The 144179-nt window shown below is 39.1% G+C and overlaps 1 protein-coding gene and 1 long non-coding RNA gene across 4 annotated transcripts; one reads left to right on the top strand and one right to left on the bottom strand.

Annotated features, from left to right (window-relative positions):
* Positions 1-49606: 49606 nt before the first annotated feature.
* Positions 49607-56475, bottom strand: LOC111751968 (uncharacterized). Its single transcript, XR_002786994.2, has 2 exons — positions 53891-56475; positions 49607-51520 (listed from the first exon to the last, which is right to left on the bottom strand). It is a non-coding gene; the product is annotated as an uncharacterized LOC111751968 (long non-coding RNA).
* LOC100662124 (myeloid cell nuclear differentiation antigen-like) lies at positions 56441-120654 on the top strand. Of its 3 annotated transcripts, XM_023554148.2 has the most exons (13): positions 56441-56707; positions 63679-63963; positions 64810-64946; positions 65490-65705; positions 68243-68665; positions 70105-70293; positions 73022-73084; positions 88500-88745; positions 99517-99684; positions 107688-107855; positions 109810-110223; positions 112266-112454; positions 114656-120654. In XM_023554148.2, exons 2-13 carry the CDS (start codon positions 63699-63701, stop codon positions 114716-114718), a joined length of 2541 nt encoding a protein of 846 aa, XP_023409916.2. In that variant the 5' UTR covers positions 56441-56707; positions 63679-63698; the 3' UTR covers positions 114719-120654. The 3 variants fall into 3 exon arrangements, with proteins under 3 accessions (XP_023409916.2, XP_010593164.3, XP_064138844.1); XM_010594862.3 differs by lacking the exon at positions 88500-88745 and having other exon boundaries at positions 56442-56707; XM_064282774.1 differs by lacking the exons at positions 88500-88745; positions 99517-99684; positions 107688-107855; ... (1 more) ...; positions 112266-112454; positions 114656-120654 and adding an exon at positions 74799-82758 and having other exon boundaries at positions 56448-56707.
* The last annotated feature ends 23525 nt before the right edge of the window (positions 120655-144179 follow it).

Consider the following 144179-nt stretch of genomic DNA (forward strand, 5'->3'; position numbering starts at 1 on the left):
TTCCATATAAAGTTAATGATTAGTTTTTCCACTTCTTTAAAGAATGTTGTTGGTATTTAGATGAGGATTGCATTGTGTTTGAAGATTGCTTTGGGTAGAATCGACATTTTCACAATGTTGAATCTACCTATCCATGAGTATGGTATGTTATTCCATTTATATAGGTCTCTTTTGTTTTTTTAAGGTAGTGTTTTGTAGTTCTTTGTATAGGTCTTTTACATCCCACATTAGTTTTATTCCCAGTATATTAATTTTTTAGGGGCTATTTAAAAGGCATTGTTTTCCTGATTTCCTTTTCATAGTTCTTTATTAGTGTCCAACTGATTTTTGTATGTTCATCTTGTATCCTACAATTCTGCTGAATCTTTCTATTAATTTTCTTGCCTTCTTGTTCTAGCTAGGACTTCCAGCACAATGTTAGATAGGACCAGTGATAAAGAGCAACTTTGTCTTTTTCCTCTCCTCAAGGGGAATGTTTTCAGCCTCTCTCCATTAAGAATGATGCTAGCTGGGTGGAGCCAAGATGGTGGAATAGACAGATGCTTCCGTCAAGCCCTCTTTACAACAAAGACCCAAAAAAACAAGTGAAAGGAGTATATTTGTGACAAGCTGGGAGCCCTGAGCATCAAAGGCAAGCCTAGACAATGAATCGAGGGGTGGCGGGACGGGGGAGAGGCCATTCAGAAGTGGAGAGGAGTTATCAGACCTGAATCACAGGAAGCCCTCAGACACCATTCCCAAAGCAGCGGCAGCAGCAGCAGCAGCAGACTGCTACTAGCGTTTGGCAGCAGTTTCCTCTGGGAGAAGCAGCCAGCCACACAGCCCACTTGCACCTCCGGAACCTGAGGAACACGGTGCTCTGGGCAAAAGCTAAGTACTTGCGTATATTTTGCCACACACACCCCTTTTTATTCCCCCCCCCCCCCGCAGCCAGCTTCAGCAGCTGAATCCCTGGGCCTGAGATAGACCCTGGTAAGCAGCTAGAGCCATCCTCCCGGCCTTGAGGAAGGGAAAAATTTGCAAATGGCGGAAAAAGATAATTTGCCAGCTTTTTATTAACCAGGGGAGCTCAGGACAGAAGCAGCTCCTGTCCAGGCATAAACTGTCCATGGACCTTGAGCACCTTTCCCTTCTACATGGACCTGTGTGGGCCTATTTCAGGAGAATAGGCCCTTGTTGGAAAACTCCAACCATTTCAGCGGTGCGGTGGAGAGGTGGGGGTTTGACGTTTGCCATTGCTTTGCCTATTACACAAGGTCCTCACCTACCCACATCAGGGACTTGAGGACTGGTAGCTCCACTCAGGTCACCCAGCCACCTGTGATAGGGGTCCAAAGATAACTGGTACCTCCCAGTCCTTACAACAAAAACTTTGAGTGCCCATGGTCCCTGTGCAGAACCCAGCCACCAGCATGCTGTAGGGAACAGAGACACATTTTCCTCAGAGACATTTGGGGGTCAGTTCTCAGCCCCCTGCCTTATTCAGAGCATGACCCCCTGCTGCAATCAGATACCAGTATATACACAAATCACCCCTACCCCTCTAAGACTGTAGGACAGAGCCCATACCACAGACTTTATATTAGCTACCTGGAAACCTGAGCTGAATTCATACAAGAAAACTGAATGGACTCCTAGACTGATATAAATGATAACAGCTCTAGCCAGCTGGGGACAGGACACCAGAGCTCCAAAGGTGAAAATAATCAAGCTAGCTCACTGAAGCAACCCATAGGGGTATACCAAAACAAAAAAAAGCAAGCAGCTGCGACACAGTAAGCAAGCATAAACTAATACAATAATTTCCAGATGGCTCGGAGACAACAGTCAATATCAAGTCACATAAAGAAACAGACCATGATCACCTCAACAGGCTCTCAAAACAAAGAATCAAGGGATCTTCTAGATGAAAGTGCATTCCTGGAATTACCAGATCCAGAACACAAAAGTTTAATATACAGAACCCTTCAAGACATCATGAGGGAAATGAGGCAATACACAGAACAAGCCAAGGAACACACAGATCAAGCAACTGAAGAAATCAGAAAGATTATTTAGGAACATAATGAAAAGTTTAATAAGCTGGAAAAATCTATAGACAACAATCAGAAATTTAGAAGATTAACAATAAAACAACAGAATTAGATAACTAAATAGAAAGTCAGAGGAGCAGAATTGAGCAAGTAGAAGCTAGAATTTCTGAACTCGAAGATAAATCACTTGGCACTAATATATTTGAAGAAAAATCAGGTAAAAGAATTTTAAAAAATGAAGAAAACTTAAGAGTCAGGTGGGACTCTATCAAGAGAAATAACCTACGAGTGATTGGAGTACCAGAACAGGGAGGGAAAACAGAAAATACAGAGAAAATTGTTGAATTTGTTGGCAGAAAACTTCCCTGATATTATGAAAGATGAGAAGATATCCATCCCAGATGCTCATCGAACTCCAAATAATGTAGATCTTAAAAGAAAGTCACCAAGACATATTATAATCAAGCTTGCCAAAACCAAAGATAAAGAGAATATTATAAGAGCAGCAAGGGATAAAAGAAAAGTCACCTACAAAGGAAAGCCAATAAGAATAAGCTTGGACTACTTGGCAGAAACCATGCAGGCAAGAAGGCAATGGGATGACATATTTTAAAAATTGAAGGAAAAAAATTGCCTGCCAAGAATCATATATCCATCAAAACTGTCTCTTAAATATGAAGGTGAAATTAAGACATTTCCAGATAAACACAAGTCGAGGGAATTAGTAAAAACCAAACCAAAGCTACAAGAAATACTAAAGGGAGTTCTTTGGTTAGAAAATCAATAATATCAGGTATCAACCCTAGACTAGAACACTGGGCAGAGCAACCAGAAGTCAACCCAGACAGGGAAATCAAAAAAAAAGAAAGCAAGATAAAAAAAAAAAGCCCAACACAGAATAACAGCAATGTTATTAAATAAAAGAAGACAACATTAAAATAATAAACAGGGACTAAGAAATGTAATCATACACCTTCCATATGGAGAGGAAGATACGGCGATAAAAAGAAATAAAAGTTAGTTTTAAATTTAGAAAAATAGGGGTAAATAATAAGGTAACCCCAAAGGAAACAAACCATCCTACTCATCAAAATAAAATACAAGAGAAAAATACAGGCTCAGCAGAAACAAAATCATCAACAACCAATATGAGGAAAGGACAATATATAAAGAAAATCTACTGAGCACATAAAATCAAGTGGGAAAAAGAAACTGTCAACATACAAAAGAAGGCATCAAAATCATTGTGTTAAATTCGTACCTATCCATAATTACTCTGAATGTAAACAGACTAAATGCACCAATAAAGAGACAGAGAGTGGCAGAATGGATTAAAAAACAAGATCCATCTTTATGCTGCCTACAAGAGACACACCTTAAACTTACAGACACAAACTAAAACTCAAAGGCTGGAAAAAAATATATCAAGCAAACAACAATCAAAAAAGAGCAGGAGTGGAGATATTAATTTCTGACAAAATAGACTTTAAAGTTAAATCCATCAGAAAGAATAAGGAAGGACACTATATAATGATTAAAGGGACAACACACCAAGAAGATATAACCATATTAAATATTTATGCACCCAATGACAGGGCTGCAAGATACATGAAACAAACTCTCTCAGCATTGAAAAGTGAGATAGGCAGCGCCACAATAATAGTAGGAGACTTCAACACACCACTTTTGGTGAAGGACAGGACATCCAGAAAGAAGCTCAATAAGGACACGGAAGATCTAAATGCCACAATCAACCAACTTGACCTCATAGACATATACAGAACACTCCACCCAACAGCAACCAACTATACTTCCTTTTCTAGTGCAAATGGAACATTCTATAGAATAAACAACATATCAGGTCATAAAGCAAGCCTTAGCAGAATCAAAAACATTGAAATATTACAAAGCACCTTCTCTGACCATAAAGCCATAAAAGTGGAAATCAATAACAGGGAAAAGAAATCAAACACTTGGAAACTGAACAATACCCTGCTCAAAAAAGACTGGATTATAGAAGACATTAAGGATGGAATAAAGAAATTCATAGAATCCAATGAGAATGAAAACACTTCCTATCAGAACCTTTGGAACACAGCAAAAGCGGTGCTCAGAGGCCAATTTATATCAATAAATGCACACATCCAAAAAGAAGAAAGGGCCAAAATCAAAGAATTATCCCTACAACTTGAACAAATAGAAAGGGAGCCACAAAAGAAACCCACAGGCACCAGAAGACAAGAAATAATAAAAATTAGAGCAGAACTAAATGAAATAGAAAACAGAAAAACAATTGAAAGAATTAACAAGACCAAAAGCTGGTTGTTTCAAAAATCAACAAAATTGACAAACCACTGGCCAAACTGACAGAAGAAAAACAGGAGAGGAAGCAAATAACCCAAATAAGAAATGAAATGGGCAATATTACAACAGACCCAACTGAAATTAAAAGAATCATATCAGATTATCATGAAAAACTATACTCAAAGAAATTTGAAAACCTAGAAGAAATGGATGAATTCCTAGAAACACACTACCTACCTAAACTAACACAAACAGAGGTAGAACAACTAAATAGACCCATAACAAAAGAAGAGATTGAAAAGGTAATCAAAAAACTCCCAGCAAAAAAAAAAAAGAAAGCCCTGGTCCGGACGGTTTCACTGCAGAGTTCAACCAAACTTTCAGAGAAGAATTAACACCAATACTACTAAAGGTATTTCAGAGCATAGAAAAGGACGGAATACTCCAAACTCATTCTATGAAGCCACCATATCCCTTATACCAAACCAGGTAAAGACACCACAAGAAAAGAAAATTACAGACCTATATCCCTCATGAAGGTAGATGCAAAAATCCTCAACAAAATTCTAGCCAATAGAATTCAACAACATATCAAAAAAATAATTCGCCATGACCAAGTGGGATTCATGCCAGGTATGCAGGGACGGTTCAGCATTAGAAAAACAATTAATGTAATCCACCACATAAACAAAACAAAAGACAAGAATCACATGATTTTATCAATTGATGCAGTAAAGGCATTTGACAAAGTTCAACACTCATTCATGATAAAAACTCTCAGCAAAATAGGAATACAAGGGAAATTTCTCAACATAATAAAGGGCATCTATTTACAAAGCCAACAGCCAACATAATCAATAAATGGAGAGAGCCTGAAAACATTCCCATTGAGATCAGGAACCAGACAAGGATGCCCTTTATCACCACTCTTATTCAACATTGTACCAGAAGTCCTAGCCAGGGCAATTAGGCTAGATAAAGAAATAAAGGACATCCAGATTGGCAAGGAAGAAGTAAAATTATCTCTATTTGCAGATGACATGATCTTATACACAGAAAACCCTAAGGAATCCTCCAGAAAACTGGTGAAACTGATAGAAGAGTTCAGCAGAGTATCGGGATATAAGATAAACATACAAAACTCAGTTGGATTCCTCTACACCAAATAAAAGAACATCGAAGGGGAATCACCAAATCAATGCCATTTACAGTAGCCCACAAGAAGATAAAATACTTAGGAATAAATCTTACCACAAATGTAAAAGACTTATACAAAGAAAACTACAGTACACTTCTGCAAGAAACCAAAAGAGACTTACATAAGTGGAAGAACATACCTTGCTCGTGGATAGGAAGACTTAACATTATAAAAATGTCTATTCTACCAAAAGCCATCTGTACATTTAATGCAATTCCGATCAAAATCCCAAGGACATTCTTTAAGAAGATGGAGAAACAAATCACCAATTTCATATGGAAGGGAAAGAGACCCCGGAAAATAAGGCATTACTGAAAAAGAACAAAGTGGGAGGCCTTACTTTACCTGATATTAGAACCTATTATACCGCCACAGTAGTCAAAACAGCCTGGTACTGGTACAACAACAGATACATGGACCAATGGAATAGAATTGAAAATGCAGTCATAAATCCATCCACATATGAGCAGTTGATATTTGACAAAGGCCCGAAAACAATTAACTTGGGAAAAGACAGTCTTTTTAACAAAGGGTGCTGGCATAACTGGATATCCATCTGCAAAAAAATGAAACAAGACCCATCCCTCACTCCATGCACAAAAACTAACACAAAATGGATCAAAGACCTAAATATAAAATCTAAAATGATAAAGATCATTGAAGAAAAAATAAAAACAACATTAGAAGCCCTAATATATGGCGTAAACAGTATAGAAAACATTATAAAGAATGTAGAAGAAAAACTAGATAACTGGGAGCTCCTAAAAATCAAAAACCTCTGCTCATCCAAAGACTTAAAAGTGTAAAAAGACTACAGACTGGGAAAAGTTTTTAGCTGTGACATTTCTGATCAGTGCCTGATCTCTAAAATCTGCATGATACTGCAAAAATTCAACTGCAAAAAGACAAATAACCCAATTAAAAAATGGACAGAAGATAAGAATAGACACTTCACTACAGAAGACATTCAGGTAGCTAACAGATACATGAGGAAATGTTCATGATCATTAGCCATTAGAGAAATGCAGATCAAACTACAATGAGATTTCATCTCACTCCAACAAGACTGACATTAATCCAAAAAAACACAACATAATAAATATTGGAGAGGCTGTGGAGAGATTGGAACACTTATACACTGCTGGTGGGAATGTAAAATGGTACAACGACTTTGGAAATCGATTTGGTGCTTCCTTAAAAAGCTAGAAATAGAACTACCATATGATCCAGCAATCCCACTCCTTGGAATATATCCTAGAGAAAGAAGAGCCTTTACATGAACAGATATATGCACACCCATGTTTATTGCAGCACTGTTTACAATAGCAAAAAGATGGAAGCAACCAAGGCGCCCATCAACGGATGAATGGATAAATAAATTATGGTATATTCACACAATGGAATACTACCCATCAATAAAGAACAGTGAGGAATCTGTGAAACATTTCATAACATGGAGGAACCTGGAAGGCATTATGCTGAGTGAAATTAGTCAGTTGCAAAAGGACAATATTGTATAAGACAACTATTATAAGAACTTGAGAAACAGTTTAAACTGAGAAGAAAACATTCCTTTGCAGTTACAAGAGGGGGGAGAGAGGGAGGATGGGAAAGGGGCATTCACTAATTAGATAGTAGATAAGCACTACTTTAGATGAAGGGAAAGACAGCACACAATACAGGGGAGGTCAGCACAATTGGACTAAACCAAAAGCAAAGAAGTTTCCTGAATAAGCTGAATGCTCCGAAGGCCAGCATAGCAGGGGCAAGGGTCTGGGGACCATGGTTTCAGTGGACATCTAAGTCAATTGGCATAATAAAATCTATTAAGAAAACATTCTGCATCCCTCTTTGAAGAGTGGCATCTGGGGTCTTAAATGCTACCAAGCAGCCATCTAAGATGCATCAATTGGTCTCAACCCACCTGGATCAAAGGAGAATGAAGAACACCAAGGACACAAGGCGATTATGAGCACAAGAGGCAGAAAGGGCCACATGAACCAGTGACTACATCATCCTGAGACCAGAAATAGATGGTGCCCGGCTACAACCGATGACAGCCCTGACAGGGAACACAACAGAGAACCCCTGAGGGAGAAGGAGCGCAGTGGGATGCAGACCCCAAATTCTCATAAGGCCAGACTTAATGGTCTGACTGAGACTGGAAGAACCCCGGTGGTCATGGCCCCCAGACCTTCTGTTGGCCCAGGACAGGAACCATTCCCAAAGCCAACTCTTCAGTCATGGATTGGACTGGACAATGGGTTGGAGAGGGATGCTGGTGAGGAGTGAGCTTCTTTGATCAGGTGGACACTTGAGATCATGTTGGCATCTCCTCCCTGGAGGGGAGATGAGAGGGTGGAGGGGTTAGAAGCTCGCAAAATGGACACGAAAAGAGAGAGTGGAGGGAGAGAGCGGGCTGTCTCATTAGGAGGAGAGTAATTGGGAGTGTGTAGCAAGGTGTATAGGGGTTTTTGTGTGAAAGACTGACTTGATTCCTGCTATGTTATACATACAGTTAACAGGTGGTAGAAAAATGAAAATAGTGCCCTTGTACTTTTTTTTAAGTGGAGGTTTTTTTTAAAAGATACTAAGGAAATTACTTTTTTTATAGACTTCAATTCAGTAATATTGTAGAAATTAGCAGGGCAGGGATGAAATTTCACATAGTGGTCAAGACCAAAGACTTCGGAATAAGGCACAGCTGGTTTGAATCCTGGCTCCAGCACTTTGTTGCTTTAACGTTTCTCTCTAAAATGGGAAGGTCTGTACTTCATAAAATTGATTTAAAACTTAAATGAGAAAGCACATACACATTACTTATCTCAGTGCCTGGGAGATCAAGAGAAATTAATCTAAATTAGATGCTTTTTATTTATTTATTCATTTTTAGCAAGGTAGACTTCTAGGTGGAGGATATGACACACGCGAATACTAAAAAATGTGAAAAAGCATAATGAGTTTTCTACAACTGAAATTGTGGTAGATGTGGAAGATTATGGAAAGTTAAGACAGATGGGTTTAAAAAAGGCCAGATAATATAGACTTTTCTCCAAAATGAAGAAATAGGGAAAGACTTTATGCAGAAGAATGGCATGCCTGATTACTTTGCCATTTTAGTAAAAATACATTCTAGCAACCAATGGCAGAGATGCATGAGAGAGAGAGTAGACTTAGAGGCAGAAAGATGAAACAGAAGTAGTGGTGAGCTGGAGCCTCCTCATTCCCCAACTACAGAGAGCTTATTGTTAAATATTCCAGAATTGTGGAAGCTGGTTGTTAAACCTTTAGCATCTTGAAATCAGCCATGGTGGGAATATTTATACCTCTGAAATCTGCAAATACTATAAATCAGCAATTTGTTTAAAATTGGAGATTTGGTTTACCAGAACAACACAGACACCTCTTTCAAAAATTTAGGTGAGAAGGAGAAAGGCTACAAGGGCCTGGGTACTGAAAAAGAAACAAAAATTTTTTGACAGTAGATTTGCACAATTTTTTGACTAATTATGGTGATAATGATGAGTTGGAAAAAAGATTCAAGGATCATTAAGGGATTAATTAAGACAGCTGCAGCAATGGTGCTACTATTGAGGTTGCGAATGCAGGAGAACAAGGTCCAAGGAACAAAAATGTATTCTCTTCGGGAGGTTAAGTATGAGGTACCTATAGGATATGCAAGAAATTTCTAACCATCATTCTGGAGATATGCAGATCTGGATATATAGATGTGAAACAAAAAAAGTGATTTTGCACAGAAGATTCATGTATTTGTCAGTTTAGAGTTAGTTGTTAAAGTTGTGGATTTGGACGATAGTGCCCCAAATAAGTAATACTATGGTAACATATATTTATGCTATTAGAAAATACTTATTGAACATTCTCCATGAGCTGGTAACTATTCATTTTAAGAGCTGTGCATACATTAACTCAATAAATCCTTGCAAAAAAAACAATGATGAGGATACAATTATTATTCCAATTTCATATATATAGATACAGATGCTCAGGAAAAGTAAGTACCTTGACCTATTTGGCACAGCTAATAAGTGGTGGAAGTGAGATTTCATTCCAGGCTGTCAGGCTCCAGAGTCCAGATTTTTGGGCAAGCTAATGAATCAGAGACATGAGGATGAAGCCATGGAAAAGACTAATGTTTTGGATTACCCTGAGGTAAAGGATAATACAAAAGAGAAATTAAAAAAAATGAAAAGTGGTTACAAGAACACAGGAACATGTGTATCATAAGCAAAGACAAAAAAAAGTTTAACGAGGAAAACTGTCAACATTGCTCATCCCAGACACAAATGATCAAAGCTGTTCCAGGGTCTTGGAATAACTTCATCTTAGAGCAAAATGCTCAGACTTTTAGTGTAATGTACATTCTGGCCCATAGGTGAAAGATCTGATTGACTCTACATAATATCACATTCTTCATCCCCATGTACAAATAAAGGCCCCATGCAAAGACACACAGAACTCCACCATTGGACTCTTGATAACATTGTTCAAACCTAAATTGACATACAAATGATTAGAATAGAAATATTGACATATTCAGGCACACAGACACCATATGACAAAAATCACTCCATTTCTTAGATTCCCTAATTCAGCACCCCATGTTCTAATCAAAAGCAACAGCAATTGCATCAAGAGAAACCTTTACGTGTTGGACACTTTCTCCACCTTTCTGCCCCAGTTAGGACCTCCCCTCAATGCTTTGCAAACTTTCCCATCATTCTCTTTCACCTCATTTGTGGAACTCCTGCCCTGTTGAAATGTATCCATGCCGAGGATGAAGAAATATCTTTTCAAGCTCAAGACCACTGGCATGGGGGGGATGACTCAAAAGAGTAATGCATTAAATGAGAGAGGTGAGGGAGAAGAACAGCCTCTGAGGAAGGACAAGGTGAATGATGTGGCCCATGGGAAGGAGAGACACTGTGGGTGAAGACTAAAATGTAACATGAGAGGCAGAGCCAAGATGGGGGGATAGACAGATGCTTTCAGCAAGCCCTCTTTACAACAAAGATCTGAAAAAAACAAGTGAAACGAGTATATTTCTGACAAGCTAGGAGCCCTGAGCATCAAAGACTAGCTTAGAAAATGAACTAAGGGGCAATGGGAGGAAGAGACAGTTCAGAATCTGAGAAGAGTTACCGGACCTGAATCACAGGAAGCCCTCAGGCACCATTCCCGGAGCAAGGGTGGCAGGCTGGTAGTAACGTCCAGCCGCAGTTTCCTCAGGGAGAAACAGCCAGCCACACAGCCTACTCACACCTCCAGAACCAGAGAAGAATGGCACTCTCGGCAAAAGCTAAGTACCTGGGTATATTTTACAGTGCCTCCCCCCTCAAGCTGGCTTCAGTGGCTGAATTCCCTGGGCCTGAGACAGGCCCTATTGAGTGCCTAGAGCCATCCTCCCAGCCTTGGAGAGGGAAAAAATTTGCGATTGGGGGTAAAGATAATTTGCCAGCTCCACTAACAGGGGGAGCTCAGGACAGAGGCAGCTCCTGTCCAGACATAAATGGGCTGTGGACTTTAAGTATCTTTCCCCTCTGCGTGGACTTGTGCAGGCCTATTTCAGGAGAATAGGCCCTTGTTGGCGGACTCCAAATGATTCATCTGTGCAGCGGAGAGATGTATGTTCCATGTTTGACATTGCTTTGCCTATTAAACAAGGTCCTCACCTACCCACATCAGGGGCCTAAGGACTGGTAGCTCCACCCAGGTCACCCAGCCACCTGTGACAGGGTCCAAGGATAACTGGTACCTCCCAGTCCTTACGACCAAAAACATTGGGTGCCCATGATCCCCATCTACAGAATCCACCCATCTGTATGCTCTAGGGATCAGGGGCACGCTTTCCTCAGAGACACCAGGGGGACGATTCTCAGCCCCCTGCCTTGTTCAGAGTGTGACTCCCTGCTGCAGCCAGGTACTGGTAACTGCACCAATCACCCCTGCCCCTCTAAAACTGTAGGACAGAGCCTGTACCACATACTTGATGATCACCTACCTGGACACCTGAGCTGAATTCATACAAGAAAAATGAATGGACTCCTAGACTGATATACCTGAATACAGCTCTAGCCATCTGGGGACAGGATGCCAGAGCTCCGAAGGTGAAAATAATCAAGCTAGCCCACTTAAGCAACCCATCTGGGCATATCAAAACAAAACAAAGCAAGAAGCTATGACACAGTAAGCAAACATAAACTAATATGATAACTTATAGATGGCTTGGGGACAACAGTCAATATCAAACTACATAAAGAAACAGACCATGATCACTTCAACAAGCTTTCAACACAGAATCAAAGGATCTTCTGGATGAAGGTACCTTCCTGGAATTACCAGATGTAGAATACAAAAGATTAATATACCAAACCCTTCAAGACATCGGAAAGGAGATCAAGCAATATGTAGAACAAGCCAAGGAACACACCGATATAAAAGTTGAAGAAATTAAAAAGGTTATTTAAGAACAAAAGGAAAAATTTAATAAGAAACAAGAATCCATAGAGAGACAGCAATCTGAAATTCAGAAGATTAACAATAAAATTACAGTAGACAACTCAATAGAAAGTCGGAGAAGCAGAATTGAGCAATTGGAAGGTAGAATTAGTGACCTTGAAGATAAAGCACTTGGCACCAATATATTTGAAGAAAAATCAGACAAAAGAATTTTAAAAAAATGGAGAACCCTTAAGAATCATGTGGGGTTCTATCAAGAGAAATAACTTTTGAGTGATTGAAGTACCAGAGCAGCGAGGGATAACAGAAAATACAGACAGAATTGTTGAACATTTGTTGGCAGAAAACTTCCCTGATATGGTGAAAGATGAGAAGATGCCTATCCAAAGTGCTCATCGAGCTTCACATAAGGTAGATTTTAAAAGAAAGTCACCAAGACATATTAGAATCAAACTTGCAAAAACCAAAGATAAACAGAGAATTTTAATAGCAGCTAAGGATAAACGAAAAGTCACCTGCAATGGAGAGCCAATAAAAATAAGCTCGGACTACTAGGCAGAAACCATGCAGGCAAGAAGGCAATGGGATGACTTATATAAAAAAATGAAGGAAATAAAACTGGCAGCCAGAAATCATATAGCCAGCAAAATTGTCTCTCAAATAAGAAATTAGGACATTTCCAGTTAAACAGCAGTTTAGATTATTTGTAAAAACCAAACCAAAACTACAAGAAATACTAAAGGAATTTCTTTGGTTAGAAAATGAATAATATCAGGTGTCAACCCAAGACTAGAACACTGGACAGAGCAATCAGATGTTAACCCAGACAGGGAAGAGATAAAATCAAGGTTAAAAAACGCTGAAAACAGGGAAACAGCAATGTCATTATGTAAAAGAAGGCAACATTAAAATAATAAAGAGGTACTAAGAAATATAGTCACAGGTCTTTCGTATGGAGAGGAAGAAAAGGTGATATAAAGAAATAGAATCCAACGAGAATGAAAACACTTCCTATTACAACCTTTGGGACACAGAGAAAGCAGTGCTCAGAGGTCAATTTAATTCAATAAATGCACACATACAAATAGAAGAAAAGGCCAAAATCAAAGAATTGTCCCTACAACTTCAACAAATAGAAAGAGAGCAACAAAAGAAACCCTTAGGCACTATGAGAAAGGAAATAATAAAAATTAGAAAAGAACTAAATGAAATAGAAAACAGAAAAACAATTCAAAGAGTTTACAAGATCAAAAGCTGGTTCTTCGAAAAAATTAACAAAATTGATAAACCATTGGCCAAACTGACAAAGAAAATCCGGAGAGGAAGCAAATAACCCAAATAGGAAATGAGATGGGCAAATATCACAACAGACCCAATTGAAATTAAAAGAAGCATATCAGATTACTATGAAAAATTGTACTCTAACAAATTTGAAAACCTAGAAGAAATGGATGAATTTCTAGAAACACGCTACCTACTTAAACTAACACAAACAGAGGTAGAACAACTAAGTAAACCCATAACAAAAAAAGAGATTCAAAAGGTAACTAAAAACTCCCAAAAAAAAAACTCCCTGATGGCTTCACTGGAGAATTCTACCAAACTTTCAGAGAAGAGGTAACACCACTTCTGCTAAACGTATTTCAGAGCATAGAAAATGGATGGCATACTCCCAAACTCATTCTATGAAGCCGGTATACCCCTGATACCAAGCCCAGGTAAAGACACCACACACACACACACACACACACAAATTACAGACCTATATCCCTCATGAACTTAGAAGCAAAAATCCTCAACAAAATTCTAGCCAATAGAATTCAACAACATATCAAAAAAAATTCACCATGATCAAATGGGATGCAGGGATGGTTGAATATTAGAAAAATACTCAATGTAAGCCATCAAATAAATAAAGTAAAAGACAAGACCCACATAATCTTATCAAGTGATGCAGAACAGGCATTTGACAAAGTCCAACATCTGTTCATGATAAAAACTCTCAGCAAACTAGGAATAGAAGGAAAATTCCTTAACATAATAAAGGACATTTATGCAAGGCCAACAGCCAACATCATCTTACATGGACAGAGTCTGAAAGCATTCCCCCTGAGAACGTGATCCAGACAAAGATGGCCTTTATCACCACTCTTATTCAACATTGTGCTGGAGGTTCTAGCCAGAGCAATTAGGCTGGATAAAGAAATAAAGGGTGTCCAGATTGATAAGGAAGAAGTAAATGTATCTTTATTTGCAGATGACATGATCTTATACACAGAAAACCTCAAAGAATCCTCAAGGAAACTACTGAAACTAATAGGAGTTCAACAGAGTATCAGGATACAAGATAAACATATAAAAATCAGTTGGATTTCTCTATACCAACAAAAGAGACTGTTAAAGAGGAAATCACCAAATCAATACCATTTTCAATAGCCCCCAAAAAGATAAAATACTTAGGGATAATTGCAACAAGAGACGTAAAAGACCTATGCAAAGAAAACTACAAGACGCTACTCCAAGAAACCAAGAGACTACATAAGTGGAAAAATATACCTTGCTCATGGATAGGAAGACTCAATATTGTAAAAATGTCTATTCTCCCCCAAACGATCTATAGATACAGTGCCATCCCGATCTAAATTCCAATGACATTTTTTAATGAGATGGAGAAACAAATCACCAATTTTATATGGAAGAGGAAGAGGCCCTGGATAAGTAAAGCGCTGCTGAAGAAGAAAACAAAGTGGGATGCCTCGTACTACCTGATTTTAGAACATATTATACCGCCTTTTTTTTTTTTTTTTTATATACCACCAGAGTAGTCAAAACAGCCTGGTACTGGTACAACAACAGCTGCATAGATCAATAGAACAGCATTGAGATATAAATCCATCTACATATGTGCAGTTGATATTTGACAAAGGCTCAAAGTCTGTTAAAAGGGGAAAAGAAAGTCTCTTTAACAAGTCGTGCTGGCATAACTGGATATACACCTGCAAAAAAATGAAACAAGACCTATACCCCATGTCATGCATAAAAACTAACTCAAAATGGATCAAAGACATAAATATAAAATCTAAAATGAAAAAGATTATGGAAGAAAAAACAGGGACAATGCTAGGATCCCTAATACATGGCATAAAGAGTATACGACACATTACTAACGATGCACAAACACCAGAAAAGAAACTAGGTAACTGGGAGCTACTAAAAATCAAACACCTATGCTCATCCGAAGATTTCTCCAAAAGAGTAAAAAGATTACCTACAGACTGGAAAAAGTTTTTGGCTATGACAATTCCAATCAGCGTCTGATCTCTAAAATCTATGCGGTACTGCAAAACTTCAACAACAAAAAGACAAACCATTAGCCATTAGAGAAACGCAAATCAAAACTACAATGAGATGCCATCTTACCCCAACAAGGCTAGCATTAATCCAAAAAACAAAATAAGAAATATTGGAGAGGCTGTGGAGGGACTGGAGCACTTATACACTGCTGGTGGGAATGTAAAATGGTGCAACCACTCTGGAAATCCATTTGGCACTTCCTTAAGAAGCTAGAAATAGAAGTACCATAGGATCCAGTAATCCCACTTCTTGAAATATATCCTAGAGAAATAAAAGCCATCACACAAATAAATATATGCACATCCATGTTCATTGCAGCACTGTTAACAATCCAAAAAGATGGAAGCAACCTAGGTGCCTATCAATGAACGAAAGGATAAATGAATTATGGTATACTCACACAATGGAATACTATGCAACCGTAAAGAACAACGATGAATCCAGGAAGCATCTCATAACATGGATGACTCTGGAAGGCATTATGCTTAGTGAAATTAGCCAGTTGCAATAGGACAAATATTGTATGAGACTACTATTATAAGAACTCAAGGAAAGGTTTAAACACAGAAGAAAACATTATTTGATGTTATGAAGGTGGGGAAGGAAGGAGAGAGGGGAGGAATTTACCCTCTAGATAGTAGACAAGAATTATCTTAGGTGAAGGAAAGGACAACAAATAATACAGGGGACGTCAGCACAATTGGAATAAGCAAATAGCTAAGAAATTTCCTGAACACAATCAAAACTTTGAGGGACAGTGTAGCAGGGACAGGGGTCTAGGGACCATGATTTCAGGGGAGAGCTAAGTCAACTGGCGTAACAATGTTTATTAAGAAAGTGTTCCACATCTCACTTTGGTGAGTGGCATCTGGGGTCTTAAAAGCTATCATGTAGCCATATAAGATGCATCAATTTGTCCCAACCCACCTGGAGCAAAGGAGAATGAAAAACACCAAAGACATAAGGAAAATCTGAATCCAAAAGACAAAAGGGGCCACATAAACCAGAGACTCAATCAGCCTGAGACCAGAAGAACTAGATGACAGCCAGCTACCACCAATGACTGCCAGACAGGGATCACAACAGAGAGTTCCTGACGGAGCAGGAGAAAAGGATCTTGTAATTATGAGTAATGATTTGCATACCTGTCTTAAAATATTACTCCAGTGTCCTGCATTCTTTCATCACTCTGAATCTCATTCATTTTTATGTGATTTGTTCTTGTCTCTGGAAGCTTTTAGAAAGTTCTTGTTGGTATCCCTTTCATTCCTTTATAACCTATGTAGGTGGTGAGTTTCTTTCTCTATCCAGTTTCTCTCCTCATGTGTTTTGATATAATCTCATTCATCTCTCTTTAATTTGCAGGATTTATCTACATCTTTTATTCAAATATAACTGCTCCCTTTTCTTCAATTTCTTTTTTACTTGGATTACTACTATGTGAATGATGCAATTATATAGTTCTTATCTTTTTATCTTTTAAATTTTCTTTCTGTTTTTAATTTCTTTTGTTTCTCTTTTCATTCTGGAAGACTCACTCTTCCTTAAGAAATTAACAAATTTATGAACCTTGTTCAGTTTATAATTTATGCTATTTATTGGCTTCTTCATTTTTACTGCGACATTTTAATTACTGAATATTTCCCCTTGACTACTTCATGATTTCTTGTTCCTGTTTCAATTGCTAATTATATATTAGCAATTTGCATGCTTATTTTAAATTTATGGTTATTTTATTTTATGGTTTATCTATTATAACATTCTGGTTCAAATGATATCTGTGGTCAGGTTTGCTGTTTTATTTTCTAAGTAGTGTTCGAGTTATATTTTAAAGTAGTTTACTCAACAGGTATCTAATTAGCTGGCCCTTTGAGCTCATAACCGATGGGGGTATCACCTACTCTGCTTGAAATGTCTTTGAGAGGGAAAGGCCAAAAGCACAATCTGAATCTGAGTCAATGTCATGTGTTAAAGAAGAGCTCCGGAGCAGAGCCCAGATACCAGGAAACCACAGATAGTCCTTCCACACCACACAAGTCAGGGGTGATAGTTTAACTCACAAATTCTTAAGGGGAATTATCTGTATGAGAAGCCAGCCAAGCTGGGTAGCAAAGCATCAGCACAAGTACCATGGCGCACAGGGGTGGAAGAGTGACTTGCTCCTCTTTTTATCTGCTGGTCATCCATCCCAGTCTATCTTTTGTTCTACCCTGATATGACCCTGTGGTCCCCTGTACCTGGGCCTCTGAAGCCTATATCTGTAAGGAATTGACAAAGATTGCCCTAAGTCCCAGGCTACCGTTTCCCCCACCACCTCCCACACCACATACCTACCATTTCAAGGCAGATTCTGCTAAAACTAGGGATTTCTCACAGATTGTTCTTTGTTAAATCTAAAAGTGAATCTTTCCATAAAGTTTGTGGCTTTATTTGGAGGATGGCACTGGGCAGTTTGTGCCTATTTGCCATCTTGGCACAGGTGGTCATGGATGGAGCCCTTGTATAATAAGTCACCTCAGGCCCATTGTCTCTCTCCTACTTCAACGATATATATGGATGTCTCAGAACAACTCTGTTTTTCCTAAGAATACTGGCTTAGAAGGAACTTGGTAACATTTTCTAAGGTCCCACCTGCCTAAAAATGCCACATGGCCATTTTAGAGCCGTTTACCTTTTTTATTTCTATTTTCCCTTGGTCATTCAAGTGGGTAGAGGTATATTGAAAAATTTGTAATATTATTTTAATCTTTTTGAAAAGTGACTTAATGACAATATTGTCATCATCCACAGACTTTAGGATGAGCAATGAACCCAATTTCCCTGAAAAAGCAAACTCAGGAAACATTTTTCAGGTGGTTGATGACTGGGTGAATACATAAATCAGCTTTGCCAGCTTAGGCTAATACACTGAAATATGTTATTATTGCGTTTAGGGATCATGGGATAGAGAAGAAATTTTACTTTAATATAACAACACATTCTCATGGTTACCCAGCTTTAATAAGGTAATCAATTTCATGGAATCATATATATATATAAATTGTTGAATTGGTGTATGTTCTGCTGTGTATATTCTCAACAACAACAAAAAAGGAATACAAAAATAATTGAAAAACACAGACCCACACACTCTTCCCTTTCATTTTCTTTTCTGAGACCATAGACTTAACCCCTATATCTTTATTCCTGGGCCTAATATGGACTTTAAATGGGCCTGACTATTTCCTGGTACAAATTATCTTCTACTTGCTACCACTCTTCTCCTTAGCAGACTTCTAACATTTTCTAGACTGATGAGTTAGGGAACCAGCCTGAGGGGTACTCTTCCCTGAGGATTTTCAATGACTTATGGATTAGTAGATGACAGGAGGCAAGTTTATCCAGACATATTTTCTCCATATTAAAACCTAGGGGTTCTCATATTTCTTATTTGAGAGTATTTTTTCTTTCTCTCTCTCTCTTTTTTTTTTTTTTTTTAAAGACTTTGGCTTTAGCAAAAGATATGAACAGATATTTCACCAAGGAAGACATTCAGGCAGCTAACAGACACATAAGGGAAGTTTGAGATCACTAGCCATTAAAAAAAAAAAAAAAAAAATTAGAGCAAAGAAAATCAAAACTGCAACGAGATAATATCTCACCCCAACATTACTGGCATGAATCAAAAAAACAGAAAATAACGAATGTTGGAGAAGCTGCAGGGGAATTGGAACTCTTCCCCCCACCCCACTGTGCTTTAAGTGAAAGTATACAGTTCAAGTTAGTTTCTCATACAAAAATTCATACACACATTGTTATATGACCCTAGTTGCTCTCCCTATAATGTGACAGCACACTTCTCCTTTCCACCCTGCATTTCCTGTGTCCATTCAACTCCTGTCCCTTTCTACCTTCTCATCTCACCTCCAGACAGGAGCTACCCATTTAGTCCCATGTATCTTGCACACTCTTCACAAGTATCATTTAATGACTTATAGTCCAGTCTAATCTTTGTCTGAAGCATTGGCTTCAGGAATGGTTGTTGTTTTGGGCTAACAGAGACCCTGGGGGCCACGTCCTCTGGGGTCCCTCCAGTCTCAGTTAGATCATTAAATCTGGTCTTTTTTTACTAGCATTTGAGTTCTGTGTCCCACTTTTCTGCTGCTCCGTCCTCTGTTGTGTTCCCTGTCAAGGTGATCGTTGGTGATAGCTGAGCACCATCTAGTTCTTCTGGTCTCAGGCAATGGAGTCTCTGGTTTATGCGGTCCTTTCTGTCTCTTGGGCTCAAATTTTCCTTGTGTCTTTGGTGTTCTTCATTCTTTGCTTCAGGTGGGTAGGGACCAATTGCATCTTAGATGGACGCTTGCTAGCTTTGAAGACCCTAGATGCCTCACCAAAGTGAGATGCAGAACATTTTCTTAATAAATTTTGTTATGCCAATTGACCTAGCTGTCCCCTGAAACCATGGTCCCCAGACCCCCAGCCCTGCTATTCTGTCCCTCAAAGTGTTTGGTTGTGTTCAGGAAACTTCTTAGCTTTTGTTTTAGTCCAGCTGTGCTGACTTCCCCTGTATTGTGCTTTGTCCCTCCCTTCACCTGAGATAATTTTTGTCTACTATCTGGTTAGTGAATACCCCTGTCCCTTCCTACCCACCCACATAACCATCAAAAAATGTTTTCTTCTGTGTTTAAACCTTTTCTTCAGCTCTTATAATAGTGGTCTCATACAATATTTGACCTTTTACAACTGACTAATTTCCCTCAGCATAATGCCTTCCAGATTCAGCCACGTTATGAAATGTTTCACAGATTCATCATCGTTCTTAATTTTTGGATAGGATTACATTTTGTGAATATACCATAGTTTGTTTATCCACTCATCTGTTGATGGGCACCTAGGTTGTTTCCATCTTTTTGCCATTATAAACAGTGCTGCAATGAACATGGGTGTGCATATACCTATTCGTGTGAGGGCTCTTATTTCTCTAGGACATATTCCCAGCAGTGGGTTTGCTGGATCTTATGGTAGTTGTATTTCTACCTTTTTAAGGAAGTGCAGAATGGTTTTCCAAAGTGGTTGTACCATTTTACATTCCCACCAGCAGTATATAAATATTCCAGTTTCTCCAAAACAATTCCAACATTTATTATTTTCTGTTTTTTGGACAAATGCTAGCCTTGTTGGGGTAAGACGGTATCTCATTGTAGTTTTGATTTGCCTTTCTCTAATGGCTAATGGTCGTGAGCATTTCTTCATGTATCTGTTAACAACTTATTGTCTTTTTTGGTGAAGTGCCTGTTCATATCCTTTGCCCATTTTTTAATTGGGTTGTTTGTATTTTTGTTGTTGAGGTTTTGCAGTATCTTGTAGATTTTAGAGATTAGACTCTGATTGGATTTGTGGTAGCCAAAAATATTTTCCCCGTCTGTAGGTTGTCTTTTTACTGTTTTGCTGAAATCTCTGGATGAGCAGAAGTGTTTGATTTTTAGGAGCTCCCAGTTAATCTCATTTCTGTTCTGGTGTTTGTGCATTGTTAGTACTATTTCGTATACTGTTTATGCCATGTATTAGGGGTCCTAGTGTTGCCCCTATTTTTTCTTCCATGATCTTTATAATTTTAGATTTTATATGTAGGTCTTTGATCCATTTTGAGTTAGTTTTTGTGCATGGTGTGAGGTATGGATCTTGTTTCATTTTTTTGCAGATGGATATCCAGTTATACCAGCACCACTTGTTAAAGAAACTGTCTTTTCCCCATTTAACAGGCTTTAGGCCTTTGTCAAATATCAACTGCTCATAAGTGGAAGAATTTACGTCTGGATTCTCAATTCTGTTCCATTGGTCTGTGTATACATTGTTGTTCCAGCACCAGGCTGTTTTGACTACCGTGGCCATATAATAGGTTCTAAAATCAGTTAGAGTGAAGCCTCCCAATTTGTTCTCCTTCTTCAGTAATGCTTTATTTATCTGGGGCCTCTTTCTTTTCCCTATGAAGTTGGTGATTTGTTTCTCCATCTCATTAAAAAATGCCTTTGGAATTTGGATCGGGATTGCATAATATCTATAGATTGCTTTGGGTAGAATAGACATTTTCACAATATCGAGTCTTCCTACCCATGAGCAAGGTATGTTTTTCCACTTATGTAGGTCTCTTTTGGTTTCCTGAAGTTGTGTGTCTTTGTATAGGTCTCTTATGTCTCTGGTTAGATTTATTCCTAAGTATTTTATCTTCTTGGGGGCTATTGTAAGTGGTATTCATTTGGTAATTTCTTCTTAGAAATTCTCTTTGTTGGTGTAGAGGAATCCAACTGATTTTTGTATGTTTATCTTGTATCCCGATACTTTGCTTACATCTTCTATTAGTCCCAGTAGTTTTCTTAGGGATTCTTTCGGATTTTCTGCATATAAGATCATATCATCTGCAAATAGAGATACTTTTACTTATTCCTTACCAATTTGGATGCCTTTTATTTCTTTGTCTAGCCTAAGTGCTCCGGCCATGACCTCCAGCACAATGTTGAATAAGTGTGGTGTTAAAGGGCATTCTTGTCTGATTCCCATTCTCACAGGGAATGCTTTCAGGCTCTCTCCATTTAGGATGATGTTGGCTATTGGCTTTGTATAAACTCCCTTTATTATGTTGAAGATTTTCCCTTCTATTCCTGTTTAGCTGAGAGTTTTTATCATGAATGGGTGTTGGACTTTGTCAAATGCCTTTTTGCATCAACTGATAAGTTCATGTGATTCTTGTCTTTTGTTTTATGTGGTGGATTACATTGATTATTTTTCTAATGTTGAACCATCCCTGCATACCTGGTGTGAATCCCACTTGGTTATGGTGAATTATTGTTTGATACATTGTTGAATTCTATTGGCTGGAATTATGTAGAGGATTTTTACATCTAAGTTCATGAGGGATATTGGTGTGTAATTTTCTTTTTTAGTAGTGTCTTTACCTGGTTTTGGTATTAGGGTTATGCTGGCTTCATAGAATTGAGTTTGGGAGTATTCCATCCTTCTTTATGCTCTGAAATACCTTTAGTTGTTGCGGTATTAACTCTTCTCTGAAGGTTTGGTAGAGTTCTCCAGTGAAGCTGTCAGTGCCAGAGTTTTTGTTGTTGTTGTTGTTGTTGTTGTTGGAAGTTTTTAAATTACCATTTCAATCTCTCCCTTTGTTATAGGTTTATTTAGTTGTTCTACCTCTGTTTGTATCAGTTTAGGTAGGTAGTGTGTTTCTAGAAATTTGTCCGTTTCCTCTAGGTTTTCAGATTTGCTAGAATACAATTTTTTCATAGTATTCTGTTACTTTTTTTTTTTTTAATTTCAGTTGGGTCTATTGTGATATCACCCATCTCATTTCTTATTGGGGTTATTTGTTTCCTCTCCTGTTTTTCGTTTTTCAGTTTGGCCAATAGTTTATTGATTTTGTTGATCTTTTCAAAGAACCAGCTTTTGGTCTTGTTAACTCTTTCAATTGTTTTTCTATTCTCTATTTCATTTAATTCTGCTCTAATTTTTATTATTTGCTTTCTTCTGGTGCCCGAGGGTTTCTTTTGCTGCTGTTTTTCTATTTGTTCAAGTTGTAGGTTACTCCCCTTGATAGAGTCCCACATAACTCTTAGGGTTTCTTTATTTTTTTTAATTCTTTTATCTGATTTTTCCTCAGATAAGTTGGTGTCAAGTTCTTTATCTTCAATCTCACTAATTCTGAATTCCATTGACTCAATTCTGCTCCTATGACTTTCTATTGAGTTGTCTAATTCTGAAATTTTATTATTAATCTTCTGGATTTCTGTTTGTTGTCTGTCTATAGATTCTTGCAGCCTGTTAAATTTGTCATTATGCTTTTCTATAATCTTTTCAAGTTCCTCTAATGCTTTGTCTTTGTGTTCCTTGGCTTGTTCTGTGTTTTGCCTGATCTCCTTCCTGATCTTTTGAAGAGTTCTGCCTATTAATCTTTTGTATTCTACCTCAGGTAATTCCAGGAAGTTCTCTTCTTCTAGAAGATTTCTTCATTCTTTTTTGGAGATCTTGTTGAAGCCATCATGGTCTGCTTCTTTATGTGATTTAATATTACTGTTGTCTCCGAGCCATCAATAAGTTATTGATTTTTGGTACCTTTGAAGCTCTAACATCCTGTCCCCAGATGGTTAGATATGTTACTAGATATGTGAGCCCAGGAGTTTGTTTAGCTTTCATGTATGGATTCATCTTAGGTTTCCAGTCACCAAGTGCATGGTGCAGGCTCTCACCTACAGTCCTAGACAGGCAGGGGTGATTGGTGTAGGCACAGGTATCTGGCTGCAGTAGGGGGCCACACACTGAGCAAGGCTGGGGGCTGGCAGCACCTCCTGAATGTCTGGAAAGAAAGCATGTCCCTGTTCCCTAAAACACATAGGTGAGTGGGTTTTGCAGCTGGACTAGGGCACACAGTGCTGTTGACTGTATGCACCACTTACTCTTGGGCCCCTGTTGCAGGTGACTAGGTGGCGTGGGTGGAGCCACCAGTCCTCAGGCCCCTGATGTGAGCAGCTGAGAACTCTGCTTAATAGGCAGAGTGCTGTCAAATGTCACAGACCTGCCTCTCCACCATAGAGCTGATACAGTCCAAGTTAGGCTTCAGGTGTATACCCTGTTGTGCTGTACTAATGAGGGCCTACGCTTTTGAAACGGGTGCACACAAGTCTATGCAAGGATGAAAGGTCTTCAAAGTCCATGGACCCCTTATGCCTGTGCCTATGCAAAGGAGCTGTGCCTGCCCTGAGTTCTCAACTTAGGGGAGCTGGCAGATTATATTTTCCTGTTTGTTAATTTGTTCTCTCTTCAAGGCTGGGAAAATGGCTCAGGCTGTGTAATAGGTCCTACTTCTGGCTCAGGGGATGCAGCAATCTCTGAAGCCAGCTTGAGACCCAGTGTGGAGCAGGGAGGGATCAGTAAATGGGAAAGACTTTTTTCCCAAAGGGGTGTTTTTTGATCCGCATGGTAGGTTAGACACATGTACTTACTTTTTGCTAACTGAATGCTGCTTTTCACTGGTTCTGGAGGCATGAGTAGACTCTCTGCCACTCGGTCTCTCTCAATGTGGAAAATGCATCCTGAATGCCACTGCTTGCCACACCATGCACAACCAATCCGACCTGCAGGGTTCTGGTTCCCGCTGGGTCAGATGTAGCAACTCTTTGCTGCTTCCGAACCATCTCTCCCTCCCCCTGCCACTCAGTCCAATTCCTCAACTTTGCCTTTGATGTTCAGGGCTCCTAATTGTCATAATAATTGATTCACTTGTTTTTTCAGGTCTTGGTTGTAAGAGGGATTACAGGAAGCATGTGACTACTCTGCCATCTTGGCCCCGCCCCCAGATTGGAACGCTTATGCACTGCTTGTGAAAGTGTAATATGGTACAACTATTTTGGAAAAAGATATGGTGCTCCCTTAAAAAGCTAGAAATAGAAACACCATATGATCCAGCAATCTCACTGCTGGGAATATATTCTAGAGAAATGAGAACCATCACACAAATAGACATATGCACACTCATGTTCATTGCAGAATTATTCATGGTAGCAAAAGATGGAAACAACCTAAGTGCCCATCAACAGATGAGTGGATAAACATACTATGGTACATAAAAAAAAACAAGCAATGAAATACTGTGGAACAATGAAGAACAATGATGAATCTGTGAAACATTTCACAACGTGGTTGAACCTAGAGGACATTAGGCTAAGTGAAGTAAGTCAATCACAAAAGGACAAATAGTGTATGAGACCACTGTTACAAAAACTCATGAAAAGGTTTACACACAGAAAGAAACAATCTTTGATGGTTACGAGGGGGTGGAGGGAAAAACACTAACTAGACAATACGTAAGTGGTAACTTTGGTCAAGCTTAAGACAGTACACAAGATTGGGGAAGTCAGCACAACCTGATCAAGGCAAGGTCATGGAAGCCTTGTAGGCACATTCAAACTCCCTGAGGGACTGAATTACTAGGCTGTGGGCTGTGGGGACCATGGTCTCAGGAAACATTTAGCTCAATTGGCATAACACAGTTTATAAAGAAAATGTTCTACATCCAGCTATGGTGAGTAGCATCTAGGGTCTTAAAAGCTTGGGAGAGGCCATCCAAGATACTCCACTGGTCTCACATTGTCTGGAGCAATGGAGAATGAAGAAAATTAAAGACACAAGGGAAAGATTAGTCCAAAGGACTAATGGACCAAACTACCAGAGCCTCCATCAGACTGAGTCCAGCACAATTAGACGGTGCCCAGCTACCACCACCGACTGCTCTGACAGGGATCACAACAGGGTGTCCCAGACAGCTGGAGAAAAATGTAGGACAAAAGTCTAACTCACACACACACACACACACACAAAGACCAGACTGTTGGTCTGACAGAGGATGGAGAAACCCCAAGAGTGTGGCCTGTGGACACCTTTTTAGCTCAGTAATGAAGTCACTCCTGAGGTTCACCCTTCAGCCAAAGATTAGACAGGCCCATGAAACAAAATGAGACTAAGGGTGCACGACAGCCCAGAGGCAGGGTCAAGAAGGCAGGAGGGGGCAGGAAAGCTGGTAACAGGGAAGGAGAAAGTGTTGACATGTTATGGGGTTGGTGTACTAATTGTTTAATGAGAAGTTAGTTTGTTCTGTAAACCCTCATCTAAGTGCAATTGAAAAAAAAAAAAGAATACGTAAAGAAAAGCTGATAACTGGGAACCCAAGGTGAAGAAGGGGAGACTGTTGACATGTTGTGGGGTTGGCAACGAATGTCACAAAGCAATATGTGTATTAATGGTTTAATGAGAAACTAATTTGCTTTGTAAACGTTCATCTAAAGTACAATAAAATAAATTAATTAAATTAAAATAAATAAATAAATGCAATCTTAATTATATTTTATTGTGTTTTTAGTGAAAGTTTACTAGCAAGTTAGGTTCCCATTTGACAATTTCCACACAAACTGGACAGTGACGTTAGTTACACTTTTCACAACATTCTTCTTGTATTTTGGTTGTTCCATTTTCAGTATTCTTGTTTCCCTGCCCCCTTGTCTTCTCATCTTTGCATTAGAGTAAATGCTGACCTTTCGGTCTCATACAGATAGTTTTTTAGTAGAGCACCAGTCTCACAGGTAATGTCCCTTATTTTGGGTGCAACTCCATTTCCTTAAAACGTGATCTCTGGGGATAGTTTCAGTTCAAGGTTTAAAGAGTGGCTGATGGTCTCAGGAAGTCCTCTGGTGTCAGCTTTCGTTTTGATAACCCATATCAACAACTGTTTTAGCACTATCTAAGTCAGTAAAACTGTGTATGTTTAGTATTTATTTGATCCATCTGCTAAAATTACAACTGCACAATTTGAATTTGGAACACTGTTCTGACTTCCTTTAATTTAGTTCAGTAGCATGTGTGTGGTCTGTTGATATATATTAAAAGAGGGTATCACTCCTATAAGCTATTTTCTAGAAAGAGGACAGGAAAATGTCATAATCATGGTCATTCCTACTATGTGCCTTTGTTACGGATTGAATTGTGTCCCCCGAAAATATGTGTTGTAAATCCTTCTATTCCTATGATTATAATCTTGTTTGGGAATAGGTTTTTCTTTATTATGTTAATGAGGCAGTGTTAGTGTGTATATATATATATATAGTTAGTGTTTTTTTTAGTTAGTGTAGGGTGTGTTAAATCAATCTATTCTGAGACATAAAAGAGCAGACTAAGAAAGCAGTAAGCAAGCAGGGATGGGAGAAGATAGATGCCATGTCACATGAAGCTCACCAAGAAGCCATGAGACAGAAACTGAAAGGAGACAAGAACCTTCCCCCAGAGCCATAGAGAAAGCATTCCCCTAGAACTCGTGCCTTGAATTCAGACTTCTAGTCTCCTGAACATCGAGGAAATCAGTTCCTGTTTGTTAAAGCCACCCACTTGTGGTATTTCTGTTATAGCAGCACTAGATAACTAAGATGTGTCTCTACACTCAGATCCCTACAATTGGCTCCGTCTGATCTCACTTGTTGTTGCTCTCTACTTTTTATCTTAAAAAAAAGTTGGAGGGGGGAAGCAAACCAGCTTGCTGATTCATGAACATACATAAATATGACTTATGTTTGCTTTTTGGAGTTATTCATATGCTTTCCAAATCTAGACTTGTACTATCCTTAACTATGACCTCAGTTTGGGTTAACCAAATCTTTTTTCTTCTATTCAGACCTTAGATCATCTATACAATTTAGCTGTCTTTTAGATACTTTTTCCAGTCTTGGCTTGTCGTTTCTTTCTTGCAGATCAGCTAGCGGGTTGCCACAATACGATCTGCTGACTGGTACTGTTAATTTGGCATCTCAGAGCTTAAAATTATCAATTGTGAGTGCATCTATTACCCTTAACAACAACAAGAAAATTGAAGAGCAAAATATTGATCAGAGCCCCAACCTTCCTAAAGTCTCAGTGCTCTGGCAGAATTTGCAAAACTCCATTGTTGTGATGATATGAACCCATCATTCATTTGTGAGGAGCCCCTGAGTGGTGCAAATGGTTAAGTGCTGAAAGGTTGGTGGTTCAAACCCACCCAGACATGTCTCTGAAAAAAGCACTGCTTCCAACGGTGTTAAAAGAATTATTTCATTTCTTTTTGAGATTACCCTCTGTTATCCCCAGAATCATGATAATATTTGTTGACGAGTGTTTGTAAGAATGAGGCAGCTAGGGACAATTAAATCTCTGCCTATCTTTTGTAATGATTTAGACTTTATGTAAAGCCTGATATATAAACATATCGTGTGCTTGAGAGTAAGGTAAGGTTTTAAATGTTGGTTTCAGAATTCCATTTATGTTAGATAAAGCTTGTTATTTAAGCTTTCCATCAGTGTTAGTAAACTTTTCTAAATATTTGCTGATCTTTTTTCTTTCCATTTTTAGTTCAGTAATTGAGATAAGAAAAATTCTCAACTATATATTCATGGTTTTGTCAATTTTTCCTTGTAATTTTCTTATGTTCTTATATAAATATTAGAAATATATATGGAGAGAGAAATATACTACATAATATGATGAATATTAATATGAAGAAATACGAAATAATAAACAGTATATTTATTACAATTAATTCCATATATTATTAGAAATATTGTATTTCCTTAGGAGTTGTCATTAAATAGTGACACTGTAGTCCTGATGATACTCTTTGTCTTGGGGGTATTTAAAGTTAATATAGAAAAATTGCTTTCTTTAAATTTTTTTTAAATTACTGTTTGTACAGTAAAAGTTTCTCCAACTGTTTTTTCAATCTTAAAATGACATTTTGCAAACAACTTATAGGTAGATTTTTAAAACCGATTTAGACAAACTCTGCATATTAACAGGTTTAGCCCTTTATATATATTCTTTTTTTTTTTTTTTTTTTTTTTGTTCTTCTCAGGTTTACTATTTCTCAAGATTTTATAATACTGGTCTTATACAATATTTGTCCTTTTGCCTCTGACTAATTTCGCTAAGCATAATGACTTCCAGGTTCCTCCATGTTATGAAATGTTTCAGAGATTCGTCACTGTTCTTTATCGATGCGTAGTATTCCATTGTGTGAATATACCACAATTTATTTACCCATTCATCCGTTGATGGACACCTTGGTTGCTTCCAACTTTTTGTTATTGTAAACAGAGCTGCAATAAACATGGGTGTGCATATATCTCTTTGTATGAAGGCTCTTGTATCTCTAGGGTATATTCCAAGGAGTGGGATTTCTGGGTTGTATGGTAGTTCTATTTCTAACTGTTTAAGATAACGCCAGATAGACTTCCAAAGTGGTTGTACCATTTTACATTCCCACCAGCAGTGTATGAGAGTTCCAATCTCTCCGCAGCCTCTCCAACATTTATTATTTTGTGTTTTTTGGATTAATGCCAGCCTTGCTGGAGTGAGATGGAATCTCATCGTAGTTTTAATTTGCATTTCTCTAATGGCTAATGATCGAGAGCATTTTCTCATGTATCTGTTGGCTGCCTGAATATCTTCTTTAGTGAAATGTGTGTTCATATCCTTTGCCCACTTCTTGATTGGGTTGTTTGTCTTTTTGTGGTTGAGTTTTGACAGAATCATGTAGATTTTAGAGATCAGGCGCTGGTCGGAGATGTCATAGCTGAAAATTCTTTCCCAGTCTGTAGGTGGTCTTTTTACTCTTTTGGAGAAGTCTTTAGATGAGCATAGGTGTTTGATTTTTAGGAGCTCCCAGTTATCGGGTTTCTCTTCATCATTTTTGGTAATGTTTTGTATTCTGTTTATACCTTGTATTAGGGCTTCTAGGGTTGTCCCAATTTTTTCTTCCATGATCTTTTTCGTTTTAGTCTTTATGTTTAGGTCTTTGATCCACTTGGAGTTAGTTTTTGTGCATGGTGTGAGGTACGGGTCCTGTTTCATTTTTTTGCAAATGGATATCCAGTTATGCCAGCACCATTTGTTAAAAAGGCTATCTTTTCCCCAATTAATTGACACTGGTCCTTTGTCAAATATCAGCTGCTCATACGTGGATGGATCTATGTCTGGGTTCTCAATTCTATTCCATTGGTCTATGTGCCTGTTGTTGTACCAGTACCAGGCTGTTTTGACTACTGTGGCTGTATAATAGCTTCTGAAGTCAGGTAGAGTGAGGCCTCCCACTTTCTTCTTCTTTTTCAGTAGTGCTTTGCTTATCCGGGGCTTCTTTCCCTTCCTTATGAAATTGGTGATTTGTTTCTCTATCACCTTAAAATATGACATTGGAATTTGGATCGGAAGTGCGTTAAATGTATAGACTGCTTTTGGTAGAATAGACATTTTTACTATGTTAAGTCTTCCTATCCATGAGCAGGGTATGTTTTTCCACTTAAGTATGTCCTTTTTAATTTCTTGTAGTAGAGCTTTGTAGTTTTCTTTGTATAGGTCTTTTACATCTTTGGTAAGATTTATTCCTAAGTATCTTATCTTCTTGGGGGCTACTGTGAATGGTATTGATTTGGTTATTTCCTCTTCGGTGTCCTTTTTGTTGATGTAGAGGAATCCAAGTGATTTTTGTATGTTTATTTTATAACCTGAGACTCTGCCGAACTCTTCTATTAGTTTCAGTATTTTTCTGGAGGATTCCTTAGGGTTTTCTGTGTATATAATCATGTCATCTGCAAATAGTGATAACTTTACTTCTTCCTTGCCAATCCAGATACCTTTTATTTCTTTGTCTAGCCTAATTGCCCTGGCTAGGACTTCCAGCACGATGTTGAATAAGAGCGGTGATAAAGGGCATCCTTGTCTGGTTCCCGTTCTCAAGGGAAATGCTTTCAGGTTCTCTCCATTTAGAGTGATACTGGCTGTTGGCTTTGCATAGATGCCCTTTATTATGCTGAGGAATTTTCCTTCAATTCCTATTTTGGTAAGAGTTTTTACCATAAATGGGTGTTGGACTTTGTCAAATGCCTTTTCTGCATCAATTGATAAGATCATGTGGTTTTTGTCTTTTGTTTTATTTATGTGATGCATTACATTAATGGTTTTTCTGATATTAAACCAGCCTTGCATACCTGGTATAAATCCCACTTGATCAGGGTGAATTATTTTTTTGATGTGTTGTTGGATTCTATTGGCTAGAATTTTGTTGAGGATTTTTGCATCAATGTTCATGAGGGATATAGGTCTATAATTTTCTTTTTTTGTAATGTCTTTACCTGGTTTTGGTATCAGGGAGATGGTGGCTTCATAGAATGAGTTGGGTAGTATTCCGTCATTTTCTATGCTTTGGAATACCTTCAGAAGTAGTGGTGTTAAGTCTTCTCTGAAAGTTTGGTAGAACTCTGCAGTGAAGCCGTCCGGGCCAGGGCTTTTATTTGTTGGGAGTTTTTTGATTACCGTTTCAATCTCTTTTTTTGTTATGGGTCTATTTAGTTGTTCTACTTCTGATTGTGTTAGTTTAGGTAGGTAGTGTTTTTCCAGGAATTCATCCATTTCTTCTAGGTTTGCAAATTTGTTAGAGTACAATTTTTCATAATAATCTGAAATGATTCTTTTAATTTCATTTGGCTCTGTTGTGATGTGGTCCTTCTCGTTTCTTATTCGGGTTATTTGTTTCCTTTCCTGTATTTCTTTAGTCAGTCTAGCCAATGGTCTATCAATTTTGTTAATTTTTTCAAAGAACCAGCTTTTGGCTTTGTTAATTCTTTCCATTGTTTTGCTGTTCTCTAATTCATTTAGTTCAGCTCTAATTTTTATTATTTGTTTTGTTCTGGAGCCTGATGGATTCTTTTGTTGCTCAGTTTCTATTTGTTCAAGTTGTAGGGACAGTTCTCTGATTTTGGCTCTTTCTTCTTTTTGTATGTGTGCATTTATCGATATAAATTGACCTCTGAGCACTGCTTTTGCTGTGTCCCAGAGGTTTTGATAGGAAGTATTTTCATTCTCGTTGCTTTCTATGAATTTCCTTATTCCCTCCTTGATGTCTTCTATAACCCAGTCTTTTTTCAGGAGGGTATTGTTCATTTTCCAAGTATTTGATTTCTTTTCCCTAGTTTTTCTGTTATTGATCTCTAGTTTTATTGCCTTGTGGTCTGAGAAGATGCTTTGTAATATTTCGATGTTTTGGACTCTGGAAAGGTTTGTTTTATGACCTAATATGTGGTCTATTCTAGAGAATGTTCCATGTGCACTAGAAAAAAAAGTATATTTTGCAGCAGTTGGGTGGAGACTTCTGTATAAGTCAATGAGGTCAAGTTGGTTGATTGTTGTAATTAGATCTTCCGTGTCTCTATTGAGCTTCTTACTGGATGTCCTGTCTTTCTCCGAAAGTGGTGTGTTGAAGTCTCCTACTATAATTGTGGAGGTATCTATCTCACTTTTCAATTCTGTTAAAATTTGATTTATGTATCTTGCAGCCCTGTCATTGGGTGCATATATATTTAATATGGTTATGTCTTCCTGATCAATTGTCCCTTTTATCATTATATAGTGTCCTTCTTTATCCTTTGTGGTGGATTTAAGTCTAAAGTCTATTTTGTCAGAAATTAATATTGCTACTCCTCTTCTTTTTTGCTTATTGTTTGCTTGATATACTTTTTTCCATCCTTTGAGTTTTAGTTTGTTTGTGTCTCTAAGTCTAAGGTGTGTCTCTTGTAGGCAGCATATAGATGGATCGTGTTTCTTTATCCAGTCTGTGACTCTCTGTCTCTTTATTGGTGCATTTAGTCCATTTACATTCAGGGTAATTATAGATAAATAAGTTTTTAGTGCTGTCATTTTGATGCCTTTTTATGTGTGTTGTTGACAATTTCATTTTTCCACATACTTTTTTGTGCTGAGACGTTTTTCTTAGTAAATTGTGAGATCCTCATTTTTATAGTGTTTGACTTTATGTTAGTTGAGTTGTTACGTTTTTCTTGGCTTTTATCTTGAGTTATAGAGTTGTTATACCTTCTTATGGTTACCTTATTATTTCCCCCTATTTTTCTAAGTAAAAACCTAACTTGTATTATTCTATATCGCCTTGTATCACTCTCCATCTGGCAGTTCAATGCCTCCTGTATTTAGTCCCTCTTTTTGATTATTGTGATCTTTTACCTATTGACTTCCATGATTCCCTGTTATGTGTATTTTTTTTTAATTAATCTTACTTTGTTTGTTTTTGTGATTTCCCTATTTGAGTTGATATCAGGACGTTCTGTTTTGTGACCTTGTGTTGTGCTGATAGCTGATATTATTGGTTCTCTGACCAAACAATATCCTTTAGTATTTCTTGTAGCTTTGGTTTGGTTTTTGCAAATTCTCTAAACTTGTGTTTGTCTGTAAATATCTTAATTCCGCCTTCATATTTCAGAGAGAGTTTTGCTGGATGTATGATCCTTGGCTGGCAGTTTTTCTCCTTCAGTGTTCTGTATATATCGTCCCATTCCCTTCTTGCCTGCATGGTTTCTGCTGAGTAGTTTGAACTTATTCTTATTGATTCTCCCTTGAAGGAAACTTTTCTTTTCTCCCTGGCTGCTTTTAAAATTTTCTGTTTATCTTTGGTTTTGGCGAGTTTGATGATAATATGTCTTGGTGTTTTTCTTTTTGGATCAATCTTAAATGGGGTTCGATGAGCATCTTGGATAGATATCCTTTCGTCTTTCATGATGTCAGGGAAGTTTTGTGTCAGGAGTTCTTCAACTATTTTCTCTGTGTTTTCTGTCCCCCCTCCCTGTTCTGGGACTCCAATCACCCGCAGGTTATCCTTCTTGATTGAGTCCCACATAATTCTTAGGATTTCTTCATTTTTTTTTAATTCTTTTATCTGATTTTTTTTTCAGCTATGTTGGTGTTGATTCCCTGGTCCTCCAGATGTCCCAGTCTGCATTCTAATTGCTCGAGTCTGCTCCTCTGACTTCCTATTGCGTTGTCTAATTCTGTAATTTTATTGTTAATCTTTTGGATTTCTACATGCTGTCTCTCTATGGATTCTTGCAACTTATTAATTTTTGCACTATGTTCTTGAATAATCTTTTTGAGTTCTTCAACAGTTTTATCGGTGTGTTCCTTGGCTTTTTCTGCAGTTATCCTAATTTCATTTGTGATATCTTTAAGCATTCTGTAAATTAGTTTTTTATATTCTGTATCTGATAATTCCAGGATTGTATCTTCATTTGGGAAAGATTTTGATTCTTTTGTTTGGGGGGTTGGAGAAGCTGTCATGGTCTGCTTCTTTATGTGGTTTGATATGGACTGCTGTCTCTGAGCCATCCCTGGGAAACTAGTTTTTCCAGAAAATCCACTAAAAAAAAATGCAGTCAGATCCCTATCAGAGTTCTCCCTCTGGCTCAGGCTATTCGGATGTTAATGAAGCTGCCTGGGGAGGGTGGGGGAGGGAACAGAAAGATAGGAGAGTAGCACCTCAGAATATAGCCAGAGCTGCTTGTCTTGCTTGGAATGACTATTATATCTGAGATTCCCGCAGGCGCGTCGCCTATGTGTGCTGGCTGTGTGGAGATTGCCCCCGGGGGGTCTGGCCCGCTGGATTCATGGTCAGATCCTCTGCTTCCAGCCCCACGCCCAGCGTCAAGGCTCCACTACTGGGACGGTGCACTCTCCACTCCAAAATCAGTCGCTGCCTCCCGGGAACTTCTCGTCCCTCCAGCCACGTGGCCGTGCCGCCTCCGCGAACCAGTTGGGCCTCCTCCCGGGGTTAGTTCACATGGGTGGAGCAGCTCCCCGTGCTTGTGCCGTGACTGAGTGTCCCGGCTGGGACGCTGTTCTCCCCGCTCCAATACCAGTCGCTGCCTCCCGGGGACTTCTCCTATCGGCTGCGTCCCATGCCGCCCGTGCGACCCGGCTGGGCCCCTTCCCGGGGTTAGTTCAGGGGGGTGGAGCAGCTCTCCGTGTTTATGCCGTACCTGCGTCCAGTCCAAATCCCGGCGGGACGGTTCCCCAGCTGGGACGGTTCCCCAGCTGGGACGCTGATCTTCCTGCTCCAAGACTAGTCACTGCCTCCCGGGGACTTCTCCTACTGGCTGCGTCCCACGCCGCCCGCGGAACTGGCTGGTCCCCCTCCCGGGGTTAGTTCAGGGGGGTGGAGCAGCTCTCTGTGCTTGTGCCGTACCTGACTGGTGCGCTGGCTCCAGGCTCTGGAAACAATCGCTGCTTCCCCGTATTAGTTCGTTCTCCGTCTCTAAATCTGTGTTTGTTGTTCAGGGTTCGTAGATTGTTATGCACTTGATCGATTCACTTGTTTTTCTGTGTCTTTGTTGTAAGAGGGATCCGAGGTAGCATCTGCCTAGTCTGCCATCTTGGCTCCGCCTCCCCCTTTATGTATATTCTGTTGAATGTTATATTTTAACTGGTTTCTGCCATCCTACTTTATTTGCACTTGTAACACTTATTCTGTTTCCTTCTTTCTTTCAATTTTATTGTAAAATTTATACTTCTATCCTCTCCATAATAACAAGTAGTTTAGTAAACTCTTATAACCTTATTCTTTCCATCCACTCAACCATGTTGATATACTTACTGTTTTGTTTCTCTTGGTCCAGATTTATTTATTTTTAAGACATTGACAGATCTAATCAGGTTAGTTGTTCACTCTCCCTTATCTTTTGTTGTTGGTAGCTGCAGTCAAGTCTGCCCTGACTCATGGTGACCCTATGGACAATAGAATTGGACCATTGTGGCTGATTTTTTGGAAGTAGCTCACTAGGCCTTTGTTCCTAGTCTGTCTTAGTCTGGAAGCTCCTGAAACGTGTTCATCATAATAGTAACATGCAAGCCTCCCCTGACAGATGGGTGGTGGCTACACTTTAGATGCACTGGCCAGGAATCAAACCCAGTCTCCCATGTGGAAGGTAACCACTGAACCACTATTGTCCTCACCTTTTAGCCTTCAGCATTTCTTGGCTTTATTTATTTTCCTATTGAATACTACTTACAAAAGAGCATTTGATGGGTGTCTTTGTGTTACAAATCTTTTGAGGCCTTGAATACCAGAGAATAATTTTTAGGCCCTCAAATTAAAAGTTATTTTGGCTAGATATAAAACTCTAGCTTCAAAATTATTTTTCCTTCAAAATAGGTTGACAGCATCTTTTCTGAAATCTTTGTGGGCAGACATGCTTTGGACTTGAGGATTTAAATGACTTTAAAAAGGCTATTTGATGCAGACATCATGTATAGAGTATTACATAGATGGCAAAGAGGGGTCTAGGTCATTATTCCCAAATGAAAGGCACTAATATTTCTTCAGCAAAACATCTGAACAGTCACAGTAAAGTAGGATTAAAAAATATTATACATAGCCTCCTGGCACCTCAGATCAGGTCCTGCTTTTGCTAATAAATTTTGCCGCCAAACACATACAAAAACCTTTTGGTTTCAAAACTCTTTAGAGTTTCAAAATTGTAGAAATGGGATTTGGGACAAATACTATTAAAAATGACTCCATTGCCCTCCTGTGTGCAGTTTTGCTATTGAGGACCTGATTCTTGAATCTTTATTTCTGGAAGGTTTCAGAACTTTTTTGCTTTACTTTTTGTGACTCTTCAGTTTCACTCAAGAGCCCTGGCGGCACAATGGTTGAGAGCTCAGCTGCTAACCAAAACATTAGTGGTTCAAACCCACCCAGTAGCTCCACAGGAAAAAGACCTAGCTATCTGATCCTGTAAAGATCACAGCCTAGAAAACCCTATGGGGCAGTTCTACTCCATCATATGGGTTACCCCAACCCAGTGCTGTCGAGTCGATTCCGACTCATAGCGACCCTATAGGACAGAGTAGAACTGCCCGATAGAGTTTCCAAGGAGGGCCTGGCAGATTCAGACTGCCGACCCTTTGGTTAAGCAGCTGTAGCACTTAACTACTATGCCACCAGGGTTTCCATCATATGAGTTACAAGGAGTCAAAATCAACTCGACAACACCTTACAACAACAGCTTCATTCATTGTGTTTTGGTATGAATTTTTTCTTAACACTCCTATTTGGCACTCTACTGACCTGATCAATCTGAGGACATTCATGTTGCTTTTTTATCAAGAGGATTATCCCATTACTTCTTCTAATATTTTCTCCTTCCATTTTAGTTCTTTCTTCTGCTATTTATGATATCTGGATATTGACACTTTAACCTGACGTCTTACATTTTACTTCATATATATATATATTTTTTTAATTCTACTAAGCCTTATTGTGGAATAGTTTTCAATGTGATCTCACAAATTATTCATGCATTTTCTAGTTGTATCCATTGTACTTAATACGTTGTAGAATGAGCCCTGGTGGTGCAGCGGTTAAAGAGTTTGGCTGGTAACAGAGAGGTCAGCAGTTCGAATTCACCAGCCGCTCCTCAGGAGAAAGATGTGGCAATCTGCTTCTGTAAAGATTTATAGCCTTGGAAATTGTATGGGACAGTTCTACTCTGTCCTACATGGTCTCTATGAGTCAGAATTGACTTAATGGCAGTGGGTTCAGTTATGGGGTTTGGAATATTGTCTAGAAGTCAGGCCTTGAACTTCAAAGCCTAATCTCTTAATACTCATATTCTACTGCCTTAGCCAGTGTGCTGAGATAAGATATCGGGGGAAAAAGTCATATAGAGAACATGTCATTTTCGCAAATAGTGATTCTCGTATGCCATATTATATTCTGAATTTACGGCACTATATTTTAATATATGCAAAAAAAACTGTTTCCATATGACTACTTTAAAGCTGAAGATATTTGCTTGTTTGGTAGAATTACAAATTAAATTGGAGCAGCTTGATGCAGATCACGCATTCTCTAGCTCTACCTTTCCAGAAGGAGTCCCTGGGTGACACAATCGGTTAAGCAGTCTACTGCTAGCCAAAAGGTTGATGGGGAGGGGGCAGGGGTGGGACTACTCCACAGTTCTCGCTTCGGAGCAGGAATATTTTCCTCTTGGAATCACCCAGGGATGTCCTCAGTCAAGCCTTGCCTGGGCCAACTGGGTGGATCACAAGTGATTTGAAGGTGGGCAGAAAAAGGAGGTGACTGGGTATCTGTGATGGGGCGTCTGCTGTCAGGGATCTCCTAATCTGATGAAGGAGTTGGAGCTTCTCCCAGGAATAGTGGACCGTATTAGATAAGTGCAGACTCTTAGCTTTAAACTCAAACCTGAGGGAGGAGACTTGGTTTCTGCCCTCGGATGCCTATTTTTAGTAATGGGGGCAGGTTCCCCATTTCTGCAGGGTGCAAACACGTGCAAAGATCATTTTATAAATAGGGGGTGATTTTGAACCCTGCTATGCATCTGCATAGTACGTAGTATGCATCTGCAGAGTTGGAGCTGAAGGAGCTAGGGAAGGCTCCTGGGATGGGGTCAGGGAGAAACAAGGGAATGATGGAAGGGGTGAGAAGGAGTAAATAAGGATGGATGCAGTGAAAGGCAAGGTAGGGGAGACCAGCCACGTAGGAGGCCCAGTGGAGGAAGATTGGGGGCCAGGAGGCTGGTCTGCCCACCTAGGACCATGTGGGCTGGAGCCTCTGGAAGCTAGGAGCTGTGATGTCACCTCGCCAAGTGTGGCCCCTGCAGCATTCACATCAGCCGCGTGACATACAGCCCCATACACACAGGCAGCTGCGCACCTTGGGAGAGGACCGGTGTGAAATCAGCTCCCGCTTTTTGGAGTACAGGGTGAACTATAAATCCTCCGGAGGAGGAAGAGCTGATGTGTCTGGGGAGAGAGGAACATGAGTGTCCTCTGTCTTGTGCTCCTGGAGGTGACGGGCAAGGATTCTAGGAGTTGACCCCAGTACCAGAGTCGTCCTGTGGGGCAGCCTGCATTTGTTCAGAGCTGGTGTACTCTTTCTCAAGGGTAGGAGGAGAGGACAGCCATGGCCCAGGGTCCTGGACATGCTGCCCAGTGGCCTGGCAGAGGACAATCTGCGCAGCCCGCTCTGGGCTGTCAGTCCCCCAGCAGAGCCACACACCCAAGTGCTCACAGCCAGATGTTCCCTGGGTCCTCTTCCTCCTTCTGTCCTTCCCTGTCTGTTGGTCTGTCACTCGGCAGGAGTGAAATGCGCCCTCCTCCTGAAGCATTTGGTGCTTGATAATTTGTGGATTATAGCTAACTCTCGATAAAGATTCCCCTAATTGCTTGGCTCACCTCAGGTTCTATCATCAAAGCAAAGCCGTAAGGCCCCCCTCTCGCCCTCCTTTTCTTTTTATTATCTCTTAATTAATCACTCTGGCTTTCACACTTAGCAGATAATTACAGTCTTCTGGGCACGCAGCTCATTTTCATAACCTCCTGCTCCAAGCCGGCAGCTGAAAGGGGTGGGGAAGAAGGGGGGAGAGCGGAAGAGTGGGAAGAGAAGTGCTGGAGAGGGTGGGGGGAGTGGGCAACCAGTGGGTGAGACCGAAGGGGAGATGAAAGGGACTTTGGGACAGCAACGGGGACACATGCGGTGGTGAGCAGAGCACAGGAATGAGGACACCTAGGAGGAAAAGACACTGCCAGTGAGCAAGAAGGCCAGACCAGTGCCCCCTGGGGAATTTGTCACCATGTCTACCTGCTCTGGTCCAGTTGTTATACCTGAGTTTTGGCTTCTCTGGCTTCCTTGGACTGAGGGGGTGGGACGGCAGGAGAGGTTTATAGGTTGGTGGCCAGAAAGCTCAGCAAGGAACAAGAGGTGGTCCCAAGTGCAGTTCACATGCCATGTGCAGGGAGGTGAGTAAGCTGGAGTGAGGAAGGAAAGGAAGGGCCACCATCAAATTAGGACCCAGGTGCCTGCTGGCCCTGGAACTCCTGTTTTGGGGAAACAAGGACACACAAAGAGCCCTGGTGGTACAGTGGTTAAAGTGCTCAGATGCAAACCAAAAGATTGGCAGTTCAAACCCACCCGCTGCTCCATAGAAGAAAGATGTGGCAGTCTGCTTCAGTAAAGATTTACAAGCTTGGAAACCCCATGGGGCAGTTCTACTCTGTCCTATAGTGTGGCCATGAGTCAAAATCGACTTGACAGCAACAGTTTTGGTTTGGATTTTTTTAGGAACACACACCCGTGGAAATCACTGGGAAACAATCACCCAGTAATATGATCAGATGAAGAAAGAAAGGGCTAACAATTAAGCACTGTGCCAGGTGTTTCACTCATTTTGACAAAACTCATCAGCCCATTTTAAGAAAAGCCCATTTTAGAGATAAGAAAAACTGTGGCTCAGGGAGAGTAATTCATGGGAGAATAATTTGCACAAACTAACTCCAGGTCTGTCTGGTGGGTTATAAGGCTCCTGTTCTTACCGTTGAACAACCTTGTCTCCATAATGTGCGAAGCAGAGGCAAGGAAGTGAGGACAAATGGGAGAGAGAGAAGGTGGTTCCTGTTGGGCCCAACCCCGCTGAACCTGCTGGATAGTTGTCTCTGGCATCACAGGGCTTAGGGCCTTCCTTGGGCTTCCAATCCAGAGATAAGCAGAAGGGCACAAATCCAGATGAGGGATTTGAGAGGCTCAAGAGACAGAAAGTTTACCCAGCAAGTTCAAGACAGAGCTGGGCTGGACCCCAAATCTCTAGCGTGTGTTCATATGTCTGTCCCTCGTTGGTGCTTCTCACCATGACTGCCACCTGGGCTTCTGCAGGACCTGCAAAAGGCGATGGGGGATTCAGAAGAGTCATTTTTTCCCTTTCCATATTGAATTTTTTTCACAACCTTGTTCAATGTGCTTGGTCTTTATTGTTGTTGTTAATTGCTGTTGAGTTGATTCTGACACATGGCAACCTCATGTGTATAGAGTAGAGCCGCTCCATAGGGTTTTCAAAGGCCGTGACTTTTCGGAAGCAGATTGCAGGTATCTTCTGAGATACCTCTGGGTGGGTTCAAACTGCCAATCTTTCTGCTATTAGTCACGTGCTTAACCGTTTATGCTATCTTGAGCTTAAGAATAAAATAAACAGGATTCTACTACTTTCTTTACCGTTAACTATCCTCAAGGCCTTGAACTTGTCACAAGATGTCTCTGAGTCTCGGTTTCTTCATTGGTAAATGGGAATCTTGAAAGATCGCAGAAGGTATATGCAAAACAGAATCACTGGCACATGATAGGTGCTTAAAGGAAGGAAACCCTCAACTAGCTGGATTGACAAAGTAGCCAAAGACATGGACTCAAATATAGCAACAATCATGATGATGACACAGGTCCAGGCAATGTTTCAGTCTATTATACGTAAAGTCGCCATGAGTGGGAGCTGACTTGATGGCAACTAACAACAATAAGCTATTACTACTACTACTATTATTATTATTACATTACCACCATCCTTTGTGAAAGCACCTAGTCTCCACCTAATAGAAACCACATAAAGCAAGTAAGTTTTTTAAAAAGCTGGTGAGAGAGGGAGGGCCCTTTTGTTCTACTTCCTCACTCAATAAGGAAGGGCACAGAAATTTTACCCCCTGCTCCTTCTGGGGTGTGTTTTTGAGCAAGCCCAGGCCACTCCGTCCCAGAGCAATTTTTCTTTCCACAAATAAGTCATTTGTTTGGCCTTGAGCTGCCTCCATCTCAGAGTTTTTTGACACCCAGCTCCAGGCAGAGCTGACCTTGCCTTTGCTGATCTCCAGGCCTCCGACTGCCCACTATGCCTGTCTCCGTTGTGCCAAAGGGTTAAAAGTGTGAAGTCTCACATGCTTGCAACTTCTGATGCAATTTCTGGTTTCCTAGGCATTACAATAACCAACCAACCAACAAGTTGCCATTGAGTTGATCCCAACTCACAGCAACCCCATGTGTGTCAGAGTAGACCTATGCGCCATACAGTTTGCAATGGCTGTGATCTTTGGAAGTGGATAAACAGGCCTTTCTTCTGAGGATCCTCTGGGTGGATTCGAACCCTCAACTTTTCTCTTAGCAGCACCCAGGGACTGGCATTACGGTGTTGTTGTTAGGTGCCATTCAGTCTTGTTGTTGTCAGGTGCTGTTGAGTCTTATTGTTGTTAGGTGCCATTGAGCCTTGCCGTTGTTGTTAGGTGCTGTTGAGTAGCTCCAACTCATAGCTACCTTGTGTACAACAGAATGAAACATTGCCCTGTCCTGCGCCATCCTCACAATAATTTCTATGTTTGAGCCCATTGTTGTAGCCATTGTGTGTTATTTCATCTCATTGAGGGTTTCCCTCTTTCTTGCTGACCCTCTACCAGGCATGATGTCCTTCTTCAGTGATTGGTCCCTCAGATAACATGTCCAAAGTAAGCAAGACAAAGTCTCACCACCCTCACTTCTAAGGAGCATTCTGGCTATATTTCGTACAAGACAGATCTGTTCATTCTTCTGGCAGTCCATGGTATATTTCAGAGGGGCACAGTGAGGGTACCCCAGAAGAAGCAGTATTTGCTCAGAACGAAGTGTGGAAGCAAACATTTTATACATTTTTTGATCTGGTCAGGGCTCCAGGCTCACAGAGCAGGAGTGTACTCCCCACCCTGCCCCCCTAAACACACGTACACAGACCACTGAGGGTCTGCTGTCTTCAAGGAGGCCCAGCCTGTCCCTGGAAGGCGTGGGGACCCTGGAAAAAGGGTATGGGTGTTTTGTGTGTGCATGTTGATAAGAGCTTCTCTCTGAAGAAACACGCTCTGGGTTTGCCCTGAACTTTAGCTTTGGTTTATGAAAAGGTTTGGGGGAATCCTATGGGAACATAAACGTTTGGCAGATTTCTTTCCCTAAAACTTGTTTCTTCATCTTTCTTTTTAAGTGATTTTTCCCCAGCAAGATCAAGGGCCTGCTACTCTTCCCTTCTCCTTCTTCTTTGCCTGAGCCACCCAAACTCCTCCCCAACGCCAATGAAAACAAAGTTAGCTGGTGTGCACTGGGAATCATCTCAGAGAAAACTGGGCCAGAAGAAAGAAATCAAGTGGACAGGTAGCTCTCCCAAAAGGAGAAATTATAAGGAAGGAAAGAGAGAGAAAATAAGTAAAATGGGATCAGTGGTGAAAAGTGAATTCCAAACATTTAAAATTTTTTGGTTTTAATCATCTCAGAGGCCAACCAGAGCTGTGAGGGAAGGGAAAAAATGAACACCAGGGCCATCGACTATGAAGGAGTGCAGGAATCTCAGCCTGTCTGTAAAGACCTAAAGCCTTCCATATAGGAGGTGCTGGCTCCTCTCAGCCGCTGCCCTCAACCTCCCTCATCTGAGTGCTCTCTGACAGCCCTTCCTGACTAACCTTTTATCTCATTGTACAGTTTACAGGCCCAGTTTACACTCAGTTTGAAAGCACTGACATTTCAGTTTTCCAACCAGATTACATGTCCCCCCAAGTTCCTGGACTATGTTTTGTTAAAAACAAATCAGAACAGAACAAAACTAACAAACAATAAACCCCATCCTCTTTCATCAATCATGCCTGGGGCCCCTCAGCGAAAGTTTGGGCCTTCAGAGAAGCCTCTGCACCAGTTTTCCTCATCTGTAAAATGGAGGTCTTTAAAGTGTCTGAGGGAGCCTGGGTGGCACAAGTGGTTTGCAACAGAATGCTAACCTAAAGTTTGGTTGTTAAAACCCATCCAGCGACTTCAGGGGAAAAAGGCCTGGTGAACTGCTTCCCTAAAGATTGTAGCCAAGAAAACCCTATGGAGCAGTTCTGTTCTGGAATGCATGGGGTCGCCATGTGTTAGAATCAACTCTACAGGAGTGGTTTTGTTTTGTTTTTGTTTTGTTTCTTAAGCACCTGAAGAGATGAGATGAGCCTTGAAGAGACTCCAGAAGGAACTGAGGCACCTGGGAGGGAGCCTGACAGGGAACTGGGTGTGTACTCTATGCTGTGATCCATGTTTGACACTTTAGAATTCTCTCAAGGATTGCCCTGGAGGAAGGATAGATGAATTTTGCTGAGGCCTGGGGGCTGTAGGGAGTTTTCTTGACCCTCCCTCAGGGGTGGGGCTTTTTCCTGAGGAAAAGCAGCCACCAGAGCCTGTGGACACTAGAGCAGCTGTCTCCTCAGTCTTGCCTCCCTGAAGATAAGACGGTATTTTTCTGACCAGTGTGGGTTTTAATGCGAGGGAAGGGATCAGGAAAAATTTGTCAGTTTGCTTAAGGTGATAAATTAAGAGGTCCAGTGCAAAGCAGAGCCCAGGGGAGCCTGGGAGAGAAGCAGGAGGTGGCTAGAGAAGACGAATGCAGCGATGTCACTCACAGCCATGCCCACAAGCTTCTTTTCCAAGCCTGAGTCTTTTCCTCCTATGCTCAACATCTTTCTTCTTTCTGAGCCCCTCTTTCAGCCCCTTACCCCCCGTCACCTTCCAGTTCTCTATTTCTCCTTCCCCATCTGGAGGCAGCTATCTTCATTGTCATGACCACAAGCTGTATCTTCCACTTCCTCTCCCCTCAGACTTTGATTCTTGAGGTTTCTGACTTTGTTCCACATCTTAAAATGCACCTCCCACCTCCCACTAACCTTTGCCAAGATTACAAAACTTTAGAGCTTGAGGTCATATTAGAGTTTATATTGGACTGGGAATCTCTGACTTGAATCTTAATCTTGACCATGACACTTGCTTCTTCTTCTTGGGGAAGTTATGTCCTCTTTCTGGGAATACTCAGCTTATTCAGCTGTAAAATTAAAAGCTCATTAGATAATGTCCAAAGCCCCTAACGTCCTCTCCAGCCTCTGGGTAAGGGAGCAAGATCTAGAGTTCAGACTGCTTGGGTTCAAACCCAGCCCCTGCCACCTCCTACCAGTGTGATCTTGCCCAAGCCACTCACCTCCCCATGGGAAGATAGTGCAGCTACTTCATTGAGTGAGGGTAAAGATTACATTAAATAATCTGTGTAGAATGCTTGGCCTGGTATTTGAAATGCATGTCACTTGCAGTATCTGTTAGGTCTTATTTTAAAATTAAATCCTAACATTTCATAGTGTGGAATAAAAAGAGCCTTGGACTTATTATAGTCAGAAGACCTGGGTTCGGATTCCAGCTTCTTTCCTGGCATTCTGTATGACCTTGTACAAGTCAGTTTACCTAACTATACAATGGAATTCATAAAACTCGTTCTGCCCACTCATTGGGAGTTGTGAATATAAGCTAATGTAAACTCTTTGGGGGCAAGGACTTTCTCTGGTCTTGCCTCTATTCTCCATGCCCATAACAGTGCCTGGCATAGGCAATCAGTAAGCTGTTATGCGTTAAGTGAATGACAGTATAAGGTATAACCATGACTAGTCTGTCGGTTTGTCATACTGTGGTGTTCTCTGTGTTGCTGTGATGCTGGAAGCTATGCCACTGGTAATTTCAAATACCAGCAGGGTTACCCAGAGTGGGAGATTTCAGCAAAGCTTCCAGACTAAGACAGACTAGGAAGAAGGACCTGGCCTTTTACTTCTAAAAAACATGGCCAGTGGAAACCTTATGCAGAGCAGCAGAACATTGTCTGATACAGCCCGAAAGAAGAGCCCTTCAGATTGGAAGGCACTCAAAAGACGACTGGGGAAGAACTGCCTCCTCAAAGTGGAGTTGATCTTCATGATGTAGATGAAGTAAAGTTTTCAGACCTTAATTTGCTGGTTTAGCAGGAATCAAAATGAGACAAAACAGCTGCAAACATCCGTTGATACCCAGAACATGGAACGTACGAAGTATGAATTTAGGAGAATTGGAAGTTGTCAAAAATTAAATAGAATCCTTGAAATGAACTGGTATTGGCCATTTTGAATCAGACAATCCTATGGTCTTCTATGCCAGGAATGATGGAATGACAAATTGAAGAAGAATGGCGTCACAATCATCGTCAAAAAGAACACTTCAAGATCTATCCTGCAGTACAACACTGTTGGTGATGGTATAATATCCACGTGCTTACAAGCAATGACATAAAGGACATCATACAGAAAGAAAGAAAATGGTCACAAAAAAGACAGAAAACAAAGAAAAGTCCAAACTGGATGTCAGAGGAGATTCTAAAATTTTCTCTTGAATGTAGAGTAGCTAAAGCTAATGGAAGAAATGAAGTAAGAGAATTGAACAGAAGATTTCAAAGGGTGTTTCAAGTAGATAAAGTAAAGTATTGTAATGAAATATGCAAAGACCTGGAGTTAGAAAACCAAAAGGGAAGAACACACTCAGCATTTCTCAAGCTGAGAGAACTGAAGAAAAAATTCAAGCCTCGAGATGCAACACCGAAGGATTCTATGGGCAAAATATTGAATGATGCAGGAAGCATCAAAAGAAGATGAAAGGAATACACAGAGTCACTGTACCAAAAAGTATTGGTCAAGAGTCAACCATTTCAGGAGGTAGCAGTCCAAGCTGCTCTGAAGGCACTGGCAAAAAAAAAAAAAAAAAAGGTCCAGGAAGTGACAGAATACCAACTGAGATGTTCCAACAAATGGACTCAACATTGGAAGTGCTTACACATCTATGCCGAGAGATTTGGAAGACAGCTACTTGGCCAACTGACTGGAAGAGCTCCAGATTTATGACCATTCCCAAGAAAGGTGATTCAACTGAAAGCAGAAATTCAACTGAAAGCAGAAATCGTTGAACAATATCATTAATATCACATACTAGTAAAGTTTTTCTGAAGATAATTCAATACAGTTGCAGCAGTGCATCAACAGAGAACTGCCAGAAATTCAAGCCAGATACAGAAGAGAAAGTGGAACAAGGGATATCATGGCTGATGTCAGATGGATCTTGTCTGAAGGCAGAGAATACCAGAAAGATGTTTACCTGTGTTTTATTGACTATGAAAAGGCATTCCACTGTGTGGGTCATAACAAATTATAGATAACACTGTGGAGAATGGGAATTCTAGAACACTTAATTGTGTTCACGAGTAACCTGTACGAAGATGAAGAGGCTGTTGTTCGAACAGAACAAGGCTTTACCTCATAGTTTAAAATCAGGAGAAGTGTGTGTCAGGGTTGCATCCTTTCACCACATTTATTCAATCTATATGCTGAGAAATAATCCAAGAAGCTGGACTATATGAAGAAGAACGTGAAAACAGGATTAGAGGAAAATTTATTAACAATCTGTGAGATACAGATGACACAACTTTGCTTGCTGAAAGTGAAGAGGACTCGAAGTACTTACTAATGAAGATCAAAGACTACAACCTTCATGGGGATTACGCCTCATCATAAAGACAACAAATATCCTCACAGCTGGAGTGATAAGGAACATCATGATAAACAGAGAAAAGATTGAATTATCAAGGATTTCATTTTACTTGGATCCACAATCAACACCCATAGAAACAGCAATCAAAAAAAATCAAATGATGTATTACATTGAACAAATCTGCTGCAAAAGACCTCTTTAAATTGTTAAAAAGCAAAGATGTCACTTTGGGGACTAAGGTACACCTGACCCAAGCCATGGTATTTTCAATTGCCTTATATGTATGTAAAAACTGGACAACAAATAAGGAAGACAGAAGAATTAATGCCTTTGAGTTGTGGTGCTGATGAAGAATGTTGAATACACCATGGGCTGCCAGAAGAACAAACAAATCTGTCTTGAAGTAAGTACACCCAAAATGCTCCTCAGAAGCTAGAATGGCAAGAATTCCTGTCATGTATTTTGGACATGTTATCAGGTGGGATCATTCTCTGGAGAAGGACATGATGGTTGGTAAAGTAGAGGGTCAGTGAAAAAGAGGAAGACGTTCAATGAGTCTTCCTCCAACTTTCTTCTTCTTTGTCTATATTGTGTATTCTGAATTGTGCATTCTTCATCTTCTGTCTTAGACCTTCTGAGTGTTTGTCTTTCCATATAAGCTTAGAATCAATGTGTTAATATCTACAAAATAACTTGCTGGAATTTTGATTGAGGTTTCTTTGAATCTGTAGATCATGTTGGGAAAAACTGACATTTTAATGTTATGGATTTTTCCTACCCATGAACATGGATAATCTATCCATTTGCTTAGATATTCTTTGCTTTCTTTCGTCAGAGTTTTGTACATTTCCTGATATAGATTATGTACATTTTTATTAGATTCATAATTAAGCATTTCATTTTTTAGTCTTAGGGAAAATAGTATTATGTTTTTAATTTCAAATTCCAAATGGTCATTGTTAGTATAAAAGGAAGCAATTGACGTACTTATATTATTAATCTTGTGGCCCACAACCTTACTATAAACACCTAAATGCCCATCAACCAATGAATGGATAAACAAACTGGGATACATACACACAATGAAATACCACACAGAAAAGAATATTGAAGAATCCATGAAACATCTCATAACACGGATGAATCTGGAGGACCTTGTGCTCAGTGAAATAAACCATTTACAAAAGGACAAATACTGTATGAGACCACTATTATAAAAGGTCAAGAATAGATTTTGACATGGAAAGAAACATTCTTTGGTGGTTACCAGGAATGGGAGAGGAGGGAGAGAGAATCAATAACTAGACACAACATCACCATCCACACCATCACCCAGTGCCGTCGAGTTGATTCCAGCTCATAGCGACCCTATAGGACAGAGTAGAACTGCCCATAGGGTTTCCAAGGAGTGCCTGGCTGATTCGAACTGCTGACCCTTTGGCTAGCAGCCGTAGCACTTAACCACTACGCCACCAGAGTTTCCAACTAGATACTAGAGAAGTGTTAATTCTGGTGAAGGGAAAGGCAATATACAATATGGGGGAAGTTAGCACAACATGACCAAGGCAAAGGAAGACACTGAGAGGCATGTAAAAGTCAAGGGCAACTATGGTAGATGACATAACATATTCAAACCTGCAATAACAGTAATAACAAACAATAATTTGTGAACAGATACATGGTAAATATATATGTTAAATAGGCAAGGGAGGTTGTACAAGAGTACACCAGCATACATATACAGGTATGGTTATGGATATCTCTACATACATATTTGCAAATGCTGCATGTATGCTCATTTATTTAATAGACCACATAGTAGGCACAGTTATAGAAACCACTTAGACTTTGGGACAGAATTACTGGACTGGAAGGCTAAGGACCATAGTCTCAGGGGACACATAGGTCAAATGGCAAAACACAATTCATAAAGATAATGTTCTACACTGTAATCTGGTGAGTAGAGTCTGGGATCTTAAAAGCTTGTGAGCAACCATCTAAGAAGCAGCCATTGGTCTCTTTCTGCTTGGAGCAAAGGAAGATGAAGAAAACCGAAGACTCAAAGAAGCACCACAGCCTCATCTAATCTGAGACCAGAATTAGATGGTGCCTGGCTGCCACTACCAACCACTCTGTCTGGGACCACAATAGAAGGTCCCGGTTAGAATGGGTAAAACATGTAGAACAAAATTCAAATTCATAAAAAAGACCAGACTTACTGGTTTGAAAGAGAGTGGAGGAACCCCTGAGACTACTGCCCTAAGACAGCCTCCTAACTTGGAAGCGAAGACACGCCCGGAGGCCACCTTTCAGCCAAGTAACAGGCAAGACTATAAAATAAACAATAACACCCATGAAGAAGGTGCTCCTTAGAGCGATCAACTATACAAAACCAAAAGGGCAACATTTGACCAAACCAAAGATGAGAAGGCAGGGAGGGGCAGAGAAACCGTACGAATGGAAATGGGGAACCCAGGGAGGAAATTGGGAGAGTGCTGATACATTGCTGGGATTGCAACCAATGTCACAGAACAATTTGTGCATGGATTTTGATTGGAAAACTAACTTGCTATGTAGACTTTCACTTAAAGCACAATAAAATGTGCAAAAAAAATCAGCAGCTCATGAGTCACCAAAATATATGTATAAAACCTCTTTCTATGTCTGTAACACAAAAATAAGAATTTTAATGGTTGCATAGCATCCCCAATTATAATGCAAATTTACCATAATGACATGGAGATTATTTCCAATATTTTACTATGAATATTCTTAAATGTACACCTTTATACTCTTGTCTGTCCTCCCCCACCCCTGGAGCAGAATTCTTGGATCAAAGGATATGCACATTTTAGAAGTTTCAAATTCTTATTGAGAAAAAGTCTTTCAGGATGTTGGTACCATTAGATAGAGTCACCTTTGGTAACCACTTGTCATCGAATGGTTCCAACTCATGGTGATCCCATGTATGGAAAAGTAGAACTGTGCTCCATAGGGTCTATCAATTCGTGACCTTTTGGAAGTAGCTTGCCTAGTCCTTTCTTCTGAGATGCCTCTGGATGGACTCTAACCTCCAACATTTTGGTTAGTAGTTGATCGCTTAACCATTTACGCCACCCAGGGACTCTTCCACCTTTGATAGAGGATTACTATTTCCTACATCCACTAGATTATTTTTGCTGAGCTGATGGGTGAAAATGGCGTACTATTTTTGTTTGCATTAATGTAATTACTATGAGAGTTTAACACTTTTTATTGTGTTGTAGTTATGTTGTACTATTTATTTGATAAATTACCTGTTCATGTCTCTTGCGCATCCCCCCACCCTGGTATTATTGCTTTTTCATATTGATTTGTAAGCATATTTTGCGTATGATAGAGTGTATATTTCATTGCACAGATTACTTGCTATTATTCTATAAACATTAAGAAATATAGATAAGCAAAAGGAGTAAAAATCAATAAAATTCCACCAACTGGAGTCAAATGCTGCCGATATTTTGGTATATATTCTTCCAGAATATCTCCATACAAATATCGTCACAATATACATGACTTTTCACTTAATTTACTGTGAAAATCTTTTCACGTCAATAAATATAGATGGACATAAATAAATGAAAATTTTCTGATTTACTATCTGATCATGTCATCCTTTCACTTCACTTCTCCACACCTGGTTTTTCTAGTCTCCTTTACTCTTTTTTTTTTTTTTTTTTACTCTTATCTCTATAAAAGAAAAACCCTTTTTTGCCTAATTCTTGTGACATTCCTGATCTATGGCCAGAGTGCAGTAGTCTTTTTCTTTCTGAAAAAAGTCTTTCCCTATCTAAGTGTGTTTTTTTTTTTTTTTTTGGTTGTTGTTGTTTACAACAACTAAAGCTAACGTGAATATAAATAATTCCAATACAAATACTGACACATTCAGGCATGCAGACATGCCTATGCACTTACATTGCCCCACTTCTCATAGTCCCTAAATCTGCCATCTCTGGATTCTAATCTAAGCGACAGCATTGCTCCATTAAAACCCTCACCCTGTGTATGCTCCTCCCAACTTTTGATCCAAATAGGACCTCCTTTGGCTGGTATGAAAGATCTAGTCTCGTTCATTTGCTCTAAGACAAAAAACTTCTTATCAGCTTTCCAACTGTATTTTCTGCTGTTCCTCTTCTTAATATACAGCTTCCAGACCAAATTTCCATCAGGTGGAAGCATGCGTAAAGCAAAAATGAAAGAATAATGAATCTACGCTAAATGATAGTACAGGTCTCCTAAGGACATTAAATATCTAAACTCAACATTTAAAGTATATTGACTTTTGCTCCTTGTAATGACAGAGTAACTGGTACCAGACTAGCCTATCCACGATAAGCAACGACACAATTGAATAAAAAACATGAGGCAATAGCTTTTAGGTATTGAACAATAGGGAAAAATGCTAGATTCCCTGATGAAATGAAAATTCACAGGGTGAGCTCCACAGTTGCCCAGAGCTCTGTCTTTGGAGGGTTTCCTGACTGTAAGCCAGTGAGTAGGTTTCAAAGCAGAGCATGGCTGTCACACTGCAGGGAGGATGTATAGGTCAGATCATGGCAGCTAAAGGGCTGGAATCTGGGGAGAAGAAAGCAGTTATTTACAGTCATTTAGGGTTCATTAATATGGGTGAGACAACATGAGGCTTATCAGAGGGCAGCTGCTATGCAGTTGAGAACAGAACGCAGATATAAGAGAGCAAAGAGTGCGAGATGATCTTCAGTGTCCTAGGAAACTAGCTGTAATACCAGAAAGGTTGCACCTTAAGAGTAGGGGATAAACACTAAAATAGGGACTATCCTAAAAACTGCTTGAACAAAGCCTTAAAACCAAGCCCTGACATGAGTCAGAGAAAACACTGAATTTGAGCCCTGCCAAATAAGTGAGGCTAGAGAAATATCCTGGAATGTAGACAAATTTTCTGTAACAAAGCCTAAAATCAAGCCCTGACATGAGTCAGAGAAAAGTTAGAATTCCAGTTGCCAAATAAGAGGAGCTTAGGAAATATCTTGGCCAACTTATCAGAAAATTATAACTATCCTATAAAAAAAATAAATTCACCTAATTACACAGCTTCAAAATTATAAAGCAAAAACTGACAGCATTAAATGGAGTATGAGTCAAGTAAGCAATCATAGTAAGGTGTTGAAAATCTCACATTCAGTAAGTGATAGAACAAGGAGAAGAAAATTAGGATGAATATTGTAAAATATTAACAGTACATTCAACCGGTATGACTTCATTGCCACTTACAGAACACTACAAAAACAACTGGAGACTAGACATTCTTTTCAAGTGTATGTGAAATGTTCATCAAAATGAAATATATGCAGGGTGTTACAGTTATCCCAGTAAAATTCACAAGTCTGAAACCTTACAGTATATGTCATGAACACCAAAAAACCAAACCAAACCCAGTGCCGTCGAGTTGATCCCGACTCATAGCGACCCTATAGGACAGAGTATAACTGCCCCACAGAGTTTCCTAGAAGGGCCTGGCGGATTCAAACTGCCAACCCTTTGGTTAGCAGCTACAGCACTTAACCACTACGCCACCAGGGTTTCCTGTCATGAACACAACAGAACTAAATCAGAAATCAATAACAATAAGGTATCTAGAAATTTCCCAAATATTTTGAAATGATATAATGCATTTTAAAATAATCCAAAATTTAAAGAATGAATACCAAGTCATATTACAAACAATAAAAACACACAATACAAAACTTACAAAGTATAGCAAAAAGTGAGGCTTAAGGTAAAAAAATACTACTATTTTGAATAAACGTATGAAAATATAATTGAAGAATAGCATCAGTGATATAAATTTCCACCTTACAACACTGGAAAAAAATGAGAGCAAAGCAAACAATAAGTAAATATAGAAACAACAAAATTATTAGCAAAAACCAATGCACAGCAAAGCAGACAAAAGGAAAGAATACGAACAGTGAGTAGGTTCTTAAAAAGATTAACAGACCCAGTAAGTCACTGATAAGACTAATCGAGAAAAGTAAAAGGGAAACACCACCAATAACTAGTATCAGAAATGAAAAGGGGATAATTGTACAGATTCTACAGATACTAAATGAATAGTAAAACATCATTAAAAACTTATGACATTTGATAACTTAGAACCAAATGGGCAAATTGCTTGTACAACACAATTTATTAAAACTGTTACAGAAAGAAATACCTTTGTGCATTGCTGGTGGGAATGCTATTTTCTATTTTTCTGATAATAGCCATCCAAGTGAGTATGATTAGAAGGGACCAGTCCCTGGAGAAGGACGTCATAATTGGTAGAGGGTCAGTGAAACAGAGGAAAACTCTCAAGGAGATGGCATGACACAGGGGCAGCAACGATGGGCTCAAGCATGGCAATGGTTGTGAGCATGGCACAGGATTGGGCAATGTTTCGTTCTGTTGCACACAGGGTGGCTATGAGTCAGAAGAAACTCCACAAAACCTAACAACAACAGTGGGTGTGAAGTTTTCACTTGCCTGGAAATATTACCAGGCAGGACTACCTGATGCCATTACCAGATAAAGACACTAGAAGAAAATTAAAGGTCAATGACCCTCATGAGCATAAGTGCAAAAAGATTTGCCAAAATATTAAAACATTAAATACATCAATATGTAAAAAAGGTTAACAAACCAAAACCACCACTGCCGTTGAGTCAATTCTGACTCATAGCAACCCTGTAGGACAGAGTAGAACCGCCCTATGGAGTTTCCAAGGCTATGATCTTTACAGAAGCTGACAGACACATCTTTTTACTGCGGAGCAACTGGTAGGTTTGAACTGTCAACCTTTCAGTTAACAGCCGAGCACTTTAACAACTACACTACCAGGGCTCCAACAAAGTTTAATACAGCATAAAAAGTGTATTTTATCACAAGAATACAAGATTAGTTTCAACATTCAAAACTCAATCATCTTACCCATTTCCTCCTGAAAAAGAAACTGAATTTCCTGAGAAGGTAAAAGGAGGCCCATTGTGAAGGTGGCTGATGGCTAGAAATGAGTAAATCAACCTGGCCAGGTCAGGCTCACGCACTAACAGGTTTTGTTCTGGCCCTTAGGAATAAGAAAGTAGAGAAGGGTTTTTAATTTGACTATACCTCAAACGGTTTCCCGTTCCATTTTTTTTCTGAGTCTACAGACCTTACCACTATATCTTTTAGCCCTGGGCCTAATACGACGTTAAAGGGTTTGATTGCTATTTTTTTTGTGAAATTGTTCTGTTGTTTGCTTTTCTCTTTAATATACTTCTGGCATCTTCTAGACTGATAAGTTAGGACATCAAGCTGATTGAGACTTTTCCTGAGGACTTCCGGTGTCCTAGTGGAATAGTACTTAGGATGGTAACAGGTCACGCAGATATATCCAGACATCTTTTTCCCACATTAGGCATTCTCTCATTTCCTACTTATAAGTAATGAGCTCATATCATTACAATAATAAAGTCTTGCAAATTATGGAAGAGCCTCTAGAAGGGTTGAGGGCTAAATAAATTCTTTTTATCTGTATGATGGCCCAAATCACCAATTAATTGGTCACTACCTTAAAGTTTTTTACCTGAAAGTCTAGATGACTGCCTCCTTCCCCCTCCCCTGTTTCTCATTTATTTGGTCCATCTACTAAAATTCCAGCTTAGCAGTATACTTTTGGGAGCATTGCTCTGACTTCACTCCATTTGGACTGATAATTTGTGTTTGTCTGCTGGAGTACCAACACAGGGTAGCACTCTACGTAACTTAGTTTCTAGAAAATAAACGAGAAAATGTTCTGAATCATGGTCATTCCTGCCTTGTTTCATCTACCCCCTAACCTCTGGGTTGAGGCCCTATTGATTTTCCCTAATGTCTCTCTCAACCCTTTACCTTAATACCAGCTCAATGCATTCACATAGGCAGGAAAGTAAGGTCTATAAAAGTGAATCATGAACACCATAGGTGCTCTGGCAGTCACTCAAGATCCTGCTTGCTTCACTATGGCCTACTTCCTCTGGCTTATTCAGATAGTTTCCAAATCCAAACTTCAACTCTGTCCTCCATGATAGTAGTTTAGATTAACCCAATTAGCTTTATTTTTCCCTTCAGACAACCTCAGGCCATCTACCAAATTTAACTGGACTTTAAGAACCTCTTTCCAGTCATGACCTCATCCCTCTTGCAGATCAGCTAGAGGGTTAGCACAATACCATCTGTTGATTAGTGCTACATTTTTGACATCTCAGGACTTAAGTTCTCCAGCCAAATAACCCATTATCATTGAGTCAGTTTCAACTTATAGTGATCCTATAGAACAGAGTAGAACTTCCCCATAGGGTTTCCAAGGCTGTAATCATTTCATTTCTGAAACTGACTGCCACATCTTTCTCCTGTGGAGTGGAGTGCCTGGTGGGTTCGAACTGTGCTTAACGACTGTGCCACTGGGGCTCCTTAAGTTCTCCAAAGTGACTCCATTATCCTCAACGGAAAAAAAAAGCATTGCAGAAAAAATGTTAATCAGGTCCTCAACCCTTCCAGAGGCTCAATGCTCTTGCAGAATTTGCAAGGCTTCGATGTGATCCTGTTATTCACTTGTTTTGGGGAATAATTCAGAAAGGCAAGAGTAATCATGAAGTTGAATCACAGAATAATGGATCCTAGTCACAGTCAGAAAACCCTGGTGGCATAGAGGCTAAGAGCTACCGCTGCTAACCAAAAGGTCAGCAGTTTGAATCCACCACATGCTCCTTGGAAACCCTATGGGGCAGTTCTACTCTGTCCTATAGGGTTGTTTAGTCATACTCAAGAAGGAGCCCCTGGGCAGTGCAAACAGTAAGGCCTGGTAATCTGCTTCTGAAAAGTCACAACATTGAACCCTGTGGAGCAGCTCTACTCTGCACACATGGGGTTGCCATGAGTTGGAATTGACTCAACAGCAACTACCAGCAAGTCATAATCAATAGGGCCACTAGTGCACAATTCATTTCTAAATACTCTAGGAAGAATTGACATATTCACAATGATTTTATACCCCTGATAGGCTCCAGGTTTGTCAGCTGCTAATTACTGTGAGAATGTGTCACTTACTATTGAAGCCACAATGAACTTGATAGCTGATCGGCCTCCATTAAGGAGATGCAGTCAAGTACTGGTAGCCACAGATTCCTCTTCTAAGAACTTCTCCTGCCACTACCACTGTGTGAACAGGAAAGGAGGGAGAATTCACTGGCTGCCTCACTTTCTCCTTTTATATTTCAGCCTCCTTCAAGAGACTTTGGTTTCTACTAACCCATATGTAAGCCTGCTGGATAAAAAGTTCAGATAATGGCACCCCTTTCAGCTACTGGTATCTGTTTAAAAAAAAAAAAAGCATAACTTTGCACTAGTTTTTCATACTGAAACTAAGTTGTTTACAGGAAAGAGACTTCATTTGTCCTGACTGAGGAAATCGAAACTTAAGAACATGTTGGGAGGAGTTTCAAAATTTTTTCATAGATGAATAACTTCTCTCCCCTTGGGAGTTACTGAAGTATGAGATAGCCAGCACTAGCTATGTTTTTAAGAGACTGTAACTAGTGCTATTTTTCCTCGTTATCTTTCAAAATAGTTCAGTTTCTTCACTTTTTTGTGAGATTATAACATCCTACATTCAGCTTCTGGAGAGCTTTCCTGATTTATTTCCTAGCTTAGAAGACATACAGTAATTCTTGTATTTCTGACAAAGCTTTCAGGATCTGGACTACCGTGGAAGAAGTTTCCAGGGAGGTGAGTACTATGAGGAATTCTGTGAAGATCTGGGGACCTACTTAGTAAACATGTTACCGCAAATCGCGGGTTCAAGCTGCCTGCCGCAAAGCCAATACTGAGACAGGGGAGGTAAGCAGTAAGAGGGCTTTATTGAATATCGGTATTCAAGAGACAGAGGGGGTTAAATATCACCCAAATTCTGCCTAATTCTGAAGAGCTAGTGGGAGAGTTTTATAGGGGAAAGGTCAGGGTTACCTGATGTTTTGATCACGCAGTCCACAGATGGTCTTATACATCACAAAACAACTACAAGAAACTCTTTATTAAACTAAAGATATGCCTGTGAGACATCTGGACTCTAATTAGTATATTTGTAACAGGCTGAAAAAAAAATCACATAAGAATCTCTCGGCTAGTGGAACTCTCCTGCCAAGTCCACTCTGGCTGAGACAGGGAGCAAGAAAGACAGTTGTAGATTAAAAAGGTCAGGCATCTTTTCTAGCTGCCATCTTATAGGCTGAAGCCCATTTCTCAAGAGAACAGAGAAGAGAGACCAAGGCCACAGGAGCTAAGAGAGCTCGGCACCCCTTTGGAAGAGACCGGTGCAGATGGTGTAATAAAAAAATGTTTTTAGAAATTACTTAAAGCATCATTATGGTGCTAGTTATATCAAGTTCTGAATCACCCATTGTGAATCGGAGAAAACATGTTATAAGGTATTAGGGTGTTTACTAAGAGTGGAACAGGCTGCTCAGCCATATCTTGAACAGAATCCGTGTCATTTTCTAAAGACTAGAGAGGAATCACAGCTTATGCACCTATACTAAAACAAACGAGAATATGTATTCTCTCCAATATTAAAACACTGGAGAAATACTATTTTCTCTACTTCAGACACACAAAGGGAGATTACTTACAGAGTCTTCTAGGGGAAAAAGTACTGATATTAACTATATTCAGAAAAGTAAAAAAAGGCAATAGCTTTATTTTAATCTAGGCAAACAATGGACTTATTTTATTCTACCACAACTGAAGACTGAAGAAAGAGGAATGCATTTTGAGTATAGTAGGTTTAGAATCATTTCCCTGGGTATACATGCACGTGAGTTGATATTTAGAGGAGAGCTAGGTTTTCTTCACTGGAGGGCGAGGAGGAAAATTGGTAGCAGTGTTGGGGGCCAAGGTTAAAGACAAGATAGTGGCATGAGAAAAGTATCATGAAGTAATATTAAATTTAAAGAAATCTGGACATAAAGTTGCATTATATGGCATTATTCCAATTTTATAAAACATGGAAACACACATAGTAGAAAAAATTCTGATTTTCCCAAGCATGTCATTAAAATACATGGTGTCTTAATGTTTTCATAAGTACGTTTAACTTTTATTTTAGCTCCATTCTATACCAAGTGTTAGAAGCATTGTTTGTCTTTTTGGGATAGTCCCTGCTTTCTTCAAAGTCACAGATAAACTTTGTTGATGGGAGTTTGTAGGGGAGGAAAAAAAAAATTTTTTTTTTTTTTTTTAGGTAGGGTAAATTGCATGTATGTCTGAATTACTATATATAAAATTCCTGTATAGCCTGGAAAAAAATATTTCATTTGTGTTTGAGAGGAATAAGTTTTATAAGTTTTGAAATACTGGTTTCAGAATTCCCCAAATGTTAGAAAGTCTTGTTGTTTAAGCTTGCCAATTGTGTTGATCAATATTTTTTTTTCAGTATTTGCTGTTTCTTTACTCTGCTCTGTAATTGAGATAAGCTGAAATTTCAAAATGTGATTACCATTCTGTCAGTTTTTTCTGGTATATTTTCAACTTTCTGTAAATATACATAAATATATGACTATAAATGTAGGAAAAAGAAGAGCTAGAGAAGAGACAAACTTTTTATACTAACATAAAGTAATAATAAAGAGTATACTTTTGTTATTTACAGGAAATGAATATTTAGAACTATTATATTTTACTGGGACTTTGACATTTATCATTTTAGTTGCCAAAGGAGAGAAAACCAAAATTTAAAAAAGATTTGAAGAAATAATGGGATAAAGTTCTTGGAATTAAACTAACGTGAACCACCTCAGATAGATCAGGCCAATACAGTGCCAATTAGGAGAGTGAAGAAAAAATCCACAAGACACAATGTAGCCAAACTGAAGACTCTCAGAAAGGAAGCCAATCATCTGAAAGCTTCTAGAGAAAAAGGGCATAACCTTCTACTAGTTTTCTTTGTAGAGCAAAACAAGCTACTCTTATGGCCTAAGGTCTATTTAAAGCTTCTCTGATACAAAGTGCTCTCACTGAATTACTGTTTGCATAATAACACATTTTCCAACTTTTTTTTTTTAGCTTTTGAATGACCTTTTGTCTACCACATATAAGCTTTTTTTAAAAATCCAATTAGAAAAATTTTGTCTCATAACAGATTTAATCCATTATCTGTTCTGTTGATTGCTGTTTTTTTAAATGGTTTCTACCATTCTAATTTATTTCAGTTTGTAACACTTACTCTACGCTTCCTTCCCCTTCTTCTTCAGTTTTTTTTTTTTTTTCCTTTCCTGTCTCTATTTTCTCCATGAGGAAAAAGTAACTTAATAAACACGCTATCCACTTGTTTCCTTCTCTCCACCCAACCATGTTCTTGTTTTGTTTCTCTTTGTTCTGGGATTTGTTGCTTTACAAGGCATTGACAGACTTAAGTTCGTTGTTCACTTTTGCCTACCTTTGACCCTGCAGAATTTCTTAGCTTTATTTGTTTATTTTCTTGTCGAATACTACTTCCAAAAGAGTGTTTGGTGGGTATTTTTGTGTTGCAAATCTTCTGTGGCCTTCAATACAGAGAGAATGGTTTTCAGGCCCTCATAATTAAATGCCATTTTGACTACATACAAATATGAGCAATTTCAGAAAGGCTATTTAATGCAGGCACCATATGTAAACGGCCAGGTAGGGTCTAAGTCTTTACACCCAAGTTAAATGCAATAAAACTTATTTAGCAAAACATATGAACATTCACACTACAGTAGTATAAGAAAAATTATATATTGTCTTCTCTTAGATCAGGTTTTAGTTTGCTAATAGATTTTGTTACCAAGCTCACAAAAGGTAAATCTTTTGGTTTCAAAAGTCTTTTGAGTTTCAAAATTGTAGAAATGAGATAATTACTCCATTATCTTCCTGCTTGCAATTTTGCTGTTGGGCAGCTGATTCTTGAATCTTTGTGGTGAACGTGCCCTTTTTCTCTAAAAGCTTTCAGATGATTGGCTTCCTTTCTGAGAGTCTTCAGTTTGGCTACATTGTGTCTTGTGGATTTTTTCTTCACTCTCCTATTTGGCACTGTATTGGCCTGATCTATCTGAGGTGGTTCACGTTAGTTTAATTCCAAGAACTGAATCCCATTATTTCTTCAAATATTTTTTTAATTTTGGTTTTCTCTCCTTTGGCAACTAAAAGTGTATGAGTGTTGACACTTTAGCTTCCATTCTGACATGTCTTAAATTTTCTTTTACATATTCTATATATATTCTATTTCTTAATTCTACCTTAATTCCTTGTGTGAGAATTTTCAATCTTATTTTACAAATCACTAATTTATTTCCTAATTGTATGTATTTTACTGTACAGCCAAATGAGGAGCCAGGGTCTTTTGAACTCCAAAGTCTAAACTCTTATCACTTATATTTGGCTTCCTGAGTCAGTATACTGAGCAAAGATACTGGAAAACAGAAAAGCCATGTTGAGAAAACTATCATTTTTCACAATTAGTCAACCAGACATTACCACATGCTATATTATATTCAGAAACCCTAGTGGCATAGTGGTTAAGAGCTATGGCTGCTAACCAAAAGGTCGGCAGTTCAAATCCACCAGGCACTACTTGGAAACATATGGGGCAGTTCTACTCTGTCCTACAGGGTTGCTATGAGTCAGAGTTGTTTGCCCATTTTTAAATTACATTGTCTTTTTGTAGTTGAGCTGTAGGAGTTCTCTACTGTTGTCGTTACGTTTATTGTTAGGTGCCATTGAGTTGGTTCCGACTCACAGTGACTCTTTGTACAACAAAAGGAAACACTGCCCAGTCCTGCACCAGCCTCACAATCGTTGTTATGCTTGAGCCCATTGTTGCAGCCACTGTGTCAATCCATCTCATTAGGGGTCTTTCTCTTTTTGGATGACACTCTACTTTACCAAACATGATGTCCTTCTCCAGGGACTGGTCCCTCCTGATAACATGTCTAAAGTACATGAGACGAAGTCTCACCATCTGTGCTTCTAAGGAGCATTCTGACTGCGCTTGCTGTAAGGTAGATTTGTTTGTTCTTCTGTCACCTGACGGTATAGTCTATATTCTTCGCCAACACTGTAATACAAAGGTATCAATAATTCTTCAGTCTTCCTTATTCATTGTCCAGGTTTCTAATGCTTACGAGGCGATTGAACACACCATGGCTTGGGTCAGGCACACCTTAGTCTTCAAAGTGACATCTTTACTTCTTAACACTTGAAAGAGGCCTTTTGAAGTAGATTTTCCCAATGCAATACTTCTTTTGATTTCTCGACTGTTACTTCCATGGGCGTTGATCGTGGATCCAAGTAAAATGAAATCCTTGACAACTTCAATCTTTTCTCCATTTATCATGATGTTGTTTATTGGCCCAGTTGTAAGGATGTTTGTTTTCTTTATGTTGAGGTGCAACCCATACTGAAGGCTGTAGTCTTTGATCGTCATCAATAAGTCCTTCAAGCCCTTTTTACTTTCAGCAAGCAAGGTTATGTCATCTGCATAGCACAGGTTGTTAATATGTCTTCCTCCAATCCTGATGCCATGTTCTTCTTCATATAATCCAGCTTCTCAGGTTATTTGCTCAGTGTACAGATTGAATAAACCCACTGCCTTCAAGTTGATTCTGACTCATAGCAACCTTATAGGACAGGGTAGAGCTATCTACTTTCGTCCCCTAAGGTTTCCAAGGCTGTAATCTTTATAGAACTGACTGCCACATCTTTCTCCTGCCACAACCCTGCTGCACATCTCCCCTGACTTTAAACCACGAAACGTTCCCTTGTTCTGTTGGAATGACTGCCTCTTGGTCTATATATAGGTTCCTCGTTAGAGCAATTAAGTGTTCTGGAATTCCCATTCTTCTCAATGTTATCCATAAATTATTATGATCCTTATAGTCGAATGTCTTCATAGTCAATAAAACACAGGTAAACATCTTTACAGTTGTCTTAGTTTTTTTTTTTTAGTCATCTAGTGCAGCAATAACAGAAATTCTACAAGTGGTTGGCTTTAACAAAGAGATATTTATTTCCTCACAGTAAAGTAGGCTAAAAGTCCAAATTCGAAGAGTCAGCTTCAGGGAAAGTTTTTCTCTCTCTGTTGGCTCTGGAAGAAGGTACTTGTTCTCAATCTTTCCATGGTCAAGGAGCTTCTCAGGCACTCTGCTCCTGGTGCTGCTTTCTTGGTGGTATGCTGTCCCCAACTCCCTGCTTGCTTCCCTTTCCTTTTATCTCTTGAGAGATAAAAGGTGGTGCAGGCCACACCCCAGGGAAATCCCCTTTACCTTGGATCAGGGAGGTGACCTGAGTAAGGGTGGTGTTACAATCCCACCCCAATCCTCTCAACATCAAATTACAATCACAAAACAGAGGACAACCACACGATACTGGGAATCATGGCCTTACCAAGTTGGCGCGCACATTTTTGGGGGGACATAATTCAATCCATGGCAATGGTATTATCTGCTTTCAGCCAAGATTCATCTGACTTCAGCAATGGTATTACTGGTTCCATGTCCTCTTATGAATGCAGCTTGCATTTCTGGCAGTTTCTTGTCGATGGACTGCTGCAACCACGTTTGATTTGGATTTCCCTAACGACTAATGATGTTGATCATCTCCATGTGTCTATTGGCTGTTTGTATATTTTCCTTGGAAGAATGTTATCCAAGTCATTTGCCCATATTTATATCACATTGTTTTTCTTTTTGTAGTTGAGCTGTAAGAGTTCTCTATGTGTTCTGGATATTAAACTTTTATCAGATATATTGTTATCAGAATGTTTCTCACATTCTGTAGGCCTTTCAAGGCCTTCTAAACCAAATTAGGGAGGAAGGGTTTTTTCATAAAGAAAATGGAGAAATACTGAAAATTTTCAAGTCAGATAGACCTGTGGTTTTATATAAAGGTGACTAGCTGTATTTATAAAACAAAACAAAAAACCTGATTATTGAATTGGACCTTTAAGGAGAAAAATCAAGCAACTATTATAATAAGCCAGGCAGACCAATAAATCCTGCAATCCTGAACTAAAAACAAACAACCCATTGCCATCAAGTTGATTCTGACTCTAGGGAGCAGCAAAGTGACAATGATATGGAGCCTAACAAAGTGATGGTATTATGTGCACTTAGGACACAGAGGACAGAGTCTAACCCCAAAGGAAAGAAAATTCTAATAAAAACTGATTAAAAAAAGAGCCTAATGGACAGGGTAGGTACCCACCCCAGTATGGAACTGTAGTACCATGGCAGAAGCATAGTCATATAGAAAGACAGGCTGCAGCACGTTTTGCACATAAGCTATTTCCATCAGAGTAGGTGTACGAAGAGTCAGGGGCCAACAGGCTGACACTAAAGGTCAGGGCCCAGGCCTAATAAAGATGGGAAAAGAAACTGGTGACTTTGACACTACACTGCACCTTCTCTAAATATCAGAACAATTGCCTATTTCCAGACCTCCTTCTACCACATACGCCCCTGAACCAAGTCGACTATCATTAATAATAGGGAAGAATTTCTTAGAGCTTCCTAATGCAGTGGTTTTCAACATATTTTCCACAATATTGCGTCTTGTGATTATAGTCCTTTTTGTTACTCACGCTGAGGCCAACACTTTGACATGGACCACTCACTCACACAAGAATGTCCAGTCTTTTAAACTTTCTGTATAAATGTGTAACGCTCTATGTCATTTTTCTCTTGTAGGCTCAGCCATAACTTGAGAGATGACGGCTGAATACAAGAAAATTGTTCTACTGAAAGGATTAGAGAGCATTAATGATTATCAATTTAATACAATTAAGTCTTTACTAGCCCGTGATTTGCAACTGACTAAAAAAATGCAAGATGAATATGATAGAATTAAGATTGCAGACTTGATGGAGGAAAAGTTCCGAGGAGCTGCCTCTGTGGACAAACTAATAGAATTATTCAAAGATATGCCGCAACTTAAAGACCTTGCTAAATCTCTCAGATCAGAGAAGTCAAAAGGTAATAAGGAAAACTTCTTCACAACTGCACTACTCAAACCTCCTCAAATTTGAATAGAACCGTTCTTTGTTTTTTGGGGGTTCTTGGTCAGAGTTGAAACATCCATTTTCCAATTCATGATCAGTAGCCATGATAATGGTGGTATCTCAGATGACATCTACTTGACAACTTAAGCCATTTCCTTTTCTATAAAGGGGATTGTTGTATTTTGGAGAATGTATTTGGAGTTCAGGTACAGAAGAAAAGGCAGAGGGAGTTAATGAGAGAGACTAAGGTTTCCAGTACATCAGTACGTTTAAACACAACAAATAAGATAGCAAAATCGTGGTTTCATCTTATATATTTACATTTAACCAATCAATGCACATATTATCCTCTCTAGTAATGAAGATGAGGCAGTACTTATATGAACACCTACCTGTTAGAGGTTTAAAGGAATTTTCCTCTTATAAAATCATGGGTTAAAAAAACAAAACAAAACAAAACAGATTTTCAAAAGCCAAAGGCAACTCTTAACACTTGGTTGTTTCAGTAAAACAATAGATGTTTTAAAGGAAATGATAGATCAGTGTCAGGAAGGGATTTGACTGACGTGCATGGGAGTCCAGAGATGGGATGGACATGCTCATCACATTGGGGCATGAAGGAAACCATTGAGGACACATGAGACAGTGCCTGTGTCAATGTTGTGACTGCTGTTCACTTTTCAGCCAAGCTGGGCATTAGCAGTAAAAGTAAACAAAAGCATACCTAGACCCACAAGTAGGTGTTGAGGGGAAACAGTCGTAAAACTGTTTCATCTATCTTAAACCAGTTTCCCTGTTCATTGTCTTGTTTCTGCATCAGTTGCAAGGAAAATCAAAGCAAAAGAAGCAACTCCTGCGAAAAAGAGCAGGCAGGAAGAAGCGGATTCAGCCACACCTGTACCCACCACAAGTAAAGCTCTGACACCTGTAGGAGTGGAGGAGACTCCTGGGGGCCAGGTAAGATTGCGGAAGAGAAACAGACTTGCGGACCCACAGAACAAATTCCTTTTATGGCTCTTCCATTTGTTCTCCCAATTCAAGTTCTTGGTTCTTCATTAATTTCCTGTCAAGATTCAGATTTACAAATTGAATAATTATTAACCATCTCCTTCTTGCCAGGGAATGAGCTAGATACTTTATAAATGTAAATACTATGACATAGGTATGACATCATCATCCCTACTACAAAGTTGTGGTAACGGGAGAATCAGATTGGAAAGATGTTTTGCTCATGTTTGCACAAACCTGGATTTACTATTTCAAGTCAGTTAAATCCCACCACAGAGATCATTGGAGGACTCATGTGTATAACTTTCCCTCTATTTAATGATACCCTCTGTGCCCACCTCTCACAATTAGCCAGAGAGTGGGCAGCACTTCCTCAAGTTCCCAGGGAAAACATTTGGAGGTATAAGTACACCTGCTAAACAGTAATAAAAGTGTGTTCTGTTTCATTTGATACTCAAAATGATTAAAGAAAAAAAATTAAATTACTTTCAGAAAAGGAAGAACATAACCAAAGAGAAGTCTGGAATCAAAAAGAAGAAGGTCTCCGAGAAGCAGATCCAGTCTCCCTGTCTATCTGGAGCCAGTACATCTGCCATCATGGGTCACCTCCCACCTTTCCCAACCTTATCATCTACTCCACCCTCCATGGGTTACCCCCTACCTCCCAAGATCTCATCATATACTCCATCCTCCATGTCTTTACCTGAGGTACTTTCTTTGTGCTCCTATTTTCCTTCATTTTCATCAACCAAAAATATAGCAGACAATTTCAAAATTCTGATCTCATGTTCTACTTAAAAATAATGCCAATAATTAATTAATTAATTATATGTGCATGTATATATATAAATGACTGAAACCCTGGTGGCGTAGTGGTTAAGTGCTACAGCTGCTAACCAAAGGGTCTGCAGTTCAAATCTGCCAGGCGCTCCTTGGAAACTCTGTGGGGCAGTTCTACGCTGTCCTATAGGGTCGCTATGAGTCGGAATCCACTCGACAGCATTGGGGTTTTGGGTTATATATGTAAATATAAAGAATTCACTGCTTTTTAATCTTTGGCTTCTACAAGGGTTACTTGATGAAGTTGACATTACTTCTGACCTTAAGAAGTTTTCTGTGTTGTGTTGTCCCCAGGAGGGAGAGGGATATTTAACAATCATAATATACAGCTGAATACAGCAGTGTGTTCACTGTCTATCACTCAAGTCTCCTTCACACTGCTTCCCTTTGCTCACCAATATACACAAGTTTCTTCTACACACCCTGCACCTTTCTTCTTCAGCGTTTTCACACACCATGTTTCCTAAGCTGAAAAGCTCCTAACTTGTCCAAACCTTTTCCCCACTGAATCCCAACACTGATATCTTAATATTGAATCCTCCTACAGACCCCATGCAGAATAGGTGAATTCTTCATGCTGCTCACTTTTTTAAGAGCTTATTATTTTCTTTTCTATCATTTGTGATGTGAGAACTGTAGTTAAGAAATCTTTGTCTTCCCCACCTGACTATGAGCTTTAAGTGCAGTGCTACCCTGTTGGCCCTGTGAACCCTTTTATCCCAGTGTTTCGTTCACTGCCTGCCTCACAGAAGGCTCTCAATAAATACGTTTATTCAATGAAATAATAAAAACTAACCAATAACCAATCAATTCAAAAATAATTGTTAATTATTTGAAATACAACCATCCAGTTATTATCAAATTTTTGTATATATTCTCCTTCATAAATATATACACATATTTTCTCAAAATGATGTCATAAAATGGTCAATATTCTATTACTGGTTTTATTAATTTAACATATCAGTACCATCTTCCGAAGCCCATAAATAGAAATATAAACCATTATGTTAAAAAAAAATCAAACCTGTTGCCATCAGTTTGATTCTGACTCATAGCAACACTATAGGACAGAGTAGAACTGCCCCACAGAGTTTCCAAGGGGTGCCTGGTAGATATGAACTGCCAACCTTTTGGTTAGCAGCCATAGCACTTAACCACTATGTAACAAGGGTTTCCAACCATTATACAGTGGCTGTATAATATTTAACTTCAGGGATGTACCAAAATTTATTTTGAGCATAAATTCCCTGTTGATTGACTTCCTCATATGCCCTATCACACAATTCTCTTTGCAATGAACATGCTTGTGTCCACTACTCCTTTTATGTCCTTCAGAGAAATTGTGTAATTTCTTTCCTGTGGGTCCTGTAACTTTCTTGTCAATTTGAAACTATTTAACTATTAGCATTGTGATTCTTATATTTGAGTCTATTGCTACTGATTAACTTGCTTTTGGGAATATACTTCCTTGTGTTATGGTGAATTGGTCACATTGATGGAAGTCAGATGTACGTAAAGTTCAATATACATAGTGACATAGGTAATATCCCAGGTCAGACCACTACACACTTCTGGACTGTAGAGGCAGCTAGCATAGCTTCACATACTTGTCCCTAGGAAGCGTCTGGCCCACCCTTGCCTCATACTATCTTTTACAGATTAGACAACTTACTTTCTATGAAAGTATTCTACTACACTCATATGAGCCCAGTCCACTGTGTAGAAAAGAAGATAAGGATAAATCAACCTGCTCTGCAACTGAGAAATGTTGTCTGTTCGTGTTTGAGGACACAGCTCAACCACAGTGCTTGCACCTAAGGCTACTTAGACAAGATTTTAAGCTAGCACATCTCTTTCTAACCTTTTGTAAAAGAGCACTATTTTTGGGGGAGAAGCACTATGAGTTGGACCCTCAAAATGTCCCCAGGCCCACCAGTAAAGGAAAAAAAAAAAACTTTGATGTTTGTGGTTATGTGGTTTTTGGTGGTCCCCTTTCTTGATTTTCAATGCTATTCAGGTTGTTGTTCCCCCCCCTCACCCCCATCCTTTCAACTTTTCTTTACTTTTTGGTCTTTTAAATGATTAGAGGGTATAACTGAATTTATTATTTTATTCTAATTTTTCCCTTAAGTCTATTCGTGATAATGCTGTCATCATCCACTGTTCTTTGTTGCTCTTTATGAGGATCATGGTCTTCCACTTCAGTTGCTCTAGCTAAACGATAAGAGTTTGTTATCCTTTCCTTTCTGTTAAGTAATCCCTCTTTAGCCTAGCCCTAGTTTCAGGTATCTGTAAAGGTTGTTGGGGCCCAATGTTAGTATTAAGGATTCCCTTTTTGGAAAGTGACTTTGTATGCCATGCTCAAATTTGTAACTTTATTTCCCTGTATCTGTCTAACACAGAACCAGAGACCACAGGCCCAACATCAGGTAGCTACCAAAAAGAATGCTCTCCCAAATAGCCCAATAGTAGTGAGGGTACTGAAAGCAACAGAGGCATTTGAATTTGAGTCTTCAGAAGAGAGTAAAGACATGATGTTTCATGCTACAGTGGTTACAGAGAATACATTCTTCCAAGTGAAGGTTTTCAACATCAACTTGAAGGAGAAATTTACCCCGAAGAGGGTCATTGTCATAAAAGGTTATTCTGAATCCAAAGGAATACTGGAGATAAAGGAGGCATCATCTGTATCTGAAGCCGGTCCTGATCAAAAGATTGAGGTCCCAGTCAGAATCATCAAAAGAGCAAATGAAACTCCCAAAATCGATAATCTTCAAAAGCAAGCATCAGGAACATTCGTGTATGGGTTGTTTATGTTACATAAGGTAATCATTTAAAACTGTTTTGTTTCATTTTTTTGTTCTGTCCTTTTCATTTTCTCTTCTAACATCTAAAATTAAATGTCTCAACTTGCTAAATGGAGCTTTGCTGATTGACCAAGCATTGGAAATTAGGACTCCCTCATGACTAGAGATAGGTAGTCAAATCTTACCCCTTGAGAGAAAATGAGTCTAGGTGACCTATTAACATTCTTCATCCCAAGGTATCTCTAAGTTCTTTGAAAATGATTCACTAAGAAACCTTGATACTTTTACCAGTTATGACTATCTATTCTCAGGACAATGAGCAAGGACAGTACAGAGTCTAGGTCAATATTCACATACTGAAGACTTTACTTCTTGACCTCCACCCTAACTATATAAATCATAAATTTATTTTGAATTTTTATAAACTTATTTTATATAATGGATTGGCCTACCAAGCTTGAATTCTTTTTGTAACAAATAGTTAAAGTAATAAGTGAATTGCCTGATATTCTCCAGAAGGCAAATACATTAGCGATTAGGAATACTATCTAACCATTCAGTGCTGCTCCTATTTGATGTTTATTTACTCACTTATCCATGAAGATATTATTGAATAACTAAGAAATAATAAGTTGTATGATATTGGAAGGCAAGGTAATATAATCTCTTAAGTTACCAAAAAAAAAGCACAGAAAATTTTACTGATATGTCCATGTCTCTATTCAGGATACTAGTTTGGGTGATCTATTCATTCCCAATATTGTCTATGAACTGCTATGAATTCAACTGAAATCTTATATAACCAACTGCTTCGTAATACCAATATACCTGTCTTCAAGGATAGCCACTTAGTTTTATCTGCATTGCTTCCTGTACACTCTTTTTAAGCAACCATGCTTATAAATGCTATTATAAAATTGATGAGTAATGGCTTAGATGAGTGAAACACTATGGAATGTGAACCAGGGACCTAAGCCAATGCAGACAAGGTATTAAAGAGGAGCGAGTAAACAGGGAAGGTTGAAAAAGAATTAGGGAGTTACTAGAAGCTTTCTTGTTATACATTCATATTCTACTGAATGAATACTTGTGGTATTTGTCATTTTATTTCTGCATAAGGACAGGAGTCAAACAAGTACACCAAGGATTTATGATTCCTCTAAATCCAGCTGATATAAGGAATATAGCTTCCCTGGAGGTGGAACCAGGTGAAAATAGGAAAAAAACTCATTGTTCTAGAAATGTCAGGCATAAAAACACCTAGAACAGGGAAAACTAAAAAAGTAGATTAAATAAAAGAAAGAAGCTCTGAGACGACCTAGCCCAAGCTCCTTGTACAACTATATGTGTCATTACTGTCTTAAATCTTGTACTTACTCTTTCATGAGGATTTTTCTCACACGTATGGCAGTTACTCACTCTGTTGTCATAAACCGGATGTTAATTTTCTGTTGCAGAAAACAGTGAATAAGAAGAGCACAATCTATGAAATACAAGACGATACAGGAAAGATGGATGTAGTGGGGAAAAGAAAGTGGCACAATATTATGTGTGAGGAAGGAGATAAGCTTCGACTCTTTTGCTTTCAACTGAGAATGATGGACTATAAGTTGAAACTGATAAGTGGGACTCATAGTTTCATCAAGGTAAGAACTGGGTAGAGGAACATTAGTTTCCCAAAAAGGCAAAGTCCAGCAGGTGGCAAGAGTATTTTAAAGAGGGTTTTTGTTTTTTTTTTTAAGATATTAACAATATACCATTCATATAGGTTTCAAAGGGATATGATACTTTTTCTAAATAGTAAAATATTTGTATAAGTTAGTAGGGCAGGGAAGTAATTTCACGTAAGAGCAAGGACTTTGGAAGAAGACAGACCTGGTCTGAACCCTGATGCCAGCATAATACTGATGAAACGGCTTTAATGTTTCTCTCTAAAATGGTGGAAATTTCTACCTCATAGAGTTTGTTTAAATGTTAAATGAGATAACACATATACGTTAGTCATCTCAGGGTCTGACACATCCTTAGAGACCAATCTAAAATAGGTACTATATTTCTTGGTAAGGTAAAGGCATTGGAAAGAATTCTAGACAGAGGAAATGACACATTCAAATAGTCAAGAGTGTGAAACAGCACAATGAGTTCTCTACTACTAAAATATTGGTAGATGTGCAAGACTATGGGAAGATGAGGCCAGGGTTTAAAATGAAATGTCAGATAGTTTAGCCTAATGTTACAAATAAAAAAGGGAGACTTCACTGTGAAAAATAGGTATCTTTGAAAGATTTTATGTAGAATAATGCCTGAGGACTTTGACATCTTAGCAAAATATTTTCTGACAATTATCTGCAGAGAAGTATTAGAGAGAGGGTAGGCTTGGAGGAAGAAGCAGTGGTAAGCTTCAGGCTGCTCATCCCCCAACTACAGAGAACACATTGTTAAATATTCCAAAAGCTAGTTGTTAAAACCACAGCATCTTGAAATCAGCCACGATGGCAGTATTGATACCTTCAAAATCTGCAAGTGCTACAATCAGAACTTTTTTAAAGTTGGCTTACCAATACCACACAGAAAGCCATTTCAAAGAAAGCTATTTCAAAATCCAGGAAGAAAAGACTAAAGACCAGCAGGGTGTGAATAAACAAAAAAGAAAAATAAATATTTTTGAATGCACAGCATCACCAATTTGTGACTAAGTGATGAAGGTAAGAAAGCTAAAAGATTCAAGCATGATTCAAGGATATTATCCAGGCAACTGGATCGATAGTGTCACTACTCATTTAGATTGATAATGTAGAAGAACATGGTCCAGGGAAAGAAAATATATTCTTTTTTGGACAGGTTGAATATGAGATACGTATAGGTTATACAGGAAACTTTGGTGGCATAGTGGTCAAGAGCTACGGCTGCTAACCAAAAGGTCGGCAGTTCAAATCTGCCAGGCGCTCCTTGGAAACCCTATGGGGCAGTTCTATTCTGTCCTATAGGGTGGCTATGAGTCGGAATCAACTCGACAACAATGTGTTTGTTTTTTGTATTTGTTTTTTGGTTTTATAGGATATACAAGAAATTTCTAGCCATCAGTCTGGAGATACATAGATGTGGCTATAACAGATATGGGACAAAAAAAGCAATTTTTTACTGAAGATATATGGATTTGTCAATTTGCACATGATTGCTCAAGTTGTGGGTTTGGATAATATTGCCTAAAATAAAATAAATAATAATACAGAATCTTAAATGTATATGAAATGAAAACACTGATCACTCACCACCATGTGCTAAACACTGTACATTAACTCAATTAATAGTTTTAATAGGCAGTGATGAAGATATAATAGTTATTTCCATTTCGTAGATATAGATACAGATGTTCAGAAAGAGTAAGTCATTTGACCTCATTGGCACAGTTAGTAAGGCGTGACAGTGAGATTTGAATTCAAGCTGTCTGGCTCAAGAGTCCAGACAGTTACACAAGCTAATAATATCAGAGATGTGAGGACAAAGGCATAGACAAAAGGACATCATGAAAGTGAACAAAAAGAAGTGAACACAAAGGTGAAAAGAAAATGGGAATGTATAATAAGCATTAAAAACAAGTTTAATGAGGAGGATTTCAATAGAGCTCTTGCCAGGCACAAATTCTGAAGGAAGTTCCAGGGTTTTAGAATACACGTATTTTAGAGCAAAAGACACAATACTTTCGTGAAATGCACATTCTGGCCCACGGGAGAAAGTTGGGGTTGACTCTATACGACATCACACTCTGTTATACAAAAAGGAGCACACGCAGCGGTCCGCCGTGGGATTCTTGTTAACAATTTTCAAAGTTAAATTTAGGTATAAAGGATTCAAATAGAGATACTGGCATATTGAGACACACAGCCACATACATGTTCATCAATTGTTCTTCTTCTCACGTTTCTCAATTCAAGATCCCTGTACTCTTCTCTAAGAAACAGTGATTGCGCCCCAAAATCCCTTATCAGTTGTACCCTCCTTCCACCTTTTCGCCACAGTGAGAACCTCCCCACAGTGCTTTCTTTGCTCTTGGTGAAATAGCTCTTCTCTCATGCCTGTTGTTCTCTTTCATCCCATTTGTGGAACTTTCGCCCTTTTCAAATGTCCCCACGCTGAGCATGAGGAAATATCTATTTTCAGACACAAGAAAATAGTAGGGAGTGGATTGTGACTCACAAGAAAGTAATGCATTAAATGGGATGGGTGAGAAAGAACAAACAGCCTTTGAGGAAGGACAAGGTGAATGATGTGGCCAATGGCAAGGAGGGGCAACGTGGGAGAAGAGAGAAATGTAAGATGAGCTTTGTCTCAATTGCTGGGTTCTAACTGTGTTTTCTTTCTCTCTCCTTCAAGGTCATCAAGACCCAGAAAAACAAGAAAGAACCAGTCAATATTAATTTAAATCTGGAAGTCGAAGTAAGGACCCTCCCTCCCAATCAATTAGGTGGCATTAATAGTGATCTTGTTAAAGTTGAGACTTCCATTTAAGCAATAGATTCAGTAGAAATATCACAGCATATTGAGTTTTTATATGAGTTGTAAATTAAGTTTTTTTCCTTTATGAAATTTTACTTTTACACCTTCTGTATTTTTGCAGGACACTACCATTTGCATGTATAATGGATATAGATTTTTTAAAAATTTCTTGATTAAAGGACATTTTTCTTCAGAAGTGCCCTATATGGTCTCCTTAATACAGAAGCAAGTTGCATGAGGGTGGTTGGTTTGTGATTTGTGAGGCACAAATGGTGGAACACGCAGGGCCTCATCAACGTTAGGGTCTCCATTCTGAATGAGATTTCTAGAGAATAAGTCACAACCCAGAGTCTGCCTAGGTTAGGCAGATTGGTCCAACAGTCCATGCTTGAATCACCACGCTATATAACCTGGGAAAGGGCTGCACTGGTCCAGAGAAAAGGATTCCTTTTGCATATATATTCCTCAGAAAGGGAAATGTTTGGGTAATTTTCTCTCCAGAAGGGGCTATGTTGGTCATTTTCACAAAGGCACTAATAACGTGCAAGAAGCTTCCCTACATCTGCTTGATGGGGAATACCTGGCCCCATTCATTTAACCAAGCAGATCATTTCCTTATTAGTTCTCCAACTATATTTTCTTCCTCTCACAATTTATATGTGCAAATTCCAGAACAAAATTACTCAATTACAGACGTGCACAAAGCAAAAAGTTGGATGATGAATTGAATCTACTGTATATGGCAATAAATAGCACTTAAAGAAATAGCTAAAATCAATATTTACAATTTAACTGTTGACTTTTGCTTCTAGTTCTGGCAAAGTGTCATGACCAACATAAACAACAATAGAACTGAATAAAATACATGAGATGACAATTTGCAGGCTTTAAACACCAGGTAGCATAAGAATGAGACCCCTGAGAGGAGGCAAATTTACAAAGCAAGCTCCACAATTGTTCTAGACCCAAAATAAATCAATTTTCTGATTGGAGACTAGTGGGCACAAAGCAGAGCATGCCAATCACACTGGTTCAAGGAGGCAGAGCTCAGACATCATGGCACCTGAAAAGCTGAAATATGAAAAGAAGGGAACAATATAGGGGGTGGGGGGCAGCTGTTGGCTGAGTTCTGGGTTGCCCGTATATGGAGGTCAACAACATGAGGCTTACCAGAGAGAAGCTGCTATGAGGTTCAGAACAGAACACAAGTACAAGGGAGCAAACAGGGCTGAGGGCCATTTCTTGTTGCTAGAGCAGAGATAAACCTTTGAGCTCCCTGAACATCTAGCTAAGAAAACAGAAAGGTTGCATCTTAGCCATAGATATCATGCAATAGACTAAGGACTACTCTAGACGCTTCCTAACAAAGCATAAAACCAACCCCTGAGGTGATAAAGAGAAAAGATAGAGTCTGAGTCCTGTCATAGAGATGCTCAATAAACAAATTGGGATTTTTTTTAAATAATTTTTATTGTGGTTTAAGTGAAAGTTTACAAATCAAGTCAGTCTGTCACATATAAGCATATATACACCTTACTCCATACTCCCACTTACTCTCCCCCTAATGAATCAGCCCGCTCCCCCCTTCCAGTCTCTCCTTTTGTGACAATTTTGCCAGTTTCTAACCCTCTCTGCCCTGCTATCTTCCCTCCAGACAGGAGATGCCAACACAGTCTCAAGTGTCCACCTGATACAAGTAGCTCACTCTTCGTCAGCATCTCTCTCCAACCCTTTGTCCAGTCCCTTCCATGTCTGATGAGTTGTCCTCGGGAATGGTTCCTGTGCTGGGCAAACAGAAGGTTTGGGGACCATGACCGCTGGGATTCCTCTAGTCTCAGGCAGACCATTAAATCTGGTCTTTTTATGAGAATTGGGGGTCTGTATCCCACTGTTCAACTGCTCCCTCAGGGGTTCTCTGTTGTGCTCCCTGTCAGGGCAGTCATCAGTTGTGGCTGGGCACCATCTAGTTCCTCTGGTCTCGGGATGATGTAGGTCTCTGGTTCATGTGGCCCTTTCTGTCTCTTGGGCTCATAGTTATCGTGTGACCTTGGTGTTCTTCATTCTCCTTTGATCCAGGTGGGTTGAGACAAATTGATGCATCTTAGATGGCCACTTGTTAGCATTTAAGACCCCAGACGCCACATTTCAAAGTGGGATGCAGAATGTTTTCATAATAGAATTATTTTGCCAATTGACTTAGAAGTCCCGTTAAGCCATAGTCCCCAAACCCCCGCCCTTGCTCCGCTGACCTTTCAAGCATTCAGTTTATTCCGGAAACTTCTTTGCTTTTGGTCCAGTCCAGTTGAGCTGACCTTCCCTGTATTGAGTATTGTCCTTCCCTTCAGTTCTTATCTACTAACGAATCAGTAAATAACCCTCTCCCACCCTCCCTCCCTCCCCCCCTCATAACCACAAAAGTATGTGTTCTTCTCAGTTTATACTATTTCTCAAGATCTTATAATAGTGGTCTTATACAATATTTGTCCTTTTGCCTCTGACTAATTTCACTCAGCATAATGCCTTCCAGGTTCCTCCATGTTATGAAATGTTCCACAGATTCGTCACTGTTCTTTATTGATGCATAGTATTCCATTGTGTGAATATACCACAATTTATTTAACCATTCATCCATGGATGGGCACCTTGGTTGCTTCCAGCTTTTTGCTATTGTAAACAGAGCTGCAATAAACGTGGGTGTGCATATATCTGTTTGGGTGAAGGCTCTTATTTCTCTAGGGTATATTCCGAGGAGTGGGATTTCTGGGTTGTATGGTAGTTCTATTTGTAACTTTTTAAGGAAACACCAGATAGATTTCCAAAGTGGTTGTACCATTTTACATTTTCACCAGCAGTGTATAAGAGTTCCAATCTCTCCGCAGCCTCTCCAACATTTATTATTTTGTGTTTTTTGGATTAATGCCAGCCTTGTTGGAGTGAGATGGAATCTCATCGTAGTTTCAATTTGCATTTCTCTAATGGCTAATGATCGAGAGCACTTTCTCATGTACCTGTTAGCTGTCTGATTATCTTCTTTAGTGAAGTGCGTGTTCATATCCTTTGCCCACTTTTTGATTGGGTTGTTTGTCTTTTTGTGGTTGAGTTTTAACAGAATCATATAGATTTTAGAGATCAGGCACTGGTTGGAGATGTCATAGCTGAAAATACTTTCCCAATCTGTAGGTGGTCTTTTTACTCTTTTGGTGAAGTCTTTAGATGAGCATAGGGATTTGATTTTTAGGAGCTCCCAGTTATCGGGTTTCTCTTTGTCATTTTTGGTAATGTTTTGTATTCCGTTTATGCCTTGTATTAGGGCTCCTAACGTTGTCCCTATTTTTTCTTCCATGATCTTTATTGTTTTCGTCTTTAGGTTTAGGTCTTTGATCCACTTGGTGTTAGTTTTTCTGCATGATCTGAGGTATGGGTCCTGTTACATTTTTTTGCAAATGGATATCCAGTTATGCCAGCACCATTTGTTAAAAAGACTATCTTTTCCCCAATTAACTGACACTGGGCCTTTGTCAAATATCAGCAGCTCATATGTGGATGGATTTATATCTGGGTTCTCAATTCTGTTCCATTGGTCTATGTGCCTGTTGTTGTACCAGTACCAGACTGTTTGGGCTACTGTAGCTGTATAATATGTTCTAAAATCAGGTAGAGTGAGTTCTCCCACTTTCTTCTTCTTTTTCAGTAATGCTTTATTTATCCAGGGCTTCTTTCCCTTTCATATGAAGTTGGTGATTTGTTTCTCCATCACATTAAAAAATGTCATTGGAATTTGGATCGGAAGTGCATTGTATGTATAGATGGCTTTTGGTAGAATAGACATTTTTACTATGTTAAGTCTTCCTATCCAGGAGCAAGGTATGTTTTTCCACTTATGTAGGTCCCTTTTAGTTTCTTGCACTCGTACTTTGTAGTTTTCTTTGTATAGGTCTTTTACATCTTTGGTAAGATTTATTCCTAAGTATTTTATCTTCTTGAGGGCTACTGTGAATGGTATTGATTTGGTGATTTCCTCTTCAATGTTCTTTTTGTTGATGTAGAGGAATCCAAGTGATTTTTGTATATTTATTTTATAACCTGAGACTCTGCCAAACTCTTCTATCAGTTTCAGTAGTTTTCTGGAGGATTCCTTAGGGTTTTCTGTGTATAAGATCATGTCATCTGCAAATAGAGATAATTTTACTTCCTCCTTGCCAATCCGGATGCCCTTTATTTCTTTGTCTAGCCTAATTGCTCTGGCTAGGACCTCTAGCACAATGTTGAACAAGAGCGGTGATAAAGGGCATCATTGTCCGGTTCCCGTTCTCAAGGGAAATGCTTTCAGGCTCTCTCCATTTAGAGTGATGTTGGCTGTTGGCTTTGTATAGATGCCCTTTATTATGTTGAGGAATTTTCCTTCAATTCCTATTTTGCTGAGAGTTTTTATCATAAATGGGTGTTGGACTTTGTCAAATGCCTTTTCTGCATCAATTGATAAGATCATGTGCTTTTTGTCTTTTGTTTTATTTATATGGTGGATTACATTAATGGTTTTTCTAATATTAAACCAGCCTTGCATACCTGGTATAAATCCCACTTGGTCGTGGTGGATTATTTTTTTGATATGTTGTTGAATTCTATTGGCTAGAATTTTGTTGAGGATTTTTGCATCTATGTTCATGAGGGATATACGTCTGTAATGTTCTTTTTTTTTATGTCTTTACCTTTTTTTTTTTTTTACCTGGTTTTGGTATCAGGGATATGGTGGCTTCATAGAATGAGTTAGGTAGTATTCCATCATTTTCTATGCTTTGAAATACCTTTAGTAGTAGTGGTGTTAACTCTTCTCTGAAAGTTTGGTAGAACTCTGCAGTAAAGCCATCCGGACCAGGGCTTTTTTTTGTTGGGAGTTTTTTGATTACCTTTTCAATCTCTTTTTTTGTTATGGGTCGATTTAGTTGTTCTACTTCTGTTTGTGTTAGTTTAGGTAGGTAGTGTTTTTCTAGAAATTCATCCATTTCTTCTAGGTTTGCAAATCTGTTAGAGTACAATTTTTCGTAATAATCTGATATGATTCTTTTAATTTCAGTTGGGTCTGTTGTGATGTGGCCCATCTCGTTTCTTATTCAGGTTATTTGTTCCCTTTCCTGTATTTCTTTAGTTAGTCTGGCCAATGGTTTATCAATTTTGTTAATTTTTTCAAAGAACCAGCTTTTGGCTTTGTTAATTCTTTCAATTGTTTTTCTGTTCTCTAATTCATTTAGTTCAGCTCTAATTCCTATTATTTCTTTTCTTCTGGTGCCTGATGGATTCTTTTGTTGCTCAGTTTCTATTTGTTCAAGTTGTAGGGACAGTTCTCTGATTTTGGCTCTTTCTTCTTTTTGTGTGTGTGCATTTATCAATATAAATTGACCTCTGAGCACTGCTTTTGCTGTGTCCCAGAGGTTTTGATAGGAAGTGTTTTCATTCTCATTGCATTCTATGAATTTCTTTATTCCCTTCTCCTTAATGTCTTCTACAACGCAGTCTTTTGTCAGTAGGGTATTGTTCAGTTTCCAAGTATTTGATTTCTTTTCCCTAATTTTTCTGTTATTGATTTCCACTTTTATGGCCTTGTGGTCTGAGAAGATGCTTTGTAATATTTCAATGTTTTGGATTCTGCAGAGGTTTGTTTTATGACCTAATATGTGGTCTATTCTAGAGCATATTCCACATGCGCTAGAAAAAAAAAAAGGATACTTTGCAGCGGTTGGGTGGAGTGTTCTGTATAAGTCTATGAGGTCAAGTTGGTTGATTGTAGCAATTAGGTCTTCCGTGTCTCTATTGAGCGTCTTGCTGGAAGTCCTGTCCTTCTCCGAAAGTGGTGTGTTGAAGTCTCCTACTTTAATTGTGGAGGTGCCTATCTCACTTTTCAGTTTTGTTAAAGTTTGTTTTATGTATCTTGCAGCCCTGTCATTGGGTGCATAAATATTTAATATGGTTATATCTTCCTGGTCAATTGTCCCTTTTATCATTATGTAGTGTCCTTCTTTATCCTTTGTGGTGGATTTAACTTTAAAGTCTATTTTGTCAGAAATTAATATTGCTACTCCTGCTCTTTTTTGCTTGTTGTTTGCTATATATATATTTTTCCATCCTTTGAGTTTTAGTTTTCTTGTGTCTCTAAGTCTAAGGTGTGTCTCTTGTAGGCAGCATATAGACGGATCGTGTTTCTTTATCCAGTCTGAGACTCTCTGTCTCTTTATTGGTGCATTTAGTCCATTTACATTCAGTGTAATTATAGATAAGAATGTGTTTAGTGCCGTCATTTTGATGCCTTTTTATGTGTGTTGTTGACAATTTCATTTTTCCACTTACTTTTTTGTGCTGAGACGTTTTTCTTTGCAAATTGTGTGTTCCTCATTTTCATAGTATTTGACTTTATGTTTGCTGAGTCATTATGTTTTTCTTGGTTTTTATTTTGAGTTATGGAGTTGTTATACCTCTTTGTGGTTACCTTAATATTTACCCCTATTTTTCTAAGAAAAACCTAACTTGTATTGTCCTATATCGCCTTGTATCCCTCTCCATATGGCAGTTCTATGCCACCTGTATTTAGTCCCTCTTTTTGATTATTGTGATCTTTTACATACTGACTTCAATGATTCCCTGTTTTGAGCATTTTTTCTTTTTAAAATTAATCTTAATTTGTTTTTGTGATTTCCCTATTTGAGTTGATATCAGGATGTTCTTCCTGTGACCTTGTGTTGTGCTGGTATCTGATATTATTGGTTTTCTGACCAAACAATTTCCTTTAGTATTTCTTGTAGCTTTGGTTTGGTTTTTGCAAATTCTCTAAGCTTGTGTTTATCTGTAAATGTTTTAATTTTGCCTTCATATTTGAGAGAGAGTTTTGCTGGATATATGATCCTTGGCTGGCAGTTTTTCTCCTTCAGTGCTCTATATATGTTATGCCATTGCCTTCTTGACTGCATGGTGTCTGCTGAGTAGTCTGAACTTATTGATTCTCCTTTGTAGGAGACCTTTCTTTTACCCTGGCTGCTTTTAAAATTTTCTCTTTATCTTTGGTTTTGGCAAGTTTAATGATAATATGTCTTGGTGATTTTCTTTTTGTATCAATCTTAAATGGGGTTCAATGAGCATCTTGGATAGATATCCTTTCGTCTTTCATGATGTCAGGGAAGTTTTCTGCCAACAGATCTTCAACTATTCTCTCTGTATTTTCTGTTTTCCCTCCCTGTTCTGGGACTCCAATCACACGCAAGTTATTCTTCTTGAGAGAGTCCCACATGATTCTTAGGGTTTCTTCATTTTTTTTAATTCTTTTATCTGATTTTTTTCAGCTATATTGGTGTCAATTCCCTTGTCCTCTAGATCCCCCACCGTGCATTCCAATTGCTCGAGTCTGCTCCTCTGACTTCCTATTGAGTTGTCTAATTCTGTAATTTTACTGTTAATCTTTTGGATTTCTGAATGCTGTCTCTCTATGGATTCTTGCAGCTTATTGATTTTTCCACTATGTTCTTGAATAATCTTTTTGATTTCTTCAACTGCTTTATCAGTGTGTTCCTTGGCTTTTTCTGTAGATTGCCTTATTTCATTTCTGAGGTCATTCCTTATGTCTTGAAGCATTCTGTAAATTAGTTTTTATATTCTGCATCTGGCAATTCCAGGATTGTATCTTCATTTGGGAAAGATTTTGATTCTTTCATTTGGGGAGTTGTGGCAGCAATCATGGTCTGCTTCTTTATGTGATTTGATATTGACTGCTGTCTCCGAGCCATCTCTAAGATATTGTAGTGATTTATTCTATATTTGCTCACTGAGTCTTGTTTTGTTTTCTTTCAATATACATAGATGGGCTACTAGATTGCGCTGTCTTGATTGTTGTAGCCTTTGAATCACTTATGTCCTATTACCAGCTGGTTTGGGCTGTCACCAGATAAATAAGCCTAAGAGTCCATTCACTATTCTTGAGTAGAAACTGATTTTGGGTCATCAAGTGTGTGGTGTAGACTGTCACCTATCCACCTAGAGAAGTAGTGGTGATAGTTGTGTGCACCAGATTCTAGTAGCAGGAGGGTTTCACACTCCAGGGGGGGCAGGATGCTGACAGGCTTCCCCCAAGTGCCAGTGAGGTAGGTGTGTCTCTATTCCTAGAGCTCTTTGGTGGGTGGGCTCTGCAGCTGTACCTTAGGCCCCCAATGCAAGTACCTCTACAGATTGGTAGGTGTCACCCTCCTTAGACCCCTAAGGCAGGAGGCTAGGTGGTCCGGGGGGAGCTTCAGCCCTCAGTTCCCTGTCGTGGGTCAGTGAGGGGTCTGTTGAATACGCAGAGATATTAGACCTGGGAAACTTGTCTTTCCAGTAATCTGCTAAAACAGTTACAGTCAGATCCCTATCAGAATTGCCTTTGCATTATAATAGCCACCTTGTTCCCTGTAGGGATGAAAGCCCCAGATTGTGGATCACATATGTTTGGCTGGAGCTGGTTCTGTTTGTAGTCCAATTAGGGAAGGATTTTTGGTCCCTGGGTTTTTTGATAGCTGCTTCTCTCAGGCCAGGAGAATGGGTTAGGAAAAGACAAAAACAAAAAAAAAAAAACTGCAGAGCACTTCATTCCCTAGCCCAGGAAATTCCAATGTTAATGAAGCAGCCTGGGAAGGGGATGGAAGGGATCAGATAGATAGGAGAGAGTAGCACCCAGGAGTATAGACAAAGTTCCTTATCTTGCTTGGCGATGACTGTTTTATCTGAGATTACTGAGGGGCGTGTAGCCTGTGTGTGTTGGCTGGGTCTAGATTGCCCCCGAGGATCAGGCCTGAGTCCCGTGCTTGTGCTGTCTGAGAAGCCGTGGTCAGTTCCTCTGTTCCTAGTCCAAAGCCCAGCGCCAAGTTTCCCCAGCTGGGACGCCGCACTCCAGGCTCCAAAACCAGTCGCTGCCTCCTGGTGACTTTTTCTCCTGTCAGCTGCGTTGCTGCGCTGTCTGCGTGCACTGGCTGGGCTTCCCCTGTGGTCACTTCTGGGGGCTAGGGCAACGTCCCATGTTTGCACCATCTCAGGATGCCGTGCTCAGCTCCCCTGCGCCCAGTCCAAAGCCTGGCGCCAAAGTTTCCTGACTGGGACGCTGGCTCCAGGCTCCGAAAACAGTCGCTGCTTCCCTGTGGTTGTTCGTTCTCAGTCTCTGTCACTCAGGTCAACTCTTTAGATCTGTGTTTGATGGTCAGGGTTCATAGATGGTCATGTATGTGATCGATTCATTTGTTTTTCCAAGTCTTTGTTGCAAGAGGGATCCGAAGTAGCTTCTACCTAGTCAGCCATCTTGGCCCCGCCTCCTGTCTCCAAATTGGGATTTTTATAAACCCATCATGACAAAGCTTAAAACCAAGCCTACAGTTCTGAGTCATCAGGCAATAATTGAAATGGCAGAATTTCATATAAAAGAAAACTTAAAAAAAAATTGTCACACAAAGAAATAGAACATCTGAACAGTGGTATATCTATTAAAGAAAAATGAATCCATTAAACAAAATGCTTTCCATAAAGATAATTCTGGGCCTACATTATTTCATCAGTGAATTCTATCAAACATTTTTGTATACACCTTATAAGAAAAAAAAAAAAAAGAACATACTAACTTACTTTATGATGTCAGGATTTATCCTGAGGTCAAACCCAAATATAGATACTACAAGAAAAGGAAATTAAAAACTAATGTCTGTCATGAGTCTCCGGGGGGTGCCAACAGTTACGTGTTGCGCTACTAACCAAAAAGTTGGCAGTTTGAATCCACTGAGGGGCACCTTGGAAGAAAGGCCTGGCAATATGCTTCTGAAAAGTCACATGCATGAAAACCCTGGGAAGCACAGTTTTACTCTGACATACATGGGGTTGCTTTGAGTCGGAATTGACTCAAAGACAATGGTTTTTTTTTTTTTTTCAGTTCCTCATGAACACAGATGCAAAAATACCTACCAAAATATTAACAAATTAAACCTAGCAACATATAACTAAGGATAATATATCCTGAAAAAATGACTTTTATATCAGGAACACAAGATCGATCCAACATTCAAAACTCCCATGTAGTTCACCACAGTAAGAGATTAAATGAAAAACAACAACAAAAAACACTGTTGATCTCAATAGGTGATGAAAAAACACATGACAAAATTTAATACCCTTTAATGGTAAAAACTCTTATTAAACTAGGAATAGAAGGGAATTTCCTTAACCTAAAAAAGGTATTAACCACCACAACAAATATATTCCAGCTAATATTAATAACAGAACTATTTAAAATTGCAGATACCACCATTTTTCATTTCAATTTAGGTCAAACTATTTTCTAATTTATCTTGTGATTTATTCTTTGACACATATTTAAAAACGTACTGTTTAATTCCTATGTGTTCATGGATTTGGGTGATATATTTGTATTATTGCTTTCTGGTTTAATTCTACAATGATCGGAAAACATACATTGGGTGATTTCAATTATTTTCAAATTATTTAGATTTTTTTCTATCTAGAACATGGTCTATCTTGGTGAATGCTTTCTGTGTATTCGAAAAGAGTATTTCTGCATTTTTGAGATAAAGTGTTCTTAAACAACAATTAGGTCAAGATGACTTTATGTACAACAGAATAAAATGTTACCCAGTCCTACGTCATCCTCACAATCACCACCATGTTTGAGTCCATAGTTGAGGCTATCGTGCCAGTCCATCTCACCAAGGGTCTCCAACACCCTTTTTGGCCCTCTGTGGCACCAAACACAATGTCCTTCTCTAGGGATTAATCCCTTCTGATGCTATGTTTAAAGCAAGAGAGTCTGATAATGTTCTGTTATGATCCACATAGTTTCATTGGCTAATTTTCAGAAGTAGATTACCAGGCCTTTCTTACTATTCTCTTTGTCTGGAAACTCCACTGAAAACTCTCCAGCATGGGTGACCCTGCTGGCATTTGAAATACCCGTGGCATAGCTTCCAACATCATAGTAACACACACCCTTCACAGTACCACAGTGTCAGATGGATGGTAGGAGTTGGTTGATAAGTTGGTAGTATTGTTTAATTCTTTCATATTACCATTGAATTTTTATCTACTTATTTTATCAATGGAGCCCTGGTGGCACAGCGGATTAGGAGTTCAGCTGTTAACCAAAATGTTGGCAGTTCAAATCCTCCAGCAGCTCCTTGGAAACCTTATAGGGTTGCTATGAGCTGGAACAGACTCAATGGCAGACCATGGTATATTCAGTATTCTTTGCCAACATCATAAATCAGAGGTGTCAATTCTTCTGTGTTCCTTATTTGTTGTCCAGTTTTCCCATGCATATGAGGTGATTGACATCTTTGCTTTTCAACACTTTAAAGATGTCTTTTGCATCAGATTTGCCCAATGCAATGCGTTGTATGATTTCTTGACAGCTGCTTCCATGGGCGTTGATTGTGGAGCCAGGTAAAATGAAAACCTTGACAACTTCAATCTTTTCTCTGTTTATCATGGATGTTGCTTATTGGTCCAGCTGTGAGAATTTTTGCTTTCTTTTTGATGAGATGTAATCCATACTGAAGGCTGTAGTCTTTGATCTTCATCAAGAAGTACTTCAAGTCGTCTTTACTTTCAGCAAGTAAGGTTGTGTCATCTGCATGAAGCAGGTTGTTAACAAGTCTTCCTCCAATACTTATGCCCCATTCTTCTTCATATAGTCCAGCTTTTTGGATTATTTGCTCAGTATACAGATTGAACACGTATGGTGAAAGGATACAACCCTGATGCACACTTTTCGTGACTTCAAACCACACAGTATTGCCTTGTTCTGTTCAAACAACTTCCTCTTGATCAATGTATGGGTTTCTCATGAGCACAATTAAGTGTTCTGGAATTCCCATTCTTCGCAACGTTATCCATAATTTGTTATGATTCACACAGTCAAATGCCTTTGCATAGTCAATAAAACACAGGTAAACATCTTTCTGGTATTCTCTGCGTTCAGCCAGGATCCATCTGACATCAGCAACAATATCCATGGTTCCATGTCCTTTTCTTAATCCTGCTTGAATCTGGCAATTCTGTGTCGATATACTGCTGTAGTCACTTTTGAATGATCTTCAGGAAAATGTTCTTGGGTGTGATATTAATGATATTGTTCAATAATTTCTGCATTTGGTTATATTACCTTTCTTTAGAATAGGCATAAATATGGATGTCTTCCAGGTAGCTGTCTTCCAAATTTCTTGGCATAGAAAAAAAAAATTTTTTTTTTGGCTGAGCAATTCCAACCTTGCATCCATTTGTTGAAACATCTTATTTGCAAATGACAGAATTCTAATCGAGATGTTTCAACTAACGGATGTATCACATGATAGGCTCAGATTAAAGGAACTCTTTCCCAGTAGAGCAGAAAGCTGAAGTAGAAATCATAGTTCACATCTCTGTTCATCAACTCTTATACCAGCCTCCCTTTGCTCTGCTGCGTTTTATATTTCATGGTGACTCTCAGATAGAGCTCACATGCCCACATTTGTGAGTCGATTCAGCAGGGAAATGCAAGATGATTCAAACCTTTATTATCTACTATAGTTTGTCACCCAAACTCTCAGCAAAAGAGGCATAACTTTTGCTATAGCCTCTACCACTACCGTCCTACACATACAAGTTGAAGACTACCTTTCTGAATACAAGAGTGCTCAGTGTTTCTTTTTGGCTCTTTTTGTTGTTGTTCTTAGCGTTGTACATGCTTTTTGTTACAAGAATCCATATTGGCCTTTGTTGTTTCTATATGTGTTTTGGGGAGATGGTGTTAGAAGCCTTTGCCTGTTTGTTATTTTGGCAGTGGATTCCATGGAGGACCCTGTCTCCACATTACCACCTCAACCAGAATGTGGTACTGCTACTTCAGTATGACTGGACATTTTGGTATCATCCTGCTTCTCTCATGGATGCTGGCTTGGAAGGGACTCTGTGAGGATTTCTACCTCCCTGCACATGGCACAGGCATTTCTATGTTTAAGGAAACGTTCAATGTGACCGAAACTCTCTTGAACATGATACAGCCGGGAAGATCACATAAATAGTCGGCCTCATAAAGAGAAAAAGAAAGTATAGCTATTTCTTTTTCATCATGCAGTCTCCAGTACGTGAGGTGTACCAAAGCATTCCTCATCCCTCTCCCTACCACCCACCATGTGACCAGGAAAAACTTACCCACTCATCATGAGTTCTCTCAAAGACCTTTTCTATCCCTTGGGTTCCTTATGCTCTTGGACACAAAATGAGAAGCTGACCATTATTAACTTTGTGATCTGCTCTCAGGTCTCTTCTAAAGCACAGATGACACACTGGCGTGAATCAGGAACAGGAATGGTAGCAGGAGGGGAAATCTGAAAGGAATCACAAAAACAGTCACTGTTTGAGAATATTATCCAAAAAAAGATAGTTTGGGGCACTCAAATTGTATTGTTGTGTCAGAAGTGTTTGATTTAACTCATATTTGAAAAGTTGATTGTTCAAGAAAGTCCTGTCAATCAGATGACATTACTTCCTTTGGTAGAAGTGAATGGAGAAGTTCTTTTTTAAAGTATATCCACTAAGACATGGCTCTGTGGTTTCCAGTAGCAAGGTCAGCATAAAGCATGGAAATATCTGCTGAATGCAGAAGACACACAAACCCATATTAGACATAGTGGGATGGCAAGGACAATATGAGATTTCCATTTACTGAGCATTTACCCTGTGCTGTACATTAAAATCTTCATTCTTTCTGTACATATTTTCATTTATTCTACATAACACCCATGAGAATGTCATTGTTAATCCCAGTGCACGTGTGAAAACTGAGGTCCATCAGGGTAAAAATTATTCTAGAGTGTCATAGAGACACTAAGAGTGAGACGCATTTTTTTGGAACTTTAGAATTTGAGCAGTACAGGTCCTTCTGTTGTTATGTGGTGGGATGAAAGGTAGTACAATGTCTGAGAGATACTTTGATAAAATTCAGAACTTACAATGTTATGTGTTCGATTTGTTTCCATAGCCCATACACTGGGAGCCTTTTAGTGAGGAATAAAATGGCAGAAAGCTGTCAGCTGTTGCTCTAGTAAGGAACTCACATTCTAGATGCAGGTACTGCAAGCACCTCTAACATTCACCACTCTTCAAGAAGTAGCACTTTAAGGGTAGCTTTCCAGGATGTCAAAAGTGGTACTATTGTGGAAAAAGAAAAAAAAAATTCTAGTAGGATAAATGATAGACATAGACTTCTATTGTTGAAATTGAAGCTAGTCAGGTTATATTATTTTAGAGACACACACCTTCTTTGCTTAAACAATGTGTATAAATCCAAGCAATGGGAGTTGACCAGGGTGAGCGTAAATAGTCCTAAATACATTTGAGAATATGGAAACATCCTTCTCCCTGATAAGAACTGCAATGATAGCATTATCCTGCCTCTGGAACTGGGGCTTTGATAGAATGATTTCCAGCAAGATTGTGATCAGAACATACCCAAGAAAGGAGACATGGGTTTCTGGACTGAGCATAAAGAGCACTTGATAAGCATTCACTTAGATAGTTACTTGGTGAGAAAGGCTTACTCAGCAAAAATTCACAATTGTGGATGATTTTGTCCTGAGCTTTGCCTTCCTTAGAACCTGGCGAGATTATTCATGAAAAACAATAAACCAAACAACACACAAAAAACTTCCTATGTTTCTATTCAAGGCGACTGGAACATAGTGAAATGACAAGGGCAATATGAAATTTCCATTTACTGAGCATTTATGTTATTTTTGAGACACTCATTTTCCTTGTTTAAACAATGTGTCTAAATCCAGGTAATGGTTAGTGCCCATGTTGAGAGTGAAGAGTCCTAAATATGATTGACAATTTCAAGGATTCTACCTGTCTTATGCAGACTACAAGGATATCGGTATCCTGCCTCTGGAATTGTGTTTGACAAAATGATTTGCAGCATGATGGTGATCAGAATGCACGGAAGGAAGGAGACATGGGTTTCTGGATGGAGCCTGAAGAGTACTTGATAAGGACTCATTTAGGTAGTTTTTTGGACAGAAAGTTTACTCAGCCAAAGTCCATAAGTGTGCCTTACGTTTTCCTGAGGTTTGCCTTCCTCAGAACCTGGCAAGGTTATTTAGCAAAAAAACAAAAACTACCCATGAGTTTTGCTTGACTAGGCTTAGGCAAAGTAGCAAAAGGTGATGTGCCAGGTGTCTATTCAAGGCCAGTGGAACTACAATGACTAAAGCGTGACATTTTTTTTTTTAAAGGCGCTTGTAATGCTGCCTAAGGTAGATGCTGGGGAGTTGGTTGGAGTGTCTGAATTTGTGCTATTATTCCATAGGAAACTGACAGAGGGAACAGCATGCTTAAAGAAAAAGAAGAAAGGAAAGTGGTCTGCCCTCCTTTGCCTCATATTAAAAGCCAGCACATATTCACCCAAATTTCTGAACAAAAAAGGATGAAGCTCCCCCAAGAGCAAAGTCAACATACACATATCTTAGGGACCAACAACACATCTCCAACAGAAAGCCGAACTCAGATATTTGTAATGCGTCCAGAATTCACATCCAGCAGTTTCTCATCCAAGGTACCATCTCTCTATTCTAATTCCTTGTACTTTCCCATGCTATGATTAAGGGGATGATCAGAATTTGTATATTGTTTTCCACCTAATTCTCAACCCTACACAATTACTTTTAATTTAATCTCCAACCATTGATCAAGGCTCTACTTTGAGATCCTAATGGATTCTGATTCCTTCCCTATTGGCATGTGTCCATGACGTACCTTTAGTCTTTAAGAGGGTTACTGTCTTTGGTTAATCCTGGGCTAGAGAAAGAGTGCTAACATAGCAAGACAGGTAGAGATGGATATGAGAGGGAGTTGGTACCCTACATCCCAGCTTCCTTTCCACCTTCCCTTTTGCTCACTGACCTTACTTCAGGTTTATGTTCACCATTCCATGCTCCTTCCAAAATTAAGTCTTTTCACATATGCTACTCCCTTACTTTGGGATCCCTTTCTCCTGTCTGTTCTCTGGCCCAAGGCTTTTTAGCTGCCAGACTAGTTTTGTGGCTCTGACATGTTTCCCTGATACCCATTCCCAGAATACATCAAGTCCTCCCATCTTGGCTTTCACAGCACACTTTACTTTGGCTTTATACTCTTTATCACAACCATAATAATGGCATGTTTCTCTACCCTATCAGACATCAAACTCAGATTAATGGAACTATTTCCCAGTGGAGTAGAAAGTCAAGGTGGAAAAGGTAGTCCACACCTCTGTTCAGCAGGTCTTATCCTGGCCTCCCTTTTCCTCTGCTATGATTTGCCCCTCTTCTGACTGGCAGACAGAACTCACATGCCTAGAGTTGTGAGTTGAATCAGCAGGGAAATACAAGAAGAGGTCAAAACTTTATTATCTACTATGCTTTGTCACTCAAACCAGCCTATAATGCCATAGCTGACCCATGCTACACCCTCTACACTATCATCCCACACATACCAGTTGAAGACTATCTTTCTGAATACAAGGGTTCTCGATAGTTCTTTTTGGCTCTTTTTGTTGTTGTTCTTAGTATTTATTGTTGTTGTCATGTGTCCTCGAGTCTATTCTGGCTCATAGCAACCCTATAGGACAAAGTAGAACTGCCCCATGGTGTTTCCAAGGAGTGGCTGATGAATTCGAACTGCCAGCTTTTGGTTAGCAATTCTTAGTGTAGTGGTTGCTTTTTGTTGCAAGAATCCATATTGCCCTTTTCATTTCCATAAGTGTGTTTGGGAAGATGATGTTAGAAGCCTGTGCCTGTTTGTTCTTTTGGCAGTAGAGTCCATGGTGTACCCTCGTTTTAGCATTACTGCCTGAGCCACAAGGTGGTACTGCTGGTTCAATATGAATGGACACTTTGGTATCACCCTGCTTCTCTCATGGATACTGGCTTGGAAGAAACTCTATGACGGTTTCTAAGGTTCTGCCTCCCTACACTTGACACAGGCATTTCTATGTCCAAAGAAACATTCGATATAACCAAAACTCTCTTGAACCATGGAATTACCATGAGGGTCACATAAATACACAGCCTCATAGAGCAAAAAAGAAAGTATCCAGCCTCTACCACACAAGGTCTACTAAAGAATTCCTGACCCCTCTCCGTATGATCCACCAACCACGCTTCCAGAAAAGTCTTACTCACTCACCATGAGTTTTCACAAAGATTTTTTCTGTCCTCTGGGTTCTTTATGCTCTTGGGCACAAAACCAGAAGCCAACCACATGAGGTCTACCAAAGCATTCCTGACCACCCTCTCTATGACCCACCAAGAGACCAGGAAAAACTTGTTCAGTCATCATGACTTCTCTCAAAGACCTTTTCTATCCCTTGGGTTCTTTATGCCATGGGACACAAAACCAGAAGCAGACCATTATTAATTTTGTGATCTTCTCTCAGATCTCTCCTAAAATACAGATGATATACTGGCATGAATCATGAACAAAGATGGTAGCGAGAGGGAAACACTGTCAGAATGACAAAAATCAGTCACTATTTGAGAATATTATCCAACAAAAAGATTATGTTTTGGGCATTCAAATTGGTCTGTTGTGTCAGAAATGTTTGATTTAACTCCCGTTAGAAAATTTGAAACATCAGCAAAGTCCAGTCAATTAGATGTTTTTACTACCTTTGACAGAATTGAAAGGAGGAGCTTCTTCTCTAACACACATCCACTAAGATATTGCTCTGGGGTTCCCGTTAGCAATATCTGCGTAAAGCATGATAAGTTTGCTGAATGCAAAAGACACAAAAACCCCTATCAGACATAGTGAAATGACTAGGACAATATGAGAATTCCATTTATTGAGCATTTACCCTGTGCAAGACTCTACAACCTTTGTTCTTTCTGGACACATCTCATTTATTCTACATAACTCCTGTGAAAATGCTGTCATTAATCCCAGCTAACGTGTGAAAACCGATGTCCATCAAGGTAAAAATTCTTTTATAATGTCATAGATATACCAAGAGTGAGGATGCATCTTTTTGGAACTGTAGAATTGGAGCAGTACAGGTCCGTTTGTTGTTCCGCACAACATGTCTGAGAGGTATTTTGATAAACTTCAGAGCAGATGCTGTGGCATGTATTTATTTTGTTTCTGTAGCTGAGGCACTGGAATACTTTAAATGAGGAATAAAATGGCCAAAGGTAGTCAGATATTGTTCTAGTAAGGAACTCACACTCTAGATGCAGGTACTCCAAGTAGCTTTAGAATCCACCACTCTATCAAAAAATAGCACTTTCTCGTTGGATTTCAGATATCAGAAGTGGTAAATATTATGATAAATTACCTTATTAGGGTAAATATTAGAAAATGGGCTTCTATTGTTGATATTGAATGTAGTGGGGTTACATGATTTTAACACTCCTTTCCCTGGCTTAAGCAATCTCTATAAATACAGGTAATGGTAATTGCCTGAGGTGAAAGTGAATAGTCCTAAATATCTTTGAGAATCTGAAAGCACCCTGCTGCCTGATGTGGACTGCAATGATAGCAGTGTCCTCCCTTAGAATTGGGGCTTTGACAGAAAAATTTCTGGCATGATGCTGATCAGAACACACACAGGGAAGGAGACAGGTGTTTCTGGATTGAGCCTGAAGAGCACTTGATAAGCATTCATTTAGATAGTAGCTACTGGGAAAGGCTAACTCAGCAAAAGTTCAGAAGTGTGACTGACTTTTTCCTGAGGTTTGCCTTCTTTAGAATCTGGCAAGGTTATTTACCAAAAACAAACAAACAAAAAAATCAAAACATACAAAAAACTACCCATGAGTTGTGCTTGACGAGATGGGTTTAGGCAGTGTCAGTGAGTGTATAGCCAGGTTTCTATTCAAGGCCAGTAGAATTGCAATGACCAGAGAATGACATTTTCTTAGAGGACATTGTAATGCTGGCTGCAGTGGATGTAGGGCAGGTAGTTGGAGTATCCGAATTTGTGCTATTATTCCATAGAGAATTGACAGAGAGGACAGCACGCTTAAAGAAAAAAAAAAAAAGAAAAGTGGTCTGCCTTGCTTTGCTTCCTGTTAAAAGCTAGCACACATTCACCCAAACTTCTGAACCCAAAAGGACGAAGCTCTCCCAAGAGCAAAGTGAGCATGCACATATCATAGAGACCAGCAGCACATCTGCAGCTGAAAACCGAACTCAGATACTTGTGATACCTCCTCCAGTACCATATCCAGCAGTTTCTCGTCCAAGGTAACATCCTCCTACTCTCATTCCTTGTGTCTCCCCCACACTATGATTAGTGACCCTATAGGACAGAGTAGAACTGCCCCACAGAGTTTCCAAGGAGCATCTGCTGGGTTCGAACTGCCTACCTTTTGGTTAGCAGGCTTAGCACTTAACCACTACGCCATCAGTGTTTCCAAGGGCTGATCAGAATGTCCAAATAGTGTCCATCTTATCCCCAACTCAATACATTTACTTTATTTAATTTAATCCCCAACCTTTGATCAAGGATCTACTTGGAGATCCTACTGGATTCTGATTCCTCTCCTATTGGCACCTGTTCATGACATACTTCCTATGCTCAAGAGGGTTATTGTTTTTGGTTAGCTATGGGGTAGTGAGAGAATGCTGAGAAGTAGCTAGACAGGTAGAGATGGATGTGAGAGGGAGTCCACCCCCCACATCCCAGCTTCATTTCCACTCTTTCCCGTTTGCGCACAGACCTTATTTCAGGATTTATGTTCACCATTCCACGCTCCTTCAAAGATTAGGTGTTTTTACATATGCTTCTCCCTTAGTTTGTGATCCCTTTCCTCTTCTCTTCTCTGGCCCAAGTGTCTTCAGCTGCAAGCCTATTTTTGTAAGTCCAACAAGTCTCCCTGATACCCCACTCCCAGAATACATCAAGCCCTCCTATCTTTGCTCTCACGGCACCATTTACTTTGGCTTCATACTATTTATCACAACCGTAGTAATTGCATGTTTCTCTACCTTATGGGACATTAGTCTCAGATAAAAGGAACTCTTTCCCAGTGGAGGAGACCCTAGTGGCATAGTGGTTAAGAGCTACGGTCGCTAACCAAAAGGTTAGGAGTTCAAATCTACCAGGCACTCCTTGGAAACTCTGTGGGGTAGTTCTACTCTGTCCTATAAGGTTGTTATGGGTTGGAATAGACTCGATGCCAGTTGGTCCCAACCCCCACCCCACTAATGGAGCAGAAAGCCAACTAGGAAAATGTAGTTCACATCTCTGTTCATCAAATCTTATCCCGGCCTCCCTTTTGCTCGGTAGTGATTTGCCTCTCATGGTGATTGGTAGACAGGGCTCACATACTTGTATTTGTGAGCTGAACCGGTAGGAAAAAGAAAGAAGAAGATTCAAAATTTCATTACCTACGGTAGTTTATCACCCAAGCTCTAGCCTAAAACTGCATAGTTGACCCATGCTAAAGCCTCTACCACTACCATCCTATGCATACAAGTTGAAGACTTCCTTTCCAAATACATTCTCAATATTTTTGTTTGTTTCTTTTTGTCACTGTTCTTAGCGTTCTTGTTGCTTTTTGTTGCAAGAATCCATATTGCCCTGTGTCATTTCTGTATGTGTTTGTGGGAAGATGGATTTAGAAAACTGTTCCTGTTTGTTATTTTGGTACTGGATTCCATGGTGCACCTTTGTCTAGTCACTACCACCTGAGCCACAAAGTGGTGACACTTTGAATGGACACTTTGGTGTCACCCTGCTTCACTCATGGATTCTGGCTTGGAAAGGACATTGTGGCCCTTTCTAAGGTCCCACCCCTCTACTTACATAACACAGGCATTTCTAAGTCCAAGGAAACATTCAATGTGGCCAAATTCCTCTTGAACATGAGAATCGCTGGGAGGGTCACGTAACTCCTCAGCCTCATAGAAGGAGAAAGAAAGTAGAGCCATTTCTTCTTCATCATCCAGACTCTACCACATGAAGTCTAGCGAAGCATTCTGACCCCTCTCTTTACTACCCACCATGCAACCAGGAAAGACTTGCTCCCTTGGGTTTTTTATGCTCTCAGACACAAAACCAGAGACAGACCATTATTACCTCTGTGATCATCTCTCAGCTCTCTTCTAAAATACAGATGACACAGTGGCATGAATCATGAACAGGAATGGTAGCAGGAGGGGAACGCTGTAAGGAATCACATAAATCTGTCATTATCTGAGAATATTATCCAAACAAAGATTATGCTTTGGCACTTAAATTGTACTGTTGTGTCAAAAGTGTTTGATTTAACTCATATTCGAAAAGTTGATAGTTCAAGGAAGTCCTGTCAATAAGATGTTTTTATTACCTTTGGCAGACTTGAATGGAGAAGCTTCTTCTTCAAAGTATATCCACTAAGATGTTGCTCTGGGGCCCCCATTAGCAATATCTGCACAAAGCATGATACATCTGCTGAATGTAGAAGACACACAAAGCCCCACTAAACATATTGAAATGATCAGGACAGTATGAAAATTTCATTTACTGAGCATTTACCCTATGCAGGACTCCAAAATATTTGTTCTTTCTGTATACAATCTCATTTATTCTACATAACACTCCTGAAAATGCTATTTTTTAATCTCACCTCACGTGTGAAAACTGACTTCAATGAAGGTAAAAATTATTTTAGAATGTCATAGAGACACTGAGAGTGAGTTGTATCTTTTTGGAACTGTAGAATTTGAGCAATACAGGTCCCTTTGTTGTTCTGCAGTGGGATGGCAGGTAGTACACTCTAGATGCAAGTACAGGAAGTAGCTCTAACATCCATAACTCTACCAAGTGACATTTTATGGTTGGATCCCTGGATGTCAGAAGTGGTATTTATTGTGACAAATTATCCTAGTAGGATGAATTTGATAAATTGGCTTCTATTGTTGAAATTAATGGAAGTTGAGTAGTATTATTTTAGAGACAGTCCTCACCCTTGCTTAAACAAAGTATATAAACCCAGGTAATGCCAATGATCTGGGTGGAAATTGAATAGTTCTAAATATGTTTGAGAATCTGGAATGATCCCTACTGCCTGCTGAGGACTAACAAGGATAGAAGTATCCTGACTCTGGAACTGGGGCTTTGACATAATTATTTCCAGCAAGATGGTGATTGTGCACACAAAGGAAGAAGACATGGGCTTCTAGATGGAGCCTGAAGAGCACTTGATAAGCACCCGTATAGGTACTTGCTCAGTGAGAAAGGCTTACCCAATAAACATCCATAATTTGGATTGACATTGACCTGAGGTTTGCTTTCTTTAGAACCAGGTAGGATATTTACCAAAAACAAAATAAACAAACTAACCATATGTTGTGCTTGACCAGGTACGTGTAGGCCAAGTTATAGCAGGTGCATTCTTGGTTTCCCTTAAGTCCAGTGGAGTTGCAATGACCAGAGAATGACTTTTTCCAGAAGAAGTTTGTAATGCTGGCTGAGATAGAAGCCATGGAGGTGTTTGGAGTGTCCTAATTTCCGTAGAAATGTGACAGAGCGGACAGCATGCTTAAAGAAAAAGATGAGAGAAAAGCTGTCTGTCCTGCTTTGCCTCGTATTCAAAGCCATCACACATTCACCCAAATTTTTAACTCCAAAAGGATGAAGCTTCCCCAAGGGCAATGTATGCATGCATATGTTTTGGGGAGCAGCAGCACATGTCCAACAGAATGCCAAACTCAGATGCCTTTCGTGCTTCTAGTATCCACATCCAGCAGTTTCATATCCAAGGTACCATACTCGAGCTTCCATTTGTTGAGTCTCCCTACACTATGATTACAGGATTGATTAGAATCTGCAAATAATTCTTCATCTGATTTCCAACTCTATGCAAGTACTTTAACTAATTTAATCCCCACTGATCAAGGGTCTACTTCAGGATCCTAATGGACCCTAATTCCCTTCCTATTGGTGTCAGTTCATGACATAATTCCAGTCTTCAAGAGGGTTGTCATTGGTTAGTTATGGGGTAGGAGCCCTGATGGCCCAGTTGTTAAGCAATGGGCTGCTAACTGAAAGATCAGCAGTTCGAACCCACCAGCAACTCCCTGGGACAAAGATGTGGCAATCTGCTTCTATAAAGATTACAACCTTGGAAATCCCTTGGGCAGCTCTACTCTGTCCTATAGGGTCACTATGAATGGGAATTGGATAGAGGGCAAATGGCTTGGTTTTTATTTATTTACTTATTGGTAGTCTTAGGGTAGAGAAAGAACACTGTCAAGTAGATAGACAGGGAGAGATGGATGTGAGAGGGAGTTCATCCTCTACATCCAAGCTACATTTCCACCCTTTCCTCTTTACATACTGGCCTTTTTTCATGATTGATGTTCACCATTCCATGCTCCCTCCAAGATTACATGTTTTTACATACGCTACTCCCTTTGTTCGGGATTCCTTTCTCCTCTCTCTTAGCTGGCCCAAGTCTCTATAGCTGCCAACCTAGAGTTGTAGCTCAGGTAAGTTTCCCTGATACCCCACCTCCATAAGTCCAAGGTGAAAAACATAGTTCACATTTCTGTTCAGCAAATCTTATCCCAGCATCTCTTTTGCTCTGCTGTGACTCACCTCTCTCGATCACTGGCAGACAGAGCTTACATACCTATGTTTGTGAATTGAATCAGCATGAGTGTTTGTGACAAGACGGAGTTAGCACCCTGTGCTTGTTTGTTGTTTTTACACTGGGTTCCATGGTGGACCCTTGTCTGGTCATTATTTCCTCAGGCTCAAGTTGGTACTACTATTTCAATATGAGTGATGAAATCTGGTCCTCCCTGTTTTTTTCATGGATACTGGCTTGATAGGGACTCTGTGACATTCCCAAAGGTACAATCTCCCTACAAATATGATACTGGCATCTCTATGTCCAAGGAAACATATGATGTGACCAAGACCCTCTTGAACACAGGAGTTGCTGGGAGGGTCATATAACTCCTCATTCTCATAAATTGAAACAGAACTTGTAGCCGTTTCTTCTTTGGGGTCCACCTTCTACCATAGGATGTCTACCAAAGCATTCTTGACAACTCTATGACCCACTAAGTGAAGAAAAAAGACTTACTCACGCATCACAAGTTCTCTCAAAGACTTTTTCTATCCCTTGGGTTCTTTATGATCTTGGATTCTAAACTGGAAGTGGACCATTATTACCTTTGTGATCTTCCATCAGGCCTCTCCTAAAACACAGACCACAGAGTGGAATGAATCATGAACAGGAATGGTAGCGAGAGAGGAATGCTGTAAGGAATCACAAAAATCAGTCACTACTTAAGAATATTATCGAACAAAATTTATGTTTTGGGCACTCAAATTGTACCACTGTGACAAAAATATTTGATTTGACTGATTTTGAAAAGATGATAAGCCAAGAAAGTCTTTTCAATAAGATGACATCACTGCCTTTGGCAGACATGAATGGAGAAGGTTCTTCTCTAAAGAACCTCCACTAGCCCATTGATGTGGGGTTTCCATTAACAGTATTCACACAAAGCATGAAACATCTGCTGAACCACCTTCTCTGTGACCTACTAGGTGAGCAGGGAAGCCTTGCTTACTCATCATGAGTTCTGACAGAGACCTTTTCTGTCCATTGGGTTCTTTATGCTCTAGGATCCAAAACCAGAAGCAGAATATTATTAACCTTGTTATTTTCTGTCTGCTTTCCTCTGTAGTACAGTCCACAGAATGGCCTGAATCATGAACAGAGATGTAGCGGGGATGGAATTATTGTGAGACTAAGAAAAATCATTTGGTGATTAAAAATATTTTCTAACCAATATTGAGTATTATCCACCCAAATTCCACTGTTGTGATGAAAGAATTTGGATTCACTGATTTTGAAAATATAATAGGTCAAGAATCTCCTCAATGTTGTGGCATTGCTACCTGTGAATGGAGTTACTGAATGAAAGTGAATGGAGAACTGTCTTTTACATAGTGTCTTCAATGACAACTTGGATGAGGTTTTCCATTAATGATAAAAGAATAAAGTTGGAAATATTTGAGTGCCCCCCGCTAGTAGATAGACAAAACTCCACATAGACATAATGGAAAAACAATTACAATAATTATACTTCAGTTTACTGGGAATTTATTTTGTGTTAGGCTTGGAAATTTTGTGCTTTGTGTACATTATCGTATTTATTCTTTATAATACCCTCATTAGGATGTTATTTTTAATGTGACAATACATGTGAGAAAATTGAGTTCTTTCAATGTTTGAAATATTCCCTAAATGTCCCAAAGAATTGACAGATTCAGGACTCAAATCCAGCCTTCTTAAACTGTAGAACTTTAGCATTAAATATATTCCAGAGTCAAAGTGTAGGCATTAAAATGTCTGTAATTTATTTATTTTAATTTTTAGAATAGGTAATGTTATGTTTTGAATTTTTTTCCATAATCCAATTTCTGCAAGTCTTCTTCTGAGAAATGGGTTTATAGGTATTTTTATAAGGTGTTTTAGTCAGAACACTATAGTCCAGAAGCATGTTCTTCAAATAGTTCTCCCATTCACCTCTTTATCAACCAGTGATACCTCGTGAATTAGGTCACCAGTTTCCAAAAGTGGTAAAACTTGTCACAAATTGTCCTCGTATGGCAAAAATTATATATCATCTTTCATTAGTGAAGTTAAAATTGTCAAGGGATAGGATTTTAGTGAAACTTTACACTCTTCCTTAAACTAGGTATAAAAAATAACAAGTTTTGGTAATTTCCCATTGGGAGCATGAATAGTTCTAAACATGGTTAAAAATCTGGAAATTTATGGTTGCCGAATGTAGATGATACAATGAAGTATCCTGCCTCTGGAATTTTGGTTTTGATGGATTGATACCTAACAACGTATTCATCAGAGTACATGTATCAACGGAGAAATGAATTCCTTATTGAAGTCTGAAGAGGAGATGATGGGCACCCTTTCGTGTACTTTTTTGATGAGAAAGGCTTACATGGCAGATGTCCAAAAGTGTGGCCATCTTTGTTCTGAGGTTTATTTTCCTTAAGAGCTGGTAGGGTTATTTATCTCCATGAGTTTGTTTGACCAAGTTGGCTTAGCCTAATCTGCAGCAGAGGTAAAACATAATTTTCTTCTGATATCACTGCAAATTTTATTGTCTGAGATTGAACTTTCCCCAGAGAAGTTTGTAACAGCTGGGATGGAAGTAGGGAAGTGATTAGGGTGTCTGAATTTGTGCTTTCATTCCACAGAAAAAAAGACAGGTGTAAGATTATGCTTAATTAAAAAAAGCGAGAGAAAATATCTGCCATGCTTCATCTCATATTCAAAAATATTAACCAGAATTACATGTACACATATTTTTGTCTTCAGAATACGAACAACAAAATCACCAACATCTGTCCTTCCAAAAAGACGAACTCATCCCAGGAAGAGAGATACCATGGACATACTTTAACGACCACCACACCTTCAAGTGAGTGGCAAACTCACGTTCTTCTGATTGATCTGGCAACCCCAATCAGGAGTTCATCATGCAAGGTACCATTGTTATATTCCCATTCCTTGTTCCTTCTTACCTCTTAATAAAAGGGCTGATCAGAATCTCTAAAGAGCTTCTCACCTTATCACCTATGGTATACAATTTCCTTAATTAAATCTCTCATTCATTTTCAAGTGTGTACTTTGAGATCCTACCAGATTCTAAATCCTTGTGATTTACAAGGTGTGTGTTCATGACATAATTGTTGACTCCCAGACTACTGTTTTGGTTGATCTAGATGTAGAAAGAGAATAACAAGGAAGGAGGCAGACAGATAGAGATGAAAACAGGAGTGGATTCATCCCCTACACACCTGTTTCCTTTCACTTCTTTCTCCTTTGTTCACTGACAGTGCTTCAGGGTTTATCTTCAACATTCCATGCTCCTTCCCTTCTCAAGTGTTTTGAAAAATGCTACTTCGTTTGCTTGAGATTCCTTTTTCCTGTGTCTTCATTGTCCCAAGTCTCTTCAGCTGACAGCCTAGAGTTGTAACTTGGGCAATTTCCCCTGATGCCCCACCCCCAGAATACCTCAAGTCTTCCCATTTTTGCTCTCACAGCACCCTTTACTTTGGTTTTATAGTATTTATTACAGATAAAAGAATATACATTCTTAACTATGAGACAACAAACTCAGATTAAAGCTCCCCTTTCCAACTTGATCAGAAGGCAAAGTTGGAAAAGGAAGCTCACATCTCTGTACACCAAATCTTATCCCAGCCTCCTTTCTGCTCTGCCATGATTTGAACCCTCTGGTCAACTACACACGGGGCCCAGGTGCCTATATTTGTTGTAAATGGGTACAGAAACAGAAGAGAAGGATACAAACCATTATTTCCTATTATAGTGTGTCACCCAAAATTTAGCCTAAAGCTTCATATCTGACCCATGAGGCAGCCTCCGCCACTACCACCCCACATATTTCAGTTGAAGACAGGCTTCCTATACATAAGGGTCCTTAATTTTTGTTTTTGTTTGTTCCAAGAATCTTTATTGCCTTCTATCACTTATACATGATTTATAAGTGTGCCTAATTGTCATTTCAGCACTGATGGTCATGGTGGGTCATTTCTCTGGTTGTTTGCATCTCACACCCTCTCTTACCTCAATGATATAAGTTTTCCTTCTTCTGGCAGTCCATGGTATGTTCAATATTCTTCACCAACACCATAATTTAAAGGCATCAATTCTTTTTTGGTCTTCCTTATGCAATGTCTAGCTTTCCCTACGTAGGAGGCGGTTGAAAATACCATGGCTTGGATCAGGGGCACCCTAGTCCTCAAAGTGACATATTTGCAGCAGATTTGCACAATGCAATGTATCGTTTGTTTTCTTAACTGCTACTTTCGTGGGTGGTGATTGTAGATCTGAGTAAAATGTAATCCTTGATAACTTCAATATTTTCTCCACTTATCATGATGTTGCTTATTGGTCCAGTTGTGAGGATTTTTGTATTCTTTATGTTTAGGCTGTAATCTCTGGTCATCATTTGTAAGTGCTTCAGTCCTTTTTGCTTTCAGTAAGCAAACTTGCGTCATCTGAATGACCCAGGTTGTTAATGAGTCTTTCTCCAATCCTGATGCCAACTTCTTCTTCACGTAGTCAAGTTCCTGGGATTGTCTGTTCAACATACAGATTGAATAAGTATGATGAAAGAACACAACCCTAATGCACACCTTTCTTGATTTTAAGCCATGCAGTATCCCCTTGATTTCTTGGAACGACTGCCTCTTGGTCTATGTACAGGTTCTGCATGAGCACAATTAAGTGTTCTGGAATTCCCATTCTTTGAAATGTTATCCATAATTTTTTATCATCCACACAGTCCAATGCCTTGGCATAGTCAATAAAACACAGGTAAACATCTTTCTGGTATCCTCTGCTTTCAGCCAAGATCCATCTGACATCAGTTAATGATATCCTCATTCCACATCCTCTTCAGAATCCAGCTTGAATTTGTGACAGTCCACTGTCGGTGTACTGCTACCACTTTTGAATTACCTTCGGCAATATTTTACTTGTGTGTGATATTAACAGCAATGGGGGTGGGGGAGAAATTATCCTGAGGAAAACTGTTATTTTAAAATACTATTCAATCAAGCATTGTGTTTTAGGCACACAAATTTTACTGTTTTGATGGAAGAATTTAATTTAAAAATATGATAGCTCAAGAAAATGAAAGAAACCAAACCTGTTGCCGTTGAGTTGAATCTGACTCACAGACACACTATAGAAGCTCCTTTCAATGAGATGACATTACTACCACTGGGAAAAGAATGAAAAAGTATTCCTTACAGACTGCCTTGCATAACAACTTGAACAGGGTCGGTGTTTTTACACCCATAGGGATCATTCTATGCATGTGGAATTCATTTAAACACAGAAATACCAGGGAAGGTCGTATAACTCCACTTCCTCATATAGCTAAGCAGATGATGCAGCCCTTTCCTCTTTGGTATTCAGCCTATTCCATAGGAGGTCTACCAAAGCATTCCTTCCCACTCTCTATGACCCACTAGGTAAGCAGAGAAGCCTTGCTCACTCATCCTAGGATCTTGCAAAGATTTTTTTCTATTCTATGGTTTTTTTTGAGGGAACCCTGGTGGCGCAACGGTTAAACACTAGGCTGCTAACTGAAAGGTCAGTGGGTCAAACCCGCCCAACAACTCTGCTGGAGAAAAGACAAGGAAATCTGCTTTCATAAAGATTTACAGCCTAGGAAATCTTATGGGGCAGTTCTACTCTGTCCTATGAGGTCACTGAGTCAGAATTGACTTGAGGGCTCGCAACAACAAAAGAGTTCTTTATGCATTTATATTAAAACCCAGATGCACACCATTATTAACTTTGTTATGTTCTGTCACATTTGCCCTAAAGCATAGAGCACAGACACCATCTACATTAGCAAGGTTGATAGTAGAGGAGAAATTACTCTGCAAAAGCAAGTATTTTAAAATATTATCCAAACAGAGGTTACATTTTAGGGATCCAAATTCTACTGCTGTGATGAAAGCATTTGATTTAACTGATGTTGAAAGTTAATTCAAGAAGTTCCTATCACAGAAGTGAATGGAGAACCTTCTTCTGTAAATACCTCCCAAAAAGCCTCAACCTAGGTTTCCATTAATAGTGTCAGCAACAAACAGGAAACATCTGTGAAACAAAGCAGACGTACAAACCTCCGCATAGATACAGCGGAATACCAGTGGCAATGGCTATGTTTACGTTTATTGAAAATTTACTATGTTCTCGACTCTTAAATCTGTGTGCTTTATGTACATTATCTTACTTATTCTCCCCCTAATCCCAATGCACGTGTGAGAAAACGGAGATAGACTGAGATTAAATATCTTCCCTAATGTCATGAAGAAACTGAGTGAGAACCAGGATTTAAGCCCAGCTCTACTTTTTTTTTTTTTCTACTTATCTCTAGAGCTTGAGCTTTTAATGCATGTATGTTGCTTCAGAGTTAAATAACTAATGAACTACGCCTGTAATTTGTTTCTTAAAAATTTCTAAATAGACCATGTTATTTTGATTTTTTTTTTTTTTTTTCCATAGCCCAGCCCAAGTCTTCTATTGAGGAACACAGTTGTAGGAAATGATCATAGAAGGTTTTAGCCAGGAAGCCACTTTCCAGAGGCAGGTACTTTGAGCAACTCTATCGTCAGCCTCTCTGTCAACAAGTGACACCTCATGAATTAGATGACTCAGGGACAGAAATGATAAAAACTGTGGCAAATTCTCCTTGTATGTTGAATGTTAGAAATGGACTTCCATTGATGAAATTAAGCTGGTCAAGTAATACTATTTTAGAAACACTCTCCACTCTTAAACAAGGTATAAAAATACACTAATTGTAATTTCCTGGGTAGAAAATGAACATTTCTAAATATGGTTGAGAATCTGAAGGATTTGAGGATAGCATTATTCTGCCCCTGGAACTGAGGCTTCAACAGATGATTGCTGGCATGATGGTGATCACAGCACAGACAAAAAAGGAGACATGTTTTCCTGCTTAGTGCCTGAAGAGCAGCTGATAAGCACCTATCAAGACATTTGCTTGAGAAAGGCTTACTCAGCAAACGCCCACAACCGTGGACATCATCCTGAGGTTTGCTTCCCTTAAAGTCTGGTAGAGTTACTTACAAAAAAAAAAAAACTACCCATGAGTCATTTTTGACCAGTTTGGTTTAGACCAAGTTGCAGCAGATGTAGGGGCAGGTTTCCATCCAAGACCAATAAAATTTTAGTCATCAGCATATGACATTTTTTGGGAGGAGTTTGTTATGCTGGTTGGGGTGGAAGCCAGAACGTGATTTGAGTGTTTGTGTTATTAGTCCATAGAAAAGTGACAGAAGAGACATCGTGCTTAAAGAAAAGAGCAGCCTATACTGCTTCATTTCATATTCAAAACCAGCACTCTATCACCTAAATTTCTGACCCAAAAGGATGAAGATACCCCCAGAGCTAGGTCAGCATGCACAATTTTAGGGACCAGCAGCACATCTCCAACTGAGAGCCAAAGTTGGATTCTTGTGATACCTTCAATATCTGAATCCTGCTGTTTCACATCCAAAGTACTGTCTTCCTAGTCCCATTCTTTGTGCCTCCCTACAACATAAGTACGGTGGTGATCAGAATCATTAAAGACCTTCTCATTTAATTCTCTACTGTATACATTTTTTAAATTTCTAAATAAATTACAAATGTATAGTACTAGATGATAATTCCTTTGCTATTTACAAGGTATGTGTTCATGACAAAATCCCTGACTTCAAAAAAGTTACTGTCTTTTTTTGGTCCAGGTGTAGAGATAGAGCTGGCAAGTAACCTGATAAGTAGAGAAGAATACGAGTGTGTTCATCCCCTACATCCAGTCTCCTTTCACCCTTTCCTATTTGCTCAATGACCATTCTTCAGGATTTATTTTCAGTATTTCATGCTCCATCCTATGTCATGTGTTGTGACATACTAGGCATCATTTCTTTGGAATATCTTTCTGGGGGCTGTGTCTTCACTGGCCTAATTCTTTGCAGGTGTCAGCCGAAATCCCTTCCTTGGATAAGTATTCACTGATAACCCACTTCCAGAATAGATCAGGTCCTCTCACATCCTTTGCTTTCACTAGTCCCATTTCTTTGACTTTATAGGATTTATCACAACTGTAATGTCATGTATGCTTTCTTTCCCTATCACACAATAAACTTGGATTATAAGTTCCATAATCTGGAAAGCAAAAAGCAAGGGTGGAAAATTGAGAGTGCCTATCTGTCCATTGGAAACCCTGGTGGCATAGTGGCTAAGTGCTTCAGCTGCTAACCAAGAGGTGGGCAGTTCAAATCCGCCAGGCGCTCCTTGGAAACTCTATCAGGCAGTTCTACCCTGTCCTATAGGGTCCCTGTGAGTTGGAATCTACTCGACGGCAGTGGGTTTTGATCTGTCCATTAACTCTTATCCAACCATTCCTTTTGATCTTCCATTATATGATTCCTATAGTCACCTGCACTCAGGGCCCATATGCCTATGTCTGCAGTGAGTTTTCAAGGAAAGACAAGAAGGCAACTAAAATCATTATTCTGTGCTATGGTTTGTCACCCAAGACACAAGCTACACATCTGATCCATGCTGTAGCCTCTACCACCATTCCACACATACCAGTGTAAAACACACTTTCTATACATAGGGATTCTCAATTTTTTGTTTTTGTTGTTTTTGTTATTGTTATTGATATATTTAGCTCTTTAAATCCATATTTCCTACTTTAGTTTCTACGGTTTTTAATTGTTTGCTGAGTGATCAGTCTTTCCTGTCTGCCATTTATGCACAGGTGGTCATAGATGGAGACTTTGTCTAGTCATTACCACTTCAGGTCCTTTGTCTCTGCTACTTCCGTGACAGAAGTGCACATCTCAGGACAACTCTGCTTTCTCCCCGCAAACTGGGATGCATAAGACAACTGCATGTGATGCAAGAGATGCATGAAGTTGTGTGCCATCTTCTAAGGGCTCACTTTCCTAAATACGTGACATAGCCATTTCTATATCCATAGGAATCATTCTGCCACACCTGAAAATCCTTGAACATAGGTATCCCTGTCTGGGCTGTATGCCTCTATGCCCTCATATAGCTAAGAAACAATGCAGCGATTTCTTCTTTGACATCTAGCTACTTCCATAGGAGGCCTTCAGAAAGAGTGTCTGACCACTCTTTATCACCACTTAGGTGAGCAGAAAAACCTTGCTCTTACTCATCATGTGTTCTTCCCAAAGATTTTTTTCTATGACATGGGTTCGTTATGCTTTTGGATTCAAAATCAGAAGTAGGCTATTTTCACTTTTGATATATCTGTCATGTCTCCCATAATGCATAGATCACAATGAATGACATGAATCATGAATAGGAATGGTATTGGGGGCAGAATTAATGTAAGAAAAATAAATCAGAAGCTGTTTTAAAATATTATGCAACCAAAGATTTTATTTTAGGCATTTAAAATATGTTCTTGTGAAGGAAGCATTTGTTTTAACTGATTCTGAAAAGGAATTAATTCAGGAAGCTCCTGTCAAGGAAATAACATTACCATCTGTGATAGAAGTGAATGGAGAAGCTGCTTTAATAAAATGATACCCATAGCTCTTTGATATGTATTTTTCAACAGAGTCAGCATAAAGCATGAAATATCTGTTGATCAGGGCAGACAGACAAAACTCTGCATAGACTGTTGAATAAAAATGACAATAGTGATATCCTGTTAATTGAGAATTTGTGGGTATTGGACTCTAAATACTCTATTATTTGTGTATGTTATGTTATCTATTGTAGCATTCCAGTGAGGATACCATTATTAGCCTCATAACACATCTCAGAAAACTAAGGCTTGTCAACCTTAAGAATCTTCTTCGAAGTAAGAAAGTTAGTCAGTGATAGAGCCAAGATTCAAAGCCAGTCTTAGTGAACTCTAGAATCTGAGCATTTGATGGCATATATTTACTTCCAGAGCCAGAGCACATTCTACAATGTCTGTAATTTAATTTTTCTACAAATTAAGAATATATAGTGTTCTGTTTTGGATTTGTTTTCTATAGTCCAGGTTCTACAAGCCTTCTAATTAGGAATAAGATGGTTGAGGGGTTGTCAGAGTGTGCTCTAGTCAGGAAGCTACACTCCAGAAGTAGGTACTTCAAAAGTTCTCTCATCTACCACTTTATCAATAAATGGAACTTTATGAATTAGATTACTTAATGCCAGAAGTATAAAAATTGTGGCAAATTGACCTAGTATGATGAATGGTAGGAATGAGCTTTCATAAGTGAAATTAAAGGTAGTCAAGGTACATGATTTGACATATTTTTCACTCTTGCTTAAACAAGGTATAAAAATCCAGGTTACGGCAGTGCCCTAGGTAAGATCTCCAATAGTTTTGAGAACACTAAGTGTTCTTTCTGACTGATGTGGACTACAAGCTTTGGAGAATCGTGTCCCCAAAACTGTGGTTTTGAGAGACTCTTAGGCACAGTCATAATCAGAGCACACAAAAGAATAAAGTACTGGATAACCTGAAGCCTAAAGAGATGTTAGGAAACTATTTGTGCATTTGCTTTATGAGAAACGTTTAGTATAAATAAACATTCATAAGTTTGTCAGACTTTGTTCTAAGATTTGCTTCTTTTACAACCTGATTGGGATAGCTACAAAAAAAAAAAAAAAAAAAATTCTTCAAGAGTTTTTCATGACCAAATTGACCAAGGCCAATGTTTTGCTTATTTACAGCCATGATTCCATTCCTTTCCCAAGGAATTTCAATGATTTTATATTTTATCATTTGCAGAAAAGATGGTGATGCTGGTTGGAATAGGAGCAGAGGTGATGTTGGGGGTATCTGAATATAAGATATTATTCCAGAGAAAATTGGCAGAATGAAGATCCTGTTTAAAAAAAAAGAAAGAAAAAATATTGTTCTTCATGTGATTTTGAAAAGCAAACAAACTACTTTCTTTCAGGAAAGGGGAGACATCACCACTGAAACCAATGATTCCAAAAGAATGAAGCTAACCCTGGAGCAGAGACAGGTTCCACAAACTTCCGCACCCAGCACATCCCCAACTGAGGGTCATCCTCAGTCTTGTGTGATGCCTTCACTAACCCCGTCCAGCAATTCCTTGACCAAGGTACCACTCCTGTTCCCATTTTTTATTTCTCCCTAAAGGTAATTACAGGGATCATCAGGAAAGTACTTCTTATCTAACCCCTTAACTATATACAATTTATTTGAGTTAAATCACTCATTTATTTATCAAGCGTGTATTTTGAGGTCCTGCATAATTTTAGTATCAATCTCTTATTATGATCCCCTCTACACATCTAAGACAACCTTATAACTCAGTGGGCACCTTTTCACCCCTATTCTATAAGAGGTATAACTAGTCATTTGTTTGTTTAATACTGTTTTTGTGTTTTTGCTTGTTTCTTCTCAAAACACAATGAAAAAGATAGCTTATAGTAGAATAGAATGGAAAAATACAAAGCCAACTAGAGCACTATCATCAATTCCTTCCCTTCACTTTTTATTATACTATAGAACATTTAGTAAATACATATGGATAGACAAAAATTATTAAAATTTAAGTACTGAAACATCTTCTCTAGAAAATGCTGCATTTTAATATATACTTTTTTAGATATTCTTTGTTATGTGTATGCAAAAAATATCATTTTCTCCAAAATGGAATCACATTAGATATGTCTTTCTGTAACCCAGTTTTTTTTTTTATTCAATATCTCTTAAATAGCCATTTAATTCAACCAATACGGATTTAAATTATTATTTTCATGTTAAAAGAAATTGCATGGTTATTCTATAATTTATTAAAAAAAAAAAAAAAACCTGTGTTATTTCATTTCAGGTTGATTCCAGTATTTGCTCTACCTATACTGAACATAAAGAATGTGTTCCTTAGTACTTTTTTTCATGACCCTCAGGGTAGTTGAATAATTTCTTGCTTAAGTCCTACACTACTTGTCAAGGTGTTGTATTTCCCAATGTTAGGATGAATTGGCCACACTGATAAGTCAATAAAAGTAAAGCCCCATCACTCTCAGGTCATGGCCTATATACCTTTCCAGGTCAGAGCATACTGAGCACTGTAGACCACACTTACTGCCTAAAAATCAGTGATCTCCAGTCTAATTCGAAGTGCTCTCCTGCAACTCAGAAATAGTGTAGACCACTGTGGAGAAAGGAGATCAGAGAAAGTCCCCTGACTCCTGGCATTTCCATTTACATGCTTCTCCACAGGGTCAGGCCATTGTTCTAACTGGAGAGCCTCTAGTCTAAACCAAAAAGAAAAAGAAGTTGCCTTCATGTCATATAGACTCATAGTGACCCTGTAGGACAGAGTAGAACTGCCCAATAAGGTTTCCAAGGCTGTAAATCTTTATGGAAGCAGACTACCACGTCTTTCTTCCATGGATTGGCTGGTGGGTTTGAACTACTGACCTTTCAGTTAGTAACTGAGTGCTTAACTACTGTGGTACCAGGGATCCTTCAACTCGGGGAAATTCATGGGGTTTAACCCCTTTGCAACACAACACTACTTTCTTAGAAAGGGTCTTTGTGATTTGAGTCATTAAGCTGCCCTATCTACTGGGATTATTTCCAACTCAAATCCTAAGAAGTCTATGATTTGTGACTTGAACCATTCTCCACTCTCAGCAATGTTAAGAGTGACTCATTTCTTCCTAATTTTTATCTTATTTTGTTACTAAAGTGGATGGAGGGGAAATAAATTGAGATTTTTTTTCAACCTCATCTCTCTTGGGAGTCACTTCGTGATAACACTGACATTGCTCACTGTCTTGGCATAGTTCTTGCTAAGAGACAATCTTTTCTCATGGAGTTAATTCTTGTTAAAGAAAAATATTCTTCCTTCTAGACTCATAAAGCAATGAAGAATAAAAATTTTTAAATATTGTCCATTTTTCTAGCCATACATGTCTAGTTTTTCCAACTCCACCCAGTTATTGTATTTCTTGAGGCTCAACACTGAGTCTGAGATGGCTCTCACTAAAGAGTGGCCTTGTATTCCTTGGTTAATTAACTGTTGTTTGATGTTTCTGTTACAGAAAGCAATATCGAAGACTGAACTTAAAGAGGCTTCCAAAGAAGAGGGTACCCAGAGGGGCCCCAAAAAAGTGATGGTGTTAAAAGCGACAAATCCATATGGATACCAAGGAGAGGGGAGAAAGATGTTTCACGCCACAGTGGCTACTGAGAGTGAATTCTTCCGAGTGAAGGTTTTTGATATAAGCCTGAAGGAGAAGTTTACCCCAAAGAGGATCATTACAATATCAAATTATGTTGGCCGCAATGGTTTCCTGGAAGTGTACAGTGTCTCAAATGTATCTGTTGTTAATACTGACGAAAAGATGGAAATCCCAAGAGCACTTATTAAAAATGCAAATGCAACTCCTAAAATCAGTCATATTTGTTTGCAATCTCCAGGAACATTTGTGAGCGGGACTTTTATGGTCCATAACGTAAGTCTACATCATTGTTTTGTGTGATTTTCTTCTGCAACACCAGAACTCAAAAGTCACTAATTGCCAACTGGAATTTGGTCTGAACCCACGTACCTGAGCAGGGATAGTTGGGTGGAGTCTTCCCACTTCAGAATACGGAATCAGTAACTTGTTAACATTCCTTTTCCCAAAATATCATCATGAAAGTTCTTTAGAAAGAGATTCACCAGGAAGCCTTGGCAGTTTTTCACTATGATGCTCATTCATAGCCACCATGGTAAAGAACGGTGCAGTTTAGATCTCCATACAGACCCTTAGGATTTTATTTCTTTCAGTTCTGGCCTATCTGTATTAATGACCACCTTAACTTAGTTGTGAATAAAGAATTGCCTATCTGAGCTTGGATTCTGGTGTGATAACCAGGGTGAGAAATCAATAGACTATGTTCCCCTAGAATGCAACTATGACCAAGATGATTATAGCTGAGATTACAATCATTTGGATACTAAAGTGCTGTCACCTTTGTCCCATTTATTCACTCAACAAAATATTGTGGAAAACTGACTTTGGAATTAAATAATAAGCAAAACATAGAAAAATTTATTTTATTTTTGGTATTAAATAATAAGAGAAAAATAAATGAAAAGAAGAAATCATATAGTTTAACCACTCAATTTATAAATATGGGCCATTAATTACATACAGAGAACGTTCTTGTGTTCTCAGAATCAGAGTGTGCCTTTAGTCCCAACAAACCATGTAAACACTAAGTTTAGCTGACTTAACCTGTTTGAAATATTTTTCCACACTCCATTATACATGTCTTCTAGACTGACTCTTTACTTTTGCCTGTGCTGTTTTCCATACACACTGTTTAAATGACTCTATTAGTTTCCTAGAGCTGATGTAACAAAATACCAAAAACTGGGTGGCTTATAAGAACAGAAGTTTATTGTCTCACAGGATTGGAGGCTAGGAGTCCAAATCAACATGTCAGGCAGGCCGTGTTCCCTCCAAAGGCTCTAGGAGGAGATCCTTTCTTATCTCCTCCAGCTTTTGGAAGCCCTAGATATTCCTTGACATGTATATGCATCTTCACTCGTCACATGGTCATCCATCCTCTGTTTGTCCTTGTGTCCCTTCTTCTCTTTTATAAAAACACCAGTCATATGGAATTAGGACCCACTCTACTCCATGACCTCATATTAGCTGACAATATCTTCAAAGACTCTATCTTCAAACAAGGTCACATTCAGAGGTACAGGAGTTAGGACTTCATTATATATTTTGGAAGGACATATCCAATCCATAACAACAATGGTGCTTATATATGCATTTGCAGAATGAATAAGCAAAAGTATAAGAGAGATAAAAACTAGAAATTTGGACTAGCCCATCTGAATTCAAGAGGGAGGGCAGGTTGGAGAAGAGTGAATAGAAGAAGACAGAAGGAATTACATATTGGGTAAAAATCTCCTTAAAGAGAACTTGTAATAGTCTTTCTCAGACTCGTAATGAACCTTGAATTGTCTTTTTTCCCCTGTCCTGGGATAGGTGCCAAAGAAATCTACCAAGGTTATCAGATTCCTCTGTATCCAGGCTCCTTAAGAAATTTCAGTTATCCTAAGGTATGAGCGGAAACCTTGGTGGCATAATGGTTAAGTGCTACAGCTGCTAATCAAAGAGTCAGCAGTTCGAATCCACCAGGTGCTCCTTGGAAACTCTATGGGGCAGTTCTACTCTGTCCTCCAGGGTCACTATGAGTTGGAATCGACTCGACGGCACTGGGTTACGTTTGGTTTGGTTAAGGTATGAGCGGCAAAAGCAAGGAAAGTAATTTTTCTAAAGGACTCTAGATAAAGACTTGGAACTAGGTAGGGTAGACAGAGGATCCAAAATAGGGGATTTTCTTAGCAAGTCATTTTAAGCTACTCTATAAGTATAATTCCTGGCCTATATCTTGCATATACCCTGTCAAAGACAAGTTTTCACTAAAATGTTTGTATTTTTCGTTGACATAGAAATTACAGACCCAGTCTTTAGATTTTTTTTTTTTGCAGAAAATGGTGAGGGGCCAATGCGCATACTATGAAATACAAGATAAAACAGGGAAGATGGAAGTAATGATGTATGGACGATTGACTCAAAACAATTGCCAAGAAGGTGATAAACTTCAACTCATCTGCTTTGAATTGTCAAAAAATATGGAACAGTGGCAGCTGAGATCTGTAGCTCACAGTTTCATCAAGGTAGGAACTACATTGGGAATATCATTCTAATGTGGCAGTTTACTTTGTTTAGGCTTTAAGAAAACTAGATTGCTGCTATTACACAGAGATTTCAGCAGGTAGTATAAGATTTAAACCTCGCTGTTTAGTATGTGCAAACTTCTTTCTTTCTTCCTTTCTCTCTTTCTCTTTCTCTTTCTCTCTTTCTCCCCCTCCCTCCCTCCCTCCCTCCCTCCCTCCCTCCCTCCCTCCCTCCCTCCCTTCCTTTCATTCTTTTTTCCTTTCTTTGTTTTCTCCTTCCTTCCTTTCCTTCTCTCTTTCTTTCCTATCTTTCTTGAAAGAAGAGTTTATAATTACATTGAAGAGATAAAATAGAGAGACGCTTTTAAATGATATATGATTCCTAAGGTAAATATTAAAGAATTGGTAAAATCTCCAAAGGCAGGGAAATAGTTGATAAGAATGTGGGCTTGATTAAAGTCCAGCTCTGTGATTTTTCTAGTTACCTAAGCAACTTAAATGCTATGACCCCACATTCCTTATCTGGAAAATGAGGGATATATTTTCTATCTTAGAGATTGTTCTGAAGATTTTACAAAATGATGCATAGACACCACTTATCACAATGACTTTCAAATAATAAGCATTCAATATCTTGTAGCTAGTACTGTTCGCTACATTAAAAAAAAATGAGAGAAATCTTCTAGATAAAAGAATACTCATATAATGACCCAAAACTGTGATACACCAAGTTTTAGAAAACTGAAATTTTGATAGATGTTGGGTGGGGGGTGGGGGGAGATAATGATTGCTCTTTGGTTAAATGTTGAGAAACACAAATTTTATAGTAAGTAGACAGGTGAAGGAAACCCTGGTGGTGTAGTGATTAAGAGCTATGGCTGCTAACCAAAAGGTCAGCAGTTTAAACCCACCAGCCGCTTCTTAGAAACTGTATGGGGCAGTTCTACTCTGTCTTATAAAGAGTTGCTGAGTCAGAATCAAGTTGATGGCAGTGGGTTTGGTTTTTGATTTGGTTTTGATGGGTGAAAGAAAGAGGAAGGAAGGAAGGAAGGAAGGAAGGAAGGAAGGAAGGAAGGAAGGAAGGAAGGAAGGAAGGAAGGAAGGAAGGAAGGAAGGAAGGAAGGAAGGAAGGAAGGAAGGAAGGAAGGAAGGAAGGAAGGAAGGAAGGAAGGAAGGAAGGAAGGAAGGAAGGAAGGAAGAGAAAGAAAGAAAGTGAACAAAGAAAGAAAAGGAAGGAAAGGAGAAAGAGAAAGAGAAAAGAAATATATATGGGATGGAATTAAAGGATCATTATCAGGAGGACATATGTTTTTCTGGCAATAATCTGGACAGTAGGTTAAAGGTAGGCCCCTGGAGATGGGAAGATCAGTTGGAAGTTTATTGAAGAAATCCAAACAAGAAGAGAAAAATGCAAGTGGGCTTGGGTGGATGAAGAAGAAAGTCTTGTAAAGACAGATTCTATAATTCATTGTGACTAATTACGGGTGGTGGTAAGGGAGAGGAAGAATTCAAAGATAATATCTAGGTGGTCATCATAGTCATTTGGATGATGATGGTACCATTCACTAAAGTAAAGAACATAGAGGGAAGAGCTGTCCTTAATGAAATGTACATCCTGATCTACAACAGAGGTGGCTGGGTCTACATGACAAAGACTATGCTCTTTGTCAAACTCAAGCACACCCCTTTGGGATTCTTGGTAACACTAACCTAAGCTACCATTGGAATGCAAACAGGTCAAATATGAATACTAATATATCCAGGTACACAGAAATGCACCCACTCTCAGATCTCTATTTCCTGGATCCATCATTGCAAACATCACAACATTTACCCTCCTAGCAATTGCATCAAAAATACCTTTTTAACCTTCCTCCCACCTTTCTTCCCCTATCAAAATCTTCTCACCTCCTAACATTGGGTACACCAGCTCCTTCGTCTCTGCTGTTGCTACCTGCACCTCTTGCCCCAGTCCACATTTGCTCATGGATATAAGTGAATATTTGATTTTAGGCTCCCAACCAAAGGAGGCAGGTGGTGGCTCAAAGGATAGGAATACATTAAAGCAGTTAGGTACGAGTGAGACAAGAGCCTCTAGAAAGGAAAGAAGGGAAGGGATGTGGCTCCTGAGGAATAGGTAACCACAGTGTGAGTGAAGGGAAACGTATAATTGGTCTTTCTTTATCTCTTTATTCTTCAAGGTTATCAAGACCAAGAAATACACCGAACAGCCACTCAATCCTAATTCAAGTATGGAAACTTGATTATAATCCTCCTCCTAAAAACTTGGATGTCATTCATAATGATGTGTATGGAGATAAGACCTACATATGGAAATATACATATATCTGGTGGAAATAAGCAATATATTTACCAGCTATTAACTCTAGGAGCCCTGGTGGCTCAGTGGTTAAGAGCTTGGCTGCTAACCAAAATTCTGGTGGTTCGAATCCACCAGCTGCTCCTTGGAAACCCTATGGGGCCATTCTACTCTGTCCTAAAGGATCCTGTGAGTCAGAATCAACTCAGTGGCAATGGGTTTGGTTTTTGTTTTATTAACTCTGGGTAATAGGATTAAGGGTGTTTTTTATTTTCTTCACTACATACTATTTCGTATTTTCTAAGTACCACGTTTTGTGTTAATTTGAAAAAGAAAGCATTTTTCCCCCCTTAACGGAGTGCTTCCTAACGTCTCTCTAATCCATCTGCAAGTTGCTTAAAAGCAAATAGTTTGTGACCTGTAAATCAGAATGGGGCACACAGGCCCAAAGCAATATCTGAATTTGCATTCTGGATGAAACCTTTGGAGGAGAAGAAGAATAAACAATCCATACCCTGCATCAAGGAGCCCAGGTAAAGGGGCAGATATGGCTGAAATCCAGCCTGTGCTTCCATTGGCATGCCCTGTTTCCTGGAAAGGGACTGCTTTAGCTCAGAACAAAGGATCCCAAAAACAAAGGATATCTTTTCAAAATTGGCCTTCCTAAAAGGGGCTAATGACTGACTAATTTGTCTGCCAAAAAAAAAAAAAGCCTTCTGGGGATTTGCATGACAGTACTAGAGTATATTAGAAGCATTCCACGCCTGTCTGATGTGCAATATCCAGTCCCATCCATTTTTTCAAGTATCAGCACTCCTCAGTAGCTCTCTAACAATATTTACTGGTTAACATTCCACATTGGAGTCCCTGTGTAATGCAAAAGGTTAACATGATCAGCTGCTAATAAAAAGGTTGGAAGTACAAGTCCACTCAGTGATACCTCAGAGGAAAGATGTGTGATCTACTTCCAAAAAACCAACTATTAAAAACCCCATGGAGTATAGTTCTATTCTGAAACACATAGGGTCGCCATGAATTGGAATTGACTTAACAGCAGCAGGTTAGGGTTATATTCCACATATATGGATTCCATCAGGAAATTGCCTCAGGCAAAGACTTACATTAGACACATATTGAAGAATAATTAATTTACTCTAGAGTAAAATGGTAGAAATACCTAAAACTGAAATTTACAATGTATTTATTGATCACATAATTTCACCTTACATTTTGCAATTGTGTTGTTTCATTTAATCTTCACACTAGCTCTAGAAGGTTGATAGTTTTCTCTTTATTATTCTCCCTCTATGAGAAAAGAAGGAGCCCTGGTGGAGAAACAGTTAAGTGTTCTGCTGCTAACTAAAATGTAGGCGGTTGGAAACCCACCAGTTGCTTGGGGATAGAAAAGGCTTGGCGATGTGCCTATGAAACCCTGTGAGGCAGTTCTGTTCTTTCACATAGGGTCACTATAAGTTGGAATGGACTTCAGCACACACAACAACAAATGAGAAAAACAAGAAACAGAAAGAGAAAGTCATTTTCCTAATGACAGATGTTAAATTTGTTAACATGTTAAGCCTGATTTGGAATCATGGCCTATTGGTTTCATTTGTGGTGGTATGCAGTGAAGGCGAGTGAGGATGAGAGGAAAATGAAAAGGGATAGAATGGGGAATCCTTCCAATGATTTAAGGAAAAGAGGCTTTAGAATTGTGGCTTATGGTTTGGGGTCAAAGATCCAAAGAATAATATTGCATTGTTTTTCTTTACATTGCCTCTTTTCAAATTACCTGTTGATTTTGTTTTGTTTATTTTTTTTTATCACAAGCAATGATAGGCTTAGATACCAATTTAGACATTAGTTACATAATTCAATTTCCTCATCTGAAAATGAGAAAATTGAAGTCCAGAAAATCTAAGTGAAGTGATGACGACCGCAAGATCACTCAGCTAGTTAGGAAATAGATTTTATCCTGAGAAAATACCAAAATCAAATTTGATTTATGAACACTGAGAGAAAGGACTGCTTCATACACAAATGATGTTTATATTCTGAGCTATACCAATAATTCATATTCATGTTGCTTTCTGTAGACTGTTATTGATCTTCTTGAGTATGTAGGTAATAGTGATTAAGAGTTAGATAAGGAATCATTTAAGTGACCATTCCAATGTTTTTGTTTTCCTTAACATTACCCTAATTTACCTTTGAACTTGTAACTTCTAAGGACGGAGGTGTCCCTAAATGAGATGAGTAGGAAATGACACCCCATTGAAGAGTTTACTTCATTGATTTTTTTCACTTAAATTCTTTTATCCTCTAATTGCAAGCCTCCATTCTTCCTTATATTTTGCAACTTGCCTTATATCATAGCCCTCCCTTGGAGGCAAAGGAAGATATGGAAGAAGCTATAAATTCCCCTAAATGTGGACCAAGGAGATAGTCACAACAGTCCACAGAGATGCTTATCTGCTACCATAGACATCTCAGAAATCTGGTTTGTAGCAACGCTTTGAAGACATGCAAGAGGGAGAAGAATATCTCTGGGAGGATCTTTAGGGTATCACAGTATGACTATAATTATAAGAGACACACCCAACCTGCAGTGTCAATACCTTTTCTCTACAGCAGAAACATGGAAATTTATTGCACTGATTTTATATACTTTATGGGTCTTAAAATTTTCATGATTAATTTTACAAGTCATTCTTTTTATATTTATTTTTACTCAGCCATAAAATAAATGATTACATCCTTACTATAAAAAATTCAAATAATTTGAAAGTTTCCTTGGAAACTGGAACAATCACACTTTTGTCCCCAGAGAAAATCACCATTGCTTTACTGTGTATTTTTCTAGACCACAGACCTTTTCTATTCACTTGTATGTGTATATATACATAAAGAAATATATCCCTGTTTATAGGAATTTTAATTAAAATGACTCAGTGTCCTCATTTGTAAAAAGAGAATTAATAATAGTATTTGCATAATAGGGCTGTTGAGGACATTTAGTGAGACAATCTATATAAAACCAAAAACCCATTGCCATTGAATTGATTCCAGCTCGCAGCAACCCTAATGGACAGAGTAGAACTACCTCCCTGGGGTTTCCAAGGCTGTAGTCTTTACAGAAGAAGGCTGGCACATCTTTCTCCCACAGAGAGCTGGTGGGTTCAAATTGCCAAGCTTTGGTTTAGCAGCTTGAGCACTGAACTACTTTGCCACCAGGGCTATTTAACGTATATAAAGCATTTAGCAATTAACTAACGTGCGATTAAACAACTGATAAACATAGTTGTTTTCATTATTGTCTATAACTTGTATTTTTTATTTAACAGTATGTTTTTAGAAATATTTCTGTATCTGAGCATATAAATCTAATTCATACTTTTTTAAAATGTCATATAGTATCTAATAACAAATTTATCATTGATTAATTTTGTTTTTCTTATTGGTCACTTCAATTGAATTATTACTAAATAAAAACAATGTTCAGTTAATGTTCATAAGCCAACATGTTTCTAGGTGAGTATCTATAAGTGAAATTAAGCGGTAGAAATATATATTTATGTTAAGTGTGTAAGGTTAACACTAGCTAATTTTCAGAAGTATATCTCTAGACCTTCTTCCTAGTCTGCCTTAGCCTGGAAGCTCTGTTGAAACCTGTCTACCACGAGTAACCCTGCTGGTACTTGAAATACTGGTGGCATAGCTTCCAGCATCATTGCAACCTATAAGCCATCATGGTATGATCAACTGACAGAAGGGTGGTAGGAGTTGGTTAATAGCATTATTTAATTCTTCCATATCACTATGTAATTTTTGTCTACTTGTTTTATTAACTGAGGTAGTTTACTCATCAGGTATTTTGTTAGGTATCCTGTAAGCCCATATCCCCGTGAAGGTATCACCTACTCAGCTTTGAAAAGTCTTTTAGAGGGAAAGGCCAAGAGCAAAATCTGAATCTGGTTCAGGCTCATGCATTAAAGAAGAGGACTCTGGAGCAGAGAGTTCAGATATCACAGAACTACAGCCAGTCCCTCCACACAATGCAAGTCAGGGGCTCATAGGTTAGCCTTCAAATTCTTAAAGAGAATTATCTTTAGGAGAAGTCAGCCTCCCCATTTGGCAAAGCATCAGCACCAGGGTGATGATGCACCAGGGTAGAAAAGTCAGTTTTCCCTGTTTTTATCTGTTCCTTATTCCAGACTGTCTTTTGCTCTGCCCTGATTTTACCCTTGTGGACACCTGCACCTCGGCCTCTGAAGCCTTTATCTGTGGGAAATGGACAGAGTGTCCCAATGCAGCATTAGGGACAGACAAGAGTAGACTATAAATCCCTGCTCTTTAATCTATTTTCTAAATGATGCCCCAGCTGCTCTATGGCCCAGGCTACAGCTCCCACCACCAAGCTACACACACCATTTCATGACAGGCTGTCATATGTAGATGTTTCCCAAGACTGTCATGTATGTGTTTGATCTGAAAAATTATATTTCTCTTTAGAGCTTCTCCAGGTTTTGTTTGGAGGATGGAAGTAACAGCCTGTACCTGTTTGCCATCTTGGCACAGGTGGCCATAGATGGAGTTCTTGTCTAGTCATTCACATCTTAGCCCCCTTGTCTCCATGCCACTTCAACTACACATGTGACCATATTAAGACAACTCTGATTTTCCCATGCATGCTGACTTGGAAGGGACTATGTGATGCTTTCTATGACACTATAAACATGCCACATGGCAATTTCATGGCTTTTTAAGTCCCCCCCCCTTTTACGTTTCTCTTGGTAATTTAAATGGGTAGAAAATATATTTTAAAAGTCATGATGTTATTTTACTCTTTCTTTAAAGTGACTCTAGGAGCCCTGTTGGCGCAGTGGTTAAGAGCTTGGCTACTAACCAAAAGTTTGGCAGTTCAAATCCACCAGCCACTCCTTGGAAACCCTATGGGGCAGTTTTACTTTGTCCTCTAGGGTCACGTCACTATAAGTTGGAATCGATTTGATGGCCACAGGCTTTTTTTTTTTTTTAATCATCATCCACAGGGTTTAGTTTGAGCAATGAACCTGATTTCCCTATGAAGGCAAACTGAAAGCACATGGTTGAAGTGGACAATGATTCAATGATGCATAAATCAGCTTGGCCAGCTCAGACTCCAGCACTGAAAGATGTTGTAGGGATAAGGAGGTTGATATAGGTTTTTGATATGAGTATACCAAACACAGGAGTACCTGGGTGGTAGAAATGGTGAGTGCTGGACTGCTAAGCAAAAGTTTGGCAGTTTGAACATACCCAGAGGTGTCTCAGAAGACAGGCCTGATGATCTGCTTCTGAAAGGTCACAGATTTCAAAACCCTATAGAGCAGTTCTACTCTGTACATATGGGGTTGTCATGAGTGGGAATTGACTTGACAGCAACCAATAATAACAAACCCAACATATTCTACTCTTTCATTTTCTTCTTGGAGACCACAACCTTACCTCTAATGTGGGCCTAATGTGGATATAAAGGGCCTGACTGTTATTTCTTGGTGCAATTGCTCTTCTACTCGCTCTTACTCTTCTCCTTAGCCTGATGAGTTAGGGAATTAACCTGCTGGGGACTGTTCCCTGAAGGTTTTCAATGACCTTGTGAATTGATATTTCAGATGATCAAACCAAAACCAAATCTATCACTCTCCAGTCAGTTCTTAATCATAGTGATCCTATAGGACAGAGTAGAATAGTCCTAGAGGGTTTCCAAGGAGTGGCTGGTGGATTAGAACTGCCAACCTTCTGATTAGCAGCTCTTAACCACTGCACCACCATGGCTCATTTGAGATGATTTAAAAAAAAAAAAAAACCCTTTGCCATCAAGTTGATTCCAACTCATAGTGACCTTGTAGGACAAAGTAGAACTGCCCCATCAAACTTCCAAAGACTGCCTGGTGGATTCAAACTACTGACATTTTGCTTAGCAGCTGTAGCACTTAACCACTACACCACCAGAGTTTCCATTTTCGGATGATATCAAAAAACCAAACCCATTGCTATCAAGTCAATTCTCATGCCAACCCTCTAGGATGGACTAGAACTGCCCCATAGAGTTTCCAAGGAATGCCTGTTGGATTCAAAGTGCCGACCTTTTGGTTAGCAGGTGTAGCTCTTAAGCACTACACCACTAGGGTTTCTTTGAGATAATAGGAGACCATAAACGTATGTCCAGAAATGAGTTCTCTCATTTCTCCCTGTGAGCTTTCTGTATGATTACCTGAATCACCAATTATTTGGCCACTGACAAAAGAATCAGGGAAACTGTATTTTTTTTAAAACATTTATTTAGTGTAGTAAATATATATGTAATAAAGCATTTGCCATTTAAACATTTTCTATACATACTGTTCAGGGACATTAATTATGTTCATCATGTTGTTCAACCATTGCCACTATCTGCTTCCAAATTTTTCCATCTTCTTTAACAGAAGCTCAATGTACCCTAAGCAATGAGTCCCCCTTTCCTCCCTTCTGCCTACCGCTGGTAACCACTAACTTCAGTCTCTATGCACTTGCCTGTTCTAGATATTTCATGTAAGTGGGATGGTACAGTGTTTGTCCTTATGTGACTGACTTTTTAACTCAGCACGATGTTTCCAAGGTTCATCCACATTTTAGCATGTATGAGGACTTCATTAGTCCCTATATCTGTGTAATACTCCATTGTATGCATATACCATATTTTATTTATCCATTCATCTGTTGATGGACATTTAGGCTTTTCTACTTTTTAGCTATTATGAATAGTGCTGCAATAAACATGGATGTACGAGCATCTGTTTGTGTACCTGCTTTCAATTCTTATGGGTATATACCTAGGACTGGAATTGCTGGATCATGTGGTAATTCTATATTTAACTTTTTGAGGAATCATCAAAGTGATTTCCATAGTGAGGTGTATTATTTTACAAACCCATCAGCAACAGATAAGGGTTCCAGTTTTTCCACATCTTGGCCAATACTTATCTTCATTTTTTTAATCATAGCTATCTCAGTGGGTGTGAAGTGACATTTCATTGTGGATTTGATTTGTATTTCCTTAATGACTACCACCCATCTGCCAGTTTGTTTCACTGTGGTAGCTTACATGTTGCTGTGATGCTAGAAGCTATGCCACCCGTGCTTCGAGTACCAGCAGAGTTGTCCATGATGGACAGATTTCAAAAAAGCTTCCAGACTAAGACAGACAAGGAAGAAGGACCTGGCAGTCTACTTCTGAAAAACTTGGCCAGTGAAAACCTTATGAATGGCAATGAAACATTGTCTGATATAGTGCCAGGAGACAAGCCCCTCCGGTAGGAAGACACTCAAAATACACCTGGGGAAGAGTTTACTTCCCCAGAGTAGAGCAGATGGAGTAAAGATTTCAGAATCTTCATTTGCTGATGTGGCATGAATCAGAATAAGAAGAAACAGCTACAAACACCCATTAATAATTGAAACATTGAATGTATGAAGTATGAATCTAGGAAAATTGGTAGTTGTGAAAATGAAGTGGAATGCATAAAGATCAATATCCTAGGCATTAGTGAGCTGAAAAGAACTGGTATTGGCCACTTTGAATCAAACAGTCATATGGTCTATTATGCCAGGAATGACAAATTGAATAGGGATGGCATAGCATTTGTTCTCAAAAACAACATTTCAAGATCTATCCCGAAGTAAACCTTCAGGATAATATCCATATACGTACAAGGAAGAACAGTTAATAAGACTATTTTTTAAATTTATGCACCAACCACTGAAGTCAAAGATGAAGACACTGAAGATTTTGACTAACTTCTACAGTCTGAAATTTGATCAAACCTGCAATCAAGATGCATTGATAATTACTGGTGCTTGGAATTCAAAAGTTGGAAACAAAGAAGAAGGACTGGTAGTTGGAAATTATGGCCTTGGTAGTAGAAACAACACAGGAGTTCACATGATAGAATTTTTCAAGACAAATGATTCATTCATTACAAACACTTTTTCAACAACATACATGGCAATTATACACATAGACCTCCCCAACAGGAAAACACAGAAATGAAATCAACTACCTCTGTGGAAAGAGACAATGGAGAAGCTCAACATCATGAGTCAGGAGAAGGCCAGGGGCCAATTGCAGAATAGACCATCAGTTGCCCATATGCAAGTTCAAGTTGAAGCTGAAGAATATTAAAACAAGTCCACAAGAGCCAAAGTACGACCTCAAGTATATCACAACTGAATTTAGAGACCATCTCAAGAACAGATTTGATGCATGGAACACTAATGGCCAAAGACCAGAGGAGTTGTGGAATGACATCAAGGATATCATATATAAAGAAAGCAAAAGGTCATAAAAAGACAGGAAAGAAAGAAAAGATCAAAATGGATGTCAGCAGAGACTCTGAAACTTGCTCTAGAATGTAAAGTAGCTAAAGTGAATAGAAGAGAGGATTAAGTAAATAGTGGCTAGAGAAGACAAAGTAAAGTATTATAAAGAAATGTGAAAAGACCTGGAGTTAGAAAACCAAAAGGGAAAAACACGATTGACGTTTCTCGTATTGAAAGAACTGAAAAAAAACAATTCAAGTCTCAAGTCGCAATATTGAAGATTTCTATGGGCAAAATACTGAACTACTCAGGAAGCATCAAAATGAGATGGAAGGAATACACAGACAGAGTCACCATACCAAAAAAATTAATTGGTTGACATTCAACCATTTCAGGTAGTATATGATCAAGAACTGATGGTACTGAAGGAAGAAGTCCAAACTGCACTGAAGGTGCTGGCAAAAAACATAGCTCCAAGAACTGATGGAATATCAACTGAGATGTTTCAATAAACAGATGCAGCACTGGAGGTGCTGTCTTGCCTAGGTCAAGAAATTTGGAAGACAGCTACCTGGCCGACTGAGGGGAAGAGTTCCACATATTCGTCCATTCTAAAGAAAGGTGATCAAACAGAATGCAGAGATTATCAAACCATATCATTAATATCATATGCAAATAAAATTGTGCTGAAGATAATTCAAAAAGTTTTCATCAGTACATTCACACAGAACTGCCAGGTATTCAAGCTCAATTCAGAAGAGGACTTGGAATGAGAGATATCATTGCTGATGTCAGATGGGTCTTGGCTGAAAGCAGAGAATACCAGGAAGATGTTTACCTGTGTTTTATTGACTATGCAAAGGCATTCGACTGTGTAGAACATAACAAATTATGGATGACATTGCAAATAATGGGAATTACAGAACACTTAATTGTACTCATGCAGAACGCGTATAGACCTAGAGGCAGTGATTCAAACAGAACAAGGGAATGCTGTGCAGTTAAAATCAGGAAAGTTGTTGATCAGGGCCATATCTTTTCACCATATTTACTTAATCTGTATGCTGAGCAAGTAGTCTGAGAAGCTGGATTATATGAAAAAGAATAGGGCATCAGGGTTGGAGGAAGACTAACAACCTGCCATATCCAGATGACACAACCTTGCTTGCTGAAAGCAAAGAGGATTTGACACACTTACTGATGAAGATCAAAGACTACATACAGCCTTCAGTATGGATTACACCACAACATAAGAAAACAAAAATCCTCACAACTGGACCAAGATGCAACATCATGAAAAACAAAGAAAAGGCTGAAGTTGTGAAGGGTTTCATTTTACTTGCATCCACAATCAACACCTATGGAAGCAGCAGTCAAGAAATCAAATGATGTATTGCATTGGGCAAATCTGTTGTAAAAGACCTCTTTAAAGTGTTAAAAAGCAAGGAAGTCACTTCTAGGACTAAGGTGCTCCTGACTCAAGCCACAGTATTTTCAATCACCTCATACCCATGCAAAAGCTGGTCAATGAATAAGGAAGACTGAAGAAGAACTGATGCCTTTGAATTATGGTGCTGGCAAAGAATATTGAATATACCATGAACTACGAGAAGAACAAACAAATATGTCCTGAAAGAAGTACAGCCAGAATGCTCCTTAGAAGAGAGGATGGTAAGACTTCATCTCATGCACTTTGGATGTGTTATCAGGTGGGATCCGTTCCTGGAAAAGAACATAATCCTTGGTAAAGTAGAGGGTGAGAGAAAGAGGGGAAGACCTTCAATGAGATGGATTGACACACTGGCTGCAACTATGGACTCAAGCATAGCAATGATTGTTAGGAAGGTGCAGAACCAGTCAGTGTTTTGCTTTGCTGTGCACAGGGTTGCTATGAGTTAGAACCAACTTAATGGCACAAAACAACAATGACTAATGACGTTCAGCATCTTTTCGTGTACTTACTGGCCATTTGTATTTCTTCTTTGGCCAACTGTCTATTCATTTGTCTGTTTTTATGAATGGGTGGTTCTTTTTGTTGTTAGGTTGTAGGAGTTTGTATATTCTGCGTACTAAACTCTTAACAAATTTATGATTCCCCTCAATTTTTTCTCAATCTGTATGTTGTCTCATTATTTTGATAATAAATTTCTTCGATGAGCAAAAAATTTTAATTTTGATATATTCCATTTCTCTATGTTTGTGTCTTTTGTTGCTCGTCCTAGATTTTCTTTTTTGTTCTTATTGCTGTAGTATGCATTTTGACTTTAAGAGCTTGGGTTATGGAGTTGGACTGAGTGGAAATGGATTCTGATTGTACCTATTGCTTGTTGTATAAAGTTGGATAACTTACACCAAGTTCCTGTTGTTGTTAGCTCTCATTGAGTTGTCATTGGCCTAAAACTCATGGTGATCCCATTCATAATGTAACTAAACACTGCAAAGTCCTGTGCCATTCCATGAGTTGTTTGTGGATTTGACCACTGTGATTCATAAGGTTTTTATTATCTGATTTTTGGAAGTGGGTCACCAGGCCTTTTTTTCTAGTCCATGGTAGTCTAGAAGCTTCACTGAAATCTATTCAGCATCATAGCAACACGCAAGTTTCCACAAACCGATGAGTGGTGGCTGTGTAAAGTTTCACTGACAGATTGGTGATGGTTATGCATGAAGTGCACTGGCCTGGAATCAAACCTAGTTCTCCTACATGAAAGGTAAGAATTCTACCATAGAACCACCACTGCTCCCTCTGTGCTTTCAGTGTTTTGCCCTTCTTTGTTCCACATATTAAAATTCCATCTACACAGTTTGAAGTATTAAGAATTGCTCTGAATTTCCTTAACCTGTGGCAGTAATTGCATGTTCCATACTAAAGTTCCAACAAAAGCTATCACTCGACATGAGTTCATTATAAAATGTACCAAAATGAAACAAAACACATTACCACGGAGTCAATTTCAACTCATAGCCACCCTGTAGGACAGAGTAGACCTGCCCCATAGAGTTTCCAAGGCTGTAGCTCTTTATGGAAGCAGACTGGCACATCTTTCTCCCCTGGAGTGCCTTTACCCTTTTTCTCAAGACAAGCTTAATGTATCAACATAAACAGCAGAAACCTAAAGCCTGAAAGAGCACCGTGAACACCTCTAGGTGTTTGTGACAGTTATTCCAGAGCCTCCTTGTTTTCCTCTGATTTACTCGTTCTTTGGTGGAGTTATTCAGACGGTTTTCAAATCTGGACTACTCTAGTTTTAAGACAATTTTCTCTTTCTCTTTAGATGACCTCAGATCATTTACTGATATTAGCTGTCCTTTGAGACTCCTTCACCTGTCATGGCCTCGTCTTTCTCACAGATCAATTAGTGGGTTACCACAATACTCTCTGAAAGCTCTTTCCATTTGTGCTTCCATAAAACGGAATTCCAGAACACTTAATTGTTCTCATCAGGAACCTGTTCATAGACCAAGAAGCAGTCGTTTGAACAGAACAAGGCCTTACAGTGTGGTTTAAAACCAGAAAATATGTGCATTAGCGATGTATCCTTTCACCATATTTATTTAATCTGTATGCTAAGCAAATAATCCGAGAAGCTAGACTCTATGGAGAAGAAAGCATGATCAGGATTGGAGGAAGATTCATTAACAACCTGCAATATGCAGATGACACCTTAATGGCTGAAAGTGAAGAGTACTTGAAGGACTTACTGATGAAGATCAAAGACTACAGCCTTTAGTATGGATTACACCTCAACTAAAAGAAAACAAAAATCCTCACAACTGTACTGATAAGTAACATCATGATAAACAGAGAAAAGTTTGAAGCTGTCAAAGATTTCATTTTATTTAGATCTGGAACCAATGCACCTGGAAGCAGCAGTTAAGAAATCGAATGAACCCAAGTCAGCAACATAAAAAAAAAAAAAAAATCACCATGGGAGGCGTGGCTGGGATGGCAGATTAGTCAGATGCTTCCTGTGGCCCCTCTTACAACAAAGAACTGAAAAAACAAAGTGAATAAATTATATATGGCAAGTTAGGAGCCCTGAACATGAAAGGCAAAGTTGAGGATTCAGACTGAGCTGCAGGGGGAGGGAGAAACGGTTGGGAAGCAGTGTCAGACCTGATCCAGTGGGAACCAGCACCCTGCAGGCCGATTCCACTAGTGCGAGCACAGTGAGGCAACCAGTGACGTTCAGTAAGTGTTTTCCACATCAGGAGAGAACGAGCAGCAGAGAGTCTGCTCCATACTCCAGAAACAGCCCTCAAATCAGTAAAAGATAAATACCTGCATTTAATCTACCTCGCTGATCCAAAAATACCCCTTCGGGAAAAACCTCTCTCCCACTTACCTGCTCCCTCCGCACTGGGTCCCAGCTGGCTGCATCCCCAGGGCCAGGAGAAGGACCTTGTACTTGCCCTGAGCCATTCTCCCAGCCTTAGAGAGGAAACAAATTAACAAACAGGGCAAAACTAATCTGCTGGCTCCCCTAAACCAGAAACACAGGGCAGAAACAGCTCCTTTGCGTAGGCACAGGCATAAGGGGTCCAAGGGCTTTGAAATCCTTTCACCCCTGCATAGATATGTATGGGCCCATTTCAACAGCATAGCCCCTCATTAGCACAGTACAACAGGGTATGTACCTGAAGTCTAACTTCAGCTCTTTCAGCTACATGGTGGAGAGGTAGGTTCATGACATTTGACACTGCTCTGCCTATTATGCAGGGTCCTCACCTACCCACATTAGGGGCCTGAGGACTTGTGGCTCCACCCATGACACCTAGCCACCCGTGACAAGGGTCCAAGAATAAGTGATGCCTCACAGATCTTACAGCCAACAGCATTGGGTGCCCATAGTCTGGCTGAAAAGAGCAAGCACCTAGGCACTCTAGGGAGTAGCAGCACACTTTCCTCACAGACAACCAGGGCAGTTCTCAGCCCCCTGCCTTGCTCAGCATGAGACCACCTGCTGCAGACAGATACCCGTGCCTACACCAATCACCCCTGCTCATCTAGGGCTGTAGGTGAATTCCCACACCACACGCTTGGTGACTAATGACCTGGACACCTGAGCTGAATCTGTACAATAAAAGTGAATGGAGGGGCGGAGCCAAGATGGCGGACTAGGCAGACGTTACCTCGGATCCCTCTTACAACAAAGACACGGAAAAACAAGTGAATCGATCACATACATAACAATCTACGAACCCTGAACAACAAACACGGATTTAGAGTCGGAGAACGAACTAATACGGGGAAGCAGCGATAGTTTCCAGGGCCTGGAGCCAGCGTACCAGTCAGGTACGGCACAAGCACAGAGACCTGCTCCACCCCCCTGAACTAACCCCGGGAGGGGGACCAGCTGGTTCCACGGGCGGCGTGGGACGCAGCCGGTAGGAGAAGTCCCCGGGAGGCAGTGACTGATCTTGGAGCAGAAAGAGCAGCATCCGAGCCGGGGAACCGTCCCGCAGGGATTTGGACTGCTCGCAGGTACGCCATAAACACGGAGAGTTGCTCCACCCCCTGAACTAACCCCGGGAAGGGGACCAGCCGGGTCGCGCGGGCGGCGTGGGACGCAGCTGGTAGGAGAAGTCCCCGGGAGGCAGCGACTGGTATTGGAGTGGGGAGAACAGCGTTCCAGCCGGGACACTTGGTCGCGGCACAAGCACGGGGAGCTACTCCACCCATCTGAACTAACCCCGGGAGGGGGCCCACCTGGTTCACGGAGGCGGCACGGCCACGCGGCTGGAGGGACGAGAAGTCCCCGGGAGGCAGCGACTGATTTTGGAGTTGAGAGTGCACCGTCCCAGTAGGGGAGCCTTGACGCTGGGCGTGGGGCTGGAAGCGGAGGATCTGACCGTGACTCCAGCGGGCCAGACCCCCTGGGGGCAATCTCCACACAGCCAGCACACATAGGCGACGCGCCCGCGGGAATCTCAGATATAACAGTCATTACAAGCAAGACAAGCAACTCTGGCTATATTCTGAGGTGCTACTCTCCTATCTCTCTGTTCCCTCCCCCACCCTCCCCAGGCGGCTTCATTAACATCTGATTAGCCTGAGCCAGAGGGAGAACTCTGATAGGGATCTGACTGCAGTTTTTTTTTAGCGGATTTTCTGGAAAAACTAGTTTCCCAGTGATGGCTCGGAGACAACAATCCATATCAAACCACTTAAAGAAGCAGACCGTGACAGCTTCTCCAACCCCCCAAACAAAAGAATCAAAATCTTTCCCAAATGAAGATACAATTTTGGAATTATCAGATACAGAATATAAAAAACTAATTTACAGAATGCTTAATGATATCACAAATGAAATTAGGATATCTGCAGAAAAAGCCAAGGAACACACTGATAAAACTGTTGAAGAACTCAAAAAGATTATTCAAGAACATACTGGAAAAATTAATAAGTTGCAAGAATCCATAGAGAGACAACATGTAGAAATCCAAAAGATTAACAATAAAATAACAGAATTAGACAACGCACTAGGAAGTCAGAGGAGCAGACTCGAGCAATTAGAATGCAGACTGGGACATCTGGAGGACCAGGGAATCAACACCAACATAGCTGAAAAAAAATCAGATAAAAGAATTAAAAAAAATGAAGAAACCCTAAGAATTATGTGGGACTCTATCAAGAAGGATAACCTGCGGGTGATTGGAGTCCCAGAACAGGGAGGGGGGACAGAAAACACAGAGAAAATAGTTGAAGAACTTCTGACAGAAAACTTCCCTGACATCATGAAAGACGAAAGGATATCTATCCAAGATGCTCATCGAACCCCATTTAAGATTGATCCAAAAAGAAAAACACCAAGACATATTATCATCAAACTCACCAAAACCAAAGATAAACAGAAAATTTTAAAAGCAGCCAGGGAGAAAAGAAAGGTTTCTTTCAAGGGAGAATCAATAAGAATATGTTCTGACTACTCAGCAGAAACCATGCAGGCAAGAAGGGAATGGGACGACATATACAGAACACTGAAGGAGAAAAACTGCCAACCAAGGATCATATATCCAGCAAAACTCTCTCTGAAATATGAAGGCGAAATTAAGATATTTACAGACAAACACAAGTTTAGAGAATTTGCAAAAACCAAACCAAAGCTACAAGAAATACTAAAGGATATTGTTTGGTCAGAGAACCAATAATATCAGATATCAGCACAACACAAGGTCACAAAACAGAACGTCCTGATATCAACTCAAATAGGGAAATCACAAAAACAAACAAATTAAGATTAATTAAAAAAAAAAATACACATAACAGGGAATTATGGAAGTCAATAGGTAAAAGATCACAATAATCAAAAAGAGGGACTAAATACAGGAGGCATTGAACTGCCATATGGAGAGTGATACAAGGCGATATAGAACAATACAAATTAGGTTTTTACTTAGAAAAATAGGGGTATATAATGAGGTAACCACAAAAAGGCATAACAACTCTATAACTCAAGACAAAAACCAAGAAAAACGTAACGACTCAACTAACATAAAGTCAAACACTATGAAAATGAGGATCTCACAATTTACTAAGAAAAACGCCTCAGCACAAAAAAGTGTGTGGAAAAATGAAATTGTCAACAACACACATAAAAAGGCATCAAAATGACAGCACTAAAAACTTATTTATCTATAATTACCCTGAATGTAAATGGACTAAATGCACCAATAAAGAGACAGAGAGTCACAGACTGGATAAAGAAACACGATCCATCTATATGCTGCCTACAAGAGACACACCTTAGACTTAGAGACACAAACAAACTAAAACTCAAAGGATGGAAAAAAGTATATCAAGCAAACAATAAGCAAAAAAGAAGAGGAGTAGCAATATTAATTTCTGACAAAATAGACTTTAGACTTACATCCACCACAAAGGATAAAGAAGGACACTATATAATGATAAAAGGGACAATTGATCAGGAAGACATAACCATATTAAATATTTACGCACCCAATGACAGGGCTGCAAGATACATAAATCAAATTTTAACAGAACTGAAAAGCGAGATAGATACCTCCACAATTATAGTAGGAGACTTCAACACACCACTTTCGGAGAAGGACAGGACATCCAGTAAGAAGCTAAACAGAGACACGGAAGATCTAATTACAACAATCAACCAACTTGACCTCATTGACTTATACAGAACTCTCCACCCAACTGCTGCAAAATATACTTTTTTTTCCAGCGCACATGGAACATTCTCTAGAATAGACCACATATTAGGTCATAAAACAAACCTTTGCAGAGTCCAAAACATCGAAATATTACAAAGCATCTTCTCAGACCACAAGGCAATAAAACTAGAGATCAATAACAGAAAAACGAGGGAAAAGAAATCAAATACTTGGAAACTGAACAATACCCTGCTCAAAAAAGACTGGGTTATAGAAGACATCAAGGAGGGAATAAGGAAATTCATAGAAAGCAACGAGAATGAAAATACTTCCTATCAAAACCTCTGGGACACAGCAAAAACAGTGCTCAGAGGCCAATTTATATCAATAAATGCACACATACAAAAAGAAGAAAGAGCCAAAATCAGAGAACTGTCCCTACAACTTGAACAAATAGAAACTGAGCAACAAAAGAATCCATCAGGCTCCAGAAGAAAACAAATAATAAAAATTAGAGCTGAACTAAATGAATTAGAGAACAGAAAAACAATTGAAAGAATTAACAAAGCCAAAAGCTGGTTCTTTGAAAAAATTAACAAAATTGATAAACCATTGGCTAGACTGACTAAAGAAATACAGGAAAGGAAACAAATAACCCGAATAAGAAATGAGAAGGACCACATCACAACAGAACCAAATGAAATTAAAAGAATCATTTCAGATTATTATGAAAAATTGTACTCTAACAAATTTGAAAACCTAGAAGAAATGGATGAATTCCTGGAAAAACACTACCTACCTAAACTAACACATTCAGAAGTAGAACAACTAAATAGACCCATAACAAAAAAAGAGATTGAAACGGTAATCAAAAAACTCCCAACAAAAAAAAGTCCTGGCCCGGACGGCTTCACTGCAGAGTTCTACCAAATTTTCAGAGAAGAGTTAACACCACTACTACTAAAAAAAAAAAAAAGGTATTCCAAAGCATAGAAAATGACGGAATACTACCCAACTCATTCTATGAAGCCACCATCTCCCTGATACCAAAACCAGGTAAAGACATTACAAAAAAAGAAAATTATAGACCTATATCCCTCATGAACATTGATGCAAAAATCCTCAACAAAATTCTAGCCAATAGAATCCAACAACACATCAAAAAAATAATTCACCCTGATCAAGTGGGATTTATACCAGGTATGCAAGGCTGGTTTAATATCAGAAAAACCATTAATGTAATCCATCTCATAAATAAAACAAAAGACAAAAACCACATGATTTTATCAATTGATGCAGAAAAGGCATTTGACAAAGTCCAACACCCATTCATGATAAAAACTCTTACCAAAATAGGAATTGAAGGAAAATTCCTCAACATAATAAAGGGCATCTATGCAAAGCCAACAGCCAATATCACTCTAAATGGAGAGAACCTGAAAGCATTTCCCTTGAGAACGGGAACCAGACAAGGATGCCCTTTATCACCACTCTTATTCAACATCGTGTTGGAAGTCTTAGCCAGGGCAATCAGGCTAGACAAAGAAATAAAAGGTATCCGGATTGGCAAGGAAGAAGTAAAGTTATCACTATTTGCAGATGACATGATTATATACACAGAAAACCCTAAGGAATCCTCCAGAAAACTACTGAAACTAATAGAAGAGTTTGGCAGAGTCTCAGGTTATAAAATAAACATACAAAAATCACTTGGATTCCTCTACATCAACAAAAAGAACACCGAAGAGGAAATAACCAAATCAATACCATTCACAGTAGCCCCCAAGAAGATAAGATACTTAGGAATAAATCTTACCAAGGATGTAAAAGACCTATACAAAGAAAACTACAAAGCTCTACTACAAGAAATTCAAAAGGACATACTTAAGTGGAAAAACATACCTTGCTCATGGATAGGAAGACTTAACATAGTAAAAATGTCTATTCTACCAAAAGCCATCTATACATTTAACGCACTTCCGATCCAAATTCCAATGTCATATTTTAAGGGGATAGAGAAACAAATCACCAATTTCATATGGAAGGGAAAGAAGCCCCGGATAAGCAAAGCACTACTGAAAAAGAAGAAGAAAGTGGGAGGCCTCACCTTACCTGACTTCAGAACCTATTATACAGCCACAGTAGTCAAAACAGCCTGGTATTGGTACAACAACAGACACATAGACCAATGGAACAGAATTGAGAACCCAGACATAGATCCATCCACGTATGAGCAGCTGATATTTGACAAAGGACCAGTGTCAATTAACTGGGGAAAAGACAGCCTTTTTAACAAATGGTGCTGGCATAACTGGATATCCATTTGCAAAAAAATGAAACAGGACCCATACCTCACACCATGCACAAAAACTAACTCCAAGTGGATCAAAGACCTAAACATAAAGACTAAAACGATAAAGATCATGGAAGAAAAAATTGGGACAACCCTAGGAGCCCTAATACAAGGTATAAACAGAATACAAAACATTACCAAAAATGATGAAGAGAAACCCGATAACTGGGAGCTCCTAAAAATCAAACACCTATGCTCATCTAAAGACTTCACCAAAAGAGTAAAAAGACCACCTACAGATTGGGAAAGAATTTTCAGTTATGACATCTCCGACCAGCGCCTGATCTCTAAAATCTACATGATTCTGTCAAAACTCAACCACAAAAAGACAAACAACCCAATCAAGAAGTGGGCAAAGGATATGAACACACATTTCTCTAAAGAAGATATTCAGGCAGCCAACAGATACATGAGAAAATGCTCTCGATCATTAGCCATTAGAGAAATGCAAATTAAAACTACGATGAGATTCCATCTCACACCAGCAAGGCTGGCATTAATCCAAAAAACACAAAAGAATAAATGTTGGAGAGGCTGCGGAGAGATTGGAACTCTCATACACTGCTGGTGGGAATGTAAAATGGTACAACCACTTTGGAAATCTATCTGGCGTTATCTTAAACAGTTAGAAATAGAACTACCATAAAAAACCCAGAAATCCCACTCCTAGGAATATACCCTAGAGATACAAGAGCCTTCATACAAACAGATATATGCACACCCATGTTTATTGCAGCTCTGTTTACAATAGCAAAAAGTTGGAAGCAACCAAGGTGTCCATCAACGGATGAATGGTTAAATAAATTGTGGTATATTCACACAATGGAATACTACGCATCGATAAAGAACAGTGACGAATCTCTGAAACATTTCATAACATGGAGGAACCTGGAAGGCATTATGCTGAGCGAAATTAGTCAGAGGCAAAAGGACAAATATTGTATAAGACCACTATTATAAGATCTTGAGAAACAGTAAACCTGAGAAGAACACATACTTTTGTGGTTACGAGGGGGGGAGGGAGGGAGGGTGGGAGAGGGTTTTTTTATTGATTAATCAGTAGATAAGAACTGCTTTAGGTGAAGGGAAAGACAACACTCAATACATGGAAGGTCAGCTCAATTGGACTGGACCAAAAGCAAAGAAGTTTCCGGGATAAAATGAACGCTTCAAAGGTCAGCGGAGCAAGCGCGGGGGTCTGGGGAGCATGGTTTGCGGGGACTTCTAAGTCAATTGGCAAAATAATTCTATTATGAAATCATTCTGCATCCCACTTTGAAATGTGGCGTCTGGGGTCTTAAATGCTAACAAGCAGCCATCTAAGATGCAGCAATTGGTCTCAACCCACCTGGAGCAAAGAAAAATGAAGAACACCAAGCCCACATGACAACTAAGAGCCCAAGAGACAGAAAGGGCCGCATGAACCAGAGACCTACATCATCCTGAGACCAGAAGAACTAGTTGGTGCCCGGCCACAATCGATGACTGCCCTGACAGGGAGCTCAGCAGAGGACCCCTGAGGGAGCAGGAGATCAGTGGGATGCAGACCCCAAATTCTCATAAGAAGACCAAACTTAATGGTCTGACTGAGACTGGAGGAATCCCGGCGGCCATGCTCCCCAGACCTTCAGTTGACACAGGACAGGAACCGTCCCCGAAGACAACTCATCAGAAATGAAAGGGACTGGTCAGCGGGTGGGAGAGAGATGCTGATGAAGAGTGAGCTAATTATATCAGGTGGACACTTGAGATTGTGTTGGCAACTCTTGTCTGGAGGGGGGATGGGAGGATAGAGAGAGAGGGAAGCCGGCAAAATTGTCAAGAAAGGAGAGACTGAAAGGGCTGACTCAAGACGGGGAGAGTAAGTGGGAGTAGGGAGTGAGATGTATGTAAACTTATATGTGACAGACTGATTGGATTTGTAAACGTTCACTTGAAGCTTAATAAAAGTTATTATAAAAAAAAAAAAAAGTGAATGGACTCCTGGGTTCGCATACCAAGCAAAAGCTCTAACCACCTGGTGACAGGATGTTAGAACTTCAAAAATTCCAACAATCAAACTAGCTCACTCAAGCAGCCTATTTGGGCATATCAAAACAAAACAAAAACAAGAAGCTAGGACACAGTAAGCAAACATAAAATAAATACAATAAATTGTTGATGGCTTGGAGACAACAGTCATTATTAAATTATATAAAGAGGCAGACTATGATAGCTTCAGCAAGCTCCCAAAGCAAAGAAACAAGAAATCGGCCAGATAAGGAGAACTTCCTGGGATTACCAGAGGTAGGCTATAAAAGATTAATATACAGAACTCTTCAAGAGATCAGGAAGGAGATCAGGCAAAATGCAGAACAAGACAAGCAGCACAGAGACAAAGCATTAGAAGAAGTTAGGCAGATTAGAAAAGAGCATAATGACAAATTTAATAGGCTACAAGAATCCACACAGAAACAACTAACAGAAATCCAGAAGGTTAACAATAAAATTCCGGAATTAGACAATTCAGTAGAAAGTCAAGGGAGTAGAATTGAGGAAATGAAAGTCAGAATTAGTGAGACTGACGATAAAGCACATGACACCAACACATTTGAGGAAAAATCAGATAAAATAATTTAAAAAAATGAAGAAACCCTAAGACTTATGTGGGACTCTATCAAGAGGAATAACCTATGAGTGATTGGAGTACCAGAACAGGGTGGGGGTGGGGGAATAAAAGAAAATACAAAGAGAATTGTTGAAGATTTGTAGGCAGAAAATGCCCTGATATCATGAAAGATGAGAAGATATCTATCCAAGATGCTCATTGAACCCCACAAAGGTAGATCCCAAAAGAAAGTCACCAAGATATATTATAACCAAACTTGCCCAAACCAAAGATAAAGACTTTTAAGAGCCACTAGGAGTAAATGAGAAGTCACCTACAAATGACAGTCAATAAGACTAAGCTAGGATGACTCAGGAGAAACCATGCAGGCAAGAAGGCCTTGAAGGAAAAAAAAAATTGCCAACCAAGAATTATATATCCAGCAAAACTGTCTCTCAAATATGATGGCAAAATAAGGACATTTCCAGAGAAACAGAATTTTAGGGAATTTTCAAAAACCAAACCAAAATTAAAAGAAATACTAAAAAAGAGTCCTCCAGTTAAAAGGCCAATAACATCAGATGAAAATCCAAAACTAGAACACGGGACAGAGGAACCAGATATCAACCCAGATAGAGAAATCACAAAGAAAAATCAAAGCTAAAACACTGAAAACAGAGACATCATTATGGAAAAGATGACAACATTAAAACAAAAAAGAGTGACTAAAAAAGTCATAGATCTTTCAAACGGAGAGGAAGTCAAGGCCACATAAAGAAATAAAAGATTGGTTTACACTTAGAGAAATAGGGGTAAATATTAAGGTAACCACAAAGTAAACTAACAATCCTATACACAAAAAAAAAAATAAATAAATAAAGAGTCAGCAAATACAAAAGTGACAACAATGAAAAACAGGAAAAGAAAATATATAGAGAAAAAACGACAGCACAGAAAGTTAACTGGAACAAAGAAACTGTCAACAACACACACACAAAGACATCAAAGTGAAAGCACTAAACTCATACCTATCAATAATTACACTGAATGTAAATGGACTAAATGCACCAATAAAGAGAAAGTGAGTGGCAGAATGGATTAAAAAAAAAACCACAATCTGTCTATATGCTGTCTATAAGAGACACACCTTAGACTTAAAGACACAGACAAACAAAAACTCAAAAGATGGAAAAAATATATCAAGCAAACAACATTCAAAAAAGAGCAGGAGTGCCAATATGAATTTCTGGAAAAATAGGCTTTAAATAATATCCACCACAAAAGATAAGGAAGGACACTATATAATGATTAAAAGGTCAATACACCAGGAGGACATAACCATAGTAAATATTTATGTACCCCATGACAGGGCTCCAAAATACATAAAACAAATTCTAACAGCTTTGAAAAGAGAGATAAATAGCTCCACGATAATCATAGGAGACTTCAACACACCACTTTCAGTGAAGGCCAGAACATCCAGAAAGAAGCTCAATAAAAATACAGAAGATCTAAATGCCACAATCAACCAACTTCACCTCATTGACCTATACAGAACACTCCACCCAACAACAGATAAGTACAATTTCTCTTCTAGTGCATGTGGATCATTTTCCAGAAGAGACCACATATAAGGCCATAAAGGATGCCTTAACAGAATCCAAAACATTGAAATATTACAAAGCATCTTTTCTGACAATAAAGCCATAGAAGTAGGAATTAATAACAGAAAAAACAAGGAAAAAAAAATCAAACACATCGAAACTGAGCAACACCTTGCTCAAAAACTATTGCGTTATAGAAGAAATTAAGGATGGAATAAAGAAATTCATAGAATCAAATGAGAATGAAAACACTTCCTACGAGAACCTTTGGGACACAGCAAAAGCAGTGCTCAGAGGTGAATTTATAGCAATCAATGCACACATTTAAAAAGATGAAAGGACCAAAAACAAAGAATTTATGCTTCAACTTGAACAAATAGAGAACACCAAAGGAAGCCCTCAGGCACCAGAAGAAAGCAAATAATAAAAATTAGAGCAGAATTAAGTGAAATAAAGTATAAAAAATCACTCAAAAGAGTTAACAAGACCAAAAACTGGTTATTTGAAAAGATAAAAAAAATCGATACACCATTGGCCATACTGACAAGGAGAGGAAGCAAGCAACCTGAATATAAAATTAGATGAGCAATATCACAACCGAGCCAACTGAAATTAAAAGAATCATAACGGAATATTATGAAAAATTGTACTGTAACAAATTTGAAAACCTAGAAGAAATGGAAAAACTTCTAGAAACACACTACCTACCTAAACTAACACAAAAAGGGGTAGAACAACCAAATAAACATATAACAAAAGAATAGATTGAAAAGGTAATTAAAAATCTACCCCCACCCACCCGCCAAAAAAAGCCCTGGCCCTGACGGCTTCACTGGAGATTTCTACGAAACTTTCTGAGAAGAGTTAACATCACTACTACCAAAGGTATTTCAGAGCACAGAAAAAGACGGAATACTCCCAAACTCATTCTATGAAGCCAGCATATTCCTGATACCAAAACTAGGTAAAGACACCACAAAAAAAAGAAAATTACAGACCAATGTACCCCATGAACTTGGACATAAAAATCCTCAACAAAATTCTAGCCAATGGAATTCAACAGCATATCAAAAAAAAAAAAAAAAATTCATCATGACCAAGTGGGATTCGTACCAGGGATAGTTCAACATTAGAAAAACAATCGATGTAATCTACCATACAAATAAAACAAAAGACAAGAACCAAATGATCTTATAAATAGATGCAGAAAAGGCATTTGACCAAGTCCAACACCCATGTATGATAAAAGCTCTCAGCAAAATAGGAATAGAAGGAAAATTGCTCAACATAAAAAAGAGCATTTATACAAAGCCAACAGCCACCATCATCCTAAATGGGGAGGGTCTGGAAGCATATGAGAATGAGAGCTTGACAAGGATGCCCTTTATCACCACTCTTATTCAACATTGTGCTGGAGGTCCTAGCCAGAGCAATAAGGCTGGATAAAGAAATAAAGGGCATCCAGATTGGTAAGGAAGAAGTAAAAGTATCTCTATTTGCAGATGATATGACCTTACACACAGAAAACCCTGAAGAATCCACAAGAAAACTACTGGAACTAATGGAAGATTTCAGGGAAGTATCAGGATACAAGATAAACATACAAAAATCAATTGGATTCCTCTACAACAACAAAGAAAATGTCAAAGAAGAAATCACAAAATCAATACCGTTTACAATAGCCCCTAAGAAGATAAAATACTTAGGAGTACATCTAACCACAGGCGTAAAAGACCTACACAAAGAAAACTACAAGACACTACTGCAAGAAACCTACATAAGTGGAAAAACATACCTTGCTCATGGATAGGAAGACTCAATATTGTGAAAATATCTATTTTTTTTTACCTAAAGCAATCTACAGATACAATGCAATCCCTGTCCAAATACCAATGACGATTTTTAATGAGATGAAGAAATAAATCACCAACTTCACATAGACAGTGAAGAGGCCCTGGATAAGTAAAGCATTACTGAAAAAGAAAAACAAAGTGGGAGACCTCACACTACCTAATTTTAGAACATATTATACTGCTACAATAATCAAAACAGCCTGGTAGTGGTACAACAGACACATAGACCAAAGGAACAGAATTGAGAATCCAGACATAAAATCATCCTGCTGATATTTGACAAAGGCCCAAAGTCCCTTAAATGGAGAAAAGACAGTATCTTAACAAATGGTGCTGACACAATTGGATATCCATAGGCAAAAACATGAAACAAGGCCCATACCTCACACCATGCACATAAACTAACTCGAAATTTATCAAAGACCTAAATATAAAATCTAAAACAATAAAGATCATGGAAGAAAAAATAGGGACAATGCTAGGACCCTAATATATGGTGTAAACAGTATACAAAACATTACTAACAACAAACAAACACCAGAAGAGAAACTAGATAACTGGGAGCTCCTACAAATCAAACTTACGCTTATCCAAAGACTTCACCAGAACAGTGAAAAGATTACCTACAGATTGGGAAAAAGTTTTTGGCTATGACAATTCCAATCAGTGGCTGATCTCTAAAACCTACAATATACTGCTAAACCTCAACAACAAAAAGACAAAAAACCCAATTAAAAAATGGGCAAAGGATATGAACAGGCACTTCACCAAAGAAGACATTCAGGTGGCTAACAGATACATGAGGAAATGCCCACTATCATCAGCCATTGGAGAAATGCAAATCAAAACTACAATGAGATACCATCCTACCCCAACAAGGCTAGCATTAATCCAAAAAACCTAAAATAATAAATATTGGAGAGGTTGTGGAGAGACTGGATCACTTATACACTGCTGGTGGGAATGTAAAATGGTACAAACACTTTGGAAATCGACTTGGTGCTTCCTTAAAAAGATAAAAATAGAAGTACCAAAGGATCCAGCAATCCTATTCCTTGGAATATATCCTAGAGAAATAAGAGCCCTCACAGGAAGAGATATATGCACACCTATGTTCATTGCAGTGGATTAAAACAGCCAATAGATGAAAACAACCAAGGTGCCCATGAAAGGATGAATGGATAAACAAATTATGGTATATTCACACGCTGGAATATTATACAACGATAAAGAACAACTATGCATCCGCGAAACATCTCATAACATGGAGGAGTCTGGAAGGCATTATTCTGAGTGAAATTACTCAGTGGCAAAAGGACAAATGTTGTATAAAACCACTTTTATAAGAACTGAAGAGAAGGTTTAAACACAGAAGAAAATATTCTTTGATGGTTTGGAGGGTGGGGACAGAAGGAGAGGGGTATTCACTAATTGGATAATAGACAAAATTAGTTTAGGTGAAGGGAAGGACAACACACAATTCAGGGGAAGTCAGCACAACTGGACTAACCCAAAAGCTAAGAAGTTCCCTGAATAAAACCAAAAATTTTGAGGGACAGAGTAGCAGGGCCAGGAGTCTGGGGATCATGGTTTCAGGGGACATCTAGGTCAACTGGCATATCAAAGTGTATTAAGAAAACCTTCTGCAGCCTAGTTTGGTGAGTGGTGCCTGGGGTCTTAAAAGGCCATCTATTGTTTTTAGATGCCGTCAAGTCGGTTCCAACTCATATGCACAACAGAACGAAACACTGCCCGGCCCTGCGCGATCCTCACAATTGTTGTTATGCTTGAGCTCATTGCTGCAGCCACTGTGTCAATTCACCTCGTTGAGGGTCTTCCTCTTTTCCGCTGAGTCCGTACTCTGCCAAGCATGATGTCCTTCTCCAGGGACTGATCCTTCCTGACAACATGTCCAAAGTATGTAAGACACAGTCTAGCTATCCTTGCCTCTACAGAGCATTCTGGCCGCACTTCTTCCAAGACAGATTTTTTTCATTCTTTTGGCACTGCATGATGTATTCAATATTCTTCGCCAACACCACAATTCAAAGGCGTCAACTCTTCTTCCATCTTCCTTATTCATTGTCCAGCTTTCACATGCATATGATGTGATTGAAAATACCATGGCTTGGGTCAGGCGCACCTTAGTCTTCAGGGTGACATCCTTGCTCTTCAACACTTTGAAGAGGTCCTTTGCAGCAGATTTACCCAATGCAATGCATCTTTTGATTTCTTGACTACTGCTTTCACGGCTGTTGATTGCGGATCCAAGTAAAATGAAATCATTGACAACTTCAATCTTTTCTCCATTTATCATGATGTTGCCCACTGGTCCAGTTGTGAGGATTTTTGTTTTCTTTATGTTGAGGTACAGTCCATACTGAAGGCTGTGGTCTTTGATCTTCATTAGTAAAAGTGCTTCAAGTCTTCTTCACTTCAGCAAGCAAGGTTGTGTCACCTGTATAACACAGGTTGTTAATGAGTCTTCCTCCAATCCTGATGTCTCGTTTTTCATGTAGTCCAGCTTCTTGGATTATTTGTTCAGCATACAGGTTGAATAGGTATGGTGAAAGAATACAACCCTGACGCACACCTTTCCTGACTTTAAACCAATCAGTATCCCCTTGTTCTATCCGAACAACTGCCTCTTGATCTATGTAAAGGTTCCTCGTGAGCACAATGAAGTGTTCTGGAATTCCCATTCTTCGCAATGTTATCCATAGTTTGTTATGATCCACACAGTTGAATGCCTTTGCATAGTCAATAAAACACAGGTAAACACGTGTCTGTCACTTTGTCCTACTGTGGGGGCTTGCGTGTTGAGGTGATGCTGGAAGCTCTGCCACCAGTATTCAGATACCAGCAGGGTCATCCATGGAGGACAGGTTTCAGCTGAGCTTCCACACTAAGACAGACTAGGAAGAAGGATCCGGCAGTTTATTTCTGAAAAGCATTAGCCAGTGAAAACCTTATGAATAGTAGTGGAACATTGTCTGATATAGTGCTGGAAGATGGGCTCCCCAGGTTGGAAGGCACTCAAAAGATGACTGGGGAAGTGCTGCCTCCTCAAAGTAGAGTTGACCTTAACAATGTGGATGGAGTAAAAGGCCATCCAAGACGCAGCAATTGGTCTCAACCCACCTGGAGCAAAGGAGAATGAAGAACACCAAGGACACAAGGAAATGATGAGCCCAAGAGACAGAAAGGGCTGCATAAGCCAGAGAATCCACCACCCTGAGACCGGAAGAACTAGATGGTGCCCAGCTACCACCAATGACTGCCCTGACAAGGAACACAACAGAGAATCCCTGATGGAACAGGAGAAAAGTGGGATGTAAACCTCAAATTCTAGTAAAAAGACCAGACTCTATGGTCTAACTGAGACTGGAGGGACCCCAGAGGTCATAGCTCTTGGACTCTTTGTTAACCCAAAACTAAAGCCATTCCCCAAACCAACTCTCCAGACAAAAATTAGACTGGACTATAAGACACAAAATGATACTGGTGAGCAGTGTGCTCCTTAACTCAAGTAGACATGAGACAATGTGGGAAGCTCCCGCCCGGATGGGAGATGAAAAGGCAGAGGGGGACAGAAGCTGGTCGAATGGACACGGGAAATATAGGGTGGAGAGAAGTGTGATGTCACATTGTAGGGAGAGCAACTAGGGTCATGTAACAATGTGTGTATGAGTTTTTGCATGAGAAACTGACTTGAATTGTAAATTTTCACTTAAAGCACAGTAAAAAAAATCAAAAGGTGCATCACATTGGGCAAACCTGCAACAAAAGACCTCTTCAAAGTGTTAAAAAGCAAAGATGTCACTTTGAGGACTAAAGTGTGCCTGATCCAAACCATGGTATTTCCACTCACCTCATATACATGCAAAAGCTTAACAGTGAGTAAGGAAGACCAAAGAAGAGTTGACTCCTTTCAATTACGGTGTTGGCCAAGAATATCAAATATAGCATGAACTGCCAGAAGAATGCACAAAACTGTATTGGAAGAAGTTTAGCCAGAATGCTCCTTAGAAGCAAGGAATTTGGGCATGTTTATAATGAGTTCCTGGAGAAGGATGTTATGCTTTGTAAAGCAGACGGTTAGCAAAAAAAGAGGAAGACCCTCTATGAGACGGATTGACACAGAAGCTGCAACAATGGGCTTGAGCATGGCAACAACTATGAGGATGGTACAGGACTGGGCAATGTCTCATTCTGTTGTACATAGGGTTGCTATGAGTTGGAAGCAACTCAATGGGACCTAACAACAGCAATACCACAGTTGGTTGGCCACACAGCTGTCTTCCAAATTTCTTGGCATAGACAAGTGAGCACTTCAAGCATTGCATCCATTTGTTGAAGCATCTCAACTGGTAGTCTCAATTCTTGGTGTCTTCTTTTTTGCCAATGCCTTCAGTGCTGCTTGGACTTCTTTCTTCAGTACTATCAGTTCTTAATCATATGCTACCTTTTGAAATAGTTTGTTGACCATTCCGTTTTGGTGTAGTTACTCTGTGTATTCCTTCGACATTCCTTTGATGCTTCCT

Source organism: Loxodonta africana, chromosome 3 (genome assembly GCF_030014295.1).
Source record: "Loxodonta africana isolate mLoxAfr1 chromosome 3, mLoxAfr1.hap2, whole genome shotgun sequence".
NCBI lineage: Eukaryota > Metazoa > Chordata > Mammalia > Proboscidea > Elephantidae > Loxodonta > Loxodonta africana.

What these genes read in the sequence shown, in the direction of transcription:
- LOC100662124 (XM_023554148.2), top strand. Translation starts at nt 63,699, where the DNA reads ATGACGGCTGAATACAAGAAAATTGTTCTACTGAAAGGATTAGAGAGC. An exon ending in GGACTTTTATGGTCCATAAC is followed by an intron (nt 110,224 to 112,265) that starts GTAAGTCTACAT and finishes TTTTTTTTGCAG; the next exon opens with AAAATGGTGAGGGGCCAATG. An exon ending in TAGCTCACAGTTTCATCAAG is followed by an intron (nt 112,455 to 114,655) that starts GTAGGAACTACA and finishes TTATTCTTCAAG; the next exon opens with GTTATCAAGACCAAGAAATA.